The 127,652-nt window shown below is 46.1% G+C and overlaps 1 protein-coding gene across 4 annotated transcripts; it reads left to right on the top strand.

The window, feature by feature from the left end:
• The first annotated feature begins 18,766 nt into the window (after positions 1-18,766).
• On the top strand, positions 18,767-99,502 carry LOC120927902 (interferon alpha/beta receptor 2-like). Of its 4 annotated transcripts, none has more exons than XM_040338893.1 (8): positions 18,767-18,859; positions 41,753-41,856; positions 61,155-61,284; positions 63,882-64,051; positions 77,104-77,279; positions 78,306-78,468; positions 88,519-88,649; positions 98,350-99,502. In XM_040338893.1, exons 2-8 carry the CDS (start codon positions 41,808-41,810, stop codon positions 99,028-99,030), a joined length of 1,500 nt encoding a protein of 499 aa, XP_040194827.1. In that variant the 5' UTR covers positions 18,767-18,859; positions 41,753-41,807; the 3' UTR covers positions 99,031-99,502. The 4 variants fall into 4 exon arrangements, with proteins under 4 accessions (XP_040194827.1, XP_040194828.1, XP_040194829.1 ...); XM_040338894.1 differs by having other exon boundaries at positions 18,771-18,855; XM_040338895.1 differs by lacking the exon at positions 18,767-18,859 and adding an exon at positions 20,124-20,304 and having other exon boundaries at positions 61,155-61,280; positions 63,881-64,051.
• The last annotated feature ends 28,150 nt before the right edge of the window (positions 99,503-127,652 follow it).

The following is a 127,652-nucleotide window of genomic DNA, read 5'->3' on the forward strand; positions in this document are numbered from 1 at the left end:
GCTGGCTGTCAGTAAAAATACTGGCGGTTGGCAACACTGTACTTATATTACCTCTGCTCATCTGGAAAACTATGGAAAAGTTTTTGTTCATTGCGGAGTTTTGCTTTCAAATTATATCCTGCTTTTGGAATTGAGTGGAGATTTTAGAATATACTGAACAATAGTTATTAAATGAAGCATCAGTACACAAAGTGCCATCTTCAAAATGTATGACTGCCCTGGAATATTGGCACACTTTGACCTAGTTTAACATTTTCCTGAGTTACTTCCCTTTTTGTGCTTATCTATAGCTATTGTAACATCTGCAGAATTTTAGGTTTCATATGAAACAAAAGAAAAGAGGAAGCAATTGTTTTTTTATAATTTTTCTCTCAGCACTGTCTGGTTATGTCTTCCAACCCCAGTGCTTGGTCTTAGTTTGATGTTTACAGCTCATTCAGGGTTTTTTTCTTGTTGTTTACTCAAATCCGAATGTCATTGACCTCTTCAGCAGGACTCTGAGCAGTATGTGATATGGGGGGATCTGTGATTGGGGGGGGATCTGTGATGGGGCTTTATGATTGGGGGATATGTGATGGGGGAGCTTTGTAATGGGGGAGTCTGTGGTGGGAGGGATCTGTGATGGGGAGCTTTGTGATGGAGAGGAGTCTGATGGAGGAGTCTGTGATGGAGAGAAGTCTGTGATTGGGGGGGGGGTCTTTCATGGAGTCTGTGGTGGGAGGGATCTGTGATGGGGAGCTTTGTGATTAGGGGGATCTGTGATGGGGGGGCTTTGTGATGGAGAGGAGTCTGTGATGGGGGGGGCTCTGTGATGGAGAGGAGTCTGATGGAGGAGTCTGTGATGAAGAGGAGTCTGTGATGGGGGGGATCTGTGATGGAGAGGAGTCTGTGATGGAGAGGAGTCTGTGATTCGGGGGGGGGGGGGGTCTTTCATGGAGAGGAGTCTGTGATGGGGGGCTCTGTGATGGGGGGAGTCTATGATGGGGGGCTCTGTGATGGAGAGGTGTCTGTGAAACAAAAGAAAAGAGGAAGCAATTGTTTTTTATAATTTTTCTCTCAGCACTGTCTGGTTATGTCTTCCAACCCCAGTGCTTGGTCTTAGTTTGATATTTACAGCTCATTTAGGTTTTTTTTCTTGTTGTTTACTCAAATCCGAATGTCATTGACCTCTCCAGCAGAACTCCGAGCGGTAATAAACCAAAAATGTATTATACTGCAACTTACCAGTCATTAGATGTGGTGGCTGCATTTGTTTTTTTTTCTTCTGGTGATCTGTCCAGTAACACACCACCTGGATTAGCCCCCCCCCACACACACACACACACTCTGGATGAAGGAGCACAGGAGATACATCAGACAGCAGCATTGTCATTGGGATTGATTTACTAAAGGCAAATATACTGTGCACTGCAAGTGCACATACTCCAGACATCAGTAAATGATGTAAAGCTGCACTTTGCAAAGATTATCCAATCACAATCGCTTACGCTTACGGAAACGACGTAAGCGACGAGTACGCGACGCAAATTCGTTCGGGAATCGGCGTATCAGGCTCATTTGCATAGTCAAATGAGACCTGAATGTAAACGCCACCTAGCGGCCGGCGTTGCATTACATCTAAGATCTGACGGTGTAAGTGACTTACACCTGTCGGATCTTGGCCGTATCTATGCGAAAATGATTCTAGGAATCACTCGCATAGATACCCGGGCTCAGAAACAGAGATACGATGGTGTTTCCTGAGATACACCGTCGTAACTCTTCTGAGAATCTGGCCCTTAGTCTTTTTTTTTTAATAACAAAAATATCATACTTACCTCCACTGTGTAATTCGTTTTGCACAGTGTGGTCCCGATCATTGTCTTCTGGGGTCCCCCGGCGGCGCTCGCGGCTCCTCCTCGCATCGGTAAACCCCCTGGGAGAAGAGCTCTCCCTGGGGGTTACCTTGCGGGTGCGCTCCCGAGTCCAGCATTTGCGTCCATAGATACAAAATGCCATACTCTGCCCCGCCCCCTGGCGCCCGCGTCATTGGATTTGATTGACAGGAGCGGGAGCCAATGGCTGCGCTGCTATCAATCTATCCAATCAAGAGCCGAGAACCCAGGGCAGAGACGAAGAGCATTTCTCCACCGAGGGAACGAACAGGCTCAGGTGAGTAAAACGGGGGGGGGGGGGGGGCGCTAGGAGGCCAGTCAGTGTCAGAAGTTTTTTTCATAGGATGCATTAAGGTGAACAAAAACAAGGGTTTACAACCCCTTTAAGGCTGTGTTCCCAGCATCCAATTCACATGGCAGGAGATTGTGACCGGCTCTCTATGGAGCCGGTTCAAACACCTCCGGAGTGAATGGAGTCCTGTGTGTTTTCTGGTCTGTTTCAGGTCCAAATTCAGCCCAAAATTTGGACTGAAATCGGACATGAAACGGTGAACAGGAACGCACCGGACCCCTGCTGTGAGCCGCTCCGTGTGAACCCAGCCTTAAAGTGAAGTGCCACTTGCAGTGCAAAGTATATTTGCCTTTAGTAAATCAACCTCAATGTGTGGGAAAGGGAGTGTTAGATGTACTAGTAGGTTTAGATACACTAACAAATTGTAGGCCAAGCTCCAGCTCACACTTTATAAGGCGATAGGTCCCTTGTTCATGGAGTGGACTCTGTCGGGAGTCTGCTTGCTCATCGTCCACTGATCCCACTGATGAGGCTGATGACTGGTCCGTGTCTGCTCCACTTATGGACACAGACACAGCTTGTTCTCTATGGGCGGTTGGATGTAAATGTCCATTTATATCAACGCTCCATAGAGGAGAACAGAGGGTCCGATTGGGTCCGTCTGAAAAACAAACAGGTGGACCTAATTGGACCGATAGTGTGAAAGGAGCCTTATAGACATAGGCCCAGATTCAAGTAGCAATTGCGCCTGTGTAACCATAGGTTACACAGCGCAATTGCTTACTTGCCCCGGCGTTACGAATGCTCCTGATTCAGGAACATCGTAACGCCGACTGCAGCCTAAAATCTGCGTGGCATAAGGCTCTTATGCCACGCATATCTAGGCTGCATTCTTGCGATGACCGCTAGGGGGCGTTCCCATTGTGGTCAGCGTATAGTATGCAAATTGCATACTAACATCGATTCACAATGTTGCGCGTACGGCGTGTTTAGCGTAAGGCTGCCCCTTCTAATAGCAGGGGCAGCCAATGCTAAAGTATACCCGTCGTTCCCGCATTGCGACGTTCGAATTTTACGTAATTTGCGTAAGTGATTCGTGAATGGCGCTGGACGCCATTCACGTTCACTTTGAAGCAAATGACGTCCTTGCGAAGTCATTTGCCGCAATGCACATCTGGAAAGTTTCCCGACGGAGCATGCGCTCTACGGTCGGCGCGGGAGCGCACCTAATTTAAATGATTCCCGCCCTCTACGGGATCATTTACATTAGGCGCCCTTACGCAGGGCAAGTTTACACAGCGCACACGCAATTTACGGAGCTACTGCTCCGTGAATCGCGGGTAGCGCAGTAAATTTGCGGGGGCGCAGGGCAAAAACGCTGCCCTGCGCCTCCGTAAATAAGGGGCAAATCTACCTGAATCCGGGCCATAGTTCTTTTTTCCTTTTGGGATACAGGTTTTGCATAAATAAATAAAAGATGCAGTAGATTTTTTGCCACCCCCTCCCCCCCAAAAAATTGAGCACTGTTTACATGCATAATCAACAACCTACCTAGTGGGACCTCTCCGACTCCTGGGCCACATACCAGAGGCTGTTACAATCATAGTCATGCCACTAATCAAAACATATTACCATACCACCCAACATTTTGAGATGTGAATGAGGGACACCTACTAACAAACGTATGTAGGCATAGGACATAGGGTGACCACATGTCCCGGATTGCCCGGGACAGTCCCGCATTTTGCAGGTCTGTCCCGGGCACATTCATTCCAGGACAATACAGTGTCCCGGAATGAAACTGACACAGCCACCCCCCCGGTCCAATCTGATGCCCCCAAAAAAGGCCGCCACATCACCACTTTACTCACCGACAGTACTTGTCCTGGCTGGGAATGCCTGGAGGAGCACAACCCTGCTTGTGATTGGAGAAATCATAAATCCCGCCTCTTGTGTCCAATCACTGTGCTGTGATTCATTACAGCACAAGCAAATTTTTGGGAAGGGAGGGTGCCCCTGGATGGTAGTTTGGAAATGTGGTCACCCTAATATAATAGGACACACCCCATGCAACATCCTCTTAAGGGAGAATTAACCAAAAAAAAGGATAATTAACCATTTAAGGGCCCCTTCACGCCGATATATGTCGGCAGAAGGGCACGGCTGGGCACAATCACGTACATGTACGTCGCCTTTAAGAGCCCAGCCGTAGGTCGCGAGCACGCCGCCGGCGGCGCACTCGCGACCTGGTCCTGTGACCGTGCCCGCGGGACCCGATTGCCGCCGGTGTCCCGCGATCGGGTCACAGAGCTGAAGAACGGGGAGAGATAAGTGTAAAGAAACCTTTCCCCGTTCTTCCTAGTGTGACTGCCACTAATCGTCTGTTCCCTGTCATGGGGAACGACGATCAGTGATGTCACACGCCAGGCCACGCCCCCACACAGTAGTAATCACTCCCTAGGAAACACTTAACCCCTTCAGTACCCCCCTACAGGTTAACCCCTTCACTGCCAGTGTCATTTTCACAGTAATCAGTGCATTTTTATAGCACTTTTCGCTGTAAAAATGACAATGGATACAAATAGTGTCAAAAGTGTCTGATGTGTCCGCCATAATATTGCAGTCACAATAAAAATCGCTGATCGCTGCCATTACTAGTAAAAAAATGTATTTAATAAAAATGCCATAAAACTATCCCCTATTTTGTAGACGCTCGGGGGCAGATTCACGTAGATCGGCGCTTCTCTCCGCCGGGCGTAGCGTATCTAAGATACACTACGCCGCCGTAATTTTTTTTTTCGAATCCTCAAAGAATTTGCGCCGTAAGTTACGGCGGCGTAGTGTATCTTTGGCGGCGAAAGGGCACGGAATTCAAATGGATGTGATGGGGGTGTGTTTTATGTAAATACGTCGTGACCCGACGTAAACAACTTTTTTTTTAACTGCGCATGCGCCGTCCATGGGGGTATGACAGTGCGCATGCTCAAAATTAAACCGGTACAAGCCAATGCTTACGACGGTGACGTCATTCTACGCAAATCCCTATTCGCGAACGACTTACGCAAACGACGTACAAAATTCAAAATGCGAGGCAGGAACGACGGCCATACTTAACATTGAGTACGCCACCATATAGCAGGGGTAACTATACGCCGGAAAAAGCCGAACGCAAACAACGTAAAAAAAAGCGCCGGCCGGACGTACGTTCGTGGATCGCCGTAAATAGCTAATTTGCATACTCAACGCGGAAATCGACGGAAACGCCACCTAGCGGCCGCCAAAAGAATGCACCTGAGATCTGACGGCGTACTAAGACGCACGCCTGTCGGATCGATCCGAGATGCCGTCGTATCTTGTTTTGTGGATACAAAACAAAGATTCAACGCGCAAAATTTTAAATTACGCGGCGTATCAATAGATACGTCGGCGTAATTCTTTTGTGTATCTACCCCTATAACTTTTGCGCAAACCAATCAATAAACGCTTATTGCGATTTTTTTTACCAAAAATATGTAGAAGAATACGTATCGGCCTAAACTGAGGAAAACAAAAATCTTTTTATATATTTTTGGGGATATTTATTATAGCAAAAAGTAAAAAATATTGATTTTTTTTCAAAATTGTCGCTCTATTTTTGTTTATAGCGCAAAAAATAAAAAACACAGAAGTGATCAAATACCACCAAAAGAAAGCTCTATTTGTGGGAAAAAAGGACGCCAGTTTTGTTTGGGAGCCACGTTCCACGACCGCGCAATTGTCAGTTAGAGCGACGCAGTGACGAATCGCAAAAAGGGGCCTGGTCCTTTAGCTGCATAATGGTCCGGGCTTAAGTGGTTAAATCCACAATGGCTTTTTTTTTTACCACTCCTATTCCTTTATATTCTCTTTTATAATTTACAAATGCAGCAATTTAGAAATTGGATGAAAGGTTTAGCACTGGGAAACACTTTTTGATAGATGAAAAGTGCATTTTATATACAACTATATAGATCAGAGCAAAATGAGGGACAAATAAGGAGGAATGAGGGACAGAGGGACATTGCTCCAAATCAGGGACAGTTGGGATCTATGGATTACCATGAGAAACCTCTCCCAGGGTAACCAAGTCACATCTGTAGTTACTGAACACAATCTAACTGGCAGAAGGAGAAATGAAAGCAGAGATGAAATAATCTGGAGTGGACGCTGATTTTAACCTCCCTAGCGATATGATTATTTCAGAAAAAAGGTGCTGAAAGCGGTACCATTATTTTGCATGGAAATTTGGCGTTTTATACTGTAGGCCTGTAATTTTTAGAAATAACTCACTTAAATTTGTCCAAACAAGAGTCTAGTAGGCATCCCGGGTATGAATTAAAAAAAAAAAAAAATTATAAATTATAATATAATAAATAATTAGAACAAATAATAATATAATTATAATAAAAATTATTCAATAATGTAATCAACTCAAAATCACTGAAATTTGCTCAGTTGCAGAATTGTCGCTGTCATTACTTTTATTTTTTTATGACGAATTTCCCCACAAATCGCTATCGCACAATTCTGCAAGTGATTATAACTTATTATCGCTGTTTTCTAGCTGCTCTAAAACCATTTTTGACATAAAGGGACACTTTTGGTTGCTATGGACAATCTACAGTTTGCAGGCAGAAAGAACCGTTTTTATTACCGTATTTATCGCGGTATAACGCGCTCCCGTGTATACCGCGCACCCCTAAAGTTGCCCTCCGAAATTCCTGTAAAAAAAATGTTATATGATTTTATTACTTACAGTTTTGGTGTCCCAGTGTCCATCGTCCGGTCCGGCGTCCGTCTCCGGCCTCGATGGTGTCCTCCCGGCTTCTCCAGCATGCGCCTCAAGTCGAGTCCCCGCTTCCCGCGCTCAGTTCGAACGCCTCCGCCGACATATACCGAGTGCAGTACACTCGGGTACATTCGGCAAGGCTCGGCGTCGCTCGCGCTCTGTGACGTTTATGCGTGAGCACGAGCCTAGCCGAATGTACCCGAGTACACTCTGTGTGTAATGCTATCATGATCGCTACTGTGCCGAGCGGGCGGCGAGGCATGGTCGTCCCCCAGTTGGCTCTGGGTGGAATTGAACCCAGGACCTCTCTATTGCTGGTCCAGGTCTTTGCCTCTGAGCCACTGCTCAGTGATATTCTTCTTGCTGTCCGTCGGAGCCTGGTTCTGAACTCGTGCTACTTTGGACCAATCAGTGGCCTGAGCGGCCTATTTAAACCAGCCCCTTCCTCCTTGCAAATTGCTGGTTCGTTTGCAGTGTTTGCTACTGGAAACCTTATCTGTGGATATCCTGTTTACCTGACCTTTGGCTTGCTCTCTGGATTGCTGCTCTCCTTGACCCTGTGACCCAGGCTTGAACTTTGGACTGTCTGACTTCTCTACCCCTGACCTTGGCTTTGAACTTCGGATACCCTACCTGCTCCAACCCCTGACCTCGTCTTGTTCTCTGGATTAATCTTCAGCCTTGTTCCTGTTTGAGCACCTTCTGTTTGGACTATTTCCTGTGTGCTTCTGAACAGCCTCCAGTGAGCTTTGGCTATCCAGTTCCCGGTCCACCTTGGATTCCCTCCTGCCACTGGACCCGGTGCCTCTTGGTGCGTCCTTCCTTCTGTCTCAAACCCCAGCAAGTGGATCGCATCGAGTCGCAAAGGTGAGCCGCCCTTGGCATCTCGGCCTCGGTAAGTAACGTTCCTGACAAATGCACTCCTTACCCCGGCACTCTGTGTGTAATGCACTCCTAACCTTTGCACTCTGTGTGTAATGCACTCCTTACCTTTGCACTCTGTGTGTAATGCACTTCTTACCCCGGCACTCTGTGTGTTAGGCACCCCTGGTTTTATTTAACAATGTTACTTTAAAGCCCTCTGAATATTAGTGCAAACTGGTCACATCCACCATAAGACACAGTGTGCGCAAAGCACCACATCGCTACTCTCCCCTGCTGGGGTTGGGAGGGGGGGGGGGGTTGAGTTCCTGAACCTATTCTCTGAGAAAAAAAAGCCTTGACTATACTATGTTTGCTTTGATCTGAAACAAAAGATAGATGAAGGATTTGATTTTTAAAGGCAAATAATATTATGATTACCCAGACTGTAAACCATAAAGTTTTTTTACGCCTGCCAACCCATTTCCTGACTCACTGCCTGCACAAATTTCCTGGTACTGTAACTGAATTGGCTAGGGCTGGGTTTTAGCAGCTATTACACATAGATAACAATTACATTTCAAGAGTATCTAAACCCCAAAACATGCGATTTATTGCACCTTACCAGTCCTTAGATGTTGCGGCAGCATTTTTTTTTTTTTTCAGGTATTCTTTCACCTGGTAATAATGCAAATTAATCTCTTCTTCTTCGTCCCTTTGGGCTACACTAATTTCTTATTTGTACCCTGGGGGGGGACAGCCATGGTTATGAATCACAAAGGCTGGACTTTAAATTCTTGTTCAGCTCCATTACGTGGGCCTATTGAGACTATAAGGGACTACAAAAGTAGTTTACACAATTTGTCTTTTATGGATCTGTTATGTGAAGCCTCCTTTCCTAGATTTGATTGGTGGAGGGACCATGTTAAAAGTCAGGATTGCCCATCTAGTGGAGTGCCACTCTTTGTTGTTGATCCTTTAAGCGCCTGATCCACCCAAGTATTAAAAAACAAAAAATTTCTTAAATTAATATATTAAAAAGAACGAAACACGTTTATATTTTTTTCATCAGTGGCGGCCCATTTGGGGCGCAGGGGCACCGCCCCCCCCCCCCCATCCATGCACCCGGCCTTTAACCACTTCCATACAGGGCACTTATGTACCTTCCCGCCCAAGCCAATTTTCAGCTTTCAGCACTGTCGCACTTTGAATGGCAATTGCGTGGTCATGCTACACTGTACCCAAACAAAATTGGCGTCCTTTTTTCCCCACAAATAGAGCTTTCTTTTGGTGGTATTTGATCACCTCTGCGTTTTTTGTTTTTTTGCGCAACAACTAAAAAAATACAAAACATTTTGAAAAAAATTACGTTTTTATTTTTTTCTGTTAATTTTTTTGTAAATAAGTAAGTTTTCTCTTTCAATTACGGGCACTGATATGGCGGCATTGATGAGATGGCACTGATGGACATCGATGAGGTAGTACTGACGGGCACAGATAAGGTGGCACTGATTGGCGGCGCTGGTATGCGGCACTGATGGGCACACATAGGCGGCACTGATGGGCACACATAGGCGGCACTGATGGGCACACATAGGCGGCACTGATGGGCACACATGGGCGGCACTGATGGGCACTCATGGGCGGCACTGGGCACTCATAGGCGGCACAGATGGGCACTCATGGGTGGTACTTATGGGTGGCACTGATGGATACTTATGGGTGGCACAGATGGGCACTGATAGGTGGGCACTGGGCATGGATGGGCACTGTGGGGTGGCACTGATGGACACTGTGGGGTGGCACTGATGGACACTGTGGGGCGACACTGATGGACACTGTGGGGCGGCACCTATGTTGCCAGTCAGTGCCCATTTGTGGGCACTGATTGGCATCTTTTTTTTTTATGTTTTTTGTTTCAGCTTTTTTTTTTTTTTTAGCATTTTTTTTTTTGGTGGCATTTTTTTCAGTTTGCCCTTCCCTGGTGGTCCAGGGTGGGCTTCCCTGGTGGTCCAGTGTGGTGATCCGAGGGGGGGGCTGCGCTGATAAACAATCAGCGCGAACCCCCCTGTCAGGAGAGCAGCCGTTCGACTCTCCTCTACTCGGGTCTGTCAGACGCGAGTGAGGAAGAGCCGTCAACGGCTCTTCCTGTTTACATCGTGATCAGCCGTGGTTGGACACGGCTGATCACGTGGTAAAGAGTCTCCGTGAGAGACTCTTTACCGAGATCGGTGTTGCGGAGTGTCAGACTGACACCCCGCAACAACGATCACCACAATGCGCGCCCCCGGGGGCGCGCAGCGGCTCAGAATCCTGAGGACGTCATATGACGTCCGGTCAGGATTCTACAACCACTTTGCCGACGTCAATCTGTCATTGGCGGGCGGCAAGTGGTTAATCTACATACAGGGCGCCGGACGCATGGATTTCAATGGTAATTTGTTTTTAAGCACATGATTAGAGCCTGAGGCTCTAATTGGCTGGCTTCAAAAAAGGGTGGGCTCGGGCACAGAGCACTGCGGAGCGAGGAGCAGCAGTCCTATAATCCGCCTCCTAAATTAAGGAGGCCTCTGATTGCTGCCTTCCTGTCCATCTCCCGGGGGTGATCGCCACCTTCCCATCTGTCTCCTGTGTGGGGGCCGGCCAGTGCCGGCCCAAGACATTGTGCTGCCTGGTACCAAGAATGAAATGCTGCCCCCCCCCCCCCAAAAAAAAATTACGCCCACCAAAATGCCCCCACATCCATTATTTTTTATAATGATAACTAAAGTGGACCTATCATGGCTCTATACATGTATATAGGAGTATAAAAGGGACCTGTTATGGCTCTATTCATGCAATTAACCCCACAGTGGAGCGGAGAGCGGAACGGGAGGAGCGGTCGGGTGGCAATTAGCCCCACAGTGGAGTGAAGAGCGGAATGGGATGGCGTGCGGGTGGCAATTTGCTGCCCCCTGAAAGTGCTGCCTGGTACAATGATACCATCGGGTCCCATGGTAGGGCCGGCCCTGGGGCCGGCATTCATACAGTGTTGTGAGGTCTGGCGATGTCAATCTTTTAAAATGGTTAAAGCCTTACCTACTCACAAGTGTTGTAGCCTTCCTTTGAAGGATGGGATCTTAGCTTCTAAAGCTAAGCACTATTTTGCCTCAGACACCAGGGGACCATTCGGAGGGCCTCCCAGGAGCACATTTATGCTACCTGTTGTGGCTCCCGCTCTCCAATTTAGGGAAACTTCAATCTGGGTGGTGGGGACTGGTAGGAATGCATGGCTACTTACTGCTATGCTATTAGCATAGCTCCCAACTGTCCCTGATTTTGAGAGACTGTCCCTGATTTGGAACAAAGTCCCTCTGTCCCTCTTTCCTCCTCATTTGTCCCTCATTTTGTTCTGATCTATATAGTTGTATATAAAATGCACTATTTATCCAGTGCTAAACCTTTCATCCAATATCTAAATTGGTGCATTTTTAAATGTCAGTAGTGATAAAAAAAAGCACTTATGGGTTTAACTAATCTTTTTTTGGTAGAATTCTGCTTTAGGGGGGGGCGTGGCAGGGGGTGTGTCTTGTACCTACATACTTTTGCTCATTCACAGCTCAAAAAGTCGGGAGGCATGTTAATTAGTACAAACAATTTTTGCCTAATTTTTTAAATGTGTTCAAGGTGCCTGTATGCTTGAGATTTTCCTCTTTGCATTTTGTCAAATCTGTGTTGCGCAAGTTATCACTTCATGCAAAAATTTATACCTGTTGCCTAATGCAGACCTGCATTTCTGTTAAACCACAAATGTTCCATTTTCCCCACTATCACTTCCTCTCATATTACTTTTATACTATGCCCATATTTTGCTAAAGCTAGGTGAGCTGAGCAGTCTCAAAAAGGCACCCATTCACACTTCTGAATCCGCACTAAGCACCTTTGGGTGCTATTAATGTTAGGGCAGTATGTGCCCAGAGCAGTGTTGGCAAGTGAAATTTACTAACAGGATGCCAAAATTTACAAACAAAACTCATTTTTTTACTGGCTAAAATCATTACATTTACTGGCAAAGCTACATTTGTTACTGATATTGCAAAAAGTACCTAAAATGTCTGTTTTCACTGCTTAACGGTGGTTAGAGAATGCAGACATGATACAAGAGATGGTAAGAGGCTGCGGACATGATACCGGAGATGGTTAGAGGCTGCAGACATGATACTGGAGATGGTTAGAGGCTGCGGACATGATACTGGAGAAGGCTAGAGGCTGCAGACATGATACTGGAGATGGTTAGAGGCTGCGGACATGATACTGGAGATGGTTAGAGGCTGCAGACATGATACTGGAGATGGTTAGAGGCTTCAGACATGATACTGGAGATGGTTAGAGGCTTCAGACATGATACTGGAGATGGTTAGAGGCTGCGGACATGATACTGGAGATGGTTAGAGGCTTCAGACATGATACTGGAGATGGTTAGAGGCTTCAGACATGATACTGGAGATGGTTAGAGGCTGCAGACATGATACTGGAGATGGTTAGAGGCTTCAGACATGATACTGGAGATGGTTAGAGGCTGCAGACATGATACTGGAGATGGTTAGAGGCTGCGGACATGATACTGGAGATGGTTAGAGGCTGCGGACATGATACTGGAGATGGTTAGAGGCTGCGGACATGATACTGGAGATGGTTAGAGGCTTCAGACATGATACTGGAGATGGTTAGAGGCTTCAGACATGATACTGGAGATGGTTAGAGGCTGCGGACATGATACTGGAGATGGTTAGAGGCTGCGAACATGATACTGGAGATGGTTAGAGGCTGCAGACATGATACTGGAGATGGTTAGAGGCTGCGGACATGATACTGGAGATGGTTAGAGGCTGCGAACATGATACTGGAGATGGTTAGAGGCTGCAGACATGATACAGGAGATAGTTAGAGGATGAGGACATGAAACAGAAGATGGTTAGAGGCTGCGGACATGATACAAGAGAATGGGAAGAAGGCTCTTGCGTGCGTGCATGGGCACGCGCGCTGCCATGCAGAATAGGCAGCAGCATCCATCCGTGCCTGTGCACATTAGCACTACTTGGCGCCATTATGCCTTAAAAATCCAGCAACTGCAACGATGCATTGCTGTTTGATCTGCAGCTCTGTATCAGTAATCTGCATACCTGTTTATCCTTTACCTGTACCGACCCGGCTCTGCTTGACCATCCAATATCTCCGAATCTGACCTTGGCTTGTTTTGACTCTGCTCAGTATTTGCCTACCTGCTGCCAGACCTTGCCTGTACCTCTGACCATGCTTAGTCTCCTGTATTCAACCGCCTGATTACCTGCTCCGACTCAGCCTGTCTGACCCTGCTACTGTCTGCTGCTCTGTGTTACACCTAACCCAGCTTGTCTCACCCTGCTCCAGCTTCCTGCTGTTCCTGTACCCGCTAGCTCCTGGGTCGCTGACCTACAACCACCTCTACTGCTGCCTACAGTTTCAGCCATCCCTGGAGGATCATCATCCTGCCACTGTGCCAGGCTACTACAACTACCACAGGCACTCCTACCTCGCTGTGCTCTCAAGCTCACTGTCCCCAATCCAGTGACTCCTGAGCCAGGGCCGTAAGAGAGAGCCTGCAAATCAGGCTCTACTACCAGGTACGCTCTATACCTAACACAAAGGCTGCGGACATGATACAGGAGATGGTTAGAGGACTCGGACATGATACAGGAGATGGTTAGAGGACTCGGACATGATACAGGAAATGGTTAGAGGACTCGGACATGATACAGGAAATGGTTAGAGGACTCGGACATGATACAGGAAATGGTTAGAGGACTCGGACATGATACAGGAAATGGTTAGAGGACTCGGACATGATACAGGAGATGGTTAGAGGACTCGGACATGATACAGGAAATGGTTAGAGAACTCCGACATGATACAGGAGATGGTTAGAAGATGAGGGCATGATACAGGAGATGGTTAGAGGACTCGGACATGATACAGGAGATGGTTAGAGGACTCGGACATGATACAGGAGATGGTTAGAGGATGAGGGCATGATACAGGAGATGGTTAGAGGACTCGGACATGATACAGGAGATGGTTAGAGGACTCGGACATGATACAGGAGATGGTTAGAGGACTCGGACATGATTCAGGAGATGGTTAGAGGATGAGGGCATGATACAGGAGATGGTTAGAGGATGCGACTTGATTTTTTTTTAAATCGCCAAAAACTAAAAACGCCTGTAAACAAAACAGCGTTTGGCGCTTGAAATGCCTCTAAACTCAGCGTCTGAACTAATTTTTTGCTTTCCAAAAAAAACGCCTCTAAACTCGACTGCCTATAAACGACTATAAACGATCCTTTGTACATGTACTGATAAGATAACATAGAGGAGAGTTCGGGAGCAGTTGAAAAAAATGCCCAAATGTCCATTTTAGCAGCAGCAGTCTACATGAGGCCTAAAGTGTTCAGGTTTGATTTGAAGAAAAGGTAGCAACCCTAGGTGTAGGCCATTTACATACCTCATGAAGCCTGACTGAAAAACTCCCAGGGTGTTGCTAGATCGTTGATAAGCAGAGCCCAGCTTACTCTTCACCTTCACAGGCGTGAGCACTCAAACGCTGAGCTCAGAGCTACTACATCAGGGAAAAGGAAGCTCATGTGAAGGGGTTTGAATCAAAGAATGATCTTGCTCCTGTGATGGTGAAGGTGAAGTGAAATATCTGGGCCTCGCTTAGCAATGTTCTAGCAAAGTCCTGAGATTTTTCCAGTCATGAGGTACATAAATGGCCTACACCAATAGCAAGGGTATTATTCAAGTTTGGTCATAGCTGCACAGTTTGGGGCAGATCCACGTACATCGGCGCACTTTTGTGTCGGGCGTAGCGTATCTAAGATACACTACGCCGCCGTAACTTATTTAATTATTTTGGAATCCTCAAAGAATTTGCGCCGTAAGTTACGGCGGCGTAGTGTATCTTTGGCGGCGTAAGGACGCGCAATTCAAATCGATGTGATGGGGGCGTGTTTTATGTAAATACGTTGTGACCCGACGTAAACAATGTTTTTTTTTAACGCGCATGCGCCGTCCGTGGGGGTATGCCAGTGCGCATGCTCGAAATTAAACCGGAACAAGCCAATGTTTACGACGATGACGTCATTCTACGCAAATCCCTATTCGCGAACGACTTACGCAAACGACGTAAAAATTTCAAAATTCGACGCGGGAACTACGGCCATACTTAACATTGAGTACGCCTCATAATAGCAGCGGTAACTATACACCGGAAAAAGCCAAACGCAAACGACGTAAAAAAATGCACCGGCCTGACGTATGTTCGTGGATCGCCGTAACTAGCTAATTTGCATACTCGATGCGGAATTCGACGGAAAGGCCACCTAGCGGCCGGCGGAAAAATGCACCTAAGATCCGACGGTGTACTAAGACGTACGCCTGTCGGATCGATCCCAGATGCAGTCGTATCTTGTTTTGTAGATACAAAACAAAGATACGACGCTGGAACTTTAAAATTACGCGGCGTATCAATAGATACGCCGGCGTAATTCTTTTGTGGATCTGCCCCTTTGTTTCTATCTAGAAACTCCTTATAAATAAAAAAGACTAAAAAAAAAAATATAACTTTTTTATAGTTTGTTATACAATTTTGAAAACAGGTAATTTTTCTCTGTCATTGATGCGTGTTGATGAGGCTGCACTGATGGGCACTGATAGGCTGCACTGATGAGCACTGATAGGTGGCACTGATGAGCACTGATGGTTGGCACAAATGGGTGGCGCTGAAGGGCACTGATGGGTGGCACTGGTAGGTGACACTGATAGGCAGCACTGATCGATGGCACTGATGATGAGGCACGAATGGGCATTGACAGCACCGGTGGGCATTCATAGGTGGCATTGTTGGGCAAAGGTAGGTGGCATTGTGGGCACTGGTAGGTGGCACTGGTGGGTTCTGATAGGTGGCACTGGTGGACACAGATGAGGCAGCCGTGGCTCTCTGTGTGAGGGACCGATGTTCTTTTTTTAACCATTACTATTCCTTTATACTGGCTTTTAAAGTTTATAAATGCAGCAACTTAGAAATTGGATGAAAGGTTTAGTTGGGGGCTATGTGAACTTCTTTTTGGCAGATTACAAGTCTTTTTGGCCCCACAGACTTCAAAAGAAACACCTGAAAACGTGTGCCTTTAGACCCCTTTCACACTGATAGTGCTCCGTGTTAGCGATAAAGCACTGCTAGTTTTAGCGGCGCTTTACCATAGTTTTAGCGGCGCTATTCGGTTAAATGCGCCGGAAAAGCACCGCTGCCAAAGCTTAGGAGTGGTGTATACACCGCCCCTCCACCGCCACAAAGATGCTGCTTGCGGGACTTTTTCTAATGTCCTACAAGCACACGGCCCCAGTGTGAAAGCACTTGGGCTCTCACACTAAGGGCTGCAGGGGAGGCATTTTTCATGCGCTTTACATGTGCTATTTTTAGCCCTTTAGTGCCTAAAAAACGTCTTTGCGTTTTACGAGTGTTGTGTCGCACGTTTTCTGCTCAAACAGCAACTCTCCACCCCTAATTTCCTCCCCCTCTCTTCCCCCTAGTGCTTTCTATTGGTTAAACAAAGACGCTTAAGGCTGTAAAACGCTTGTAATACACTTCTAAAAGACTCAAAAACTCTCTAATAAAAACGCATGAAAGTTGCTCCGCTCAGGTGTGAACGGAGCCTAATGCCGCGTACACACGACCTTTTTTCAGGTTGTAAAAAATGACGTTTTTTTTTATGTCATTAAAAACGATCGTGTGTGGGCTTCAGAGCATTTTTCGGGTTCTAAAAAATGGCCAAAAAAAAAATTCGAACATGCTTTATTTTTTCACAACGTTTTTAACGTTGTCGTTTTTAAGGTTGTAAAAAATGGTCGTGTGTGGGCTTTAACGACGTGAAAAATCCGCGCATGCTCAGAAGCAAGTTATGAGATGGGAGCGCTCGTTCTGGTAAAACTACCGTTCGTAATGGAGTAAGCACATTCGTCACGCTGTAACAGACAGAAAAGCACGAATCGTCTTTTACTAACACTAAATCAGCTAAAGCAGCCCAAAGGGTGGCGCCATCCGAATGGAACTTCCCCTTTATAATGCCGTTGTATGTGTTGTACGTCACCGCGCTTTGCTAGAGCATTTTTTTTTTCACGATCGTGTGTAGGCAAGGCCGTTTTAATGATCAGGTTGAAAAAAACGTTGTTTTTTCTAGACCCTTAAAAACTTTGTTTTTTAGAACACGAAAAACGGTCGTGTGTACATGGCATTAGGCCCCTTCCCCACGGGGTGATCTCTGTCAGGAGATCATCTGTCCACTGATTCCACTGAGCAGGTGAATGGCTGGTCTGTGTCCGCTACGCTTATGGACACAGACACAGCTCGCTCTCTTCTATGGGCGGTGGGATGTAAACGGACATGCCTGTCCATTTACACCCGACAGGTGGACCAGATTGGTCCTTGAAACGGGTCTCTCCCTTAAGGCTGCATTCACACCTGAACGCGGCGTATTGTACCGCGATTTGCCGCGACAAATTGCGGCGTTTTGTCCCGCGATTTGCCGCGACAAAACGCGTCGTTTTTTAGCCTACAATATACGCCGGAGGGGTGATTTAACATTGTCGGCTATGCCGAAACGCCGAAGCCGCCTGAAAAAAAGGGTCCGGGACTTGTTTTGAGCTTCAGGCGTACAGCGTTTTGCCGTTCGGCGTGGAGATGTGAACCATCTCCATAGCCGACAATGTTAAATTACCCCTCCAGCGTATTGCAGGCTGCAATAGCGTTGGGCGTAAAAACGCCTAGGTGTGAATGGAGCCTTAAGAACAATGTCTGAGAGAAGTCCATCCTTGAGGCTGGGTTCCCCACATCCAATTCGCAATAGCAGGAGTTTTTGGCCGTCTCTCTATGGAACCGGTTCACATATCTTCGCTGCGGCTCTGGTGTGAATTTGCACCGGAGCCCTGTGCATCTTTTGGTCCGTTTCATTTCATAATTCAGCCAAAAATTTGGGCTGAAATCGGATCTGAAACGGTGAATGGAGACGCACCGGACCCCTGCTGGGAGCCACATACGAAGATAGTGTGAACCCAGCCTTACCGGTGTCATTACCCATGGCAACCAGCCAGCTTCTCCGTTTTTTTGCCACAGCTCAGAAAATGAAAACGCAAAAGCTTGGCTTTGTTCCAGTAAAGACTATCACTAAGTTTGGATTTGTTTCTGAACTGCTAGCCTCTGAAAAGTGGGTTTGCATCGATTTTTAGAGGCATTTGACAGGCTGTGAGGAAGCGAAGCGATACTTTCTCACCACCTGTGGTAACCCTGTAATTACCGTACCAACCAGAGCGTGTGCGATGCTTCCCTTTTCACTTGAATGGTTCATATTTGGCGAGCTTAATGCCCACCACCAAACATGATAGGAGCAATTTGGGGGGGGGGGGGCACTAAAAATGTTGCTTAACCCCCCCCCCCCCCCCCCAAACACAAATCTGACTGAGCCGCAAACTCGTCTCAGACACTTTTTATTATTATCTTTCATGCAGCGGGACTGTAATAGAACCCCTCCTGTGTGAGTGCAATATGTATTTTCAGGTTGTTTAGAGTTATTATGGGATGTAGGAAACCACCTTTTTATTAGGCTTTTAATACTGTAACCTGAAGCACAGACAGTTACTCGTCATTCATTGTTATTATGAGGAGTGTGTGAGGGGGGAGACAGCAGGTTTCACCCCTTATCCGGAGTACAGCCCAGGCTGTGAGGAAACTGAAGCGAAACCACGTGACCCGCCCCTGACTCATGAGGAAGGGAAAGAGATCTACGAGGCAGGGACAAGTGAACGCACTCCCTCCCCTTTGCTTGTCACTCATGGCTGTTTCGCCAATCAGAGAGCCTGGTGGCTTGTAGCTGGAGGGGAGAGGCGGGGACACGTAGCAAGCCTGTGTTCTTCCAGGAAATGACACAGATAGGAGCTGGAGGAGAGAGATGTGTAGGTAACGTGCTTTTGTGTATGTTCTATATATAGTCTATGTATGCTGGGCGTTCTATGTATATTATATGTATGCTGAGTGTTCTATATATATATATAGTCTATGTATGCTGGGTGTTCTATATATATAGTCTATGTATGCTGGGTGTTCTATATATATTATATGTATGCTGGGTGTTCTATATATATTATATGTATGCTGGGTGTTCTATATATATTATATGTATGCTGGGTGTTCTGTATATATTATATGTATGCTGGGTGTTCTATATATATTATATGTATGCTGGGTGTTCTATATATAGTCTATGTATGCTGGGTGTTCTATATATATTATATGTATGCTGGGTGTTCTATATATATTATATGTATGCTGGGTGTTCTATATATATTATATGTATGCTGGGTGTTCTATATATATTATATGTATGCTGGGTGTTCTATATATATTATATGTATGCTGGGTGTTCTATATATATAGTCTATGTATGCTGGGTGTTCTATATATAGTCTATGTATGCTGGGTGTTCTATATATATTATATGTATGCTGGGTGTTCTATATATATTATATGTATGCTGGGTGTTCTATATATATTATATGTATGCTGGGTGTTCTATATATATTATATGTATGCTGGGTGTTCTGTATATATTATATGTATGCTGGGTGTTCTATATATATTATATGTATGCTGGGTGTTCTATATATATTATATGTATGCTGGGTGTTCTATATATATTATATGTATGCTGGGTGTTCTATATATATTATATGTATGCTGGGTGTTCTATATATATTATATGTATGCTGGGTGTTCTGTATATATTATATGTATGCTGGGTGTTCTATATATATTATATGTATGCTGGGTGTTCTATATATATTATATGTATGCTGGGTGTTCTATATATATTATATGTATGCTGGGTGTTCTATATATATTATATGTATGCTGGGTGTTCTATATATATTATATATATATATATATATACAGTGCGTGTGTGTGTATATATATATATACTGGGTGTTCATAGCTCCCAACTGTCCTTGATTTCGAGGGACTGTCCCTGATTTGCAACAATGTTCCTCTGTCCCTCTTTTCCTCCTCATGTTGCTCTGATCTATATAGTTGTATATAAAATGCACTTTTTATCTTTAAAAAAGTGTTTCCCAGTGCTAAACCTTTCATCCAATTTCTAAATGTCTTGAATTGTAAATTCTAATTTAAAGGAACAGTAGTCTCAAACTGGCAGCCCGCCAGCTGTTGTGGAACTACAAGCCCCATCATACCTCTGGGCTCTGATGAAGAGGCTTTATGCTTTGAAACGCGTCAGCCGGCAGTGACCCTCTTTACTTCCTCCATGACCCTTTGGAGCGTGGTTCAGGTTCTACATGCTGCAGCCTGTATGGAATAAGTTTCTTGTTGCGTATCTTTCTACCACAATTGTGAGTAGGTCCTTTTATATTGTATTTTAATACATTTTAATAAATTTGTCAAACGGTAATACACTAGGCTGGTGCGCCTTTGTTGTTTGTTTGTTTCTTGTTTGCTACTAGGATATCCCCATCCATGAAGGGCAGCAAGGCCAGTGTTATCGGTATTGTTTTGGACCTTTGATTGTTTGACAGTCCGCTCGTGCGCAGGAGTAATTGTTTTCTGTCATCAAAAGCCCATCATACCTCTCCCTGTGGGAGTCAGCCTTGCAATGTCTCATGGGACTTGTAGTTCTGCAACAGCTGGAGGGCTGCCAGTTTGAGACCCCTGCTTTAGGCACTGGTGACATAGCCCCACCCCCCCTTAACAGATGCATCCTGGGAAGGCTATGTCACCAGCCCCTTTCAGGGAGATCTTCTTTCTAAAGTGCAAGATCTCCAGGGGGAGAGAATTCTCCCCCCCCCCCCCCAAGATTCATTTATTTATTACAGGTACCTATATAGCACCATCAATTCATGCAATGCTTTACATCAGAGGTCTCAAACTGGCAGCCCTCCAGCTGTTACAAGACTACAAGTCCCATCATGCCTCTGCCTGTGGGAGTCATGCTTGTAACTGTCAGATTTGAAATGCCTCATGAACTTGTAGTTTCGTAACAGCTGGAGGGCAATCGGTTTTGAGACCCCTGCTTTAAATCAGGGGTTGACAAATTTGCTTGGAATCTAGGAGCCAGCTAAAAAAGTTAGGAGCCAGAAAACGCGCCCCGTCCCGACGAGCTTGCGCGCAGAAGCGAACACATACGTGAGCAGCGCCCGCATATGTAAACGGTGTTCAAACCACACATGTGAGGTGTCGCCGCGATTGGTAGAGTGAGAGCAATAATTCTAGCCCTAAACCTCCTCTGTAACTCAAAATATGCAACCTGTAGAATTTTTTAAACGACGCCTATGGAGATTTTAAAGGGTAAAATTTTGTAGCCATTCCACGAGCGGACGTAATTTTGAAGCGTGACATGTTGGGTATCAATTTACTCGGCGTAACATTATCTTTCATAATATTAAAAAAATGGGGATAACTTTACTGTTGTCTTATTTTTTAATTAAAAAAAGTGTAATTTTTTCCCAAGAAAGTGCTCTTGTAAGACTGCTGCGCAAATACGGCGTGACAAAGTATTGCAACGATCACCATTTTATTCTCTAGGGTGTTAGGATAAAATATATATATAATGTTTGGGGGTTCTAATTAGAAGGAAGAAGATGGCAGTGAAAAATAGTGAAAAATGACATTAGAATTGCTGTTTAACTTGTAATGCTTAACTTGTAATACCAACGGCCACCACCAGATGGCGCCAGCTCACACATCTGGTGGTAATAACTTGTAATACCAACGGCTCACCACCAGCTCACCATTTCTAGTCGCCATGGCGACCTGGTGCCCGGGATTTGTTGAGCCCTGCTTTAAATATATATTGTAGAGTCCCATCAGTCCCTGCCCAGCAAGGAGCTTACAATCTAAAGTTACTAACTCACATTCATATATACCGTGGGGCAAAAAAGTATTTGGTCAGCCACCAATTGTACAAGTTCTCCCACTTAAAAAGATGAGAGAGGCCTGTAACTGTCATCATAGGTATACCTCAACTATGCGAGACAAAATGTGGAAACAAATCCAGACAATCACATTGTCTGATTTGGAAATAATTTTATTTGCAAATTATGGTGGAAAATAAGTATTTGGTCAATATCAAAAGTTCATCCCAATACTTTGTTATATATCCTTTTTTGGCAATGACAGAGGTCAAACGTTTTCTGTAAGTCTTCACAAGGTTGTCACACACTGTTGCTGGCATGTTGGCCCATTCCTCCATGCAGATCTCCTCTAGAGCATTGATGTTTTGGGGCTGTCGCTGGGCAACACAGACTTTCAACTCCCTCCAAAGGTTTTCTTTGGGGTTGAGATCTGGAGACTGGCTAGGCCACGCCAGGACCTCCTTTGTTGCCCGGGCAGTGTGTTTGGGATCATTGTCATGCTGAAAAACCCAGCCATGTTCCATTCTCAATACCCTTGCTGATGGGAGGAGGTTTGCACTCAAAATCTCACGATACATGGCCCCATTCATTCTTTCATGTACACGGATCAGTCGTCATGTTCCCTTTGCAGAGAAACAGCCCCAAAGCATGATGTTGCCACCCCCCATGCTTCACAGTAGGTATGGTGTTCTTTGGTTGCAACTCAGCATTCTCTCTCCTCCAAACACGACGAGTTGTGTTTCTACCAAACAGTTCTACTTTGGTTTCATCTGACCATATGACATTCTCCCAATCCTCTTCTGGATCATCCAAATGCTCTCTAGCAAACCTCAGACAGGCCCGGACATGTACTGGCTTAAGCAGGGGGGCACGCCTGACACTGCAGGATCTGAGTCCCTGGCGGCGTAGTGTGTTACTGATGGTAGCCTTTGTTACGTTGGTCCCAGCTCTCTGCAGGTCATTCACTAGGTTCCCCCGTGTGGTTCTGGGATTTTTGCTTACTGGTCTTGTGATCACTTTGACCCCACGGGGTGAGATCTTGCGTGGAGCCCCAGATCGAGGGAGATTATCAGTGGTCTTGTATTTCTTCCATTTTCAAATTATTGCTCCCACAGTTGATATCTTGCCTATTGCAGATTCAGTCTTCCCAGCCTGGTGCAGGTCTACAATTTTGTTTCTGGTGTCCTTCGGCAGCTCTTTGGTCTTCACCATAGTGGAGTTTGGAGTGTGACTGTTTGAGGTTGTGGACGGGTGTCTTTTATACTGATAACAAGTAGAGGTCGACCGATATATTGGCTGATTTTTGTCACTTTTTAATTAATGGGCATCGCCCGAATGTTTTAAAAAAAAAAAAAAGCAGATTTACTTCAGCGCAACTTGCATTGACTTTCTATGATACAGAAGTCATTGCAAGTCACCTGAAGTTTCCTGTGGAGTGACTTGTCTCTGGGCAGCCTGCCAAGTTTTGAGAAAAGAGATACAATGTTGCTTCTCATCAATGAACTGAACTCCTAGTAGAAGTTCTCAGTTTAACCATTTAAAGACTAAAGGCCAGATTCAGATACAATGGCGTATCTTTAGTTAGGCGTAGCGTATCCTATTTGCGCTACGCCGCCGCAACTTAGACAGGCAAGTGCAGTATTCACAAAGCACTTGCTCCGTAAGTTGCGGCGGCGTAGCGTAAATGGGCCGGCGTAAGCCCGCGTATTTCAAAGTAGGCTGGTAGGTGTGTGTTGTATGAAAATGAATCGTGACCCCACGTAAATAACGCGCCTAACGAACGGCACATGCGCGCGCATGCTCAGTATCATGTCAAATTTTCTCCGTAACTTACGCCGGCTTAATGCTTAGTCGACGTGAACGTAACCTACGCCCATCCCCATTTACGTACGACTTACGCAAACGACGTAAAATACGACGCTGTTCCGATGTCGATACCTTAACATGACTTACCCCTGCTTTTATGAGGGGTGAAGTTATGCCGGTCGTACGCCTTACATAAACAGTGTATTTTAATACGCCGGGCGCAAATACGTTCGTGAATCGGCTATCTAGCTCATTTTCATATTCGACGCGGAAATATACGGAAGCGCCCCTAGCGGCCAGTGTAAATATGCACCCCAAGATACGACGGCATAGGAGACTTACGCCGCTTGTATCTTCGCAACAGTGAGGCGTATCTGATTCTATGAATCAGTCGCAAAGATACGACGGCGTACATTCGGACTTACAACGGCGTACGTGGAGATACGCCGTCGTAAGTCCTTTGTGAATCTGGGCCCCAATCTTTTCTGACACTTGTTGCTTACAATTAAAAATCCTGTATTTTCTGCTAGAAAATCACTTAGAACCCCCAGACATTATATATTTTTTTTAGCAGAGACCCGAGGGAATAAAATAGCGGTTGTTGCAATATTTTATGTCACACGGTATTTGCGCAGAGATCTTTCAAACGCATTACAAAAAAAATACACTTTAATGAATTGAATTGGCCTAGCTCCGGAGCCGCAGGAATAACATTAGGAAAGGCCGCGGCTTCGGCCTAGCTCCGGAGCCGCGGCCATCTTGGTACACCCGGCGGTGGCCCTCCTCTGTTTACACCCACAGAGGAGGAGCCTGCACTCGTGGGACACACGCTGGGAGTGTCTGTACTGCCCTGAGAGGAGGGGGGGGGGGTCTCTTGCCCTGAGAGGAGGGGGGGTTTCTTGCCCTGAGAGGAGGGGGGTTTCTTGCCCTGAGAGGAGGGGGGGGTCTCTTGCCCTGAGAGGAGGGGGGGGGGGGTCTCTAGCCCTGAGAGGAGGGGGGGTCTCTGTACTGAGAGGAGGGGGGGTGTCTGCACAGTGGGGGTACTATAGTTGGTGGGGGGGGTGAATAGTGGGGGGGAGATGTGTATATTACAGTGGGGGGGAGATGTGTATATTACAGCGGGGGGGGGGGGAGATGTGTATATTACAGTGGGGGGGAGATGTGTATATTACAGCGGGGGGGGGGGGGGGTTGTGTATATTACAGTGGGGGAGAATTTTTTTTTTTTTGCCAATCCAAAAAATTATCCGATCCGTGACTCCTGATCCGAGGAACGATCCGAACCGTGAGTTTTTTGATCCTTTGCACCCCTATTTAATACCTACTTCGGCTTCATGTACACAGGATGTTTTTACAACTTTGCCTGAATGATTTAACTTGACAGATAGTAACCAATGTTTAAAACGTCAGTTTTGCCACGTTTACATGCCGCGTTTAGCGGCATGTAAACATTTACCAGCAGCAGTGTACATGAGGCCTTTACAGTAGGTGAGTTCTAAAGTGGGAGGGGCCTGTGCAATTTGAGTGAACCATTTTACCGCAGGGTCTGCTTTAACCACTTCCCGACGGCCGTCCGAATATGTGCGGCCGCAGGGTGGTTCTAAATCTCTGACAGGACGCATATATGCGTCCTCCGCTCTTCCAGGCCACTAGAGGGCGCGCGCGTGCCCGCCGCATTCCTGAGATACCGATGCGCATGCCTGGCGGCCGCGATGTCTGCCAGGCACTCACAATCGGCGGTTACAGGGACAAGACGTGAAGCTCTGTGTGTGTAAACACAGAGATCCACGTCCTGTCAGGGGAGAGAGGAGACCGATCTGTGTCCTTCATACATAGGCACACAGCATCGGTCACCTCCCCCAGTCACCCCCCTCCCCCCACAGTTAGAACACACCCAGGGAATACATTTAACCCCTTCCATGCCCCCCTAGTGTTAACCCCTTCACTGCCAGTCACATTTATACAGTAATCGGTGCATTTTTATAGCACTGATCGCAGTATAAATGTGAATGGCGCCAAAAATGTGTCAAAAGTGTCCGATGTGTCGGCCATAACGTCGCAGTCCCAATAAAAATTCGCAGATCGCCGCCATTACTAGTAAAAAAAATTAATAATAAAAATTAATAATAATTCTGTCCCCTATTTTGTAAGCACTATAACTTTTGCGCAAACCAGTCGCTTATTGCGATTTTTTTTTTTTTACCAAAAATATGGAGAAAGAATACGTATCGGCCTAAACTCAGAAAAAAATATTATTATTTTTTTTTTTTAAAAATTGGCTATTTATTATAGTAAAAAATATTGCCTTTTTTTCAAAATTGTCACTCTTTTTTTGTTTATAGCGCAAAAAATAAAAACCGCAAGGATTTGATCAAATACCACCAAAAGAAAGCTCTATTTGTGGGGGAAAAAGGACGCCAATTTTGTTTGGGAGCCATGTCGCACGACCGCGCAATTGTCAGTTAAAGCGACGCAGTGCCAGAAGCTGAAATTTCACCTGGTCAGGAAGGGGTATACGTGCCCAGTAAGGAAGTGGTTAATAAGACAAGGTCCAGGAGAGATGCACATTAACATGCATTGTGTTAAAATAAAAAAGTTCCCCTCTGGGTGATTTATGTACACTGCAACGATTTTTACAAACTACTGATTTTTATCTTTTGTTATTTTAAAGAAATAGCCGTTTGGTTGTTTGTATCCATGTGCAGCGTGAATGTGTATGGGAGCGGTTTTATCATTATCAATCAGCTGCTGCACATGCAGGCTTCTAATGAGGAAAGTTGGCAGGATCTGCATTCCTTTTTAGATGGAAAAAAATGTTGAAGGAAATGTCAAAACTCTGATTTGTATCTTAGTGCAGACTTCTAGGAAATTCAGCGAGCCAATCACACAAGCAGAAAATGACATTTCCGGGGAAGTTCTGTATGTGGAATGCCTCCAGGTTGCCATATTGCATTCTACAGAAAATCGCAGCAGCTGTAGATTGGAAAGGAAATGTAATTTTTATTAATATTCAATTACAATATGACTTGAGTAGCAACTGTTTATGTTATATTATTTTTTTTTACTTGCTATTTTTGTTCCACAAAATTGGAGTTCCTCTTTAACCACTTAAGCCCCGGACCTTTAGGCAGCTAAATGCCCAGGCCAGGTTTTGTGATTCGGCACTGCGTCGCTTTAACAGACAATTGCGCGGTCGTGCGATGTGGCTCCCAAACACAATTAGCGTCCTTTTTGTCCCACAAATAGAGCTTTCTTTTGGTGGTATTTGATCACCTCTGTGGTTTTTATTTTTTGCGCTATAAACAAAAATAGAGCGACAGTTTTGAAAAAAAATGCAATATTTTTTACTTTTTTCTATAATAAATATCCCCCCAAAAAAAAATATATATATATATATATATATATATATATATATATATATATATATATATATATATATATATATATATATATATATAAAAAATCCTCAGTTTAGGCCGATACGTATTCTTCTACATATTTTTACAAAATAGGGGATAGTTTTATTGCATTTTTATAAATTTTTTTTTTTTTACTACTAATGCCGGCGATCAGCGTTTTTTTTTTTTTTTTCGTGACTGCGACATTATGGCGGACACTTCGGACAATTTTGACACATTTTTGGGACCATTGTCATTTTCACAGCAAAAAATGCATTTAAATTGCATTGTTTATTGTGAAAATGACAGTTGCAGTTTGGGAGTTAACCACAGGGGGCGCTGAAGGGGTTATGTTTCACCTAGTGTGTGTTTACAACTGTAGGGGGGTGTGGCTGTAGGAGTGACATCATCGATTGTGTCTCCCTATAAAGAGGATGACACGATCGATGCAGCCGCCACAGTGAAGCACGGGGAAGCCGTGTTTACACGCGGCTCTCCCCGTTCTTCAGTTCCGGGGAGCGATCGCGGGACCCCAGCGGCGATCGGGTCTCGCGGTCCCGGAGCTTCGGACCGTGCCCGTGACCCACGGCTGGGTAGATGTAAACGTCGTGCCGGTACGTCGATCTGCCCAGCCGTGCCATTCTGCCGACGTATATCGTCGTGCGGCGGTCGTTAAGTGGTTAACCTCTTCCTGCCCGGCGTATAGTCATATGACGTCCGCAGGAACCTTTCGTCCCTCCGGGCGGATGTCATATGACGTCCGGGGATTCCCTGCAGTGAGGAGAGCGCGTGCTCGCTGCATCACTGGGGACCCAATGCGAGTGCCCATTTGGGTACAGTGTCGCATGACCGCACAATTCTCATTCAAAATGTGATGGCGCTGAAAGCGGAAAATTGGCCTGGGCAGGAAGGGGGTGAAAATGCCCGGTATGGAAGCTGTTAAGGCAGCCATTTTTTTTTTAATGGTCATCCTAATGCACCAAAAAAGAAGCATCCACTATTCATTGCATTGCCATACAACACTAATAACACACGCTTACATAACACAACAGTGTGAATGCAGCATCCACAGGACACAGCAATAATACTGGGCGGGGCTATGAGATCTGGAAATGTTTGCTGTAGACTTTCCATGTACTTTGTTGTCTCATATGGGAAGTTCCCGTTCTGCTTTTTATTTCTTGTCTTAGTAGCCAAAGTACGTGATTGTATTTTCGCAAAGCAGATGTTTCTTATTCATTAGGACAGTGTTCTGTTATTTTGTAACACTTTCACATGAAGGACTGTGGGGGAGGAGACTAAACCCTGGACCCTTTAAAAGGGGGGGTAAATAGAGGCGCTTGCCAAAAATTGACTAAAATAACTAAAATACCAAACAACGCACAGCAACGTATGGATAGTATGATAAATCCAAAATATTGTTTCACTCCTTGTTTCCAATACCTTCAAAAGCATCTACATTGAGATGAATGAGGTGGAGATAGTGAAAATTAATAATCCAAAGAAAATAGACTAAAAATAATAATTGATAGTCAACACATTAATATCAATCCAATAGTGTCATAAAACAGTGATAACTTAACAGTGATAGATCCGTATGAAGGACCAGAAAGAACACAGTGTAAATTCTGAGTGATAAAAAATGAACATCAATGTTTGTGAATAAATAATCTTCAATAATCTTAATTCTTTGGATTATTAATTTTCACTATCTCCACCTCATTCATCTCAATGTAGATGCTTTTGAAGGTATTGGAAACAAGGAGTGAAACAATATTTTGGATTTATCATACTATCCATACGTTGCTGTGCGTTGTTTGGTATTTTAGTTATTTTAGTCAATTTTTGGCAAGCGCCTCTATTTACCCCCCCTTTTACATGTTCTTTGGTGCGTGAGCACTATTTTAGTAGTGGCTGCTGCTTTTAGATTTTAGTTGATATTTTAAACAAATTATTTACAGTTAGGCTGGTTTTGCGCATTGGTTCCCCCCATACACAAACCCTGGACCCTGCATTCACTATATCTGATCTCCCACAGGACATGGAAATGTAACTATTTTCGTAAATATAAACTGCTAAACCTTCTCATCTGCAGTATAATGTAGCAGTCTTGTAACTTCTAAGGCCTCTTGCACATTATTATCCTGTTTGAGCATCTACTTTTTCAGACATTTTTTTTTTTTTTTTCATGTATATATTTATGTGCATTTTCGTGTGTAGGCGTTTGCGCAATTTCACGGACACTCGCGCAAGTGTGCGAAAACGTATTTTCTCGTTCTGCACAATATGTAAATGAGCATTTGCGCACATGAGGCATAAAGTAACCACTTCAATACTGGGCATTTTCACCCCCTTCCTGCCCAGGCCAATTTTCAGCGCTGTCACGCTTTTAATGACAATTGCACGGTCGTGCGATCTGGCTCCCAAACAAAATTGATGTCCTTTTTTTCCCACAAATAGAGCTTTCTTTTGGTGGTATTCGATCACCTCTGTGGTTTTTTATTTTTTGCGCTATAAACAAAAATAGAGCAACAATTTTGAAAAGAAAGCAATGTTTTGTACTTTTTGCGATATTTCGAGCACCTACAGGTAAGCCTTAATCTAAGCTTACCTGTAGGTAAAAGTGCTTGTAAAGGGTTTTTAACCACTTGCTTACTGGGCACATATACCACCCTCCTGCCTTGGTGAAATTTTAGCTTCCGGAACTGCGTCGCTTTAACTAAAATTTGCGCGGTCGTGCGACGTGGCTCCCAAACAAAATTGACGTCCTTTTTTCCCCACAAGTAGAGCTTTCTTTTGGTGGTATTTGATCACCTCTGCGGTTTTTATTTTTTGCGCTATAAACAAAAAAGGACGACAATTTTTAAATAAAATACAATATTTTTTACTTGTTGCTATAATAAATGTCCCAATTTTTATTTTTTTTTAAAAACATTTTTTTTTCTCAGTCTAGGCCGATACGTATTCTTCTACATATTTTTGGTAAAAAAAAAAAAAATCGCAATAAGCGACTGGTTTGTGCAAAAGTTATAGCGGCTACAAAATAGGGGACAGAATTATTATTTTTTATTATTTATTTGTTTTACTAGTAATGGCGGCGATCTGTAATTTTTATTGGGACTGCGACATTATGGCGGACACATCGAACACTTTTGACACATTTTTGGCACCATTCACATTTATACTGTGATCAGTGCTATAAATTTGCACTAATTACTGTATAAATGTGACTGGCTGGGAAGGGGTTAACACTAGGGAGTGAGGAACGGGTTAAATGTGTTCTAACTGTGGGGGAAGGGGGGTGACTGGGGAGGTGACCGATCCCTATGTACAAGGGACACAGATCGGTCTCCTCTCCAGAGACAGGACGCTGTCATTGTGTGAGCCGGCAATGAGAAATGATCTCATATGTTTACATATGAGATCATCTCTCATTGGCCGCACAGATCGCCTACCAAACGGCCACTCTGATTGGCCGTTCACGGCGATCTGTGATTGGCTGTGTCCAAGGGACACGGCCAGCACAGAGTTTCCTCGCTGCGCTCCCGTGTGCGCAGCGAGGAAACGAGGAAAGGGGCGGACGTCAATTGATGTCCTGTTGGATTTTCAGGTCCGCGCTGTAGCCGTCATTCGGCTATAGCACGGGCCTCAGGTGGTTAAATAAAACCAAAGAAATTTCAATGCTCAACTTACCGACCTACCTGCGAGCGACCGAATTGACCTGTCTAACAATATGCATTAAAATGGATTTAGTCTGCACACATTTGCAAATACATGCGTAAGCTACACCCTCCAAAATTTGCGTGCGCCTATGAAATGGCAACAAACTTCAGTATCCTATTTTTTTTTTTTTCAGATGACACTTTATAATTCCTCTATAGGTCATGAGTTTTGTGTTACGGAGGAAGTCTGGTGCTAGAAATATTGCTCTCACTCCGGTGTGCACAGCATGTAACATGTGTATAGAGAAAAAACGTTTTCATGTGTAGATGCCTCGAGGGGGGTCTAAAACATATTTAGCATTTTTGGGAGGGGATTTTATGTGTTTTATGTGTAAAGCTTTTTTTTTTTTTTATTATAACATGGGGGACAAAAAGTCCCTGCTGTTACCCGGGTGTGTGTGGAAGCACACAGTGCCACATTTGCCACGTCAGTTTTGTTTTTGACAGGTACCAATTCCCCACTCTTCGGGAGACCGGGCCCCCCCTCCTTCCTCTGCTGCTGGACCAATTAGAAAGCACAGCGCGCATGTGCAGTGGGGAACAGGTTGTGAAGCCAAAAGGCTTCACTGCTGGGTTCTCTTACCAGGAATGGCAGCGGCTGCACCAGACAGCCGACCAGAAGACCGACTGCGGTGCCGACATCGTGGGCTCCCTGGACAGGTAAGTGTCCTTATATTAAAATCAGCAGCTGCAGTATTTGTAGCTGCTGACTTTTAATTGTCCGTAAATGGGCTGAACCTCCTCTTTAAATTCAAAAATCTCTGTCTGGTGATGGGGCTCACACCTCAGTAGGACCTGCAGACAAGTTAGATCATACTAAAGATCTCTCCCTTGTTGATGTCTAGGACTCCGTGCAGCAGACAGTAAATTTCAATTTGTTTCTTGATAGCATTTTCTGTGGTCGGGGACAAAGGAAGTCTTTGTCACTGCTTCTGTAGCATGCTGTTGCCTTGCCAAAATGTAATGGGCACCAAAAAAGCGCACTCTGGTACAACAGATTCATTATATGTAGACGGTGTTATTTAGTTCTCTATTAGGAAGATTCATCAGTTTAAACCAAGAGGGTTATTTACTAAAAGGCTACAAGTGCACTTTAAAGAGGAAGTAAACCCTTCCCTTTTTTTTATTTTTTTTAAAACCCTGCAAGAGAAAGGCATAATGAACTAGTATGCACACTAGCTCATTATGTGTCACTTACCTGCGAGCGAAGTCCTCCTCCGTCCCGTCCACCGCCGCCGCCATGTCTCCTCGTCGCTTCTTCCTGTTATCGCCGCTTCAGCCAATCACAGCAGATGTGTGGTTGGGTTTACAACCACTTTAAAGTGCACTTGGAAGTGCAGTCGCCGTAGCTCTGAGGGGGACATGCAAGGAAAATAAAAAACAACATTTTAGCTTGCACATGATTGGATGATACAATCAGCAGAGCTTCCCCTCATTTCAGATCTACCCCTCAGATTTACAGCGACTGCACTTGTAGTGCAAAGTGGATTTGCCTTTTGTAAATAACACCCTAATTCTTATGCCCCGTACACACCATCACTGTATGTGATGAAAAAAAATGACGTTTTTAAAAACGTCACTTTAATTGACCGTGTGTGTGGGAAAACGTTGTTTTATGTCTTCTAAAAAACGACCAAAAAAAATTGAAGCATGCTTTAATTTTATGTGTCGTTTTTCAAAACGTCAACTTTTACTTCACAGAAATTGACCGTGTGTAGTAAAAAACGTCGTTTAAAACGACGTTTTTTCACCCGCGCATGCCCCGAAGCTACTTATGAAGCAAGCTTCAATGGAAAAAGTGGTGAGAACGTAACCTCGCTTTGCTAGAACATTGTGAGAAAAACGATGGTGTGTAGGCAACTTCGTCTTTGAAAATTGAAGTTTCAAAAACGTCATTTTTTACTTCACAGAAAATGTCGTCTTTTTTCATCACATAAAGTGATTGTGTGTACGTGGCATTAGTTTCAGTGATACTTAGGGGTTTATTTACGAAAGGCAAATCCACTTTACACTACAAGTGCAAAGTACAATTCAAATTGTACTGAAAGTGCACTTGGAAGTGCAGTCGCTGTAAATCTGAGGGATAGATTTGACATGAAGGGAAGCTCTGCTGATTTTATTTTGCTTGTATGTCCCCCTCGGATCTACAGCGACTGCACTTCCAAGTGCACTTTCAGTACAATTTGAAGTGTACTTTGCACTTGTAGTGCAAAGTGGATTTGCCTTTCGTAAATAACCCCCACATTGCTGTAAGCAGGGTACCTTTGGTCACCATAATGATGTACCTGCAGGATAGGCAGCTTTTCCCTGTATAGTTTTAGGATACCGTTTTTCAGGATGCTGCAGCTACCTGAGTACAAGAGCCAGCAGTGCAGATTCCTCCACCTAAATCCTAACATTGCAGTCGGACGGAGTAGTACACATGTCACAACGCTTTTCTCCACGGCAAATGTAACTCAGTATGCCAGGTGTCCAACTCGGCCATTGAAAACAATGGGGCCGTGCCGCAGCCACAAGCCAAACCCTTGGCTCAAGGTTGTGTTGTGGTGTATTAATACAGAATCCCCCTTGAGTTTAAAAAAAAATAAAAAACACGCACTCATGATGCAGAAGATTCACCTCCTGAATGTCTGGCAGGTATTATTACCTCTCTCGGAAAAAGGATTTGCCATGGCATAGACTGACATATCAGGGCCCTTTAGCATCAATCCTCTACATGTCGCTGCAGACCTAAAAAAAACAAACCCCCTATAACTCCCCTTGCAGACCATTCTATAACTCCCTTTAACTAAAATATCCAAATTATATAACCTGTCCTTTACCCCTTGCCAACGTCCAACTTCTCTAAAACCCCCTCTACCTTATCTCCTCCAGAAAAATAATTTAATACATCTTTGCTGATGGAGAAGGCACTTTGAAATGACCACCCACCTATTGAGTAGGTCCCCTTTTTGCCGTCATAACAGTCCTGACCCATTGAGGCATGGACTCCACTAGCTCTCTGAAGGTATGCTGTGGTATCTGGCACCAAGCCATCAGCAGCAGAACCTTTACCAGGACCCACCAGCTTGCTGCCTTCTTCCTATAGTGCATACTGGTGCCATCTCGGGCCCCAGGTAAGCGACATACATGCACCCCCAGCCATCCATATAATATAGAAGAAAACTTGATTCATCCGGTCAGGCCACCTCCTACCTCTGCTCAGTGGTCCAGTTCTGATGCTCATGTGCCCATTGTAGAAGATTTTGTGTGTATTTTTTTTTTTTTAGCAATCTGAGCTACAGTAGCTCTTCTATTGGATCAGACTAAATGGACCAGCCTTCACTCCCCACGTGCACCAATGAGCCTTTGCCACATACGACTCTGTTACCACTCACTTGCAGCCTAATAAATCCTTCCAATTTTAGAGTGGCACAGTAACAAGATAATCGGTGTTATTCACTTTACCTGTCAGTGATTTGTGTATATATATATATATATATATATATATATATATCTATATATATAGAGAGAGAGATTCTCTCTCTCTCTCTCTCTCTCTCTCTCTCTCTCTCTATCTATGTATAGATAAAAGAAAACTTTAGGTGGGTTACTTCCCTTTCTTATTTTCATATAGTGGAGAAATGTCAGGGTGGGCTCCCAATCTTCCACCAATTTCAATAGAAACGACAAAGGGATGCCCCAATAAATATCATAAGGTTTGGGACAGATGGCTGGGGGAGGCCTCTACCTGTGATGCTCCTGACTAGTTGTGCTCCCCCGCGCGCTCTCTGGGTGCTCCTGATTGATGACCTGCAGTTCTCTACCTCTTTCTCATGTCACTTTATGTATGCACATGTAATATTTTTATATCTGTTATGTCTGTATGCACAACATTGGTATGTATCCGAAATTGTGATGCCTGTTGCACCAGTTATCCACATGTATGTAATCCTTCTCTTTATGCTCAATAAACGCAGTTTTTGATTTAAAAAATAAATGACAAAGGCAGGGGTTGACAAATTTGCTTGGAATCTAGGAGCCAGCTAAAAAAGTTAGGAGCCAGGAAACGCGCCCCGTCCCGACGAGCTTGCGCGCAGAAGCGAACACATACGTGAGCAGAGCCCACATATGTAAATGGTGTTCAAACCACACATGTGAGGTATCGCCGCGATTGGTAGAGCGAGAGCAATAATTCTAGCCCTAGACCTTCTCTGTAACTCAAAACATGCAACCTGTAGAGTTTTTATAAACGTTGCCTATGGAGATTTTAAAGGGTAAAAGTTTGACGCCATTCCACGAGCGGACGTAATTTTGAAGCGTGACATGTTGGGTATCAATTTACTCGGCGTAACATTATCTTTCATAATATTAAAAAAAATGGGGATAACTTTACTGTTGTCTTATTTTTTAATTAAAAAAAGTGTAATTTTTTTCCCCAAAAAAAAGTGCGCTTGCAAGACCGCTGCGCAAATACGGCGTGACAGAAAGTATTGCAACGATCGCCATTTAATTCTCTAGGGTGTTGGGATAAAAAATATATATAATGTTTGGGGGTTCTAATTAGAGGGAAGAAGATGGCAGTGAAAAATTACATTAGAATTGCTGTTTAACTTGTAATGCTTAACTTGTAATACCAACGGCCACCACCAGATGGCGCCAGCTCACATAAAAAAAAAATTTAATTTTTTTTTTTTGCCCCCCTTCCAAGCCAAGTCGCCAGGACCATATTTCTAGTCGCCATGGCGACCTGGGGCCCGGGATTTGTCGGGCCCTGGACAAAGGGACATACACTCCAATTGCAAACGATTTTACTTCAATCTTCAAATCATGTAGACAAACGGCAAACAGCAAAAGCAGCTACTAATACAGAAATGTTGGCTTAGTGAAAAGTATGTCCATGTACAGTATAATATGCACTCAATACTTGGTTGGGGCTCCATTTGCATGAATTATTGCATCAATGCGGTGGGGCATGAAGGTGATCAGCCTGTGGCACTTCTGAGATGATATGGAAGACCAGGTTACTTTGATAGCGGCCTTAAAGGATCACTAAAGGATTTTTTTTTTTTAGCTAAATAGCTTCCTTTACCTTACTGCAGTACTGGTTTCATGTCCTCATTGTTCGTTTTTGCTTTGAAGTTGCTGTAATTCTGCTGTGATCTCCACACTTCCTGCTTGTCTGGCTCCTTATGAAAAATCTCATGGGAGCTTCTCACTGTGGTCTAAGCTGTGTGTCTAAAACTCCTCAGAACCAATCAGATTCATTTTAAAAACAAAACACTGCCCTGGATTTGTTTGTTTTTGTTCTGTGGGTCTCTTTACTTCACATAAACATGAAACCAGTTTAAAACTGAAAGTGAAACTAGAGGCACATTATATGATAGAATTTAATCATTTTTAATCATTTTTAAAGGGAATCAGTTAACTTTTATGTCTCTATACCCTGTAAACAGTCCTTTCAGCAAAACATTTTTTTCCTTTAGTGACCCTTTAAGCTTATCTGCATTGTTGGGTCTGGTGTCTCTCATTTTCCTCTTGACAATACCCCACATATTCTCTATGGGGTTTAGAACAGGCGTATTTGCTGACCAATCAAGCACAGTGACACCATGATCATTAACCTCTTTCCCACCAGGCTTGTTTTTCAGATTCGGTGTTTACGAGACTAAAACTGTTTTTTTTGCTAGAAAATTACTTAAAACCCCCAAACATTATATATATTTTTTCTAACACCCTAGAGAATAAAATGGCAGGCATTGCAATACTTTTTGTCACACCGTATTTGCGCAGCGGTTTTACAAGCGCACTTTTTTTTGGAAAAAAAAAACTTTTTTGAATTAAAAAATAAGACAACAATTAATTTTGCCCAATTTTTTTATATATTGTGAAAGATAATGTTGCGCCGAGTAAAATGATACCCAACATGTCACGCTTAAAAATTGCGCCCGCTGGTGGCATGACGTCAAACTTTTACCCTTAAAAATCTCAATAGGCGACGTTTAAAAAATTCTACAGGTTACATTTTTTGAGTTACAGAGTAGGCCTAGGGCTAGAATTATTGCTCTCGCTCTAACGATTGCGGCGATACCTCACTTGTGTGGTTTGAACACAGTTTTCATATGCGGGCGCTACTCGCGTATGCGTTCGCTTCTGTGCGCGAGCTCGTCGGGACGGGGCGCTTTAAAAATTATTTTTTTTGTTTTCTTTTTTATTTTTATTTAGTTAATAATTTTTTACACTGAAATAAAAAAAAAAATTGATCACTTTTATTCCTATTACAAGGAATGTAAACATCCCTTGTAATAGAAAAAAGCATGACAGGTCCTCTTAAATATGAGATCTGGGGTCAAAAAGACCTCAGATCACATATTTAGACGTAAATGCAAAAAAAATAAAAAAAAATTGGAAACTGTCATTTTTTCAAATGACAAAAAAAAAAATGTTTCTTTAAGACGCTGGGCGGGACTGACGTTTTGACGTCACTTCCGCCCAGCAGAGCTATGGGGACGGGTGGGGGCGATTTTTCCCTCAGTCGCAACCCCAGTCAGCTGCCGAACGCACCCGATCGCCTCCGCCGCTACCGACAGCTCCGGTAAGCGGCGGAGGGCGCGGGAGAGCGGCGGGAGGGGGGGCCCTCTCCCGCCACCGATAACGGCGATCTCGCGGTGAATCCGCCGCGGAGACCGCCGTTATCGTGTACAGGACCGCCCACTGAAGAGATGGATATCTCGGTTGTGGCAGCAGCTGCTGCCGTTACCGAGATATCCATCTTTAAAAAGAGGACGTATTTTGGACATGGGGCGTGGGCAAGAGGTTAAACCAGGTATTGGTACTTTTGGCAGTGTGCCCAGGTGCCAAGTCCTGCTGGAAAATGAAATCAGCATCTCCATAAAGCTGGTCAGCAGAGGAGAAGCATGAAGTGCTCTACAATAAAACACAGAGGACCCACACCAGCAGATGACATGGCTCCCCAAATCATCACTGACTGTGGAAACTTCACACTGGACTTCATGCAATTTGGATTCTGTGCCTCTCCACTCCTCCTCCAGACTCTGGGACCGCGATTTATAAATGAAATACAAAATTTCTACTGTACATGATGATTTTGGGAGCCATGTCCTCTGGACTTGATAAAACACAGTGGACCAACACCAGCAGATGACATGGCTCCCCAAATCATCACTGACTGTAGAAATGTTGAATTCCATTTGTAAATCGCGATCCCAGAGTCTGGAGGAAGAGTGGAGAGGCACAGAATTCAAGTTGCATGAGGTCTAGTGAGAAGTTTCCACAGTCAGTGATGATTTTGCTAAGACAAAGCAGTGGCACAGTTGGCTCCCAATCAGGAGAGAGAGGGGGCGAGGCTGAACGGCAGCTCCATATCTGCAGCTCGGGTGACCCCATAGCAAACGACTTGCTGTGGGCGCACTCGACAGGAGGGAGGGGCCAGACGCAGCGAAGAGGGACCAGAAACGAGGAGGATCTGGTTTTCTCTTCGCAAAACCACTGCACAGACTAGGCAAGTATAACATGGTTTGTTATTTTATTTTTTAAACAAGATTTTACAATCACTTTAACACTGAAGTTTAAAGGATAAGTTCACGTTTACAAAAAAATAATAAATACAATTTTTTTGCAGGTAAAAAAAATGCATTTTATTTTATTTTTTTGTTAGGGGTCTGTAAAGCATTACACCCATGATCAACAGATTATTGGTGTAATGCCATGGTCCTGCAGACTGTGTATCTATCTGCCCGTACCTCTGATATGGGCAGGCAGTTACTCGGACAGGAAGCTCAATGAACTACCAAGAACAACCAACAGCACCCTGGTAGTTTGTTGTTTTCCCATTCAATGGATGGGAATGGATGACACAGCCAGGCATGTGCAGACCCACATGGCCACATTTTTGTTAGGCTTCTTTTTTTATTTTATTTTTAGATTGTGACAGCAAGCAGGGGAGAAGATTCCGCTCACTGTCAAAATGGGGGATCAGGGGAGTGCGGGGGCCGGTACATATATAACTTAAAGCGGGAGTTCACCCAATTATATATTTTTTTCTCTTCTCCCCTTAGATGGATGCTCTTTTTGTCTAGGGGAATCGGCTAGTTGCTTTAAAATATGACCCGTACTTACCGTTTTCGAGATGCATCTTCTCCGTCGCTTCCGGGTATGGGTCTTCGGGAGCGGGCGTTCCTTCTTGATTGACAGTCTTCCGAGAGGCTTCCGACGGTCGCATCCATCGCGTCACTCGTAGCCGAAAGAAGTCGAACGTCGGTGCGGCTCTATACTGCGCCTGCGCACCGACGTTCGGCTTCTTTCGGAAAATCGGGACGCGATGGATGCGACCGTCGGAAGCCTCTCGGAAGACTGTCAATCAAAATAGGAACGCCCAGTCCCGCAGCCCATACCCGGAAGCGACGGAGAAGATGCATCTCGTAAACGGTAAGTACGGATCATATTTTAAAACGGCTGATTCCCCTAGACAAAACGAGCGTCCATCTAGGGCAGGGGTCTCAAACTGGTGGCCCTCCAGCTGTTGTGAAACTACAAGTCCCAAGAGGCATTGCAAGGCTGACAGTTACAAGCATGACTCCCACAGACAGAGGCACGATGGGACTTGTAGTTTTGCAACAGCTGGAGGGCCGACAATTTGAGACCCCTGATCTAGGGGGAAATAGTGTCATGTGCGGGTGAACCTCCGCTTTAATATGGGTGTAATATGTTACACAGGGTAAACTTCTCCTTTCTAATCAGCTTATATTTTGCCTTCTGGTTTCTCCTTCCCCCTTCATGAACATGCTAATGGAAATGTTTAATATTTCCATTTTTTATTACATAACCTTATTTTAGTCCCAGGGATGTCATCACTGGGTCTTTTGTGTTTCTCTAGACAATGCAGGCAGATCATGACTGGTGGAGGGGCCAGCGGAGTGCTGTACATGGATTCTTGAAAACAATCACAGCCCCCTGCCTTACTACTCATCTGAAGACCCCTTATGCCGCGTACACACGGTCGGAGATTCCGTCAGCAAAAGTCTGATGTGAGCTTTTGGTCAGAGATTCCGACTGTGTGTATGCTCCATCGGACTTTTGCCTTCGGAATTTCCGCCAGCAAAAGATTGAGAGCAGGTTCTCAATTTTTCCGATTGGAAAAATTCCGATCGTCTGTAACAATTCTGACGCGCAAAATTCCTACGCATGCTCGGAAGCATTTAACTTCATTTTCTCAGTTCGTCGTAGTGTTGTACGTCACCGCGTTCTTGTCGAAAGTTCAGAGGACTTTTGTGTGACCTTGTGTATGCAAGCCAAGCTTGAGCGGAATTCCGTTGGATAAACCATCCAAGGTTTTTCCGACGGAATTTCCGCTTGTGTGTGCAGGGCATTAGCTGGCTCTTTGTAGATTTATGCAAATATCAAAATGCCTTGATGGGTAGATATCAGTCTGGAGAAGTGGGTATTCCTAGACAGGCTGGGGCAGATCCACATACATTCGCTGCGCCCGGCGCAGATGTAAGATACGCTACGCCGCTGTAACTTACTTGGCTTTGGTTTGAATCCTCAACGAATTTGCGCCGTAAGTTACGGCGGCGTAGTGTATCTCTCGCGGCGGAATTCAAATTGGGCGGGTAGGGGGCGTGTTTCATTTAAATGAAGCGCGTCCCCGCGCCGAACGAACTGCGCATGCGCCGTCCGTATAAACTCCCAGGGTGCATTGCTCCAAATGACGTCGCAAGGACGTCATTGTTTTCAACGTGAACGTAAATGGCATCCAGCCCTATTCACGGACGACTTACGCAAACAATGTAAAATTAGACGCAGGAACGACGGCCATACTTAACATTGAGTACGCCACCAGATAGCAGCTTTAACTATACGCCGAAAAAAGCCGAACGGAAACAACGTAAAAAAATGCGACGGCCGGTCGTACTTTCGTGGATCGTCAGAAATAGCTAATTTGCATACTCGACACGGATTACGACGGGAACGCCACCTAGCGGATGCCAAAAAATTGCATCTAAGATCTGATGGCGTACGAAGACGTACGCCTGTCGGATCTAACACAGATGCCGTCGTATCTTGTTTTGTGGATACCAAAACAAAGATATGACGCGCAAAATTCGAAATTACGCAGTGTATCAACAGATACGCCATGTCATTTCTTTGAGGATCTGCCCCGCTGTCTTTGCTTGTAGACCACCCGAGGGTAAAGGGGTTGTAAAGGTAATTTTTTTTTCCCTAAATAGCTTCCTTTACCTTAGTGCAGTCCTCCTTCACTTACCTCATCCTTCCATTTTGCTTTTAAATGTCCTTATTTCTTCTGAGAAATCCTCACTTCCTGTTCTTCTGTCTGTAACTCCACACAGTAATGCAAGGCTTTCTCCCTGGTGTGGAGTGTCGTGCTTGCCCCCTCCCTTGGACTACAGGAGAGTCAGGACGCTCTCTACGTTGCAGATAGAGAAAGGAGCTGTGTGTTAGTGGGCGTCCTGACTCTCTTGTAGTCCAAGGGAGGGGGCGAGCACGACACTCCACACCAGGGAGAAAGCCTTGCATTATTGTGTGGAGTTACAGACAGAAGAACAGGAAGTGAGGATTTCTCAGAAGAAATAAGGACATTTAAAAGCAAAATGGAAGGATGAGGTAAGTGAAGGAGGACTGCACTAAGGTAAAGGAAGCTATTTAGGAAAAATAAATTGTACCTTTACAACCCCTTTAAGCCCACATGTGATGGCGATGCTGAGCTTCCATGATTGAAAGAACTGAAATCCAATTAAAGGAATGGGCCGGGACATTCAGGCTGGAGAGGAAAGAGCTAGATAATGCTGGATGTCCTCCAGCCAGGACGTAAGGCAGGCTCTATCTGACTTGCTGCAGCTTCTAATGCAGGTTGTGAGAAGTTCACACGGGGCAATAAAATCCTAACAAGCAATTTTTGTACAGGAGAGGTGTGTGTACAATTGTGCAAGGCTGAAGGGAAGGCCGGAGTCCAGCTTTAACAGTGTATGTTTTTTCCTCCTTGCAGGACTGTGCCTCCACACCGGAAGAGGATGACTCAGAGGCTGTGACCAGCGGCAGCCATGGCAAGCTTGACACCCCTCCTCCTAATCTGTCATGCGATCTTCCTGGGTAGGAATGATTTTTACATTTCCAGTGCTCATTATTTGTACATTTTTAACAGCAGTGAACTCTGTGTAGAGTTATTCACTTTAAGATAATCCGAGGACATCCGATTTAATTTACTGCCATAGTGCTGATCTATAAGGATATACATGTCTCCTGCATGTATCCTTACCTGTCAAATGTCTCCCCTCCGTCTGTTATAAGAACTGAAAAACTGCAGATTCTGTGGGTGGATCTGTTGTCTGGAGCTCGGTGGGTGGAGTCGTGATGTCAGTAGACTCCCCGCCCTCCTCTACACTCCCCTTGTCAACATGCATTTTTTCCTGTGTATTCCTTACACCAAATTCTGCTATGATCACTAACATCCAGTCAAAATCCAGAAAAGTAACCACATGACTTCAGAAAAGGAGTGGGGGTGGGAATTAAAAAATAATGCCTGTCTCCAGGCTAGTGCATGAGATATGTAAATAACTTGCCACTCACAGCAAGGGGGCAGAACGGACTAAGGTTTTTCTCTGTAAGTCCGTTTTATTTCACTGAACAATAAAAGAGGATTGCTCAGAGCTGGATTAACTCTTCGTGGCAAGACTGGGCACAGATGATAGGAAATCTTATACTCTACATTGTGACATCAAAAAAAAAGAAAAAAAAAATCGGGTTCACATCCACTTTTACCACTTGACCACTGGGCACTTAAATCCCCTTCCTAACCAGACCAATTTTCAGCTTTCGGTGCTCTCACACTTTGAATGACAATTACTCAGTCATACAACATTGTGCCCATCTGAAATTTTTGTCATTTTTTCCCCACAAATAGAGCTTTCTTTTGGTGGTATTTGATCACCTCTGCGGTTTTTATTTGTTGCGCTATAAAAGAAAAAACACTGAAAATTCTGTAAAAATAAAAAAAAATTCTCGTTTCTGTCATATTAGCAGGTATTGCGGGGTATTGGGGTATTGCGGAGTATTTCAGAGTATGGGGGGTATTGCAGAGTATGGGGGGTATTTCAGAGTAATGCGCAGGGATGGATGGCTGGATCTGTGACTGCATTTGTCACAGATCCAGCCCACAGCAGCTGCTGCTGCTTCCGCTCTCCCCCCCCCCCTCTCCTCTCCTCTCACACTGTACCGATCGGTACAGAGAGGAGAGGGAGGAACCGGCGTCATCACATGACGCCGGTTTGTTTACAAGTGATCGCTCTGTCATTTGACGGAGCGATCACGTGGTAAACATCCGCTATCAGCGGCAATTTACCACGATCCGTGATGCGCCGGGTCTTCTAGACCCGGCGCTCACGGATGATTCCGGGAGCGCGCCCCAGGGGGCGCGCAAGTGAAGGATTCTGGGAGGACGTCCTCCCAGAACAACTCCACCGCGCTGTAGACGTCTTTTGTCTATAGCGCGGTGGGAAAGAGGTTAAAATGGATGTAAACACGAAATGTTATTCTTTTTCTATAAAAAAAAATGTCATACTTGCCCGCTCTGTGCAATAGGTTTTGCACAGAGCAGCCCAATCCTCCTTTTCTTGGATCTCTCACTGGTGGTCTTGGCCCCTCCCTCCTGCCGAATGCCCCCAGGGCAAACCGCTTGCAATAGGGGCACCCAAGCAGGCTTGTTCTCGAGCCATGGCTCTGCATGTCCATTCACACACACACACAGCTGCACCTCGGCCCCACTCTCTACTTATTGGCTAACTGCCTGTGATTGCCCGTCAATGAGGAGGGAGAGTCTCCGGAGAGCCGAGGCTCTCGTGAATGTCGCTGGATCGAGATGGGGCTCAGGTAAGTATTAGATGCATGCATAGAATGCATGAAAGTAAGAAACCTTTGACACTTTAATAAGACTGAATTCCTACAAACAGCCAATCTGATTTTTCCTTTATTCTATAACCAGCTCTCATAGGAATAAGCTGACCTTCTTGCTTTTGGCAACACAGATGTTTTCTTTTCAGAAACTTTTATGCTGATGATTCTGTTATTTCCCTGGTGTATAGCGTGAGAGACAGAGATTCCACTTAGTTGTGCAATGAAAGCTTCTGCTTTTATTAGGACTGTACAAACAAGTCATCAGTCCTCGTATAACCCATTAAATTCGGGATTGGTATCTATTGATCAGTTCCTATTCCAACATCAATACTTTTTTAAGATATTCCATTTTTAATGTGTATATTTTATACAGTGCATAGGTTTGACATTTTGAACTTTTGTTTATACACCTACATGGATTTTAGTATACAAAGTGTGAAAACAAAAGATAAAAACAAATTACAAATTACTCGAGTATAAGCCGAGTTTTTCAGCACATTTTTTTGTGTGCTGAAAATGCCCCCCTCGGCTAATACTCTGGCCTGTGTACATCCTGCAGCCTCGTGCGCCTGATCTCTCAACACTGTGACGTCAGTCTAGTAAGCGGACGACTGACTGCATGTCACAGCGCCGGAGATCACAAGGCTGCAGATGGACACAGCGCCGGTGTTTCATCAGATTTGGTGACCCGTCAGATCAGGTAGGGAGATTGGCACAGTGAGGCATGCTGCAGATGGGCACAGTGAGGCATGCTGCAGATGGACACAGTGAGGCATGCTGCAGATGGACACAGTGAGGCATGCTGCAGATGGGCACAGTGAGGCATGCTGCAGATGGGCACAGTGAGGCATGCTGCAGATGGACACAGTGAGGCATGCTGCAGATGGGCACAGTGAGGCATGCTGCAGATGGGCACAGTGAGGCATGCTGCAGATGGGCACAGTGAGGCATGCTGCAGATGGGCACAGTGAGGCATGCTGCAGATGGGCACAGTGAGGCATGCTGCAGATGGGCACAGTGAGGCGTGCTGCAGATGGACACAGTGAGGCATGCTGCAGATGGGCACAGTGAGGCATGCTGCAGATGGGCACAGTGAGGCATGCTGCAGATGGGCACAGTGAGGCGTGCTGCAGATGGACACAGATAGGCGTGCTGCAGATGGACACAGATAGGCGTGCTGCAGATGGACACAGTGAGGCATGCTGCAGATGGACACAGTGAGGCATGCTGCATGCGCTCGTCACATTCGATGCCGTCGCCGCCATCTTGCTACACCTTACCTATGCCTAGGAAACTACCGCGCATGCGTCAAAGTCATTTCGAGCATGCGCAGGTTTCCCCGGCGACAGGGAAGTATACACAGTAGGAATATAGTAGGAATATTTCACAGCACACCATGGAGCGACATAAATAGCGTCCAAACGGATGTTTTATTGCATGATCGCAACACAAAGAGAGTGCAACGTTTCGGAGCCGCGCAGGGCCCCTTCGTCAGGCATGTGATGTATGGAAGTATACACACTCTCGGGTTTCTCGGCAGGAAAACAATGCTGAGAATCACGACGAGAAAATAGAGAGCAGGTTCTCTATTTTTCTCGTTGAGATTCTGGGCAGTTTTCTTGACGAGAAACCTGAAAGCCTCGTACACACGCTCTGTATACTCGGCAAGAAAGCTCTGCCAGCAGTTTTCTTGCTGGTTCTTGCCGAGATACCCGAGCGCGTGTACGAGGCTTCAGTCACTAATCTCTTGCCAGCATTTGTCGCACTCACTCATGTTTGGGATTTTGCTTGTCGATGGCTGTCCCGAGCTTGGCTCATCTATTCGTTTCCTTCCTGTTTCATAAGCATTAGAACTAGTCGTAAACAGTTTCTGCTCACGGCTTCCGTCCCGTACACTTTCACCAACATTTCACGGGTTGTCTGTTTTCCCAATTTGTAACAGAACTTGATGTTCACTCGATGCTCCATTGCACTGTGACCCTACTTCTCACACTGACTACATTCAACTGCCCGCAGAGGGTCCACCCTGATGGTCATGTGTACTCCACGTTAGGTGGCGCTTGGTTGTCATTACTAGCTCCTTGTAGCTTGAGGAGGAAGAGAGGGCATAACGCTCATCTGACCACCACAAAAAAAGGTAAAAAAAAAAACGTATTTACCACACTTGCTTTTATTTAAAGGGGTTGTAAAGGTAAACAAATGTTTCCCTAAATAGCTTCCTTTACCTTAGTGCATTCCTCCTTCACTTACCTCATCCTTCCATTTTGCTTTTAAATGTCCTTATTTCTTCTGATAAATCCTCACTTCCTGTTCTTCTGTCTGTAACTACACACAGTAATGCAAGGCTTTCTCCCTGGTGTGGAGTGTCGTGCTTGTAAATTTTGTCCAAAAGTTACACTGCTACATATCTTTGGTAAAAAAAAAACAAATAAGTGTAAGGGCCCTTTCACACGGGGCGGATCAGTAATGATCCGCCTCAGTGTGTCCGTAAGCTCAGCGGGGATCGCTCCGTATATCCCCGCTGAGCCAGCGGCTGACAGGGCGGTCCCCGCACACTGTGCATGGACCGCCCTGTCTTTTCTCCGCTCTCCCCAATGGGGGATCGGATGAACACGGACCGTGTGTCCGTGTTCATCCGATCCGCAGACGAAAGAAAAAATAGGGTTTTCTTCCGTCCGCAAAATCGAATGTTTATCCGCTGACACCCGCAATCACATAGGGACCAATGTATGTCCCTTTTTCATCCGCAAACGGATGGATGAAAAAGCGGACATACGGTTCGCACGTGTGAAAGGGGCCTAATAATATTATTTTTTTTAAACACAAAGGGTGTTTTTTTTTAAACACAGGCCCTGTGCATATTGCTGGATCGAAATCAAACTTGGGTAAGGGGGTGCGGGGGAGTCGTGGGGAGCTCCTGCAAACGCTGTCACTTTCTCTCTCTCCCTGCATTTCTGTATGGGCAGTTGCAGAGCTGGAGGAAGTGTCAGTGGACTGCGAATTAAAGTGGTTGTAAACCCTCATGCCGCGTACACACGACCGTTTTTCAGGTTCTAAAAAAACCACCTTTTTTTTATGTCATTAAAAACGACCATGTGTGGGCTTCAGAGCATTTTTCGGGTTCTAAAAAATGGCCAATTTTTTTTTCGAACATGCTCTATTTTTTTCACATTGTTTTTAACGTTGTCGTTTTTAAGGTTGTAAAAAAATGGTCGTGTGTGGGCTTTAACAACGTGAAAAATCCGCGCATGCTCAGAAGCAAGTTATGAGACGGAAGCGCTCGTTCTGGTAAAACTACCGTTCGTAATGGAGTAAGCACATTCATCACGCTGTAACAGACCGAAAAGCGCGAATCGTCTTTTACTAACACAAAATCAGCTAAAGCAGCCCCAAGGGTGGCGCCATCCACATGAAACTTCCCCTTTATAGTGCCGTCGTACGTGTTGTACGTCACCGCGCTTTGCTAGAGCATTTTTTTTTCACGATCGTGTGTAGGCAAGGCCGTTTTAATGATCGAGTTGAAAAAAACATCGTTTTTTCTAGACCCTTAAAAACTCAATTTTTTAGAACCCGAAAAACGGTCGTGTGTACGTGGCATCACATATACCCAGTGAAATGACTGGTCTCATAGAGATTAAACAAATCCTCCTACATAAGTTGTACCTGTTATCTGCAGGCGTCTCTTCTGTACTTCGGTTCAATGTGCTAAATTTTAAAGCTTGTCTGAGAGCTCAGAAAAAGGTACCCTTTGTGCACTTAAATCTAGACTGGAGATCAGCAGAGCTTCCCAGTTGGGGGGGGGGGGGGGGTGAGTTCTCCTTTTATAGGAAACGTGTCGGGACAGAAATAAGAGAACTGATAGTGCTGACTTGTTTATGGCGCATGCTTCAGGACTGCCATGCTTGGTCAGTGACTCCCCAAGTCATGAATAAGGACTGGCATGTGACTACCGTGTAGGGACACTTGATATGTGGAAGCTTCTCCAATGTCAGTGACTTGGTAAAGCTGAATTCCAAGCAGATCTAAAATATACAAATCATTGTGGCTCGGTATTCATGAATCATCACTGGCCTTCAAGTGGTTGTTGAAAGATAGTTTTTATTATTATTATTATTATTATTATTATCATATATATATTTTTTTAAATGTTACTTGCTCTGTGCATTGGTTTTGTACAAAACAGCCCGGATCCTCATCTTTTAAGGCAGGGGTCTCCAAACTGCGGCCCGCGGGCCGAATGCGGCCCTTTACTTGTCTTTATCTGGCCCTCAGAGCACCATTCCGTCCACTGATACCAGCAATGGGGCACTATCCCTCCCACTGATACCAGCAATGGGGCACTATCCCCCACCACTGATACCAGCAATGGGGAACTATCCCCCCACCACTGATGCCAGCAATGGGGAACTATCCCCCCAGCACTAATACCAGCAATGGGGCACTACCCCCCCCCCCCCACACTGATGCCAGCAATGGGGAACTTTCCCCAAACCACTGATACCAGCAATGGGGCACTATCCCTCCCACTGATACCAGCAATGGGGAACTATCCCCCCACCACTGATGCCAGCAATGGGGAACTATCCCCCCAGCACTGATGCCAGCAATGGGGCACTATCCCCCACCACTGATACCAGCAATGGGGAAATACCCCCCCCCCTTCCAACTGATACCAGCAATGGAGCACTATCCTCCTCACTGATACCAGCAATGGGGAACTATATCCCCCACCACTGATACCAGCAATGGGGCACCATTCCCCCACTGATACCAGCAATGGGGCACCATCCCCCCACTGATAACAGCAATGGGGCACCATCCCTCCCACAGTCCGGCCCCCCTAATGTCTGAAGGACAATCATCTGGTCCTTTGTTTAGAAAGTTTGGAGACCCCTGTTTTAAGACCGCGTGCATATCGCTGGATCAAAATCGAACTTGGGTAAGTATACGGGAGGGGGGGGGATGGGGGGGAGCGCAGGGGACTCCTGCAAACGCTTCCACTTTCTCTCTTTGCCTGCATTTCTGTATGGACAGTTGCAGAGACGGAGGAGGTGTCAGTGGACTACGAGTTAAAGTGCTTGTAAACCCTTACATGTACCCAGTGAAATAACTGGCCTCAGGTGCTACACAGAGATTAAACAAATCCTACATAAGTTGTATCTGTTTATCTGCAGTCGTCTCTTCTGTACTTCAGTTCAAAGTGCTGAATTTTAAAGCTTGTCTGAGAGTTCAGAAAAAAGGGGGCAGAGAGCTGAAGTTACACTCTGCAGAGCTCAGTGAGGAGAGCTGTGAGAGCTAATTGGAGGGGATGGAAAGGGACCCCCCCCCCCTCCACACAGCACACAGGAACAGATCTGAGGCTGTCATTCAACTGGAGGTCCCTCCCCTGTCACCTTTTTATCTCTTGGTGTCAGGAAATCTTGTCAGAAGTGACTCATGCTGATATCAGAGGAAAAAAGCAGCAGACAGAAATGACACAAAGTGCTCTTAATTGAGCACTTAGGACACCAGTGCTTGTAGAAATGGGTCATAGTCAAAATTGAATACACCCAGTTTGGGGAGTTGCTGTAATATGCCTATACCATCATGCGAATATACGCATCTTTGCTATGTACCTATGGCAGGGCTCGACAAAATCCGTCCGTTCAGTCGCAATTGCGACAAGAAATAGTGACCTGGCGCCCGGGGAAGCTTAGGCCTGCAGAAGGCCGCAAAGCCGCGGCCTCAATTACCGGCCGACGCGGACCTGCCGCTATCGCGTGGCGGGGGAGGTGGGGGGGCACAGAGACACAGGATCCTGTGTCTCCGTGCGCCCCCACCTCCCCGCCACGCGTTCGCGGCGGGCCCGCGCCGGACGGTAATTGAGGCCTCGACTTTGCAGCCTTCTGCAGGCCTAAGCTTCCTCCTGTGATCTGGCGCCATCTTGTGGTGGCCGATGGCATTTCAAGTAAAACAGCAATCCAGCCATTCTAATGTGTTTTTCACTGTATTCTCACTGCCATCTCCTTCCCTCTAATTAGAACCCCCAAACAGTATATATATTTTTTATTCTAACACCCTAGAGAATAAAATGGCAGTCGTTGTAATACTTACTGTCACACCGTATTTGCGCAGCGGTCTTACAAGCGCACTTTTTTGGGGGAAAAAATACACTTTTTTTAATTAAAAAATAAGACATATAGGCAATGTTTAAAAAATTCTACAGGTTGCATGTTTTGAGTTACAAAGGAGGCCTAGGGCTAGAATTATTGCTCTCGCTCTACCAATCGTGGCGATATCTCACATGTGTGGTTTGAATACCGTTTACATATGCGGGCGCTGCTCACAAATGCGTTTGCTTCTCCGCGCGAGCTTGGCGGGACGAGGCACGTTTTCTGGCTCCTAACTTTTTTAGCTGGCTCCTGACTTAGGGGTCAATTCACTAAGGTTTACCGCATGCGATAACGTGGTCACATGACTCGTTTGTAGAAATTGTCGCATTCGGTAAATTAAGTCCAATTCGTAATAAAAAATGAATAAAGAGTATTTGCCTGTAAATATCGTTTGAAATACTCCAATTCACAAACGAACCAGAGAGTAAAAAAGCATGCGATATTTACACCAGGGTTTTTCTGGTGATTTTCCCCCCCCCAAAATCCATACCAGGCCCTTATCTGAGCATGCAGCCCGGCAGGTCAGGAAAGAAAGGAGGGGGGAGCGCCCCCCTTCCTCCTGAACCATATCAGACCACATTCCCTCAACAGGGCTCTTCCCCCCCCTAACCCAAAACACCTTGTCCCCATGTTGATGGGTACAAGGGCCTCATCCCCACAACCCTGGCCGGTGGTTGTGGGGATCTGCAGGCAGGGGTTTTACCAGAAGCCTCCCCCAACCCCCTCCCATGTAAATGAGTATGGGGGCCCCAAAATCCTTGCCCCCCTCTATGTGTATGAGTAGGGGGTACCCCTACCCAAAGTGTCAAAAAGTAATAAAAACAGACAGTTTTTGACAATTACTTTATTTAAAAAATATGTAGATCCGTCGCCAATCACACAGCCCGGTGCACTGCCAACCCGAAGAAAAAAAATACGCCACCACCATCCATGAAGGCTGCGGTGGAGGCGCCATCCCCTTGCGAACTCATGGACCGGTGAATGCTGGGTCCATGATGTCACAAGGGGGGGGGGGGGGCATGTGCCACCAGGTGACATCGCCAGGTGTGCCTGCCCCTATAGTTTTTTCCATAATTTTTCAATTGCATATTTTTTATATATTCAGCTATCAGTGGGGAATAATGAATCATCCGTTGTTAAGGACTCAGCGGCCAGCTTCCCAGCCCGCTCCTTAGCAACCAGCTCAATGCGATAAATTCCCACATTAAATAATGTGGTAATTACCGCTAAATCGAACCAATACTGCTTTCGGTACTGAACGCAAATTTCTTAATGAATTGAACACTTGCTATGGGGGCACATGCAGGATAGAAGTGGACAGTGCCAGCAGGGGACCCCTGAAGAGGAGGTAAGACAACGCTATGTGCAATAGTATAGCATTTGTTTATTAAGGTAGTAATGTATTGCCAGCTTTAGTCAACAGTTGTCAGACTAGAGGTTGGAGCTCTGTGCTACCCGGCAGTCAAGGTTTTAAAAATTTGTTTTAAGGTTTGAATCTGGTCAGTTGTTATGGTGCAAAACCCCAAAATCTTATTTAACCTGGTCAGAGGTCATTGATGCCTAGATGACCAGGCCTAATTTGGCAGTGTCAGAATGACAGGTTAACTCGCCAATAACTGCAAAGCTAAATATTTTTTTATAATTTGTTTTTGAAAATGCAATAAGGCTTTTATTTGGTAAATTGTTTTTTCTTGTATAATTATGGACTTACAAAAGCATAAGAATATAAAAAATAAAAAAGGTTTTCCCGGGTTTTTAATTGATAATTTTAATGCTGTAATCTGACCAGGGCTGTGGAGTCGGAGTCGAGGAGTCGGAGTCGGGGGAAATTTTGGGTACCTGGAGTCGGAGTCGGCAAACAATGCACCGACTCCGACTCCTACAAAATTTAGATTGGAATAAAAAAAAAAAAAAAGGAAAGTTTAAATGTCCCAATTCACAAAAAGTTATAATTAATGACTTCTCTACTGTAAGAATAAAGACCAATGCATGCAGTGCCTCACGTAACCGCAAAACGAACAGGTTAAGTGACTGTGAAGAAGCATGCTTTTCATGTGCTTCACTATATGGCACGCAACGCACAATTAGGAGCTGCAATACTTATACTTTCCATAGTGTTGTGTTCTGCTTTTACAGGGAACGCAGCGTCCATGTGTAACCTAGCCTCTCACTGATAAGGGATTAAATAAATATGTTTTTTGTAGGACTAGAGAGTGAGACACTTGTATAAGTGGAGGGAATGGAGGGCCAATAGTTCAAGACTGAAGCTGTAAACCATTGGAAAAACTGCTGTCATTTAGCTAAGGCTATAAAAACTTGTAAACTCCGATTGTTAGCTTAAACTTTAAACATGACTATGGGATTCTCCTAGGAAAATCATGTTTTAGAATAAATGCCCCTTCCTGGATCCTCCCACTGCCCTATCTTCAGCAGCAGATAAGCACACAAAGGAGAAAGCAGCAGCCCAACTACCTCTCCAAAAAGTCTGACTTAAGAGCCTCTATGAAAGAGGATCTGGCAGAGGCAATTCTCTTCCTTAGAACTCTACATTGAATTGATTTGCATTTGCTAAGCCTATAACTACATTTCAAGATTAATATAAACCATTTCTAGGTTTTACAGATTTTGTTTTTAGTTCATTATAGATAAGCTTTGTTTTTGTTCTAAAACAACCAAATAATGTGGTTTGTATTTTTGAACTGGTAAAGATCCTGTTCCTGATGTTTATGCCTGCTGCTACTATCCAGCCACTTGATTGATTAATACATTTTTTTTTATAAAACGTTGTTTTCATTGTGTTTGTCTTTTGCTTAAACTGTGCAATACAGTAGACTGTTGGCTTCCCAGCCAGTAGTCCTGTGGTAGGTTGCGTTTCTTTCCCTCAAGGAATGTATAAAATACATTTGCATATTAATACAGAGGAGTCGGAGTCGGAAGTACATAAAACTGAGGAGTCGGAGTCGGAACATTTATCTACCGACTCCACAGCCCTGAATCTGACAATTGCATTATTAAAAATAAATTAAAAAACCTATAGGCAGACCATTGATTTCAACAAAAATCTTCCCATAAGCTTATATGTGCAATTTAACACTTTACGCTATTGAAAGTTATTTGCATGTAAATGCCTCCTAAAGCTCTGCCATTTTATAAACAGTGGTCCAGAAATATATATCCCCCTTTTTTTATTTTTTTATCTTTACAATAAAGTGATACAGAAGTGCTTTTCTCTGATGAATTCATCACCAGAGGAATCACCAGCAGGAGGAAGGAGGTCCTGATTCCTCTATATAGATATTTATATCAATAGAGGGATCACCAGCAGGAGGAAAGAGGTCCTGATTCCTCTATCCTATATACATCTTTATATCCCTAGAGAGCAAACCTATATATCAGGAACCTAATATGTACATTGAGGGAAAAAAAATATTTGATCCCCCTGCTGATTTTGTACATTTGCCCACTGACAAAGAAATGATCAGTCTATAATTTTAATGGTAGGTTTATTTTAACAGAATAACACAAATATCCAAAAAAAAAACGCATTTAAAAAAAGTTATAAATTGAATTGCATTTTAATGAGTGAAATAAGTATTTGATCCCCTATCAATCGGCAATATTTCTGGCTTTTATACAGGTAACGAGCTGAGATTAGGAGCACTCCCTAAATGGGAGTGCTCCTAATCTCAGTTTGTTACCTGTATAAAAGTCACCAGTCCACAGAAGCAATCAATTAGATTCTAATCGCTCCACCATGGCCAAGACCAAAGAGCTGTCCAAGGATGTCAGGGACAAGAATGTAGACCTACACAAGGCTGGAATGGGCTACAAACCATCGCCAAGCAGCTTGGTGAGAGGTACTAAAAAGTACAGTATTATAAAAATACTAAAAATATTCAGAGACCCTCACAGTGTGTGTACAAAAAAGCTCAACTCGCTAATAAAACAATACAATAAATAATCCATGTGATAACACCAAAGACACCAACATGTTCTGGGTCCAGGGAACCTATGGCGGGCCGGTACAGGGTCGCCAAACTAGAGGTCGACCGATATGGGTTTTTCTCTGGCCAATGCAGATATTTAGAAATCTGGGCGGCCGATGGCCGATATATGATATGATATGATATGATATGATATTTTAGGCCGATTTTTTTTTTTTTTTTTTTTATTGGTGGCACTGGCTCGTGGCACTAATTGGTACTGGAAGGAAGATGGCACTAGCAGAAGGCACTTATTGGCACTGGCAGGTTGCACTGGATGGCACTGAAAGATGGTACTAGCAGGTGGCACTGATTGGCAGGTGGCACTGGCAGGTGGCACTAACAGGTGACACTGGCAAATGGCACTGGTTGGCACTGGCAGGTGGCACTGTATGGCAATAGTTATCACTGGTTGGCATTGGCAGGTGGCACTGATGGCTTTAGTTGGCACTGGCAGGTGGCACTGGATGGAAAGTGGCACTAACTGGCACTGGATGGTGGCACTGGTATTGGCACTGGCAGGTGGCATTGGCGGATGGAACTGAATGGAAGGTGGCACTAATTGGCACTGGATGGTGGCACTGGCAGATGGCACTGGATGGCAAGTGACACTAATTGGCAGGTGGCACTGGTGCAAAAAAAATGGTGTCACTGGTGCAAAAAAAATGGTGTCACCCCTCCCCCCCCCCCCCCCCCCCTCAGTACAGTAGGTCAGAAGTGAAACACAACAAAAACTGCAGGCAAAAAAGGTTATATTGTACCTAGAATTAACATGAACATCTCAGTCTCTGACAAAAATAAATATTACATAAAATATTACATAAAATACAATACTTTAGAGCAGGGGTGGGCAATTATTTTTTCGATGGGGCCACATGAGAAACTAAAAATATTTTGGAGGGCCGGGCCAAAAGGCTAAACTCAATACTGCATAAAATCAATTGTATTTCTTTATAAAAAGCAGTAAATATCATTGTTGGACAACTGGTACGAGTACTTGTTATAGACATGGCACAGGAGGGGGACAGAGGCTGGGGACATGGCACAGGAGGGGGACAGAGGCTGGGGACATGGCACAGGAGGGGGACAGAGGCTGGGGACATGACACAGGAGGGGGACAGAGGCTGGGGACATGACACAGGAGGGGGACAGAGGCTGGGGACATGACACAGGAGGGGGACAGAGGCTGGGGACATGACACAGGAGGGGGACAGAGGCTGGGGACATGACAGAGGCTGGGGACATGACACAGGAGGGGGACAGAGGCTGGGGACATGACACAGGAGGGGGACAGACGCTGGGGACATGACACAGGAGGGGGACAGAGGCTGGGGACATGACACAGGAGGGGGACAGAGGCTGGGGACATGACACAGGAGGGGGACAGACGCTGGGGACATGACACGGGAGGGGGACAGACGCTGGGGACATGACACAGGAGAGGGACAGACGCTGGGGACATGACACAGGAGGGGGACAGACGCTGGGGACATGACACAGGAGGGGGACAGAGGCTGGGGACATGACACAGGAGGGAGACAGACGCTGGGGACATGACACAGGAGGGGGACAGACGCTGGGGACATGACACAGGAGGGGGACAGACGCTTGGGGCATGACACAGGAGGGGGACAGACGCTGGGGACATGACACAGGAGGGGGACAGACGCTGGGGACATGACACAGGAGGGGGACAGACGCTGGGGACATGACACAGGAGGGGGACAGACGCTTGGGGCATGACACAGGAGGGGGACAGACGCTGGGGACATGACACAGGAGGGGGACAGACGCTGGGGACATGACACAGGAGGGGGACAGACGCTGGGGACATGACACAGGAGGGGGACAGACGCTGGGGACATGACACAGGAGGGGGACAGAGGCTGGGGACATGACACAGGAGGGGGACAGAGGCTGGGGACATGACACAGGAGGGGGACAGAGGCTGGGGACATGACACAGGAGGGGGACAGACGCTGGGGACATGACACAGGAGGGGGACAGAGGCTGGGGACAGGCAGCCACTGTTTAATCAATAACAATTGATTAAACAGTGGCTGCATGTGATGGCACAGTGGCTGCGTGTGATGGGCACAGTGGCAACAATTGATGGCACAGTGACTGCGTGTGTTGGCACAGTGGCTGCATGTGATGGCACAGTGGCTGCGTTTGATGGGCACAGTGGCTGCGTGTGATTGGCACAGTGGCTGCGTGTGATTGGCACAGTGGCTGCGTGTGATTGGAACAGTGGCTGCGTTTGGGAACAGTGGCGACAATTGATTGCACAGTGGCTGCGTGTGATTGGCACAGTGGCTGCGTTTGATGGGCACAGTGGCTGCATGTGATTGGCACAGTGGCTGCGTGTGATTGGCACAGTGGCTGCGTGTGATTGGCACAGTGGCTGCGTGTGATTGGCACAGTGGCTGCATGTGATTGGCACAGTGGCAACAATTGATTGCACAGTGGCTGCGTTTGATGGGAACAGTGGCTGCGTGTGATTGGCACAGTGGCTGCGTTTGATGGGCACAGTGGCGACAATTTATGGTGGCACAGACTTATGGGCGTCCGCTGAAATTTTTTCAGGGGGGGGGGCGCTTCAGCAGCGGCGATACACAGTCGCATTTTACCCTTTCATCGACCGCTAGCGGGGGTTAAAAGCTACCCCCCCACGTTAAAATTTAAAAACACCCCACTGTGCCCCCTGCATCTTTCAATATCTCTTTGTCCTACTGTGTACCCCCTCTCCACAACTGCACCTCTGGACCCCTTTACATTACACAGCACCCTGGATCACTGGACCCCTTTACATTGCACAGCATCCTGCATCACTGGACCTATTTCTATTATTCCATAGTTATACAAAATTAAATGGTTCAACTCACCATAATGCAGAAACAGTTGAAGACCCGAGTGTGTCACTTGCCACCATCGCCTGCCACGCGTTGCGGATTGTCACTTGCCACGTCGCCTGCCACATGCTTATCACGTTGCCTGTCACATGTTGTGGATTGTCACTTGCCACGTCGCCTGTCACATGTTGTGGATTGTCACTTGTCACATCGCCTGTCACATGTTTATCACTTGCCACGTTGCCTGTCACATGTTGTGGATTGTCACTTGCCACGTTGCCTGCTGTCACATGTTGTGGATTGTCACTTGCCACGTCGCCTGCTGTCACATGTTGTGGATTGTCACTTGCCACGTCGCCTGCTGTCACATGTTGTGGATTGTCACTTGCAACGTCGCCTGTCACATGTTGTGTATTGTCACTTGCCACGTTGCCTGCTGTCACATGTTGTGGATTGTCACTTGCCACAGCGCCTGTCACACATTGTGGATTGTCACTTGCCACATCGCCTGTCACATGTTGCAGTCCGGATTGTCACTTGCCTGCTCCAATTGTCCCTTGCTGTGTCCCAGAGTCAGGACCAGGGTTGTCAGCAATGTCAGGCAGCAGAGAAATTATTTAAACTCTCTAAATTCCCGCGCTGCCTACACAGAGAGGAAGGGGGCTGCTGGGCGGGCAGTGAGAGATGATGTAATCTCTTTGCTCCCTCCCGCTTACCAGCTCGCTGATTGGCCAGCACTCGCTCAGGCATAGACACTCACCAAGCCAAGCCGCCCAGCCCACAAGCTCTCTCACCTGACACCCGTCAGCGGAGCCGCCCGCACTTTTAGCTGTCACTCGCCCGCACACTATGTCACTCGCTCCCTCACCAGCCCATCCAGCTGCCCACAGCCTGGCCTGCTAGCTCTCACCCATCCACGGCACTCACCGGCCATCCGCTGTTAGATTTCAGGGGGGGCCGTCCCGCTGACAGAGATAGGGAGGGGGCGATCGGGGGAGATATACAGTGCAGACAGCTCACGGCTCTCCTCTCCCTGTCATAGCGCCACGGCTCTATTTACCAGAGAACTCTGCAGCGGCACTGTGACAGGGAGAGGAGAGCCGTGAGCTGTCTGCACTGTATATCTCCCCCGATCGCCCCCTCCCTATCTCTGTCAGTGGAGCTAGCTCTAATTTCATTCGCCGTGATGCCGCCTTGTTTCCTGCCGAGAATCATGACATTGGCACTGGTTTCTAGGGGGGGGGCGAGAGCCCTCCCTTGCCCTATGGAGCGGACGCCACAGTGGCTGCGTGTGTTGGCACAAGTGGCTGCCCTGCCTACTGTTATCACCGCGGCGGGGAACATTACAGACAGCGTTCGTTTGAACAGCTGTTTTCCCCGCTGCGCATAGACACTCCCCCTTGGACGGATCTGTCCAATCGCGAGCAAGGGGGAGTGTCTATGCGACTCCCCCTTGCTCGCGATTGGACAGATCTGTCCAAGGGGGAGTGTCTATGCGCGACGGGGAAAACAGCTGTTCAAACGAACGCTGTCTGTAATGTTCCCCGCGGCGGCGATTTCAGCGGCGGCGGGGGCCGGATTAAAAGGTCCGCCGGGCCGTATACGGCCCGCGGGCCGTAGTTTGCCCAGGTCTGCTTTAGAGGTATAAACATTACAGACCTGTACCAGCAACACTCAATGCTGGCTAATATTACAGCCTCTGCACCTAAGAAGACAAATACCTATCAAACCCACAACAATATTTAAGCAATCATCAACTGAAATTCTAGCTAGCTAGCAAGCACATCTAATATTACCACTCCTCAGTCAGGTCTGCCAATCAAGCATGCAGTCAGAGTCTTCCCGGCAAGGTCTCCCAAATCCAGTCTTCCTCCAGTATAGACACCCCCCCCCTGCCCCCCGTAGTACAGACACCAGAGTGTCCCACGAGCGTGGGCCCCTCTTCCTCTGTGGGCGTAAACAGAGGAGGGACGCCGCGCTGGGTGTACCAAGATGGCCGCGGCTCCGGAGCTAGGCCAAAGCCGCGGTCTTTCCTGATGCTGTGACCGCGGCGGGAATCCGCGGATTGCTGCCGCGGTCACAGAATCAGGAAAGGCTGCGGCTTCGGCCTAACTCCGGATCAGTGGCACCGCTAGCGGGAATTGTAAAATATCGGCCTGATTTGGATAAAAATCGGCCGATGCCGATTTCTCCAAAACGGCCAAATATCGGCCGATATATCGGTCGACCTCTACCCCAAACTCACCGAAGAAATTACTGTTTAACATGGGAGTCTATGGAAGGGGTGTCCGGCTTTGAAAAATGGGTGCTTCCCGGCCGTAGGTCCCCCGGACAACAAACTTTGCACACTTGTAGAAGAAGAGTGGGGCTACATGTGTGCCAAGTCCAGGGGACCTACGGCCGGCCGGTACCGGGTCCCCAAAGTCCGGGGGATTAGACGCAAAAAGGTGACTCGAGAATAAGCCGAGGGGGGCATTTTCAGCACAAAAAAATGTGCTGAAAAACTTGGCTTATACTCGAGTATATACAGTATGTCATATTTTGCTTAGGGGTCAAATACATATTGCAATCATTAAAATATTTCTGTTGTTCTGTGTATCACTGATAAAATAGACCTACCATTAAAATTATAGACTGATCATTTCTTTGTCAGTGGGCAAACGTGCAAAATCAGCAGAGGGTCTAATACTTTTCCCTCACTGTGCAGTCTGGATGAAAGGAAAGGACAGGGGGATCGTGATTGAAACCTTTAAATACATCAAGGGGGTGAAGAAGGTTCAGGAGGGTATTTTTTTCAATATGAAACCAAAATCAAGAACACGGGTACATGACCTCAAACTAACTGGAGGAAAGTTCAAAAATTGCTTTAGAAAGTATTATTTTACTGAAAGGGTAGTTGATGTTTGAAATAAAATTCCAACAGAGGTAGCGAGACAGTCAACAGTAAATGGCGGCAAACAAATGGGCAGTCTTGATGGACAGTCTTTTTTTTTTTTCTGCCGTCACTTTTCTATGTTTCTTAGTGGTCTTGTAACTTTTGCGTTCATTTCCCCATGTCTCAAAAATAAACTAGCAGCAATTGCTTTCAACCAAATTGCCTCTTATATGTGTGCAAGACTATGAAGGGGACATTAGAGTGTAAGCTCTTTAACCCCCTGCACAGCACAGAGTCTCAGCGAGGGCCCTAGGCCCTGTACTAATGATCAGGTGACCCGAAATTGATCGTTACGGTCCTGATCCCTGTGATAGCCTCAGATTGGCTATCATGGTGATCAGTCACTGTGAAGCTCGGCCCCATGTTTTCTCTCTTTGAATGGAGTAGAGCGATTCTCCCAAGGTTAGTGTTTGGGTCAGTTTTTTTTTTTTTTTATTAGTTTGTTTGTTTTAGGTAGGATTAAAAAAAGAAGCAGATAGGTAGATTCAGAAAGAGTTAGGCCGGCTTATCTACAGATAAGCCGACCTAACTCTGAATCTGTACCGACCTATGTTTAAGTGTATTCTCTAACAGAGATACACTTAAACATATCTAAGATACAAGGGCTTGCGCCGTCCTATCTTAGATTGCAATGTTGTTGATGGCCGCTAGGTGGCGCTTCCATTGCGGCCGGCGTAGATTATGTAAATAAGCTTGTACGCCGATTCACGAACGTACGCGCGGCCGTCGCAGTCGAATTACGTCGTTTCCGTAAGGCCTCAGGCGGCCTAAAGTTATTCCACCTATGAAGTGGAATAACAATGTTAAAGTATGGCCGCCGTTCCCGCCGCGAGGTTCGAATTTTTTACGTCGTTTGCGCAAGTCGTCCGCGAATCGGGAGTTACGTCGTTTACTTCCACGTCTAAATCAATAGGCCCGTATGGCGTCCTTAGCCGCAATGTGCACTGGGAAATGTAGGCGCCCGGCGCATGCGCAGTAGCAAAAAAACGTCAAAAAACGTGAGATCAAGCCTCATTTCCATACAACACGCCCCCCTCCAACCAATTTGAATTAGGCGCCCTTACGTCCGCTCGTTTGAGGCTACGCCGCCGTAGATTAGCAGGTAAGTAGATTGAAAATCACTACTAGCCTAGCTAATTTACGGCGGTGTAGCCTAAACAGGCTAGGCTACGCCGCCCTAAATTTAATCCAGTCTACCTGAATCTACCTAAGAATGTGCATTGTTTCTAGGCTGCACTACAAGTACAAAAACAACGGACTGGTCAGATCTCCACTTTCCTCTATGGGGGGGATCGGATGAAAAAAAGAGTCCATTTTCATCCGATCCGATCTGCCAGACGGATGGAAAATAGGGTTTCCATCCGTCTGGATCTAGCGGATCGCATGTCAGCGGACATGTCACCTCTGACATCCGTCGCTCCATAGAGATGTATGGAGCGTCAATTCAGGTACGCCGACAGGCGGATCTGAACGGCCGGCCCGTGTGAAAGGGCTTAAACGAGCACTGATATAAATGTTTCTAGATCAATACAATTCTTACATTTTAACACTTAATTTTTTCTTCTCTTTGTCTTAGTCTCGGCTATTCTGCAGCCTCCAACAAATCTCACACTCGTTTCTAAAAACTTTGAGCACATCCTGACCTGGGATGACCCTAACAATATATCGGTTATCTACTACAAAGTGGACTATCAGGATGGAGGAGGGTATGTATGTGGGGAACCCGATTCATTCTAGTATGCATTGTAGAAAACTGAATAAAACGCTTCCCTTATATTGCAAACAACAGCCAGGCAACTGTCACAGGCGCCGCGAAGAGGAGCGGGGCTTCGTTCCCCCGCATCACTGGACCCTGGGACAGGTAAGTGTCCGATTATTAAAAGTCAGCAGCTGCAGTATTTGTAGCTGCTGACTTTTAATATTTTTTTTCTAAGTAGGAACTCCGCTTTAAGGTCATTCCTTTTGTAGAGATACGTTATAATTTACCGTATTTATCCGTGTATAACACGCACTTTTTCCCCCTTAAAATCAGGGGAAAATCGTGTGTGCGTGTTATACGCCGATACTGCAGATATACAGTATGTGCCCAGCTCAAATTTCATGAATTGGGTTTACATCTACTTTAACAGAGTAGATAAATAAATATATATATATATATATATATATATATATATATATATATATATATATATATATATATATATATATATATATATATATATATATATATATATCTAGTTTTTTTATTGAAATTCTCACTTTTTAATTTTATTTTTCCAAAAAAATAAAAAACCTAGTGCCACCAAAATAAAGCTCTATTTGTGGGATAAAATTATATAAATGTTATTTGCCTACAGTGTTGCATGACTGAGCGATTGCCAATTAATTGCTTGCCGATCAGCCGTGGCAGTTTTACTGCGGCTTGGCGATGCGCTGTTACCTTACATCGCTTCGCCTTTTGGCCACTAGGGGCGCGCGCTGCCGGGGCTGATGCGAGTGCTCGGCGGTGGGGGTTGACCCCCGGGTACCCCCAATCGCTCGTGACAAAGTGAGGGAGGAGACTGATCGTGTGTTCATACTATGTATGAACACTGATCTGTCTTCCCCTAGTTAGTCCCATCCCCCTACAGTTAGAACACAGTTAACCCCTTGATCGCCCCCTAGTGTTGCCCCCTTCCCTGTCAGTGACATTTATACAGTAATCAGTGCATTTTAATAGCAACAATTGCTGTATAATTGTCAATGGTCAAAAATGTCCGATTGTGTCCACCGCAATATCGCAGATCGCCCTCATTACTAGTAAAAAAAAAAAAAAAAAAAATGCCATAAATCTATCCCCTATTTTGTAGACACTATGGGCTAGATTCAGATACAATGGCGTATCTTTAGTTGGGCGTAGCGTATCCTATTTACGCTACGCCGCCGCAACTTAGACAGGCAAGTGCAGTATTCACAAAGCACTTGCTCCGTAAGTTGCGGCGGTGTAGCGTAAATGGGCCGGCCTAAGCCTGCGTAATTCAATGTAAGCTGGTAGGGGGCGTGATGACGTGCCTAACGAACGGCGCATGCGCGCGCATGCTCAGTATCACATCGAATTTTCTCCCTAAGTTACGTCGGCTCAATGCTTTGTCGACGTGAACGTAACCTACACCCATCCCCATTCACGTACAACTTACGCAAACAACGTAAAATACGACGCTGTTCTGACGTCCATACCTTAACATGACTTACCCCTGCTTTATGAGGGGTAAAGTTACGCTGGTCGTACGCCTTACGTAAACAGCGTATATTAATACGCTGGGCGCAAGTACGTTCGTGAATCGGCGTATCTATCTCATTTGCATATTTATAATGGGAACGCCGAATGCGTCCAGCGTAACTATGCGCCCACGATACGCCGGCATAGGCAAGTTACGTCGGACGGCTGAAGCCATGTTTTTGGGCGTATCTCGCTTTGTGAATCGGCGTAAAGATGCAACAACGCACATTTGAAATTACGGCGGCGTATCTGGAGATACGCCGACGTATATTCTTTCTGAATCTGGCCCTATAACTTTTGCACAAACCAATCAATATACGTTTATTGCAATTTTTTATTTTATTCTTACCCAAAAATATGTAGAAGAATACATATCGGCCTAAACTGTGAAAGAAATTAGCTTTTTTTTTTTTTTTTTTTTTTAATTGGGGATATTTATTATAGCAAAAAGTACAAAAAAAATGTATTTATTTTTTAAAAAGTTGTCTTTTTTTTTAAAACCGCAGAGGTAATCAAATACCACCAAAAGAAAAATCTATTTGTGGGGGAAAAAGGACATCAATTTTGTTTGGGTACAGCGTCGCACGACCGCGCAATTGTCAGGTAAAGCGACGCAGTGCCTTAACGCAAAAAATGGCCCGGTCATTGAGCAGCTAAATTTTTCCGGGGCTGAAGTGGTTAAAGTATCACATTGCTGAATAGCAAAAAATGCTGTTTTCATAAAGAGGGTAAAACTTTCCGGAAGTCAAGTGGTTAAGGATGGAGTCACACAGAAGTGAATTTCTTTGGAATATTTTTACACATAAAGGTGGAGGAGTGAATGATACTGGAAAAGGACACATGTAGCAAGTTAATTGGAGGACTTCAATGAACACTTATAGCAAGTTGTTTTGATTTGAATTTTCACTTGTCATGTTTCTGATTTGGTTATATGTGTTTTTATTTATGCGTGATAGATTTGTGTGACACATTTGTATATATATTTTTTTTACCGCTGCACTATATTAGTTTAATGTTAGGTCTCCCTTTTTTGTACTTTTCTAGCACTTCAGTCAGTAGCAAAAGCTGTTCCAATATCACAAGCCGGCACTGCGACTTGACCAAGGATTTCATAGATGTTGTGTCGAGGTATTTTCTCCAAGTCCGCAGTTTCACAGATCATGAAGTCTCCAATATAGCTGTTTTGTCTTACGGTTTTACCCCGCTTGAAGAAAGTAAGTGTATTTAGCATCAGCTTTGGACTTTTAATACTGTTCATGTGTACATTCATGACCATTGTCTTTTAATGTTGTAGCATCAACATCTCTAGCAGTATCTTAAAAGAAACACTTCTATTATTATACATTTCCAGATACAGAGCAACTTTAGTATCCTTACTAGCGGGGTTATGTGCCACCTACAGGTGGCACATAACCACCTGTAAAAAAAAAAAGTCAGCAAGTCCCCTCTTTAAAGGGGTTGTAAAGGTAAATAGCTTCCTATTCTTCCTTCCATTCTTCCATTTTGCTTTTAAATGTCCTTATTTCTTCTGAGAAATCCTCACTTCCTGTTCTTCTGTCTGCAACTCCACATAGTAATGCAAGGCTTTCTCCCTGGTGTGGAGAAAGCCTCTTGAGGGGGGGAGCAGGAGTGTCAGGACGCCCACTAACACACAGCTCCTTTCTTCATCTGCAAAGTAGAGAGTGTCCTGACCCTCCTGCTTGCCCCCTCCCCCCTCAAGAGGCTTTCTCCACACCAGGGAGAAAGTGTTGCATTACTGTGTGGAGTTACAGACAGAAGAACAGGAAGTGAGGATTTCTCTGAAGAAATAAGGACATTTAAAAGCAAAATGGAAGGATGAGGTAAGTGAAGGAGGACTGCACTAAGGTAAAGGAAGCTATTTAGGGATTTTTTTTTTACCTTTACAACCCCTTTAAAGGTGGTTGACCTTAGGGTTATATACCTTCCTTTCAGGAGAGACTTAGGCAGAAAAAACAGCACTTCAAGTGTTAAAACACTTCTTTCAGTACAGCACCTCCCAGGGGGGCGAGTCCCCTGGGTACATCCCACTCTCTGCACATGCAGCCCCAGTTTTTTTCTGCCTAACATTAGAAGAAGACATGGCTCCTCTGAGCCCATGTGCTCTGGAGGTTTTTAGGCGATTTATTCACTTTTATTTTATTTTTCCTGCATTTTTTTGGATCCTGGGATCTACAATCAACTGCCGACTGGGTGACAGGCTGGATCCTCGATCCTTGTAGTCCCCCCATGTTTGACCATCGAGCGTGTGCCGGCCTTTAGCTATGCGCTGGGCCATCCACGACATTTCCCGTGCTCCAGGGGTGGCCGGTGAGCGACATGCTCCAGGGCACACATATGACCAATCTCTATGGCCGTGTCACAGTGTGCCGGGCCGACAGCCATGCCGCAAGCGGACGTTGGTTCTGTCTGGAATGCCTTCAGCTGGTGGTCGCAGGACGGGTAAGTAGTATCCCCTTGCCTTGGCATGGTGGTTCGGCTGGTGCATTCCTGGGGAGGTCGACTGAGGGTCCGCCCTGCTTTCCTCTCTCCCTTCCTCTCCCTCCTCCCCCGTTTTTCTGGGTGGCGGCCATGAGGTGGGGGGTCCCTGGGGGCTCTGTTACTACCGGGGGGCTGCGCTGCTGTGGGGTACTATTTTTCTGTCCGGTATGATGCTGTGTGTGCTGGGCCTGGTGCTTTTACTGTATTTTTAAAACACGTGTATGGCCGCCATTTTGCCGCTGACGTGCCCCTATTGACTCGACGGCCATTTTCTTGTAGTCCGCATTCTGTTTTTCTGCATGTCGGCGGCCATCTTGGAAATTTTTTGGCCTCTAGTGACCAGAATAACGGCGCCAAAAGCTCTCAGCACTCTTCCTGAGGGACGGCACAGCAAGGGCAGCGTTCTCAGCTTCTCAGTAGCGCTACAGCCTGGTGGGGTGGTGAGTCCTCTGGGGAGTCCCCTGCTCTCTGTTGCGGCCGGGAGGGTGACCTGTGGGTCCTGCCTTGTAGTACAAGGGCGGCATATACGGTGGTTCAGCATGGCGTCCAAATTGGAAGCTTCTACCCCAAGCATGCCAGAGTTAACCCTTAGTGCCCCTGTTCCTGCGGCCTCAGTGGATGCTATGACGACAGTCCTTGAGGCGTTTGTTGCCAGGATTGAAGCGGCGAGTGGCCAGAAGGGGGGTAAAAAGCGCCCCCTCCCTCTGCGCGTAGAGCTACGGGCTCTCGCGCAGGGGAGCCGACTTGCCGCCGTAATATGACGGTGGGCAGTCGGCAAGCAGTTAAGTGTGAGGGGCTTTTTGGGACGTCCCTGGATGACATCATAAAGGATGCCACAGGCGGTAAGAGCACTCTGCTCCTGCAATCTGGAAAGGGTAAGGAGCCTCGCCGGAAGCAAGGGCCCTCCTTTACTACCCCCAAGCGTTTTATTTGCCAGCCAAGTGCGGCAGGAAAAAGTTTTCAGGGTGCTAAGGCGCCCGCTGAAGGACAAAAGCGCCCCTGGTACTGCAAGCCCAACAAGCCTGCGGACAAGCCTGCCCCTGCATGAAGGTCTGCCCCCGCCCGCATCCCGGGTGGGGGGCTGGCTTCGCGAATTTGCGGCTCGGTGGAGGTCTCTTCTTTCCGACCGATGGGTTTGCGAAGTAGTTTCCTCGGGGCCACCAAACAGATTTTTTCCCTCCAACCTCAGGCCTCCTGATCGCCGGAAGAATCTGTCAGGGGCTGTCCAGGATCTGCTGGTCAGGGGAGTGGTTGTACCAGTTCCCTCAACAGAACGGTTTCAGGGGTTTTACTCCAATCTGTTTGTAGTCCCCAAGAAGGATGGGGTCCGTCCAATCCTGGATCTCAAGGCCCTCAATTGCTTTGTCAAAGTACAAAAATTCAGGATGGAGTCAATTCGCTCAGTAGTAGCAGCGCTCCATCAGGGGGATTTTCAAGCAACCTTGGATATCAAGGACACGTATTTGCATATCCCCATATGCGCAAAACACCAGAAATTTCTGCATTTTGCGGTCGGAGAGGACCACTTTCAATTTGTGGCCCTCCCGTTCGGTCTGGCTTCGGCACCACGGGTTTTCACCAAGGTGCTCGCTCCGATTTTGGCCCTGCTGAGGCAGCGCGGGATTGCTATCGTGGGATACCTGGACGACCTTCTTCTGAGAGCTTCTTCAAGCTCAGAATTGGAAGAGGACGTGTCTATCACCGGTCAGACCCTCCGAGAATTTGGTTGGCTATTGAATACCCAGAAGTCAGTACTGGTACCGTCTCAGCGGCTGGAATACCTGGGGTTAGTCCTGGATTCCTCAGAGGCAAGAGTTTTCCTCCCAACAGAAAAACTACAGACGCTGCAGTCTGCGGTGCATCGTTTTTTCGACCCAGCAGTGGGTGTCGCTTCGGTTTTGCATGAGAGTGCTGGGTCTGATGGTGGCCTCTTTCGAGGCAGTGCCGTATGCCCAATTCCACACTCGAGTGTTGCAAAAAGAGATTCTGTCACGTTGTGACAAGCTGCCTTCTTCTCTGGATTCATAGACGGACACAGCACCCACCCCTCCTTTGTTTGTACTGCTTGTTTACGAACTGGGGCTGCATGTGCAGAGAGTGGGATGTACCTGGGAGACCCGCCCCCTGGGAGGTGCTGTACTGAAAGAAGTGTTTTAACACTTGAAGTGCTGTTTTTTCTGCCTAAGTCTCTCCTGAAAGGAAGGTATATAACCCTAAGGTCAATGCTGCTGTGTCCGTCCATGAACTCAGAGAAATGGATTTTACGGTGAGTACAAAAATCCTATTTTTGCCTAAAATTTATGTCTGCAAGGTGGACAGACAGAATAGTGTAATGATTCTGTTAAAAAAACGAGTAAATACCTATTAAATTCCTTTATCTATATCACCTCCGGCGTTCTAGTTTCTGTTCTCTCATTCACTTCCTGGTTTACGGCGCTCGTTCATGTAAGAACTACATTTCCCAGTATGCATTGCGGCACGCCCAGTAATTTACACCTCCTTGAAGTCTCTAACACGTAGAGAGCGTCCTGCCGCACAGATGTGGTTCCCAGGAGGGGGCGAGCACGTCACTGACCACTGCAGTAAAGCCTCCCATCACGGTGGTGAGTAACAATCAGACAAGTAGGAAGTGAACAGAACAGAGACGAAATAGAGCAACTTCTGAGCAAAAACGAACAATGAGGAAGTGAAAAGAGGAACGTCTGCAGGATGCTTATTATGAAAAAAAAATGTTTTCTTTACAACCCCTTTAAAGTCTTACTAATCCCACAACAGTAAAATCAGTCTGTATATGTAGCATACAAAAACATATAGGCCCGGATTCACATACATTGGCGCATATTTATGCCGGCGTAGCGTATCTAATATACGCTACGCCGACGTCGCGCAGAGAGGCAAGCACGCGCCGTCCGTGTACATATCCCAGTGTGCATTGCTCCAAAGTACGCCGCAAGGACGTATTGGTTTCGACGTGAACGTAAATTACGTCCATCCCCATTCACGGACAACTTACGCAAACAACGTAAAAATTTCAAATTTCGACGCGGGAACGACGGCCATACTTAACATTGGCTACGCCATCTAGGGGGCAGCTTTATCTTTAGGCGGCGTATCTCTTACGGAAACGGCGTATCTTTACTGCGACGGGCGCACGTACGTTCGTGAATCGGCGTATCTAGTCATTTACATATTCTACGCCGAACTCAGCGGAAGCGCCACCTAGCGGCCAGCCTAAATATTGCACCCTAAGATACGATGACGTAGGAGACTTACGCCGCTCGTATCTTAGCCTAATTTAAGCGTATCTGGTTTCCAGAATACGCTTAAATTTAGGACGGCGCAGATTCAAAGTTACGTCGACGTATCTACTGATACGCCGACGTATCTCTCTCTGAATCCAGCTATACGTTTTTTACTTTTTGCTATAATAAATATCCCATTTTTTTCTCAGTTTAGGCCAATACGTATTTTTCTACATATTTTTGGTAAAAAAAATCGCAATAAGCTTATAGGGCCAGATTCACAAAGGAGATATCTCTGAGTATCTATGCGACTGATTCATAGAATCAGTTACGCATAGATAGCCCTAAGATCCGACAGGTGTAATTTTTTTACACTGTCGGATCTTAGGATGCAGTACCGCGGCCGCCGCTGGGGGGAGTTTGCGTCGTAAACCAGCATTGGGTATGCAAATTAGGAGTTACGGCGATCCACGACGGTTTTTCGCGTTCGCTACGTCGCTGCTAGTCTAGTTTCCCGTCGCAAATTTAGTCGTCGTTTTGGGTGCCTTAACTTTACACAGCACATGTATGTGCTGTATAAAGTATGGCCGTCGTTCCCGCGTCGAAATTAAAAAATTCACGTCGTTTGCGTAAGACGTCCGGGAATACGGAAGTACGCTACGCACGTCGCCGTTCGAAAAAAATTACGTCACTTCGCCCAAAGCACGGCGGGAATTTCGAAACGGATCATGCGCAGTAGGTCCGGCGCGGGAGCGCACCTAATTTAAATGGCACACGCCCATTTAAATTACGCGGGCTTATGCCGGAGGCCGCCAGTGTAGGTTTTCATTGCAAGTGCTTTGTGAATCAGGCACTTGCGATGAAAACTTGCGGCGGTGTAACGTATCTACGATACGTTACGCCGCCGCACTTCTATGTGAATCTGGCCCATAGTGATTGGTTTGCGCAAAAGTCATAGCACCTACAAAATAGGGGACAGAATTATGAATTTTTTTTTATTTCATTTTTTTACTGGTAATAGTGGCGATCTGCGATTTTTTTTTTTTTTTTTTTTTATTGGGACTGTGACATTGCGGTGGACACTTTTGACACATTTTTGGGACCATTCACATTTATACAGCGATCCGTGCTATAAATATGCACTGATTACTGTATAAATGTGACTGGCAGGGAAGGGGTTAACACTAGGGGGCGAGGAAGGGGTTAAATGTGTTTACACACAGAGCTCCACATCCTTGTCTGTGTAACGGCCGATCGCGGGTACCTGACGGACATCGCGGCCACCAGGCACGAGCATCGGCACCTCAGTGACGCGGCAGCATATTACAAAAAATGTGGGGGTTTGGTCACACTATATGGTCATATAGTGCTAAGCCCACTTACTACGACTAAGTACCCCGAATTAGTGGGTCCTACCCTATTAAAAGAATGAAAGATTCTGTGTCTCAACCATGGGAGTCAAACTCCTCTATGTGGGAGAACTGAAGGGATTCCTCTTATGTACTGGTGGCCACTAATAAAGAGGTACAGTAGGTGTTTGTGATATTGTGTTTTTAGCACGACAGCATCGCGCTGATTCTCGGCGACATGGTGCCGAGATCTCGCACTCACTGGAATAGTGACAGCACATTCCAGCAAGCGCGTCATAGAAGCGACGGGAGATCCGACTTGAATTCCCGCCAATTCTACACGTGTGCGGCGTTTGTTATGAATCCTGAGGGGGAAGTCCCCGCCGGATTTTAAATAAAAATTCGGCATGGGTTCCCCCCTCAGGAGCATACCGGGCCCTTAGGTCTGTTATGGGTTGTAAGGAGAGCACCCCCTACGCCGAAAAAACGGCGTAGGGGGGTCCCCCTACAATCCATACCAGACCCTTATCCAAAGCACGCTACCCGGCCGGTCAGGAAGGGAGTGGGGACGAGCGAGCGGCCCCCCCCTCCTGAGCCGTACCGGGCTGCATGCCCTCAACATGGGGGGTTGGGTGCTCTGGGGCAGGGGGGCGCACTGCGGCCCCCCCACCCCAGAGCACCCTGTCCCCATGTTGATGAGGACAGGGCCCCTTCCCGACAACCCTGGCCGTTGGTTGTCGGGGTATGCGGGCGGGAGGCTTATCGGAATCTGGGAGCCCCCTTTAATAAGGGGGCCCCCAGATACCGGCCCCCCACCCTAAGTGAATGAGTATGGGGTACATTGTACCCCTACCCATTCACCTGCAAGAAAAGTGGTAAAAAACACAAATAAACCACACAGGGTATTAAAATATTTTATTAGTCTGCTCCGGAGGCCTCCCCTGTCTTCTTTAGCTTTTTTACCAGGGGAGGCTTCTTCTTCCGATTTCCGGGGGTCTTCTCCTGCTCTCCGGGGTCTTCACCGCTCTTCTGTGACGTCTTCTCCGCTCCGGGGGGTCTTCTCAGCTCTTCTGTGACGTCTTCTCCGCTCCGGGGGTCTTCTCAGCTCTGGGGGGGTCTTCTTCTATATTCGCCGCTCTTCGCTCTTGACTCGGCGCACCCCCGTTCTTCCTCCCGCTGTCCGGTTCCTTCTCCTTCAGGGCTGGCCGCCGCTATACTGGCGGCGGTCAGTCCGCTCTTCTGTAACGTCATCTTCTTCTCTTCTCGTCTTCCGTCTTCTCCAGATGTTGACACGCCGGTCGGCTCTTCTCGCTGCAATGACGTGTGCCCGGCTTGCGTCGGATTTATATAGGCCTCACAGTCCCATCATGCTCCGGTAGGTACCACGTGGGTAGATCACATGGGTAGGTACCAGAGCATGATGGGACTGTGAGGCCTATATAAATCCGACGCAAGCCGGGCACACGTCATTGCAGCGAGAAGAGCCGACCGGCGTGTCAACATCTGGAGAAGACGGAAGACGAGAAGAGAAGAAGATGACGTTACAGAAGAGCGGACTGACCGCCGCCAGTATAGCTGCGGCCAGCCCTGAAGGAGAAGGAACCGGACAGCGGGAGGAAGAACCGGGGTGTGCCGAGTCAAGAGCGGAGAGCGGCGAATATAGAAGAAGACCCCCCCAGAGCTGAGAAGACCCCCGGAGCGGAGAAGACGTCACAGAAGAGCGGTGAAGACCCCGGAGAGCAGGAGAAGACCCCCGGAAATCAGAAAAGAAGAAGCCTCCCCTGGTAAAAGAGCTAAAGAAGACAGGGGAGGCCTCCGGAGCAGACTAATAAAATATTTTAATACCCTGTGTGGTTTATTTGTGTTTTTACCACTTTTCTTGCAGGTGAATGGGTAGGGGTACGATGTACCCCATACTCATTCACTTAGGGTGGGGGGCCGGTATCTGGGGGCCCCCCTATTAAAGGGGGCTCCCAGATTCCGATAAGCCTCCCGCCCGCATACCCCGACAACCAACGGCCAGGTTTGTTGGGAAGGGGCCCTGTCCTCATCAACATGGGGACAGGGTGCTCTGGGGTGGGGGGGCCGCAGTGCGCACCCCTGCCCCAGAGCACCCAACCCCCCCATGTTGAGGGCATGCAGCCCGGTACGGCTCAGGAGGGGGGGGCCGCTCGCTCGTCCCCACTCCCTTCCTGACCGGCCGGGTAGCGTGCTTTGGATAAGGGTCTGGTATGGATTGTAGGGGGACCCCCCTACGCCGTTTTTTCGGCGTAGGGGGTGCTCTCCTTACAACCCATAACAGACCTAAGGGCCCGGTATGCTCCTGAGGGGGGAACCCATGCCGAATTTTTATTTAAAATCCGGCGGGGACTTCCCCCTCAGGATTCATAACAAACGCCGCACACGTGTAGAATTGGCGGGAATCCAAGTCGGATCTCCCGTCGCTTCTATGACGGCTTTCTCTCCATCGCGGCAAGCCAGCTCGGCGCTGGCTCCCGCGATGGGGCTCGTAGGTGCTCAATCTCGCCGAGAAAGGGAGCGAGATTGACACAATATCGCGTGCACCTACTGTAATGAGGAGGGGGATATATGCAGCATAGCATGCTTGTTATATTCACTGTGGAACTTAAGGGGTTAATCCTCTGCATTGTGTAAAAAGGCTGTTTTATCCTGTGTGCACAGATCCTCCCCCCTCCTGCACTGTGTATCTGGGGAAGGCCAGCTAACACAGGTAGGGTAGCCGACCTGCACATGCTCAGTTGTGTCTTTTATGCTGTAGACTCTGTAGAGAATATTTCCTTGTTGAGCGGAACTAGCCAGGTCACATGATAGTGGCATCACACATGTAGGTATGTATACGGGCTGCAGTGGAAATCTCCTCCTGCCTGAACTCTCAGCACTGGAGAAACTGTGCAGTTTATCATTGACCGTGGTATACAGATCAGCCAAAAAGGTATAAAGTAGCAGTATTTACATGTAAAAAGAAGATTTATAAGCTCTTGGCACTGTGGGGGGCACTGCTTTAGATTAACTATTCACATTATTCTGGGTTTAGTAACACTTTAAGCCTGGTACACACTATTTTGTTATAATCTAAAACACACAAGAGAGAACATACGCGTCCACTGTCTCAGCCATTGGCGCAGAGAACCTTTTTGGTCATGCCCCTCTTGACAGAAGTTGGTTCGGGTCGCGTGTGTCAGACCAGCTGCAGTACACACGGGTCGAATGTCGGCTGGTTCGATAGAAACGGCCCATGTGTATTAGGCTTTAGGCATAACCAGTGTTAATTTTTTTGACTAAAATGACTAAAACATTTTAGTCGTCTAAATTAATACTACCGTATATACTCGAGTATAAGCCGAGTTTTTCAGCACATTTTTAATGTGAATACTCTGGTAAAAGTATCACAGTATAAAAACAAAAGAATTACCATTTTGAAAATACGTTGTGCAATGAAGCTTAGAAATTGTAAATTGAAATGCTTAAATGTGCAATAAATAAATCAAATAAAAATGACATCAAATACATATGTAAACAGTTATAATATTCAAAATGCCTTGTGTGGTATGACTTGAAATAAATAATGGAAATGTAAAATGCTTCTGTGCAATGAAATTAAACCAAGAAGAAAGTTATTGTCAAGTGCAGGGGTCTCCAAAGTACAGCCCACAGCTTGAGGAGTCAGACTCACTGCATGGCCGGTTCCTGCTCCATCTTTTTCGTGTAGCAGGAACTGCGCTACATACTCACCCCTGACGGTATGCAGCGCAGGTCCCGCAGCCCGACAGAGCCTGCCCAACCCGGTGGTTCACCAGTGCTGGACCTACTGCACCTCCCGGGTCCCGCCCCTCTGTTAGCATCAGTGTCCTTTACGGCTGTGCTGTTGCCTACAATGTGACTGTGTAACAGCAGGGTGGGAGCCGGGAAGTACAGCACTGAAGCCGGACACTGATGTAAGTGGGACAAATGTGACTGCTGGTGCTGTTGGGGGGGGGGGGGGTTCTCTGATGGGGGCTCTTTTGAGGGACACAAATGTCAATGGGGGCTTTAAGAAGGACACAATTGTGCAGAGGTCTCTGATGGGGACATAAATGTGGGGCGGGGGCTCTTTTGAGGGACACAAATGTGGAAGGGGGACACAATTGTTCAGGGGTTTCTGATGGGGACATAAATGTGTAAGGAGGGCTCCAAGGGGGACACAATTGTGCAGGGGTCTCTGATGGGGACATAAATGTGGAGGGGGGACACAATTGTGCAGGGGTCTCTGATAGAGATATAAATGTGGAAGGAGGGCTCCAAGGAGGACACAATTGTGCAGGGGTCTCTGATGGGGACATAAATGTGGAAGGAGGGCTCCAAGGGGGACACAATTGTGCAGCTGTCTCTGATGGGTACATAAATGTGGAAGGGGGACACAATTGTGCAGGGGTCTCTGATAGGGGTTATAAATGTGGAAGGAGGGCTCCAAGGGAGGCACAATTGTGCAGGGGTCTCTGATAGGGATATAAATGTGGAAGGAGGGCTCCAAGGGGGACACAATTGTGCAGCGGTCTCTGATGGGGACATAAATGTGGAAGGAGGGCTCCAAGGAGGACACAATTGTGCAGGGGTCTCTGATGGGGACATAAATGTGGAAGGAGGGCTCCAAGGGGGACACAATTGTGCAGGGGTCTCTGATAGGGACATAAATGTGGAAGGGGGACACAATTGTCTAGGGGTCTCTGATAGGGATATAAATGTGGAAGGAGGGCTCCAAAGGGGACACAATTGTGCAGCGGTCTCTGATGGGGACATAAATGTGGAAGGAGGGCTCCAAGGGAGGCACAATTGTGCAGGGGGCTCTGATGGGGGCACAAATATGCTTTCTGTCCAAGAGAGACAATCGTTTTTTTTTTTTATGGGAAAACTGCTATGAGAGCTTTTCGTCAGGAATCCCGGCCGTTTGTATGCTCCATCACAGTTCCTGGCGGGAAAACCTACGTCTGTATGGTTTTCCGACAGGTAAAAAAACGTTCATGCTTGGAAACAAATCGACGCATGTTCAGAAGCATAGAACTTAATTTTCTAGGCTCGTCGTAATCTTTTACGTCACCGCGTTCTTGGCAGTCAAAAGTTCACCGGACTTTTGTGTGACTGTGTGTATGCAAGGCAGTCTTGACAGGAATTCCGTCGGGAAAATCTTTGTTTTTTTATCCAACGTAAAAACCGGTCGTGTGTACGAGGCAATAGAGGAAATATCCCAACATGAAAATAATTCAAATCTACAGTAGAAGATTTCTGCTCACCTCTTGCTCTGGAGACCACTTATTCTATGTGACAATTTTTACTTTCACAAATTGGAGTGAATCTCCCGACAGGTACACAGACTGAAATAAAAACTTGACAAATGGTTTCTGAAGGTTGTACATTGTTTATACTTACCTTTCTCAGTGAAATTGTTCTGCACAGAGCACCCCCCGATCCCCTTCTTTAATGGGTCCCCTGCCAGTGATTTTGGCTCATCCCCCAATACAGAGTGCCCCTAATAGCAACACACAATAAGCTCTGCCAATGGCTACAGCTACTGTGTAATTCAATGAGGGGAGAGAGGCTGGGGAGAGCCTTTTTTTTCATGCACATTGCTGGATAAAAATTGGTCTCAGGTAAGTATAAGGGGTGGTGAGGTGGGGGAGGGGGAGCTGCACCCAGAAGTTTTAGTAAAAAACCTTCTGCCTTTAGAATCACTTACTTTCTCCATTCCACGTTAAAGTTGATAACGGGTATGGTTGGTGATCAAAATATTGATCAAAAGGGGATATTGTAAAGTAAAATTGTAAAATCTACATCTAACTGTATTCTATTTTTGTATGGTTTGTGTATGTATTGCACACGGCACTAATAATGTTTTGATTAAATGTTTGCATTCGTTTGAGTCCTGATTAGAATTGGCCTGCCTATGTTCCGCCCCTTGTTACCATAACAGTACAATTGTAATATTAATGTGATACCTACGTAATCCTGTGTAATAAAAACTTAAATTGCGTAGAATAAACAGAACCGTTGGTGCCGGTTCACACTACCGCGACTTGGGATCCGACTTATGTCGCCCCAAGTCGCCCCACATGAGAAATTCAATGGAAGTGAATGAGAGCCGTCTTGATGTACACTAATGAAGTTGCTCCGACTTCAGAAAAGGTTCCTGTACTACTTCAAGGTGACTTTTAGGCAACTTGTGCCCATTGATTTCAATGGAAGTTCCCTCAAGTCGGATCTCTGTCTTAACTGAAGCAACTTTGCAGGAAGAGAAAATAGTTACTTAGGAAAACCCCTCCCTCCCACAGAGCTGATTATTCTGTGATTGGCCGCAGCCAAAGTCGCCTGTCCTGGAGGCAACTTTAAGTCACGTTGTAAGTTGCTCCAAATCGCGCTGAAGTTGCCTTGCAAAGTCGCGCTGTAAGTCGGGTTGGCCCGGTGTGAACCGGCACTTAGTGCCGGTTCACACAGGGGCAGCGCGACTTTGCAAGGCGACTTCAGCACGACTTGAAGTTGCCTCCAAGGGGCAAGCGCGCGACTTTGGCTGTGGCCAATCACAGAATAATCAGCTTTGAGGGAGGGAGGGGTTTGCCTGGGTAAACTATTTTCTTTTCCTGTAAAGTTGCTTCAGTTAAGACGGAGATCTGACTTTGGAGGCAACTTTCGTTGAAATCTATGGGTACAAGTCGCCTAGAAGTCGCCTTGAAGTAGTACAGGAACCTTTTCTGAAGTAGGAGCAACTTCAGTAGTGTACATTAAGACGGCTCCATTCACTTCAATGGAATTTCTTATGTCCAGCAACTTGGGGCGACTTGAGGTCCGACAAGTCGGATCCCAAGTCACTGTAGTGTGAACCGGAACTTATTTTGGAAAGATGCGGAATGCATCTTTTTGCATCTGTTCCCTACTGCAGTAGTTATTAATTTGGAGCCACTAACATAGGAGTTGCCTTTCTATAAAGTTTCCAGAACACCATAGAAAACTAAAATAATGTTTTGCCTAGAGATGCACTTTAGGTCCTCAGTGGTAAAGTTTTATGTATATTACATTTTGTATATATTCTGACACCTTGAAGGTGGATAGATTGTCTTTCTGACTTTTGCACAATTGCACTGTTTTCTTACGAAGTTGTTTTCCATTCTTTGTTTCCTTGTTTTCCAGCCACGTTGGGCCCAGCTTTAGTGGATGTGGTTCCCTGCATTCATTGTATTAACGTGTCTATCCATCCTCCAATCTCTCATTTATGGGATGAAATCAAGCAGCACAATGTTTCCATGGTCAGTGACGAGGTCTATCCATATCTGGAGTACACAGTCCATTTTGTAGACTCTGCAGAGGTCAGGAGAATGTTATTGTATTATCATATATAATTGCAATTGAAATAAAAATGTAGACTTCTTGTGGGCAAGAAGATCTTTTTTTTTATATAATGTTTTTTTTTTACACATCAGCCTCTTGGGCCTTGTTTAAACTGTAGTCCAGCGTGCTGCGGGGGGGGAGAGTGTGTAGAAATAGATGGTTCAGCCGCTGTTTAAATCGGTTGTCCAGTCTGAGCAAAACAAATTACGTCAGCAGCTACAAATCCTGTAGTTGCTGACCTTTTTAAATATGAGGTCACTTACCTGTCCAGGGATCCAGCACCATCCTTGCACGAGCTAGTTCTTCACTAGCTTTCTGGTTTTCCAGCACCTTCACAGCCGGCTGCGGATCCAACAGTGCCACCAGCAGGTTAAACCCTTCACTGCAGGTCCTGGCTGTGAGAAGACACCCGCTGGTAGACACCGGTACTACGATCCAAAGAACAGGTAGCGCCACCAACGGGTGAACCCTTTACTGACATCATGGCTGATGGGAGGGGCCAGAAGTGTGCTGTGCATGGCTTCCTGAAAATATCACAGCACCCTTCTTCTGTACTCCTTTAAGGAGCCTTAGCCCCGATGCAGCAGTGGGCTGGCTCTTCGGAGAGTTATGCAAATATCAAAATGCCTTTATGGGTGGGTGTCAGTCTGGAGAAGTGGGCGATCCTAGGCAGGCTGTATTTGCATGTGGACTACCTAACATAATGCCCACATGTGATGCTGAGCCTCTATGATTGAAAGAACTGAAATTCCTTAATTTCCAGGGATTTCCTCTCACTTCCTGTTTGGCTATGGAACAGGAAGTGAAGGGAAATCTCTGCAATGGGACACAGATGCCAAAAAATCTGACAGGGGTTATAAACCTCCTTTACTCTATCCAAAATGAACATAAACGTTTTGATTATAGTTTAAACTCTAGTATTCTAATGATAATACCACTTGTACTTTTTAACAGAGATACTAAGTGAGTCCTTTCTAACAATGTCCTCCTCTGTTCTATTTTAGAGTTCGCACACCACAAAGCTGACTACCCTGAATGCTACAGTTATCTTAAATCTGCGGCCAAATACAAATTACTGTGTGTCGGTTGACATAACATCAGAATCCAATATAGTACCTAATATACAATCCCCACTGAAATGTGCCATCACAGGAGACGTCTCCAGAGGTACGACAACACTATTATGTTTTTTTTCTTTACGTTTTAATGGTTGTATTACATTGGTATAGATTAACGCTACACTACTTCATCTTCTATTTTGTACAAGAAATTGGGGATTAAATTGTGTTTGTGTGCAATAAATTACTGGTAATTTTAGTGCATTTTTCCTGAAAATGGACATAAACAGGTTTCCTATCTGCACTTCTGGGAGTCCGGGCTGCGACGCATTACGCCAGCAGCTCGGCTCCCTCCGCCTCCTTCCTCCGATGCCAGGCCAGTAGGAGAGCGCAGCGGTGCCTCGCGCATGCGCAGTAGGGACCCAGCGTGAAATTAATGCTTCACTACTGGACTCCCTTACCGGCAACGGCGGGGGGCAGCATACGACAGCTGATGGAAATCCTGTGCGTTTGCCTACACCTGATCACATGGTACCAAGGTACTATGCGATACGGTAGCAGTGCGTTTTTAAAAGTAGTGCATGCGATTCCTGGTGTCAACCAGCCCTTAAAACAGACCTTGCACTAAAATGCATTGGACCTTCATTCCTCCGGTTCAAAAGCACTTCAGTAGCCACTTCCACCCTGGAGCATTTTTTTTGTTTTTTCCACACTTGTTAAAAACCAAAACAATAAAAAATCTGCATTTTTGACAATAAAATGACTTAACCACTTCAGCCCCGGAGGATTTGGCTGCCCAATGACCGGGCCATTTTTTGCGATTCGGCACTGCGTCGCTTTAACTGACAATTGCACGGTCGTGCAAATTGACGTCCTTTTTTCCTCACAAAGGTAACTTTCTTTTGGTGGTAATTGATCACCTCTGTGGTTTTTATTTGTTGCGCTATAAACCAAAGAACAGCGACAATTTTGAAAAAATCACAATGGGCTAGATTCAGGTAGCTGCGCCTCTTCTTACGGCGGCGCAGAGTATCCTATTTACGCTACGCCGCCGCAACTTACAGGAGTAAGTCAGGGCTCGACAAATCCCGGTCGCCAGGTCGCCATGGCGACTAGAAATAGGGTCCTGGCGACTTGGCTTGGAAGGGGGGCACCATCTGGTGGTGAGCCCTTGGTATTACAAGTTATTACCACCAGATGTGTAAGCTGGCGCCATCTGGTGGTGGCCGTTGATATTACAAGTTAAGCATTACAAGTTAAACAGCATTTCTAATGTAATTTTTCACTATTTTCACTGCCATCTTCTTCCCTCTAATTAGAATCCCCAAACATTATATATATTTTTTATCCTAACACCCTAGAGAATAAAATGGCGATCGTTGCAATACTTTCTGTCACGCCGTATTTGCGCAGCGGTCTTACAAGCGCACTTTTTTTGGGAAAAATTTACACTTTTTTTAATTAAAAAATAAGACAACAGTAAAGTCCCCATTTTTTTTTATATTATGAAAGATAATGTTACGCTGAGTAAATTCATACCCAACATGTCACGCTTCAAAATTGCGTCCGCTCGTGGAATGCCGACAAACTTTTACCCTTTAAAATCTTCATAGGTGACGTTTAAATAAATCTACAGGCTGCATGTTTTGAGTTACAGAGGAGGTCTAGGGCCAGAATTATTGCTCTCGCTCTAACGATCGCGGCGATACCTTACATGTGTGGTTTGAACACCGTTTACATATGCGGGCTCTGCTCACGTATGTGTTCGCTTCTGCGCGCAAGCTCGTCGGGACGGGACACGTTTTCTGGCTCCAAACTTTTTTAGCTGGCTCCTAGATTCCAAGCAAATTTGTCAACCCCTGGAGCAAGTGCAGTATTCACAAAGCACTTGCTCCATAAGTTGCGGCGGCGTAGCGTAAATGGGGCCGGTGTAAGCCTGCGTAATTCAAATGTAGAAGGGGGGCGTGTTTTATGCTAATATGTGATGTCCTGACGTGATTGACATGTTTTACGAACGGCGCATGCACCGTCCGTGTACATATCCCAGTGTGCATTGCTCCAAATGACGTCGCAAGGACGTCATTGGTTTTGACGTGAGCGTCCAGCCCTATTTGCGAACGACTTACGCAAACAACGTAAAAAAAAAAAAATTCGAAGCGGGAACGACGTCCATACTTAACATTGGCTACGCCTCCTAATAGCAGGAGCAACCTTACGCCGAAAAAGCCTTACGCAAATGACGTAAAAAACTACCGCCGGGCGCACGTACGTTCGTGAATCTACGTAACTAGGTAATTTGCATATTCTACGCCGAAAACAACGGAAGCGTCCCTAGCGGCCAACGTAATATTGCACACAATTATACGCTGCCGCATTCAAGTTACGTCGGCGGAAGAAGCCTATTTTTTAGACGTATCTGCCTTGGAGAATCGGCATAACGATACGCCGACGCAGATTTGAAATTACGGCGGAATATCTGGAGATACGCCGCCGTAAATACTTGCTGAATCTAGCCCAATATCTTTTACTTTTTGCTATAATAAATATCCCATTTTTTTTTTTCCAAAAAACAAATTTTTTCCTAAGTTTAGGTCGATACGTATTCTTCTACATATTATTGTTAAAAAAAACGCAATAATCATATATTGATTGGTTTGCGCAAAAGTTATAGCGTCTACAAAATAGGGGATAGATTTATGGAATTTGTATTATTATTATTATTTTACTAGTAATGGCGGAGGCTCATGTGATCGGCTGTGTCCAATCACTGCTGATCACGTGTAAACAAGGAAATGGCAGTTATCGTCTCTCCTTGCCTCACACTGGCAGCGTGTGAGGAAAGGAGAGCCAATCAGCGGCATTTGCTCACAGGGGAGACCTGTACACATACCTCCCAACTGTCCCTGATTTCGAGGGACTGTCCCTGATTTGGAGCAATGTCCATCTGTCCCTCCTCATTTGTCCCTCATTTTGGTCTGATCTATATAGTTGTATATAAAATGTACTTGTTATCTAAAGTGCTTTCAAGAGCTAAACCTTTCATCTGATTTCTAAATTGCTGCATTTGTAAATTCCAAAAGCCAATATAAAGGAATAGTAGTGGTAAAAAAAAGCACTTGTGGGTTTAACCAATCTTGTTTTTTGTACAATTCTACTTTAAGGGGGCGTGGCAAGGGGTGTGTCTTATGCCTGCATACTATTGCTGAAAGGTGTCCCTCATTAATATCTGAAAAAGTTGTGAGGTACGTGTACAGATAATTTAGGGCACTGATTATCAATGCAGCCCCAATGTGCCCATCAGTGATGCCAATTTGTGCTCATCAGTGCTGCCATTTTGTGCCCATCAGTGCTGCCTTTCAGTACCGCCCATCAGTGCTGCAGTACCTCATCAGAGCAAATTAGTGAAGGAGAAAAATTACTTTTATTTACATTTTCTGACAGAAACAAAGGGCCAGATCCACAAAAGGGATACGACGGCGTATCTACTGATACGCCGTCGTATCCCTGTTTCTATCTTTGGAACTGATCCACAGAATCAGTTTCTCATAGATAGGCAGAAGATCCGACATGTGTAAGGGACTTACACTGTCGGATCTTAGGATGCAGTACCTCGGCCGCCGCTGGGGGCATTTCTCGTCGAAATGCCGCTTTGGGTATGCAAATTAGCACTTACGGAGATCCACAAAGCTTTTACGCTTCGTTTTTTCTCCGTAAGTATTAGTTTGCAAACGCAAAATTAGGGCTGCTTTTACAAGGCCTAAACTGTTTAGGCCTTGTAAAAGTAGACCCTTCTATCCCGCGTCGCTGTCTTTTTTTTTTTTCAAATGTTTTTTTTTCCCGCCGCAACTCGTATTTTTTTTTTTACGCCCGTCGCGATTCTCAAAACCCGGCGCAACGTAAATCCGCGCAAAGCACGTCGGGAAAATAACGTCGGGAGCATGCGCAGTACGTCCGGCGCGGGAGCGCGCCTAATTTAAATGGGACTCGCCCCATTAGATTAGGCACGCCTTGCGCCGGACAGATTTAAGTTACACCGCTGAAAATTTCTAGGTAAGTGCTTTGTGGATCAGGCACTTTGGTAGAGATTTTGCGGCGGTGTAACTTAAATGGCAAAAGTTAAGTTGCGGCCGGTTTTTGTGGATCAGGCCCTATATGTCCATCCCATATGCGGAAAATTGCAACAAAGGGAATTTGGGACTTTAAATGAAACAGTGGGCTAAATGGGGACACAGTAATGAAACAAACCATAGATGAAATGTTCATGTATTGAGAAAATAGAATATTTGGTAGAATCAAATAGCTTGTACAAAAGTACAGAACATATATTTCATACATAATACAATAGTTGGTATAAAAATACATTGAATAAATAACAGTCGATGACAACATATATGACCACATAGAGGTTGAGCATAACCACGCAATAGGTGAAGTATAAAATGTAAATAGATCATAAAAGTACTGGTTGATCCAAATGGGTCCCATAAACGCGTATAGCTACATCTTTGTAAGCCCGACGCGGCGTTTCGTGTAATGAAAAACACTCATCAGGGGCGGATGTAGTGGGATATCTGGAATACAGATTTGATTAGTGATCAAGGTATTAAAATTGGATCCACCAAAAAAGAGGTAGTAAGTCAATTCTGGTTACTTACATAGTATGCCAAAGTGGTAATGTAAATACTAGGGTTGTCCCGATACCACTTTTTTAGGACTGAGTACAAGTACCGATACTTTTTTTCATGTACTCGCCGATACCGAATACCGATACTTTTTTTTAAATGCAGCCACGTGTCCCCAAATGCAGCATTGTGTCCCTAAATTCAGCCATGTCCCTAAATTCAGCCATGTCCCTAATGCAGCCATGTCCCTAATGCAGCCTTGTGTCCCTTAAGACAAAGCCAAGTCAATCCCCCCCCTCCCCCCGCTGCTGCCGACATCTAGTTACTATGCGCTAGGGCAGGGGTATCCAAACGTTTTACTTCGAGGGCCGCATTATAAATTTCACAGATATTCACGGGCTGAATTATTTCGAAATTAATCCTCCGCCAAGAAATAGAATAGAATTTGAAAGGCTGCTCTCAGAGCCCTGAGCCTTGTGCACTAGGGCTAAACACTTAGAATTTCCTCATACAGTACATCTGTGTCCCCATCAGAGACTCCCTGCCCATTTCTGTCCCCAGCAGAGTCTCTCCATACATCTGTGTCCCCATCAGAGACTCCCTGCCCATTTCTGTCCCCAGCAGAGTCTCTCCATACATCTGTGTCCCCAACAGAGACTCCCTGCCCATTTCTGTCCCCAGCAGAGTCTCTCTATACATCTGTGTCCCCAACAGAGACTCCCTGCCCATTTCTGTCCCCAGCAGAGTCTCTCCATACATCTGTGTCCCCAACAGAGGCTCCCTGCCCATTTCTGTCCCCAGCAGAGTCTCTCTATACATCTGTGTCCCCAACAGAGACTCCCTGCCCATTTCTGTCCCCAGCAGAGTCTCTCCATACATCTGTGTCCCCATCAGAGACTCCCTGCCCATTTCTGTCCCCAGCAGAGTCTCTCCATACATCTGTGTCCCCATCAGAGTCTCCTTACACAATTGTGTCCTCATCAGACTCTGCCTGCACATTTGTGTCTCTATTTAAAGCCACCCCCACACATTTGTGTCCACATCAGAGACCGTCACACACTATTCTCAAAGCCACCTCCCCACACCCATTAAATACCTTCCTGCCCATTTGTGTCCCCATTAGAGCCCCCACACGTGTATCCTAATCCGAACCCCCCCCCCCCCCTGCACACTTATGTCGCCCATCAGAGCCCCCCATCCTTGTGTCCCCTACCAGAATCCCCCTCCCACATTTGTGTCCCCACCTGAGACTCCATGAACAACTATGTCCCCATCATAATCCTCTCTAAATATGTGTCCGCATCAGAAGCCCCCCAAACACTTGTGTCCCCTATCAGAGTCCCCCTCCCACATTTGTGTCCCCACCAGAGACTCCCTGAAAAACTGTGTCCCCATCTTAATCCCCCCCAAATATGTGCCCCCATCTTAATCCCCCCCAAATATGTGCCCCCATCAGAGTCCCCCCCAAACACTTGTGCCCCCATCAGAGTACCCCCACACTTGTGCCCCCATTATAGTCACCCTCCCCAAACACTTGTGCCCCCATCAGAGTCCCCCTAAACATCGTTTGTCCCCATCATAATCCCCCTGAATATGTGCCCCCATCCTTGTGTCCCCTACCAGAGTTCCCCTCCCACATTTGTGTCCCCACCCGAGACTCTGTGAACAACTGTGTCCCCATCATAACCCCCCCTGAATATGTGTCCCCATCAGAGTCCCCCCAAATACTTATGTCCCCATTAGAGCCCCCCACATATGTGTCCTCTATCAGAGTCCCCCCACACTTGTGCCCCCATCAGAGCCCCCCTTCATTACAGCTCCCCCTCCACACTTTTGTCCCCCATCACAGTCCCCCCTTCTCTTGCATCCCCACCAGAGCACATTTATTTTTCCTTCAGTCTCTCTGCGACATCCTATACTTGCCGTGTAGATCTGTGTATGTTACCACTGATGCTCCTCTGAAGGGCTGGCTGTACTGCAGATTTACTGCACTTCCCGACTCCCACTCGGCTCTTACACGTGCACGATGTATGTGACATGACAGCGTTAAGTGCACTGAATTTACCTGCTGGTGTGAGGGAGGAGGAGCCGCTGGTCTGCACTGAATGAATCTGAACTTTGTCGGGTCACTGGAGTTGCGGGACTTGCGCTGCACAGCCATCACTGCCTGTCAGTATACAGAGAAAGCCCTGCAACCCGAGCAGAGACCGTCCCTGAAGTGAGTCTGATGCCGGATGTGGCCCGTACTTTGGAAACCCCTGCGCTAGGGGAACACAACAGCTGTCATTTGCATTTGAATAGCTGGGTGTTCCCCCCGCCGCGCTGTCATGTATAGCCCCTCCCCCTTGCCCAGAAACTTTGATAAACAGGTCACCCGTCGTATCAAAGTTTCTGGGCAAGGGGGAGGGGCTATACATGACAGCGCGGCGGAGGAACACCCAGCTATTCAAATGCAAATGACAGCTGTTGTGTTCCCCCAGCGCATAGTAACTAGATGTAGGCAGCGGCGGGGAGAGAGGGAGGGGGGGGGGGGTTGACTTGGCTTTCTAAGGCGGCAGCAGCTCTCCTCTCCCCCATACGAGGACTGCTCTGCTCCGCTCTCCACCCCCTCTCCACCCGCACTAAAAAAAAAAAAAAAAAGTATTCTATTCAGGTATCGGGAGTATTTGCGCGAGTACAAGTACTAGCGCAAATACTCGGTATCGGTCCCGATACCGATACTAGTATCGGTATCGGGACAACCCTAGTAAATACAATTAAGACCAAACGTATGCCCGTCCCGGGACAAGGCTGGTAGGGGGCGTGTTGTATGTAAATGATTCGTGACCCCACGTAAATGACGCACTTAACGAACGGCGCATGCGCGCGCATGCTCAGTATCACATTGAATTTTCAAAGTAAATTACGCCCTCTCAATGCTTAGTCGACGTGAACGTAGCCTACGCCCAGCCCCTTTCACGGACGACTTACGCAAACGACGTAAAATACGACGCTGTTCGGACGTTTCTGACGTCCATACCTAACATGACTTACCCCTGCTTTATGAGGGGTAACTTTACGCCGGTCAGACGCCTTACATAAACGACGTATCTTGATACGCCGGGCGCACATACGTTCGCAAATCGGCGTATCTAGCTCATTTGCACGATGGCGTAAGACACTAAGAATCAGGTGCATAGATACGACAGCGCACATTCGGACTTACGACGGCATACGTGGAGTTACGTCGTCGTAAGTCCTTTGTGAATCTGGGCCATAGTGTCTAAAAAATAGGGGATAGTTTTATGGCATTTTTATTAATCATTTTTTTTTTTTACTAATAAAGCCGGCGATCAGCGGTTTTTATGGCGGACACATTTAACACCATTTTTGGGACCATTGTAATTTTTACAGCGATCAGTGCTATAAAAATGCACTGATTACTGTGAAAATTACACTGGCAGTAAAGGGGTTAATCACTAGGTGGCGCTGTAGGGGTTAAGTGTGCCTAGGGATGTGTTCTAACTGTAGGGGGATGGGTTGTGTGTGACAAGACAGTGATCACTGCTCCCGATTACAGAAAGCGGTGATTGGGGTCAGTGGGCCAGATTCAGAAAGAAGATACGACGGCGTATCTCTGAGTTCGGACGGTCGTATCTATGCGCCTGATTCATAGAATCAGGTTCCGCATAGATCTCCCTAAGATCCGACAGGTGTAAGTGACTTACACTGTCGGATCTTAGGCTGCAATCTCACGCTGGCCGCTAGGTGGCGCTTCCGTTTGTTTACGCGGCGAATATGCAACTGAGGAGTTACGCCGATTCAGAAACGAACGACCGCCCGGCGTTTTTTTTTTACGTCGTTTGCGTTCGGCCTTTTCCGGCGTATAGTTACCCCTGCTATATAAGGCGTAGCTAATGTTAAGTATGGCCGTCGTTCCCGCGCCGAGTTCTGAAATTTTACGTTGTTTGCGTAAGTCGTTTGCGAATATGGATGGACGTAATTTACGTTCACGTCGAAACCAATGACGTCCTTGCGACGTCATTTAGAGCAATGCACACTGGGATATGTACACAGACGGCGCATGCCCTGTTCGTAAAAAACGTCAATCACGTCAGGTCAACACACATTAACATAAAACACGCCCCCCCCCCCTTCCACATTTGAATTACGCGGCCTTACGCCCAAAGTTAGAGCGGCGTAACGTATCAGAGATACGTTACGCGGGCCGGACAGATACGCCATTGTATCTGAATCCGGCCCACTACTGTCACTAGGCAGAGATGCTTGTTTACATCAACATCTCCCCGTTCTTCCTCACCGTGAGACGATCGTGGGTATCCCCGCGGTGATCGAGTCCGCCGGACCCGTGGTCAGAGCTTGCGCATCCACAATGCCGCTTCCTTGAAGAGACGTATATATACGTCCTTCTGCCCAGGAGTGCCATTCTGTTGACGTATAAATGCGTGCGGCGGTCGGCAAGTGGTTAAGCAACACATTCCAATCTGATTGTCCAGCCGTTGTCTTCCAATATGTTTAATTCATAGTTGATAAGTCTGAAGGAGGTTGTGGAACTGGCTTTCAGTGTATGTGGCCATCATTGGACTGATCAACAATCTCTAAATGGCCTAACTAGGGGCCAGATTCACAGTGGAGATACGACGGAGTATCTCTCAGAGTATCTATGCGGCTGATTCATAGAATCAGTTACGCATAGTTAGCCCTAAGATCCGCCAGGTGTAATTGTTTTACACTGTCGGATCTTAGGATGCAGTACCGCGGCCGCCGCTGGGGGGGAGTTTGCGTCGTAAACCAGCGTCGGGTATGCAAATTAGGAGTTACGGCGATCCACGATGGATTTTCGCGTTCGCTACGTCGCCGCTAGTCTAGTTTCCCGTCGCAAAGTTAGTCGTCGTTTTTGGTGCCTTAACTTTACACAGCAAACGTATTGCGGTATAAAGTATGGCCGTCGTTCCCGCGTCGAAATTTAAAAATTCACGTCGTTTGCGTAAGCCGCCCGGGAATCCGGAATTACGCTACGCGCGTCGCCGTTCGAAAAAATTACGTCACTTCGCGCAAAGCACGGCGGGAGTTCCGAAACGGAGCATGCGCGGTAGGTCCGGCGTGGGAGCGCGCCTAATTTAAATGGCACACGCCCATTTAAATTTCGCGGGCTTACGCCGGAGGCCGCCGGCGTAGGTTTTCATTGCAAGTGCTCTGTGAATCAGGCACTTGCGATTGCAAACTTGCGGCGGCGTAACGTATCTACGATACGTTACGCCGTCGCAATTCTACCTGAATCTGGCCCTAAATGCTTTGTGGTAAATGTTTCAATAATGAATCGTAGGGCTCCCTTTATAACTTCTGTCGCACAACTTTCACCCAAGATTCACATTTTGCATATTGTATTCAATTGAAAAAAAAGGAGGTGAAAGCTGTGTGAATGTTGTGTGAAAACAGTTCTAAATAGACCCCATAATGTGTAACCACTGAACATACACTGCAGCTTTCTTTTAGCCATATATATTATATATGACCCCATGTTTTTCTTGTTGCAGTCGACAGAACGCATGTGATTCTCCCCGCGGTGTGCGGCAGCTTACTGCTTGTTGGACTTTTACTGTGTTTATTTGCACTAGACAAAGCTGGATACATAGGCATGCACAGGAAATTCTTCCCAAAAATGTTGGTGGGTACCTCAATGTCTTTTGTCTAACTATGGCACTTCTATCTGTTATAGGGAGCCAGTGTTCTGACGAGAAATGCCCCCAGTCGAATAATGCCCGCCCTGTACTGTGCATGCGCAGCCGAAACCCGCCGAACATTGGAATAGGATTCTGATGCTCATGCAAGTCTGCAAGGGGCAGACTTGTTAATGATGGGCGTGTGTGAGGGGCGGATGTATTCACGATGGGAGCGTGTGAGGGGCAGATGGCCACAGAAGGGGGTGTATTCAGTAATGATGGATAAGATGGGGGCGGAATTTGACACGAAACTCAAACACATCTCCTAAACAAATCTATCTCTGCTATACTTCCTACACGTGTTAAGGGCAACGTTTACAAAATGTGTTTGAGTTTCGTGACAAATTCCGCCCCCATCTCCCGTCATGAATGGATCCGCCCCTTGCAGAGTTGCACGAGCAGTGGGAGCGTGTGGCACAATGTTGTTTTTTGGCGCCATGAACAGCTGATCCTAAATTACGATGTTCGGACACTTTCGGCGGCTCCGTACTGGGCAGGCGCTGCTCCTGCGCAGTGCAGGGTGGGCATTATTCAACGGGGGGGGGGGGGCATTTCTCGTCACAACACCGGCTTTTTGTTTTATTCTGTAGTCTTGACTCAGTGCTGCTTTGGCTAAAGTTCTGATCTCCACAGTGATAGAAATCCTACACTGTTAGGCTGCTTCTACATTAGCACATCTCCAAAGTGCGACTTTGGAGCAACTTTGATCTGACTTTACATTCTCTGAAGTTGCATTAAAAGTTGGACCGAACGACTCTCATAGAAATAGATTGAATTTCACATGTTCTGCAAACTGGGGTCTCGCAAGTCGGATCCCAAATCGCACAAGTGTAAAAGGAGCCTAAGACATTTGGGGATTGTCCATCATCTGGTCCCCTGCTGCTGTGGTTTTCTTCTTCAAGTTCCTATGTTACCACAGGCAGTGTTCATTTAGTCGACTAAAACATTTTAGTCGACAAAATGAATACTATTTTATGACTAAATTACTAAAATACGACTAAAACTAAAATGCCATTTTAGTCAAAAGACTAAGTCTAAATTGAAATTTGACTTCAAAATTAAAGGGGTTGTAAAGGTAAAAAAAAAAATCCCTAAATAGCTTCCTTTACCTTAGTGCAGTCCTCCTTCACTTACCTCATCCTTCCATTTTGCTTTTAAATGTCCTTATTTCTTCTGAGAAATCCTCACTTCCTGTTCTTCTGTCTGTAACTACAAACAGTAATGTGAGGTTTTCTCCCTGGTGTGGAGAAAGCCTCTTGAGGGGGAAGGGGGTGAGCAGGAGTGTCAGGACACTCTCTACTTTGCAGATAGAGAAAGGAGCTGTGTGTTAGTGGGCGTCCTGACACTCCTGCTCGCCCCCTCTCCCCTCAAGAGGCTTTCTCCACACCAGGGAGAAAGCCTTGCATTACTGTGTGTAGTTACAGACAGAAGAACAGGAAGTGAGGATTTCTCAGAAGAAATAAGGACATTTAAAAGCAAAATGGAAGGATGAGGTAAGTGAAGGAGGACTGCACTAAGGTAAAGGAAGCTATTTAGAGGGGGGGAAAAAATCCTTTACAACCCCTTTAACATTGGTCTTTAGTGCATGTTCATAACTCAATACCATAAATAACATATTCGATTTTTCACTCCAGCAGTGTATAATGAGTTTGGACATTGTAGAGAAATGTTAACTAATGCATTACAATTAAATTGCACCCATTAGATTTTAGATCACTAAAATGAGTTTTAGTCGACTAAAATGTACTGGAGATTTAGTCGACTAAAACTAAAACAATTGCAGAAGACTAAAATGGGACTTGAACTAAAATGCCATTTTAGTCTTAAGACTTATGCCGCGTACACACGATCGGAAATTCCGACAAGAAAAGTCCGATGTGAGCTTTTGGTGGGAAAATTCGGACCGTGTGTATGCTTCATCCGACTTTTGCTGTCGGACTTCACGCCAACAAAAGATTGAGAGCTGGTTCTCTATTTTTCCAACGGAAAAAGTTCCTATGAGAAATTCCGATCGTCTGTATGCAATTCCGATGCGCACAAAAAACATGCATGCTTGGAATTCATTCGACGCATGCTCGGAATCATTGAACTTAATTTTTCTTGGCTCGTTGTAGTGTTGTACGTCACCGCGTTCTTGACGGTCAGAATTTTGTGTGACCGTGTGTATGCAACACAAGTTTGAGCCAGAATTCAGTCGGGAAAAAAATCTATGGTTTTCTTGTCGGAATTTCCGAGCGTGTTAAGACTAAAAGGAAATTGAAATTTCCTGCCAAAATTAACACTGACCACAGGATATAGAAGGGGTTGGTGTATCAAACCACTGAGCTTATTGGGAGACCATGAAATTGACACTTTCTTATATCAATTCTGTAACAAGACACACACTGCACAGATTCATTTGAATGGCAAAGTCATTGTAACGAGTTCCCATCTTACCGATAGCAAATTGTTGGCCGGGCAGGACTCTCCTCCTTTACGGGAGGACGTCATATGACATCCTCCCAGTCATGGCACTCATGCGCACCCCTGGAAGCGGGCAGCGATCGGTGGTGAGCCATACCCCTCGGACATAGCGCATTACTGATCTTGGTAAAGAGCCAATGACATTGCCTCTTTATCATGTGATCAGTTGTGTCCAGTCACAGCTGAAAACAATGCCGGTTAACTGCATTTCCTTTCCTTAGCGCTGTCAGTGTGAGAGGAAAGGAAAGCTGCTAACCGGCTTTCATGTGACAGAGCATATCAGTGCCGGCCCAAGACATTGTGCTGCCTGGTACCAAGAATGAAATGCTGCCCCCCCCCCCAAAAAAATTACGCCCACCAAAATGCCCCCACATCCATTATTTTATATCATGATAACTAAAGTGGACCTATCAATGATTAAAACTCCTCTCTTCTATGGTAAAGGGTTTCCTTACAGAAGGAATGGAAACGGCGCCTGGAGTCGATTCAGTTAGCAGGTGTTGCGCTTTATAAGTTTTTCACTCACTATCATGGCTCTATACATGTATATAGGAGTATAAAAAGGACCTGTTATGGCTATATTCATGCAATTAACCCCACAGTGGAGCGTAGAGCAGAACGGGAGGAGCGGTCAGGCGGAAAATTAGCCCCACAGTGGAGTGGAGAGAACGGGGGGTGGCGGAATGGGATGGCGTGCGGGAGGCAATTTGCTGCCCCCCTGAAAGTGCTGCCTGGTACAATGGTACCATCGGGTCCCATGGTAGGGCCCGCCCTGGGGCATATTTACACTGATAATCAGTGCCCATCAGTGAAAAAGAAAAATTACTTATTTACAAAATTTCATAATGTAAATTATTTTTCCCAAAATTTGGTATTTTTTTGGTTTGTTTAGCAAAAAATTAAAAACCCAGTGGTGATTAAATACCACCAAAATTAAGTGCTATCTGTGTGAAAAAATGATCATTTCATTTGAGTACAATGTTGCATGACCCTGTAATTGTCATTTAAAGTGTGACAGCGCTGAAAGCTGGAAATTGGTTTGGGCAGGAAGCGGGTGAAAGTGCCCGGTAGCCAAGTTGTTAAAAGTGGAGTTTTAGCCATTTACAAATGCTCATTTCTGAATGGTCCCCCTTTTACAAAAGTCCCATAAGCCCTAGTGTAGAAATCACAACATCTTTTCTCCTACAGCACAGATCCTTGAAGCTTCACCACCTGGACAGTCCGCCGTGTATTATTACTATTCTAGGGCAGGGAGAGCCATGAGAGACTTATCTGAACCCTCAGTGAAACCTTAATGTATCATTCTGCAGGCACGAATTAAGAAATATTGTATATGGGGGATGGGGGGTGGGAGAGAGGATGTATTTGGTTATCTGAAGCTCAGCCTTGCATAAAATAATTTTTTGTCATGTGAAGCTTTTTGTTTCCAGAAGATAAGGAGCCTCCAGCTGTAGCATAGTCCAATTAGTTCACTTTGAAGTCTTCGGCCTTGGAGCAACATGTGGAATGGTTACCTTGCTGCCCAAGGACTGACAAAATAATTAAAATAACTGAGCATAAAAGATTTACAGGGAGGACACTGCTTATTTTATTCCTTTTTTTTTCTTTCCATGTATAATTGATTGATAATATAATACAGTGGAACCTCTGTTTGAGGCTGCATTCACACCTCCGCGACAAGATACGCCGCATACGCTTTTTTTCAGGCGGCAGGCGTACGGCGTCTATGAGATGTGAACCATCTCATAGACAGCAATGGGAATTCTCCCCTCCAGCGGCACGAGCGTCCGGCGTCGGGCGTTTTGTCGCGGAGGTGTGAATGGGGTGTAAGAGTAACTTTAGAAGAAATAATGGTTGGGACTTTTAAATGAGACCATGGCTTGTATAGCATACAGGTCTCCATCCCAGATAATATGGACAAAAGGGGCAAATTGGGGACAAGGGAACAGTGGGACTTTGAATGAAACACAACACTTGGGTTGGTTGAGACAATCAATATAAAGTAAACAGCTTGTTTATTCATAACAGACTAGAGCATGTTGCATACCATGACATTCACGTTACGTCAATAAATAAGTACAAAATAAGATACAAACATGATTGGTAAATCACAATAGAAAGTCATAAAATTGATAGCATGGTAGACAATATAGCATATGGTTAACGTAAATGTCAGCAGAATACCCAGGAATGTATGAAATGGTAGCATGGCATGATAAAATGATAATTCAACCAATTGGTTGAAATCTATGAGGACCGCATGATTGCTGTAGTGAAACATTGAATAAAAGGCTCTACGCGTTTCGTGGAGTGATATCCACTCATCAGGAGCTAATTGGAGGCACCTATAATATAAACTCATTTAATTAATGGTAATTAATTAAAGCAGGAAGAGAGGGAACAATAACTGTAATTCTATCACTCTTACCTGAAGGTAAATTAAAAAGTTGAATAGAAGAGCTACTGCTAATGTTGAGAATTGAAAATGCCTAGGAGCGGATGAGAGACCGAGCCCCTGGGAGTTGAGGCGGAAATAATGAGGCGGCGGAACAGTCCAATGAGGAATGAGGAGACGGTGCATGGAAAGGATGCCCCTTCCAATGCTGTGGTGATAAATAAGAGCCTGATAAATAAGAGCCAAATAATGAAGAATTCAGCATAGGGATGATGTGTTAAAGGTGAGAGAGGGATCAGGTAGGGAAGTGGGGGGTGATGGGTAGGAGGACATGTGGGAGAATGCCCTAATAAATAGTGATGGGAAAGCCAAAAAAGAACCACACAACAGTGCAATGTGAATGTGCAGGAGTATAGACTGAAGGAGACCATGTGAAAATTACATAGTGGTGTGAAATCGTGATTACTGTGAAGATGTGGAAGGGCCGCCAGCCAACATAGTCCCGCCAACATCACGCTGAAAACGTGCCATGAGAGAGGGGAGCAGCCACACGGACCAGCGCCTAAATGTGTGTGCTCGTTCCCCCCATCATGGTGCACGAAGGTGGAAATTGCCAACGCCATCACGTGACGTCATGATGACGCTGATCACGTGGGCACCGGGGGTGTGGCGTCAACGCGCAGCGAGTGCGGTCCCCCAGCCCCGAAACCAATAGGCGAGAGAGTGGGGGGGAAAGCCGCGGTGCACGTCGCAGCTCCCGGGGAGTAACTTGGGTTGAGAGCGTTTTGATTTGCAAGCAACTTTTTTTTTTTTTAATTCTGACTCAGTTTGCGAGTGTTGACTTGCAAGACAAGCCGAATTCAAGCTAAATAGGCCTGCAGTACCTCATTTGACCTGAGGTACGGGGGTGCAGGAGTCGAGAAAAGCCGAACATTGGCCTGCAGTACCTCATTTGGCCTGAGGTACAGGGGCGCAGGAAACGAGCCAAAGTGTCCTCGGGCCTTTTCAGCTGTTTTCTGCGCTCTCTGGCGCACCCCCCACCTCTGACCACATTCGGTATTGCATCCCATTGAAGTCAAAGCGGAACTAATTATTTTTGTTTCCATTGACTTCAATGGGAAAACTCTCTTTGATATGCGAGTACTTTGGATTACGAGCATTCTCCTGGAACGGGTTATGCTTGTAATCCGAGGTTCAACTATATATTGATAGAGGGCAGCCATGCTTGCTATTTAAGGTTGTGTGTGTGTGTGTAAATATATATACAGTATGTGTGTGTGTGTGTGTGTGTGTGTGTGTATGTGTGTGTGTGTGTGTGTGTATATATATATATATATATATATATATATATATATATATCTCCTTGAATATGTGTTCATACCCTTTGAAATTTTCCACATTCTGTCATGTTACAGCCAAAAACGTAAATGTATTTTTTGGGGGATTTTATGTGATAGACCAACACAAAGTGGCACATAATTGTGAAGTGGGAGGTAAATGATAAATGGTTTTCAATTTTTTTTTTTACAAATATCTCAAATGTGTGGCATGCATTTGTATTCAGACCTCTTGATGCTGATACCCCTAACTAAAATCTAGTGGAACCATTTGCCTTCAGAAGTCACCTAATTAGTAAATGGAACCCACCTGTGCGAAATGTAATCATGGTATAAATACAGCTGTTCTGTGAAGCCCTCAGAGGTTTGTTAGAGAACCTTAGTCAACAAACTGCATCATTAAGGCAAAGGAACACACCAGACAGGTCAGGGATAAAGTGGTGGAGAAGTTTAAAGCAGGGTTGGGTTATAAAAAATAAATCCAAAGCTTTAAACATCTCACAGAGAAATTCATCAACCTGAAAATGGAAAGAGTATGGCACAACTGCAAACTTACCAAGACATGGCCGTCCACCTAAACTGACAGGCCGGGCAAGAAGAAAATTAATCAGAGAAGCAGCTATGAGGCCCATAGTAACTCTGGAGGAGCTGCAGAGATCCACAACTCAGGTGGGAGAATCATTGTTGAAAGAAAGCCATAAGAAGTGCGAGAAGCCATGTGGGGGACACAGCAAACATGTGAGGTGCTCTGTTCAGATGAGTCCAAATGTAATCTTTTGGCCTAAAAGCAAATCTCTGTGTGGTGGAAAACTAACACTGCACATCACCATGTGAAACATGGTGGTGGCAGCATCATGTTGTGGGGAGGCTTTTCTTTAGCAGGGACAGGGAACCAAAACAGGGCAATCTTAGAAGAAAACCTGTTAAGAGTCTACAAAAGGCTTGAGAACGGGGTGGAGGTTCACCTTCCAGCAGGACAATGACCCTAAACATACAGCCAGAGCTACAATGGAGTGGTTTAGATAAAAGCATATTTATGTGTTAGAATGGCCCAGTCAATGTCCAGACCTAAATCCAATTGAGAATCTGTGGCAGGACTTGAAAATTGCTGATCAGACGCTCTCCATCCAATCTGACAGAGCTTGAGCTATTTAGCAAAGAAGAACGGGCAACAATTTCCCTCTCTAGATGTGCAAAGCTGGTAGAGACATCCCCAAAAAGACTTGCAGCTGTAATTGCAGTGAAAGGAGGTTCTACAAAGTATTGACTCCGGGGGGCGCCATACAAATGTACCCCACACTTCTCACATATATATTTGTAAAACATTTTGAAAACCATTTATCATTTTCCTTCCACTTCACAATTATGTGCCCCTTTGTGTTGGTCTATCACATAAAACCCCAATAAAAATTTACATTTTTGGTTGTAAAATGATAAAATGTGGAAAATTTCAAGGGGTATGAATACTTTTTCAAGGCACTGTACATTTTCTCCATAAGGAACACTTCGTACTGAGCAAATATTAGTGATTAGTATGAAGGCTGCTAGTTTGTTTGTAACATGGATGGCAGTCATTTCTCTCCATACATTCCCTTCCCTTCTTATATTATGCTTTACTGCACTAAATCCTTAAAGCGGTTCTAAAGGCAGAAGTTGTTTTACCTTAATGTATTCTATGCATTAAGGTAAAAAACCTTGGTAAATCTCATCGCCCCTTTATACTTGAACCCCAACTCAATTCAGCGATGTGCATTGGCTCTCCTTGGTCTCTAACTCCTCATTGGCTCACACAGCAGCAGGAGCCATTGGTATTTACAGGAGCACGGCTAGGGAACGAGCCTACTCGATTGTCTCCATAGCAAGCAGGAACCGTATATACTCGAGTATAAGCCGACCCAAATATAAGCCGAGGCACCTAATTTTACCACAAAAAAATGGGAAAACGTATTGACTCGAGTATAAGCCTAGGGTGAGAATGCAGCAGCTACTGTTAGTGGAAAAGAGGGTCAACAATGCCCATTTGCAGCCTCACTGTGCCCTCTTGCATGCCTCACTGTGCCCATTTGCACGCCTGACCTCACTGTGCCCATTTGCATGCCTGACCTCACTGTGCCCATTGCAGCCTGATCTCACTGTGCCCATTGCAGCTTGACCTCACTGTGCCCATTGCAGCCTGACCTCACTGTGCTGATCTGTGTACCTAAATTTTCTGTGACATGCATATTCAGAAGGCGGGCGTGCAGTGTTAAAAACTCGCACCTCCTCCTCGTCCTGTTCTGTGATAGGAACACTCAGTTTCCCAGCAGACACTGTATTCAGTGTTCCCCCTATCATGGACTGTCTTCTCTTCTATCACGGACGCAGAGGCGGCTCTTTAATTAGGCAAATTATACGGTCGCCTAAGGCCTCGCACTCACAGGGTCCTCGCGGCCTCCTAACTTACCCAATGCATTATTCCAGTTTTGAGGGACAGGGGACCTTAACGCTGCTGTGCTCCGGCAGCATTAAGAGCCCAGCGTCTCTAACAACCAGTGAATATCGGTGACACCACCCCTTTTGACGTCAATTGACCCAGCATGGCCTCAGTTAATGATGTCACAAGGGAGCGGGTTCACCAGGTGACCTCACCGGGTGGCCCCCTCCCCTTAGTTATTAAAGAGCAGGATCTGGGGGCCGCCTTGTTAAAGGGGGCTTCCAGATTCTGATAAGCCCCCTGCCCACAGACCCCCAAAACCACCTGCCAGGGTTGTGGGGAAGAGGCTCTTGTCCTTGAATTATTTTTCCCATCATGGGCGTGAGTGGGGCCCCATGTCAAGTTTTGCCTAAGGCCTCATAAAGCCTAGAGCCGCCTCTGCAAGGAGGTCCTCTCTTCTATCACGGACGTCCTCTCTTCTATCACGGACGTCCTCTCTTCTATCACGGACGTCCTCTCTTCTATCACGGATGAGAGGACTTCAGTGATAGGCGGAACACTGAACACAGTGTCTGCAGGGAAACTGAGTGTTCTGCCTATCACGGAACAGGACGAGGCGCGACTTTTTAACACTGCACGCCCGCCGTGTGAATATGCATGTCATGGACTCGGTACACAGACTCGAGTATAAGCCGAGGGGGGCATTTTTAGCCTAAAAAAAGGGCTGAAAAACTTGGCTTATACTCGCGTATATACGGTAAGCATAACATGTTTGTTATAAAGAAAAAAATCCAACGTCTTCTAAAGGGAGAGAATTTGGAGAGGTTGGGGGTAATTGGAGGACCATAAACACACTTGTTATGTGCCCTCACTATATAATGTTCCTCCTGAATGAGCAAATTGCTCCAGGCTATTGTGTGGATCGTAAGACTGACTGAACCGTAATACGGATATTTCAGCCTTGCATTTAACTGTTTAGAATTTTTTGCTTTATCATAGTAAATTCACTGTGCCATTTCTTTTTTCCCATTTTTAAGAAATCCTTGCCCCAGTCGGAGAGTAGATACAGTGGAAGTAACGAATGCATTTCTCCGACATACATTGTACCAGTGGAAGTAGTAAGCAAGGAGATAGATGTGGAGAAAAACCAAGAAAGTGAAGACCACTACAAAGAAGGGGGCTACGCCAGCAGGAAAAAACTATTGGACAGTGACACCAGTGCAGGAGACAGCAGTGGTGCAGTCCTTTCATGTAATTCTTCATCTTTAGAGTCCAGTGATCAGATGACTGGATCCTCGGATGAAGAGAGAATCTCCACAATGCACCCAGTAGACTTGGACATAATCACAGATTCATCTGGGAGTTTCTCACCAATACCAACCACTGCCTTAGAATCGTCTTCAGACCTCTCGTTCAACAACAGCGGGGTCTTCAACGTCAACCTAAACTCCATATGTATGGGAAATCCAGTAAATACATGGACAGGCCTCGAAAATGGAGGATCTTTGGAAGTAAAGGCGACTGATGAAGCAGATATGAAGTCAGACCAAGGGCTCTCACTCAATGGGGACATCAGTGCATGTACATCGATTGTATTAGTAGATTTGCAACCAACGCCAATTGAGTATGACAGTGATAATTATGAAGACGACCTTTCAGATAATGGTGATAATTGTGATGTTGATGATCAAGTTGTTTCAGGGTACATGAGACGGTGAACTGGACACTATACAGTTTTTTTTACCACTTGTATTTTTTTATATTTTCTTTTTATATTTCTCATTTTTTTTTTTTTTTTACTGTGTAATACCATGGGAACACAACTGGTCAATATGGAGCCTTTGGTTTTCTGTGCAGAATTGGAATTGTGGGAATTCCAAATATATACGTCTTTTATATTTTAGTAAGGAAACTGTAAACCAGATTCCTTCTTTATGGTAATTTTGCATTTTACTATGTCAAACCAAACTCCCTTATGTGTCAAGAACTGAAACATAGAGACTAAAAACAGACATTTCACCTAGTATAATCTCAGGAAAACTATAAAATGTACTTTTTTATTATATTCATACATAATTTAAAAGTTACCTCTGCAGCTCACACTCCAAGATCCAGAAGTGAAGACACAGAATCAAACAAATCCCTAAAAAGGTAAAAAAAAAAAAGCAAATACAGTGTATACAATTGCAACACAAGCCATATTGTAATTTAATGTTAATAAAAATGTCCGTTTCATTTCAATCCTCAGCTGTTGTCATTTTCTAGAAAATCCAATGAAATGGGGCAATTTGAAAGCATTCAGTACACTTTTGGGGGGAGATTCAGATAGAGATACGACGGCGTATCTCCTGATACGCCGTTGTATCTCTGAGATCCGATGGTCGGATCTATGCGACTGATTCATAAGAATCAGTTACGCATAGATCTCCCTTAGATCCGACAGGTGTAAGTGACTTACACCGTCGGATCTTAGGCTGCAATCTCCCGCCGGCCACTAGGTGGCGCTCCGATTTGTATACGCAAGGAATATGCAAATGAGGAGATCCGCCGATTCAGAAACGAACGCCCGCCCGTCGTTTTTTTTTACGTCGTTTGCGTTCGGCTTTTTCCGGCGTATACTTACCCCTGCTATATGCCGCGTATCCAATGTTAAGTATGGCCGTCGTCCTGCGCCAAGTTTTGAATTTTTACATTGTTTGCGTAAGTCGGTCGCGAATACGAATGGACGTAATTTACGTTCACGCCGAAACCAATGACGTCCTAGCAACGTCATTGGGAGCAATGCACGCCGGGAAAACTCGCGGACGGCGCATGCGCATTTAAATCGGCGCGGGGACGCGCCTGATTTAAATACTACACTCCCCCTAGCCGCGGAATTTGAATTCCGCCGGGGGAGTTACGATCCGCCGGCGCAAGTTTCGAGGTAAGTGCTTTCTGAATACTGCACTAGCCTCTCAAATTTGCGCCGGCGGATCGTAAATCAGATAGATTAGCGGATCTAAAAATCCGCTAATCTATCTGAATATAGCCCACAGTGTACAGAATGGGCCAGATTCAGATACAATGGCGTATCTTTTGGCCGGCGTAGCGCATCCCATTTGCACTACGCCGACATAACATTGAGAGGCAAGTGGTGAGGCAATTCACAAAGCACTTGCTCCCTAAGTTACGTCGGTGTAGCGAAAATGGGCCGGCGTAAGCCCGCCTAATTCAAAGTAGGCTGGGAGGGGGCGGGTTGTATTGAAATGAATCGTGACCCCATGTAAATGAAGCGCCGATCGTACGGCGCTTGCGCGCGCATGCTCAATATCACGCCGAATTTACTCCCTAAGATACGCCGGCTCAATGCCTGTGACGTGAACGTAACCTACGCACAGCCCCATTCACGTACTACTGACGTAAAAAGATACGCTTGTTCCGACGTCCATACTTTGCATTACATACGCCTCATATAGCAGGGGTAACTTTACGCCGGACGTAAGCCTTACGTACACGGCGTAGCGGGTGCAAGTACGTTTGCGAATCGGCATATCTAGGTAATTTGCATATTCGACGTGTAAATCGGCTGAAGCCATATTTCAGGCGTATCTAGGTTCCTGAATACAGGGCATAGATACGACGGCGCATCTTTGAACTTACGCCGCGTATCAATAGATACGTCGGCGTAAGTCGTCTGTGAATCCGGCCCAATGTCTTCAAAAATTTAATTTCCTGCTTGTGTGATTGGCCCACTGATTTTCCCAGAAGTCTGCACTGAGATTCAAGTCTCCGATTTTAGATATCCTCTGCAACAGAAATATCATTTTTGTTGAAATACTCCCTAATGCCCCATTCACTCATCAGCGTTTTGTAGCTCGAAAAAAATCTGTTATTCTCTATGAAGTTGGTTCACACCTCCACTACCAGTCGCCTGAAGCTCAAAAAGTTTTGGAGCTTTTTTTTGGAGCTCGAATTGGGCAGATTGGTGTGTTTTTGTTTTTTTTAAGCATTTTTTGTTCCATTGAAACAATTGATTTGAGTGTTTTTCTGCTCAAATACAATAATTTAATGAAAATAATAATAACTAAAAAAAAAACAACTAACTCTAACCCTAATAATAATCACTAACAATATACCCTAAGGCCCCTTTCACACTTGTGCGACTTTTCCTGCGACTTTGGACATCAAGTTTACACAGATATGCCCTGAAATTCCGGGAAAAAAGTTTCACACACTCGCTGGCAGTGCTGTCAGTGAGACCATTTTGATAGGTCAGTCTAGGAGTATACATACCAATGAGTACTGCAACTGCGGGGTAAGCTGGCCGCATTTCCCGATGCTGCCTTTATAGTTCTGGCAAATGATCTCTTACTGTAGGCGGCTGAGTGATACAGCTGTATCACTCCGCCTGCCCTTCAGTGCCTCTTCTGCTTTCATAGGATAGGAGGTAAGTGGGGAGCCAGCAAAAATCCCCCCTCCACATGGCACAAACAGGAGAGGAGAGCGGGCTCGATCACCTCTGGCTCCTCCAGCCCCACCCCCTGTGTCTGCCCTGCCCACAGTGCAATCCTTGTGTGCAGCCTTGGCCTGAGAAAGGGGAAGTGTGGGCGGGAGATCTTGGGTACAGCAGCTGGCAGATCCGTGGGGGCTACTAGACTGACTCCCCTGTGGGATCCTGCAGATACCAACTAGGTGAGTGAGCAGTGCCCCATCTCCCTCCCCCTCTCTCCTCTATCTGTCTTCCAACCCCCTCCAGGAGCTGCCAAGTTAATTTCTTGGCCAGCTAGCAATTAGGTATGACTTCACTCTGACGTAAGGGGCACTGTGCCATGCTCTGATGTCGGGGGCGGCACTGTGCCATGCTCTGATGTCGGGAGGCACTACTGTGCCATGCTCTGATGTCGGGGGGCACTACTGTGCCATGCTCTGATGTCGGGGGGCACTACTGTGCCATGCTCTGATGTCAGGGGGCACTACTGTGCCATGCTCTGATGTCAGGGGGCACTACTGTGCCATGCTCTGATGTCAGGGGGCACTACTGTGCCATGCTCTGATGTCGGGGGGGCACTGTGCCATGCTGATGTCAGGGGACATTGTGCCATGCTCTGATGTAAGGGGGCACTCTGCCCCTCTGTGGGCAATCTGGTACTAACTGACACTGGCTGACAGGGTCACAAACTGACATATATATATATTCACGTGTGTTTGAGCTTCTGTTTGGGGTGCACACCCTAATGCAATAGGCGACTGCACACCTATGGAAAGGGGCCAAACCCTAATATTAACCCCTATCCTAACAAGACAAACAATCAGTAAAAAAATTAACCCTTAACTCCTTTAAATATAAATAAATAAAAACAGACGAAAAAGTTGAAAAACATAGCAACAAATGATGAAACAGACTACATTTTTCTCTATTGGGTAATTAAAAAACACCAAACTTTAGACACTCAAAAACGTGCATATAAACACTTGAAAAAATGCCATGTGAATGCAGCCTAAATATTAATTCTATCAATAATACAAAAAAAACATACAACAATTATACAGTAGAGCCGTGTTTCTCAACCTTTTATGATGAAGTATCCCTGCAGCTCTAAAAAAAATTCCCAAGTACTCCTGTCTCGAGAAAGTACTTTCTATTGTTTGGGTGTCGTGGTTTCTTTGTGTGTGTAATGTCAGTATGTGTTTGTGACGGTTTTTGTTCGTGTGCAAAATCATTATCAAATGCAGCGCCCATCAATGCAGCCCCCACCAGCCTCACGAGTGCCAATCAAATGCAGCCCCACCAGCGCCCATCAATGCAGCCTCCACCAGTACCCATCAATGCAGCCTCACAAGTGCCCATCAATGCAGCCTCACGAGTGCCCATCAAATGCAGCCCCACCACCGCCCATCAATGCAGCCCCACCACCGCCCATCAATGCAGCCTCACCAGTGCTAAAACTCCCATAATGCAACAGTGGCAGGTGTGGCAGTAAGATTGGTATCACGTGAAAGTAGGTATCCCAGGCTGTGACTGTGCATGCACCGGTTTGAGACAAAGCAGGCCGAGCGCAGAGCTGCTGCAGCCGAAGACAACTGAGGTGAATACAGGTAAAAAAAAAAATTAAGCGTTGCCTATAGAGATTTTTAAGTACTGGAGTTTGGTGCCATTTCACGAGTATGCAATTTTAAAGCGTGACATGTTAGGTATCAATTTACTCGGCGTAACTTCATCTTTCACATTATACAAAACATTGGGCTCACTTTAGTGTTTTTTTTTTTAATTATGCTTTGTGTTTGAGAATATGTAACAAACATAAAATGGCTGTTATCCCAATTAGGCTGCAAAAGTGGAAATATACTCTATCCCTTTCGCTGCCGGGTCCGTACGTCGTATAAACCTGACAACGCAGGGTTTTACGCACATTCCTGGCAGCTGCAGCCATCAGATATGCCAGTCAAATGGAATCATTTGGGCGGCTGCTCTACCACTCGATTGCTTCCACACTTCCCGGTATGTGTGTGACCCTGGATGTCTCATTAACCACTCAACGACCGCCCGCCGCGTTGGCTCTCCTGCACACACCACTGTCATTGGAAATCGCACAGTTGTGGGTGTGCGCCGCCCAGCGGCACACTCTCGCACCCACTGCACGCTGTGAGGATAGGCAGAATGGTGGATCCGCCTTTGTAAACAAGGCGGATCCCCCTTCTGACAGGGGGCATGTCAGAGATCTACTGTTCCCAGTTATCGGGAACAGTGATCTCTGTCATGTTTCAGGCAGCCCATCCCCTTCACCGTTAGAACACACACAGGGAACACAGTTAACCCCTTCACTGCCAGTGTCATTTTTACATTGATCAGTGCATTTTTATAGCACTGATCAATGTAATAATATGTCACTGGTCCCCAAAAAGTGTCATTTGGGGTCAGATTTGTCTGCCGCAATGTTGCAGGCCCGCTAAAAACCGCAGATCGCCGCCATTACTAGTAAAAACCAATAGAAAAAAATAAAAGTCCCTAAATCTTTCCCATAGTTTGTGGAAGCGATAACTTTTGCGCAAACCAATCAATATACACCTATTGCAATTTTTTTTTGGACCAAAAATATGTAGAAGAATACATATCGGCCTAAACCAGGGGTGCCCAACCAGTGGCCCCTGGAGCCCTCTGATGTGGCCCGTGACCTCCTGCTCTGGGATGGCTCAAACCTATTTGGCGCAAATCTGGATCCAGCCATCTCCACAAGGCCATCACGGCTGGGGACCAACAGAAATCCTTTTGAGGATTCGCCTGCCCACCTGGCGCTCAGGTGAGCGCCAGGTTCAAGAACTTCGCTCAAATATGGTCAAGTCACATATCAGATTCATGGACATTATCCACTATCAAGATCGGACACAAATGGAAATTCATGGGCACACTGCCGGAGAATATATTCCAGCCTACCAAGATACCATCTTCCCCAGTCAGAAGAAAGCTACTTCTGCAATCGTAGATGTACCGTCGCACCAAAATGGGAGGGGGTTCTATTCCCCTTTATTTTTGGTTTGAAAGAAAACTGGGGACTTGCGCCCAGCCCTAGATCTAAAGAGGATCAAAAATAGAAGCCTTCAAAATGTAAAACCTTCACTCCATTCTATTGGCGGTGAACTGGAGACTGGATGTTGTCGGTGGATTTATTGGACGCGTACCTTCATGTCCCGATCCATTCCGCCTTCCAAAAGTTTCTTTGGTTCTCAATCAATCAGTGTCATTTTCAATTCCGGTGCCTTCCATTCGGCATCTCCTCAGCACCCAGGACATTCACCAAAGTTCTCCTACCCCTGATCGCACTTCTCAGAGAAGAGGGGATGCGAGTCCATCATTATCTGGATCACATATTGCTCCTGGCAGGGAATCAGGAAATCTTAACTCATCACCGGAAGCTATTGCTCATGACCCTGCAAGACTTCGGGTGGCTAGTCAACTGGAAAAAGAGCAGTCTCCAGCCCACGCAAGTCATGGTGTTTCTAGGGGCAGAGTTGGATACCAGGCTGAAACGTGTACTCCCTCAGGGGGGGCTGAAACCCTTAGTCCAGAAGATGCAGAACCTGTTATCATCCAGACGCCTACCGGCCAGAGCCTACCTCAATATCCTGGGGTCCATGTCTGCGACCATACCCATGGTACAGTGGTCCCAGTGGCAAATGCGAGTTCTACAGAATTATTTTCTCAGACAGTGGAACAGCTGGGTAAAACAATCACTATGGTGGTGGACGCACCCATTCAACCTCAGGAAACTCAGACCGATAGTTCCCCCAAGTCCAGAAGTAGTAACATCGGATGCCAGTCAGAGGGGGTGGGGAACACATTATCGGGACCAAGCAGCCCAAGGCCAGTGGCACTTTCATGCTCAGGGCATGGTGTCAAATGTATTAGAACTCAGAGCAGCCTTCCAGGCTCTCATGACCTTTGCTCCTCTTCTGAAAGGAAAGAGTGTCCTTATCCGAATGGACAACAAGGTGGCAGTGTCGTACATCCAGAAACAAGGAGGGACCAGGAGTCTCACGCTTCTGGAGGAAGTTCGCCCCATATTGGAATGGGCCCAAGTGCACCTGCCAGATCTCAGGGCAGTGTATGTCCCGGCAGCACAAAATATGTTGGCCGACTGTCTAAGCCGAGAGACACTGTCGAACAACGAATGGTCCCTGAACCACCACGCATTCTCCCTTCTTACGAAGACCTGAGGAGTACCAGAGGTCGACCTAGCAGCTACGCCAACAAACACCAAATGTCAGAGGCTCCTGTCCAGAGCCCCCTTTCCATCAGCCAAAGGAACAGACTGCCTAGCCCATGGAACTTCGAGCTGGGGTAAATTTTCCCTCCAACTACTCTGATTGCGAGATTCCTGTCCCGGCTTCTGAAGTCCTCAGCCACGGTTATAGAAATAATACCGTTCTGGCCGAGGAGTTTTGGTTACGGTTTGCGACCCTGTTACAACTCAGTACGCAGCCTCCAATTCAGCTACCAGTAACCAGGGATCTCCTATATCAAGGACAATCCTTCCATCCAGCCCCAGAGAAGCTGCATCTGGCAGCATGAAAGTTGAGAGGATTAGGTTAAGGGAACAAGGATGCTCCCAGGAAGTAATATCGACCCTAATGCAGCTAGAAAAAGCTCCTCTAATACCACCTACACTAGAATCTGGGAGAGGTTAGTTTCGATGTCACAACTAAGAGATTGGAATCCTATCTCACCAGAACCATTTCAAATTCTTGAATGCCTTCAGTCAGGGCTTAACAAGGGCCTAAGCTCGGGTACCCGGAAGGTGCAAGTATCCGCTCTTTCTGCCAAGACGGTTACTAGATGGGCTCTTCACACTCTGGTCACTCAATTTCTGAAGACCTGCATGAAGATCGGACCACCTAGGAAGCCAGTTTTTCCAACATGGGATCTCTCAATAGTTCTTGAGGCCTTGTCCAATCCACCCTTTGTTTTCGTTTAACTTAGTCTCACTGTGGAGCCTAACTCGGAAGCTGGCTTTCCTTATTGCTATCACCTCAGCTAAAAGGGTGTAGCAGATTCAAGCACTATGCACTATGCACTATGCACATAGTGCACTAAGCACTATGGCTACGGAACCCTATTTAGTGTTCTTCCCTGACAGAGTGGTACTGAAACCTTCAGACTGATTTAGAACAAAGGTAGCTTCCTCCTTTCAGTATAACCAGGACATTGTCCTTCCGTCTTCCACTAATGGGAGGGGCGAGCCCCATGCCTTGGATGTCAAGTCAACCATCTCCAGTTACCTCACAGCTACATCTCACCTGAAGAGGAAGTCGGATTCTCTCTTGATTATCCCACACGGGAGCAGACGAGGCCAAGCAGCTACCTCTCGTACCATCGCCGCTATCAAACAGGCCTATTCCATCCAGCAACTTACAGCTCCTGAGGGCATCAGGGCTCACTCGACAAGGGCAGTGGATACCTCATGGGCAGCATATTGCGGGATTTCCCCGGAGACCATATGCAGAACAGCAACCTGGTCTTCTCGGCACACCTTCATTTCTCACTACAGAGTGAATTCTGCTCACTTGGCTACTGCCGACTTCGGCAGATCTGTTGTTAGAGCCAATTCCTCAGCGCTATAAAGAATAAATATTACTTTTCTTGCACCCTCCCGACTGGCGAGTTATTTCCCAGTGTGTGCTGCAATGAATGCGTCAGGAAAACGGAAAATTGTATACTCACCTTTCCGTAATTTTCCTTTCCTGACGCATCTTCATGGCAGCACACAGATGCCCACCCGACTGTTTAATGATGATATATACAGAGAATGGTGCAGGGCGTCTCCCCTTCAAATTTATAGCTAATCAATCCTGTCAGGTTGTGGGGGCGGAGTCACAACCCAGTGTGTGCTGCCATGAAGATGCGTCAGGAAAGGAAAATTACGGAAAGGTGAGTATACAATTTTCCGTTTTTTCTAGATCATTAAAAACATCATTTTTTAGAACCCGAAAAACGGTCGTGTGTACGCGGCATTAGACAACTGACATGAGAAACATGCTGGAGGATGGCAGGGAGCCATTGTTGAGTTATTTCTCAGTGGGTGGCGACTAGAAATCGTCCTGACCGACGACACATAACATCTGGCTGAAGGTCATTTGTCTTTATACTCCCTTGCTAATTAAGATAATATATGTGTTGCTGGGTAGAATACAGATGTACAATTCACACACTGTAAGTAAGATTTACCCCTGGGACAGATGCAAATATATGAGAAGTATAGCCATAGGGAACAATTCTACTTCCCTACGACAGCTGTGTTTGGTTGGAGAGATAAAATTGCCTTTATGTAAATCCCCAGCCCATATCCGTTTTTTGACATGCTATGGTTTATAGGTACGTTGAAGAGTCAGAGAAGTTTAACTAATTCAGCCCCAGAAGATTTTACCCCCTTAATGACCAGAGCATTTTTTGTGATACTGCACTGCGCTTTAACTGACAATTGCGCGGTCGTGCGACGTTGTACCCAAACAAAATTGACGTCCTTTTTTCCCCACAAATAGAGCTTTCTTTTGTTGGTATTTGATCACCTCTGTGTTTTTTATTTTTAGTGCCATAAACAAAAAAAGCAATATTTTTCACTTTTTGTTATAATAAATATTCCCCAAAAAATATATATAAAAAAAAAACGAATTTCTTCCTCACTTTAAGCCGAGATGCATATTTTTTTGTAAAACAAAGCGCAATAAGTGTATATTGATTGGTTTGCGCAACAAGTTAATGGCCCAGATTCAGAAAGAATGGCGTAACTTTCGGCGGGCGTAGCGCATCTCATATACGCTACGCCGCCGTAACTTAGAGAGGTGAATACCATTTTCAGAAAGAACTTGCGCCCTAAGTTTCGGCGGCGTAGCGTAAATGGGCCGGCGTAAGCCCGCCTAATTTAAATTATCAAGGCAGTGGGCGTGTATTATTACAATGAGCCGTGACCCCATGTAAATGAGGGGCCGAACGAACGGTGCATGCGCCGTCCGTGGACGTATCCCAGTGCGCATGCTCAAAATCACGTCGGCTAGAATGCCTAAGATACGTCGAACACTGTCTAAGACGTAAACGTAACTTACGCACAGCCCTATTCACGTACGATTTACGTAAACGACGTAAATTTGGACGGTTGTTCCGACGTCCATACCTTAACATGACTTACCCCTGCTTTATGAGGGGTAAAGTTACGCCGGTCGTACGCCTTTACGTAAACAGCGTATATTAATACGCCGGGCGCAAGTACGTTCGTGAATGGGCGTATCTAGGTCATTTGCATATTTATAATGGGAACGCCAAATGCGTCCAGCGTAACTATGTGGCCACGATTCCCCCGGCGTAGGCAAGTTATGTCGGACGGCTGAAGCCATGTTTTTTAACGTATCTCGCTTTGTGAATGGGCGCAAAGATGCAACGGCGCACATTTGAAATTACGGCGGTGTATCTGGAGATACGCCGACGTAAATGCTTTCTGAATCTGGCCTATAGCGTCTACAAAATAGGGTATGGATTTATGGCATTTTTATTATTATTATTTTTTTACTACTAATGGCGGTGATTTTTAGCTGGACTACGACATTGCAGCGGATATATCGGACACTTTTGACACTATTTTGGGACCAGTGACATTTACACAGCGATCAGTGCTATAAATAGAACAGAATAGAATAGAAAATAAAACCCTACGTCACCAAGCGCGTGCTCCGGTCAACCAACCAAAACCTTCTCCAAATTCCTAAATCCCGCTACAAATCGAAGGGAGAACGCAGATTTTCGGTCCAAGGACCTCGGCTCTGGAATGCTCTACCCTCTACCATCCGCTTGGAGGAAAACCATCGGGCCTTTAGGAAAAAACTAAAGACCCACCTCTTCTGAAGGACCGGTACGACTCTGGATGCTAAGCGCCTTGAGGCGATTAAGTTTGCATTTGTTGCGCTATACAAGTTACTTACTCACTCACTCACTGGCAGGGAAGGGGTTAAACACTAGGGGGTGATTGAGGGATTAACTGTGTTCTCTCAGTGTTTTTTTTTTTATAAATTCTTAATTTTTTTTACAATTTTCTTAACATACTTCCAGATAATCTTACATAGTCTTATGCCACGTACAGACGGTCGTTTTTTGTGATGAAAAAAAACGACGTTTTAAATCATGAAATAAAACGAAGTTTTTGAAACTTCATTTTCAAAAACGACGTTGCCTACACACCATCGTTTTTTCAAAATGCTCTAGCAAAGCGCGGTTACGTTCAGCACTCTTTTCCATTGAAACTAGCTTCATAACTTGCTTCTGAGCATGCGCGGGTTTAAAAACGTCGTTTTGCCCACACACTATGATTTTAATTGACACAAAAAACGACGTTTTGAAAAACGACACAAAAAATTTGAGCATGTTCGAATTTTTTTTTTGTCGTTTTTTTAGAAGTCATAAAACGACGTTTTCCCCACACACGGTCATTTTAAATGACGTTTTCAAAAACGTTATTTTTTTTCATCACAAAAAATGACCATCTGTACGCGGCATAAGTTTCGCATTTATATTACATTCTATTATTTAAATACATTATAAACTCCACTTTCCCTTTCCCTTTCTTTCCCCTCTCACCCTCTTCCCCTTCTCAGTGTGTTCTAACTGTAGAGGATAGTAGAGTATGAACCTGCGCTGGGACTGTGAAAGGTAGGCTGCTGCCCCCCTAAGTCTGTCCCCCAAAGGAGGAAGATGAATGTAAATATAAGTAGGTTGGGGTGATGGCGCTGCCTGGTGCGCATCCTCAGACAATTCCTCACAGCCTGGTACTAGATAGTACAGACTAGGTGGTGTCTAGGTGCAAACCGGGTGGCTGAACAGTATCACTGAAATGGCCCAGCACTAAGATATAACTGAGAGCTAAATCAGCAAGAGGTAATAGGTGAAGTGACACATAAGATGGATGCTGTGCGTGTAAGTATAGCTATATACTTGTGATAATAATCACATATGCGGATACCTGTAAGTGCTACTATACTACCGTGAGAGGTAATACATCAATGTCCAACCATAAATGACACCTAGATGCACATGTATATAAACGATCATGAAAACCTGGAACAATGGGCCAGATTCACGTAGCGCAGCGGATCTATAGATCCGCTCGTTCTACGTGAATTAAGATCCGCTCCCGCAAGTTTAGGAGGCAAGTGGCTAATTCACAAACAACTTACCTCCAAACTTGCGACGGCGGATCCTAAATCCCCCGGCGGAATTCAAATTCCGCGGCTAGGGGAGTGTACTATTTAAATCAGGCGCGTTCCCGCGCTGATTTAAATGCGCAGGCGCCGTCCGCGAAATTTCCCGGCATGCATTGCTCCCACTGACGTCGCTAGGACGTCAGTGGTTGCGACGCTTATGTAAACGACGTCCGTCCGTATTCGAGAACGACTTACGCAAAGGACGTTAAAAAATTTTAATTCGACGCGGGAACGTCGGCTATACTTAACATTGGCTGCGCCTGATGAAAGCAGGGGTAAGTATACGACGGGTACGCCGCTACGGAAACGTCGTAAGAAGACTGCGTCGGGTCCGCGTACGTTCGTGAATTTGCGTATCTCGCTGATTTACATATTATTTATCGTAAATCAGCGGGAACGCCCCCGGCATCATTTTTAAATTGAAAAAAAGACCCGACAGTGTAACACATTGTAACACTGTCGGATCTAGCCCTATCTATGCGTATCTGATTCTATGAATCAGGCGCATATATAGGACCAGTTTACGTCAGAGATACGATGGTGTATCTGTAGATACACCGTCGTATCTCTTTGTGAATCTGGCCCCATAAGTGGAAAGCAGCAGATAACAGCACTGCAATATTAAATCCAATGGAAATCAACAGCTATAATAGCAGGCCAATCACAGATCTGCCAAAAAGCTGTGTATGATTAGTCCAAATCCGATGCAGCCCAACCAGACATAAACATCAAGAGCATCAATGGTATAGCAGTGTGATAGGAGTCCAAGCAGGTAGTAGTATGTGGAGGAGGTGGTCCTAGATATATGGATACGAGGTGGTCCCGGTGCTCCCCTCAGGGTTCCCCACTCACCAGATGATGTTCCCCGCTTGGGGTATCAGGCATGTAATACTCGTTCCCATAATCACTGCTCCTTTCCTCTGCTTGTACGGTCGGCAACTTAGAAACTGAGTTTAATTACCGTTAGTGAGATGAAGGGTTGTTCTCATTGTAGTTTTGCTAAAACAGATAGGAGTGTCCAATGGCTCGAGGGTCGATCCAAATGTCAGAACTCATGCACCATTATCCACGCCGGTATCGGGGATCCAGTGTGACACAAAAGGGGTCACCCCTATATGAGTGGAAAAGAAAAAAGGTTTGAACAGAAATAGGTTTGAAAAGAAAAAGGGTTGGGAGGAAGGGAAGGGGAAGGGCAAAAAGAAAAACCACAAGGACTGTGGTTGTGGTGTGTGCGTGTGAAAGGGAAAAAGGGGGATGTGAGTGGGTGAAGAAACCACAGGGGAAAGGGAATAGGGGGGGGGGGGGACTGAGTAAAGAGTGACACAGAAAAGGGGGAGGGGGGAAGAAAAACAAGCCGGAAAAAGGGGGGGATAAAGAGGGGAGTGATGAATGCCGTGCAGTGGGAAAGGGGCAGATGGGGTGTCAGGGAGAAAATGATGAAAAAGATGGGGAAAGTGGTGAAAGGAATGCTGTGAAATAAAAAAGCAGTGAAATGTGAAAGTAAAGAACAGAGGGATGTGGGAGAGGTGGGAATGGTGGGGTAGTGAAAAGGGATGAAAAATGGGGAAAAAGCAAGAGTGGAGGAAAAGGAGGAAAAATGAAATAGTCGATAAGAAAGGGGAACATACGAATAAATGTGGAAGTAGTGAAAAAGTGACCAATGGTAAGTAAATGTGTGAAAGGAGAAAAAAAAATAAAAAAAATAATGTGGTGTGAAAGGTAGAGGAGGGAAAGGGGGGGCAGAGTGGTAGGGAATGGAACAGGAGTGGGAGAAGATCAATGAGGGGGAAAGGTGGGGGAAGAGGGGAAGGGAAGTGGGATGGTGGGGTGAGCGGAGGCAAATATTCCTGGACGTGTTTTAAAACCGTCCGCTGGAATCCTGCCCGCTCGGACATGTACGGTCGTCAGTACAGACCTACCGTACATGTCCGAGCGCCTGCCGTCCCTCGCTTGCGTCGAATGACTTTGACGCATGCGTGGAAGCCTTTAAATGGCAGGCCCGCCCACGTCGCCGCGTCATCGCCGCGTCATCGTCGCGGCGACGACGACGCGGACACGCCCCGCGTAGTGTTTACGCGCGGACTTCTGTACGATGGTTAGTACAACCATCGTACAGAAGCCCTCTGGCAGGCATGTACGGTGAAAACGGTCCGACGGACCGCTTTCATCGTACATGTTTGCTCGTTAGTACCCGGCCTTAGAGGGATTAAGGAAAGAGGAAGTGCTGGAAAGGGGGGGGGGATGAAAATTCCCTAATGGAAGAGAAGGAGAAGGACTATTACCTTCTTGGGCGCAATTGCTAAAAGTATGTTAGGTTAAAACATCCAAAAGGGGGGACCATGCTTTTCGGTGAAAAGACCGCTGGTGTTAGAAAACATATCAGCTGTGCCCTCTGAAAAATTGGATGAAATAAATTGTAATACTCTATTTGCAAAAAGGAAGAACAATGAAACCCAAAAAGCATAGCATAGGCATTAATAAAAGCTTACCCTATTGCAGGGAGAAAAACAAAAGTAGCTGCTGTTCCCAGTGGTCAGCGAGGTCCTCTGAGAATACAGCAGTGGGCGGCACCTTTTAAAGCCATCTGGTTGGTAATTAAATTGATTCAATTTTCTCTTTTTTTACATACAAAATGCCGTGTTTTTATGTCTTCTCCTCTCTTTCCTCCCCCCTCCCCTCCCTTTCCATGAAAGGTATTTCTATATGAATAGAGTGGTGGGTGATCCTGTGAAATGGGCTGATTATTAGTGTTGAGCAGAATATGCCATATTCGATTTCGCGATATATCTCGAATATATATTCGAATATTCGAGATATATTCGCTAAATTCGAATATTCGTGATATTTTATCGAAATTAAAAAACGTATGAAATATTTAATGTCATTTTTTGTATATTCCCTTTCAGTCACAACATAATAAAACCTCTGAAGAAGACCCTTTGAGGGTCGAAACGCGTTAGAATATCGTTTTTACATGTCTATACACAATAGCTGTACTAATGTTTTGTTGTGTACTGTCATACATCAGATGTAATTTATATATTGTGATTTTGTGCCATGCCGCAACTCATGTTCTCATTATGTACCCCATACCCAATTTTTCCCTTTGACATTTTATATGTGAATAAAATACTATATTTTTTTATTACATTGAACTCATTTTTTCTAATTAAGCTGCCAAAAAAACCCACTTGGGAAAACCCTCTTTGTTGTCTATACAGGGGTGAGCAGCATACTTCTCTCCACTCCATGTGATCTGTCCCTTCTATTCACATAACAGTTATTACCCCTTTCTTGTTGCACATCGTTTGATGGCACACTATCTGCACTTGCTATATTATTCATGATATAATACTTACCTATTAGCCTTTGGGGCCAGAGGTTATTACAGTGCATTTGACTTATGCCCCGGTAGGGAGATATTTTTAATTTATTTTTATTTTTAATGAGGTTAACCTCGACAGTATTCACAGTCACACATTGATTTTATGCCTTTGTTGCCTAGACACATGGGAGTACACCTATTATCCCCACATACATACTTCTCTTATACTTGCACCCTATTTTGCCTGCACATATAGGGGGTTTCCCCCACCTACCCACACCGGGTCAGTACCCGGCATCACACACTTATGACCTAAGTGTTGCACTAGATAGCTGCATGGGGATATGCTATATCTTCATGCATACGTTCTATCTATCCTTGCATCTTTTTATTATTTTTTGTGTTTGCAATTTATTTTTGTCTGCACACTAGTGGTTGTTCCCCATTTATTAACACTGGGCTTCAGCCCGTTATAAATCACTATTACATTGGTTATAGCACACTGTACCATATATAGTCTTACGCTATAGCTGTTTTTGATTGGCCCACCTTACATTGGGCGGATATACTAGGCAGTTCTGATTGGCTCGTTTCCCAGGGGATGGGTGGATTGAGCAGCTCGGCAGCGCCCATTTATACTGGTCAGTGACGAATGTGCGGGCACGCCTCAGAAGACAATCTTTCATCGAAACGTACGTCAGGCGTACATGCACATACGTCACTTCCGGGTCGGCGTGAGGTGGTTGTAGCTGGAGCGCACGCTGCATACCGCTGACTACACGCTTCAGACCCTGCACTCTGGAGACATTTTTTGTTTTGTTTTTTTCTTTGTTTTATCTATAATGTCTTGCATACCGTTTTTTTATATATAGCCACTCCTCCTTGGAGATTGATATCATTGGCTACTATACGTTTTTTTAAATACATTTTATCACATACGGTATCGCACTATTGGAGTCCCTTCTTTTTTCCTGAGATACGGAGGTATCGGGCGACCCATTGCCCGTTGGAGAAGCAACCCACCAAGTACCATCTGGAAGGAAGCCGACCGTACAAGAAGAGGAAAGGAGCAGTGATCCTGGGAACGAGTATTACATGCCTGATACCCCAAGCGGGGGAACATCATCTGGTGAGTGGGGAACCCTGAGGGGAGCACCGGGACCACCTCGTATCCATATATCTAGGACCACCTCCTCCACATACTACTACCTGCTTGGACTCCTATCACACTGCTATACCATTGATGCTCTTGATGTTTATGTCTGGTTGGGCTGCATCGGATTTGGACTAATCATACACAGCTTTTTGGCAGATCTGTGATTGGCCTGCTATTATAGCTGTTGATTTTCATTGGATTTAATATTGCAGTGCTGTTATCTGCTGTTTGCTGCTTTCCACTTATTGTTCCAGGTTTTCATGATTGTTTATATACATGTGCATCTAGGTGTCATTTATGGTTAGACATTGATGTATTACCTCTCACGATAGTTTTGGCATTTATAGTAGCACTTACAGGTATCCACATATGTGATTATTATCACAAGTATATAGCTAGCATCCATCTTATGTGTCACTTCACCTATTACCTCTTGCTGATTTAGCTCTCAGTTATATCTTAGTGCTGGGCCATTTCAGTGATACTGTTCAGCCACCCGGTTTTCACCTAGACACCACCTAGTCTGTAATATCTAGTACCAGGCTGTGAGGAATTGTCTGAGGACGCGCACCAGGCAGCGCCATCACCCCAACCTACTTATATTTACTAACTGTAGAGGAGATGGGCTACCTAGGACACGACAGAGATCGCTGCTCCCGATTATAAGGAACAGTAGATCCCTGTCATGTCACTTGGCAGAACAGGAAAAAGGAATTGTTTACAAAGGCACTTCCCCGTTCTGCCTCTCCTCGTTGTGATCGCGGGCCACTGGCAGACATCGAGTCCGCAGGCACACTTGCGGCTATGACAGAGGGATGCACGGGTACGCCCTTTTGCCCACCCGTGCCAACGTACATCGTTGTGTGCTGGTCGTGGTATTAAAGGGTCAGCTTTTAAAAAAACAAAAAAGAAAACAAAGGTATCATACTTAACCTTCTCTGTGCAGTGGTTTTGCACAGAGCAACCCTGATCCTCCTCTTCGGGGGTCTGCTACCGGTGACCCTGGCTCCTCCCCCCTTGACCAGTGCTCCCAATAACAAGCCAGTTGCAATGGAGACACTGGTGCACGCTCGCTCCCGAGCCCTGCTCTTTATAAGAAAGAGCCGTGGCTTGGCCCCGCCCCTGCTCTCTTCATTGGCTCACTGGCTGTGATTGACAGCAGCGGGAGCCAATGTCTAAGCCAATGAGGAGAAGGAGACCTGGGACACCTGAGGCTGTTATGCACATAGCTGGATCGAGAGAGAGCTCAGGTAAGTATTGTGTGGGAGGAGCCTTTACAACTACTCAGGAACAGTAACCCATAGCATCAGATTTCAATGTTACTACTGTATATCAGTCTTATAGGGTTGCCACCTTTTCTTCAATCCAAACTTGAACATGGCGCATGGCAATTTTTATTTATTTTTGTAGTATACACTATACCTGGGACACCTTTGAGTGTACCAAGGAGAGTAATAATGCGGCACGCTCAGTGGCCATGGCAAACAGTGGGTGTGGCCATATTTCATTAACACATGGCAACAGGTTGGTGTGTGACTATCTTGGTTACTTGGGGAGCCACAGTCCATTCTGATTATTGTGTCTTGGTTTCAGGCAGACTGAAACCCGGACACATGACTCAAAACCTGGGCTGTTCAGGTGAATCACGCACAAGTGGCAACCCTGGGTGTCACCCCCTCCCATAATATGGGCTCTCCATAGAGGACCCCCAATAAGTCCCCTTATATCAGTGCTCCCCTTAGACACCCAAAAAAATAATAACATTAATTGAAAAAGTGCAGCACAATAGACGTGTAGTTTGTTTCGTTCTGAATTTTTGTTATTCGGAAATTTGAATGTATCCGAATTAGAATAGTACCAAATTTAAACGAATCCGAAATAACGGTAAAAATTCTAAATTTGAATTTAAATAGTTTTCGAATACTTTTCGAATTTTGAATAGTTCTACAATTTACAAAGGGCTAGATTCAGAGAGAATTTAGGCCGGCGTATCTATAGATACGCCGCGTAAATTCAAATCTGCGCCGGCGTATCTTCTTTCTGTATTCAGAAAGCAAGATAAGCCAACATTAGCCTAAGATACGACTGGCATAAGTCTCTTACGCCGTCGTATCTTAGGGTGCATTCTCACGCTGGCCGCTAGGTGGCGCTCCCGTCGTTTTCGGCGTAGAGTATGCAAATTACCTAGTTACGCCGATTCACAAACGTACGTGCGCCCGGCGGTAGTTTTTTTTTACGTCGTTTGCGTAAGGCTTTTTCGGCGTAATGTTGCTCCTGCTATTAGGTGGCGCAGCCAATGTTAAGTATGGACGTCGTTCACGCTTCAAAATTTGTGTTTTTTGCGTCGTTTGCGTAAGTCGTTCGCGAATAGGGCTGGACGTAATTTACGTTCACGTCGAAACCAATACGTCGTTGCGGCGTACTTGAGAGCAATGCACACTGGGATATGTACACGGACGGTGCATGCCTGTCAATCACGTCAGGTCATAACACATTAGCATAAAACACGTCCCCCCTTCCACATTTGAATTACGCGGGCTTACGCCGGCCCCATTTACGCTACGCCGCCACAACTTACGGAGCAAGTGCTTTGTGAATACTGCACTCGCTCCTGTAAGTTGCGTCGGCGTAGCGTAAATACAATATGCTGCGCCGCCGTAACTAGGCGCGCAGGTACCTGAATCTGCCCCAAAGAGAATAAAAGAGAATAAAAGAGAATAGAAAATAAAGGAATAGAAACAAATTCTATTCTATTTCTTTATTATTTATTCTAATTTATTCTTTTTGGAAATTGGAAAACTTTTCAAATTCGAAATCGATTGGAAAACAATTAGAAATTAGGGACTTTTTTTCAGATTTTTGGTTCCATAGACTTCAATGGATCAAAATTGTGTATTGCAAAATGCAAAATGCACCTGAAATATGCAAACTGCAACCTGAATAGGTCTAAATAATGGTGTAAACCTTCAAGCCATTCCAAAATGTGTTGTGCTGATATACAATTTATAAATTCCTTTTGAATTAGATACAATGCCTCCAGAAAGTATTCACCTGAACCTTCTCCCCAGTCTGAAGTCCAAAACGCTCTGGAGAAGGTTTTCATCAAGGATGTCTCTGTACATTGCTGCATTCATCTTTCCCTCGGTCCTGACTTGTCTCGCAGTTCCTGCGGGAATAAAAAAAAATTTCATATGTAGCGCCCACCCCAATTCTGGGGGACGCTATTTCAAATTTAGGGGGAGTCTGGGCCAGTACTTGGGCCCAGACCTGTTTGATCAACCCAAATTTGCCTCTGTTCTGGCTGTGGTACTACTTGGTAGTTTCCCCTTGTTGCCTGTAGGTGATGTTGCCACCCTGGCCTTATGTTGGAACGCAGGTGTACCATGGTGTGTTGGGTGTCCCTTCTCGGCAGCGGTGCAGTGGGAGTGGTGAGCCCACTGTGCATGCTGGGGAGGGGTACTTAAGGGACAGACGCCATTGATCAGGGTTCTTCCTCGCCTCGCAGCCCTCCTGGCGTGAGGGGTGTGTGTGTGAGCCCGACTTCGGGGCAACGTTGGCCCGGAGTGATGCTATTGTGGAGTAGGCCCGGCCATAGGTGTGCGCAGCCTATTGCATTAGGGTGTGCACCCCAAAGCTCAAACATATTTGCATGTGTATATACAGTATACTGATGGTGTCAGCAGAGCGGTGGACGGTGTCAGTAGGGCAGTGGACAGTGTTGGTAGTTTTTTATTTGTATTATATATTTATTTTAGGAGCCCCATTAGGGTGCTTTGGTGAAATATCAGGGGTCTATTTCTGTGCGTTACTGCACACTTAACGCAGTATATTTCTGTGCATTACTGTATGTTTAACGCAGTATATTCCAGTGTGTTGCTGCACATTTAATGCAGCATATTTCTGTGCATTAGTGCATGTTTAACGTTGTATATTTTGGTGTGTTATGTGCTGTTTAATGCTGTATTTTCCTGTGCGTTAGTGCGCGTTTAACGCAGTATATTTCAATGCAATCTGCACCGCACAGGGTGATAAGGGTGTGCCCAGGCACACCTGGCACACCCTGTGCGCACGCCTATGGGCCCGGCTATGCTGGCTGGGGCCTACAAACCTTAAAGGGGGATCCCAAGCTGTCTGTCCACAAGGGAGGAGGCTGTCTTGATGAAGGAAACCAGGGGAGGACCTGCTCTGGAGGAGACCGGCAAAGTGCTAGTGTCTCGGGTGAGGCCTGGTGACCCAAACAAGGAGGGAGCCACTACATTGAAAGCCCTGCCGTTTCCGGCTTAAAGGCTCTCTTACTGCTCAGCTGGAGGTTCAGGACTTTTAAATCCTGTGGCAGAGGATTCCTGGATGCATCCAAATTTATTCAAAGGTCTGTGGCAGAGACCAAGCTCATTCCAAGAGGTCTGTGGCAGAGACCGTCTGGACATTAGTTTGTGCATCATCCCGGCTGCTAGGCCAAGTGAGAGGGGACTATCCAGGTGAGCAATATCCACTCAATAGCTGAGAGTGGAGACTGATTTATTCTGTACCGCGGGCCTGAACCTTCCCCTGCTCTTCTCCTCCTTTCTGCTTTCTCTATTTCAAGTTACCCTGCAGTAAAAAGAAATAAAACCTAACTGTTGGAGGTTTTACATTGGTCTGGACATTGCATTTATTATGGTCTTTCCCACCCTGACAATGAAGCTACAAAGGTAACGTGCAAACCCAAAATTTAACCAGCAGCTCCTGCGGGGGTAGTGCTACACATAGTTTGTTATAAAATTTGGAAAACAGGTAATTTATCTCCTTCATTGATGTGCGCTGATGAGGTGGCACTAATGGGCACTGATTGGCACTGAGAGGTGTCACTGATGGGCGCTGATGGTTGGCACTAATGGGTGGCACTGATAATCACTGATGGATGGCACTGATAATCACTGATGGTTGGTACTGTTGGGCACTGGTAGATGACACTGATAGGCAGCACTGATGATGAGGCACTGATGGGCATTGATTGGCAGCACTGGAGGGTATTGATAGGTGGCACTGTTGGGCAAAGGTAGGTCACACTGTGGGCACTGGTAGGTACTGATGGGTGGCACTGGTGGGTACAGATGAGGCAGCCGTGGCTCTCCATGTGAGGGACCGATGTCCCTTTGACAAGCTGGTGATTGTTTTTGTTTCCCCTGATGCTGACAGCATGAAGGGGAGAAAAAAAAACAATTACCGATCTTCTGTGTACATCACATGATCAGCTGTCATTGGCTGACAGTTGATCACGTGGTAAAGGGCCGGGATCGGCCCCTTTCTCCGATCTGTGATCAGCCGATTCTCATAGACTCAGTGATCACACAGAGCGCCCTTCACACATCCCATGGTATGTAATAAAAATGCAAACGTTTTATTTGATCATTTTGTTAGCATAGGGGCAAGGGGCAAAACAAGGAACCTGGGAAAACAAAATATAAGCAGATTAAACTTCAACTTTAAACTGACTACACTTATAGGCAGATTCAGAAAGATTTAGGCTGGCGTATCAGTAGATACGCCGCCCTAAGTCAGAATCTGCGCCGACGCAAATTTAAGCGTATTCTGGAAACCAGATACGCTTAAATTAGGCTCAGATACGAGCGGCGTAAGTGTCTTACACCGCCGTATCCTAAAGTGTAATTTTTAGGCTAACCGCTAGGTGGCGCTTCCATTGCGGTCGGCCTAGAATATGTAAATGAGTAGATACGCCGATTCACGAACGTACGCTTGCCCGTCGCAGTAAAGATACGCCGTTTACGTAACGCATTTTCAGGCCTAAAGTTATTCCATCAAATAGCTGGAATAGTAATGTTAAGTATGGGCGTCGTTCCTGCGTCGAAATTTGAAAATTTGACGTCGTTTGCGTAAGTCGTCCGTGAATAGGGCTGGACGTAATTTACGTCCACGTCGAAACCAATAGGACCGTGCAGCGTACTTTGCCGCAATGCACACTGGGATATGTACACGGTCGGCACATGCGCCGTTCGTAAAATATGTCAATCACGTCAGGTCACCCCCCATTAGCATAAAACACGCCCCCTCAGCCGAATTTGAATTAGGCGCGCTTACGCCGGCCCGATTTACGCTACGCCGCCGTAACTTAGCAGTCAAATACTTTGTGAATCATGTACTTGCCTCGCTAACTTACGGCGGCGTAGTGTAAACACGATACACTACGCCGCCCAGGGATGGACTGGCCATTGGGACTACAGGGAGTTTCCCGGTGGGCCGATGGCTCAGTGGGCCGGCTTCAGTGACAGCGGACCGCCGTCCCCTCCGTTCCTTTGTCTCTCCCTTCCCGCAGCGCTCACCTCCTCTCCCTCCCCGCAGCGCTCACCTGGGGGGAACAGAGAAGCAGGGGGAGGACCAGAGGAGCATGGGGGACGACAGAGGAGCATGGGGGAGGGGACAGGCAGCTGACTCAACAGCTATGGCCTGGGAGTTTCTCACTTCTGCCTAATCTTGTCCCATAAGGGGGGGGGGGGGGGGGGGGGGGTTGACCTTATATCTGGTTGACCTTAACCGAGTTCTTCACTTTAAATTCTTTATTGCCAGTTTCTCTATAACCAGAAAAAGTCATAAATTGTGTATAAGACATAAAATCATCTCTGATTCACTTTCCAAGTGAAAAAAAAAAAAAAGGAAAAAGATCTACATGGTAAAGTTTTGTCTTACTCTTTCTCCCAGACATCTGTCTTATCTGTCCACCCATAAGGAATAAATGACACATCTTCAGGCTAAATGATTCATTCAGTAATAGATACAACATTTACATGCATTCCTGATGTAACGACCCTTCTGGCGATGCCACACCCTCTGACACACCGAGGCTACAGAAAGCTGTTTTGTTTCGGGAAATACTCCTCACAAGATCGCAACATACAGAATGCCAAAATCAATGACAGATAACAATATTGTACAACACAAACAACGATGATGAGGACCAGTGCCGATGCTATGGGGGTTAATCACCCGGGTGCCACTGCCACCTGCCAGAGGGGTGACACCATCAAGTAGGAAGTGATATGCGACCACAATGGTGTCACCCCTATCTGTGTCAGCCTGAGATTAGCCTGCTCAGCGCCCTGCAGAGCACTGTGGCAGGCTATACAGGAGAGAGAGCAATGGGGGGGGGGGGGCGACACCATGTTTGACCGCACCCGGTGACACCAATCCTAGTGACTCCACTGGAGAGGACCTTTGTAGCTGAAGGGTGCATTCATATCTGCCTGCGATTAGATTTGAGAAAAATAAGTTATCCTGGATAATGTTCAATGAAGGCCCTTCGGCCATATTACTCGACAAACAGGCTTATTTTGATAGAGTATGGAAGCCCTGGATTGATTATACATCAATCACCCATAACATTATGACCACCAGGGCCATTTGAAGGAATTTGGGGGCCCCAAGCAAAATGTACTACGACATTTGTTTTCAAGTTGAGAAGCGGTGGGGGTGCTGCTGAGTTTTTCCCAGTTGAGAAGCGGGGGGGTTAATTCAAGTTGAGAAACAACTTTGAAAGATGAGAAGCAGGGGGGGGAGGGAGGGTTAGGCGGCTACTGAAGATTACTTCTTGGTTCTTGATTCTTCCGACACACACATCCGCCTTCCTTCTCCCGTGCAGCGAGCGAGTTGAAAGGGAGGGGCCCCAAGCCAGCACGGGGCCCCAAGCAATTGCTTGGCTTGCCTGTCCTGTCGCAACGGGCCTGATGACCACCCACCTAATATTGAGTATGACCCCCATTTTGCTTAAACAGCCCTGACCCTTTAACCGGTTCCCGATCGGGTAACGCAGATATCCTGCGGTAGAATGGCTCTTCTGGGCAAAACCCTGTACATATGCGGTTATGCCCAGGAGAGCCACCAGAGGGCGTGCGTGCGGGCCCCGCTGCTCAGCGGGGAACACAAATCTCTGTGCTAGTGTCCTAGCATGCGATTGCGAGTGGCTGGCGGCGATCGCGTCCCCTGGCCACGCGCGATTGCGTGCACGGGCGCCAGCACAGGTATTTGTTTGTGTAAACATAGAAATCACCATGCTGTCAGAGGAGAGTAGACAGATCGTGTGTGTCTACAAAGTACAAACAGCGATCTGTTATTTCTCCTATTCACTCCCCACACAGAACACAGTGAGGGAACACACGTTTAACCCCTTGATCGTGTTCGCATCTTCCCTGCCAGTGACATTTATACCGTAATCAGTGCATACTTTTAGCACTGATCGCTCTATAAATGCCAATGGTCCCAAAAATGTGTCAAAAGTCTCCGATCTGTCCGCAATGTCGCAATACCACTAAAAAAACGCAGATCGCCGCCATTACTAGTAAAACAAATAATAATAATAAAAAACGCCATAAGAATTTCTAACGAATTCCAACTTTTCTGAACAATTAGAATTCGGATTTGTCAAAAAACAATCGACCGATCTGAATTCTGTGTGAAGAAATAGCTGGTTGTTAAGCAGCGGGCCATCCACATCCTTAACAACCATGAGTCATCATCTATCATTGGGCTTCCCCACTAAGTGATGAATGTAAAGAAAGGAATGTTGCCAATTGCCTGTCAATAGAAAAATGTTTAAAAAATAGCGTAGGGTCCCCATCCCCCTTCGGGTCTGGTATGGATTTTAAGGGGAACCCCACGCCAAAATTTAAAAAAAAAACAGCGTAGGGTTCCCCCCAAAATCCACACCAGACCCTTATCCGAGTATGCAGCCCGGCAGGTCAGAAAAGGGGAAACGAGCGGGCGCCCCCTCCTCCTGAACCATACCAGGCCACGCCCTCAACATGGGAAGTGCTTTGAGGCGGGGGGGGGGGGGGGTTCTGAGCCCCCCCGACCACAAAGCACCTTGTCCCCCTGTTGATGGGGACAAGGGCCTCTTTTTCGATAGCCCTGGGCTGTGGTTGTCCGGGTCTGCGGGCCGGGGGCATATTTTTAACAAGAGGGCCCCCAGATCCCGCCCCACCATGTGAATGGATATTGGGTACATCATACCACTACCCATTTACCAAAAAAGTGTCAAAGTGTGGCCCCCCCATGGCACCGCCCCTTCTGACGTCATGTGATGTCATGTTGAGGGCATGTGGCCTGGTATGGTTCAGGAGGGGGGACGAAGGGCCTGGTATGGACTGGGGAGGCTACGCAGTTTTTTTTATTTCAACCAAAAATGTGTTCGAATTTGTATTTTCGGACTGAAGCAAATTGCACATGTCTAGTAAACGATGAGCTGATAGGCGTTTTTCTATTCTCTATTCTTCTTTTCTTTATATTCATCTGTCAGGGACTTCTAATGTTAGTGACACTGATGAGGGACCTCTAATGATGAGGACACTGATGGAGGACCACTAATGATGGGGACACTGGGGAACCTCTAATGAGGGGGACACTGTTTGGGACTTCGAATGGTGGGGACACTAATGGTGCACCTCTAATGTTGTGGACACTGTTAGGGGACCTCTAATGGTGGGGACACTGATATGGAAACCTCTAATGATGGGGACACTGATGGGGACCTCTAATGATGAGGACATTGATGGAGGACCATTAATTATGGGGACACTGGGGAACCTCTAATGAGGGGGACACTGTTTGGGACCTCAGATGGTGGGGACACTGATGGGGGACCATTATTTATGGGGACACTGGGGAACCTCTAATGATGTGGACACTGTTAAGGGACCTCTAGTGAGGAGGATACTGCTGGGGGACCTCTAATATTGGGGACACTGATGGAAGGACCTCTAATGATGGGGACACTGATGGGAGACCTCTAATGAGGGGGATACTGCTGGGGGACCTCTAATGATGGGGACACTAATGGGAGACCGCTAATGACGAGGACACTGATGGAGGACCTCTAATGAGGGGGACACTGATGGAAAGACCTCTAATAATGGGGACACTGATATGGGAACCTCTAATGAGAGTGACACTGATGAGGGACCTCTAATGATGGGGACACTGATAGAAAGATCTCTAATGATGGGGACACTGATGGGGGACCTCTAATGATGGGGACACTGTTGAGGGACCTATAATGATTGGGACACTGTTGGGGGACCGCTAATGAGGGAGACACTGATGGAAGCACCTCTAATGATGGGGATACTGTTGTGGGACCTCTAATGATGGGGACACTGATGGGAGACCTCTAATTATGGGGACTCTGTTGGGGGACCTCTAATGATGGGGACACTGTTGGGGACCTCTAATGAGGGGGACACTGATGGAAGGACCTCTAATGATGGGGAAACTGTTGGGGAACCTCTAATGATGGGGACACTGATGGGGTTCTCTAATGAGGGGGACATTGATGGAAGGACCTCTAACGAGGGGGACACTGATGGGGGGACCACTAATAATGGGGACACTGTTGGGGGACCTCTAATGATGGGGACACTGATGGGAGACCTCTAATTATGGGGACTCTGTTGGGGGACCTCTAATGATGGGGACACTGTTGGGGACCTCTAATGAGGAGGACACTGATGGACCTGATGGACTGATGAGGGGGACTGGGGGACCTCTAATGAGGGGGACATTGATGGAAGGACCTCTAACGAGGGGGACACTGATGGGGGGACCACTAATAATGGGGACACTGTTGGGGGACCTCTAATGATGGGGACACTGATGGGAGACCTCTAATTATGGGGACTCTGTTGGGGGACCTCTAATGATGGGGACACTGTTGGGGACCTCTAATGAGGGGGACACTGATGGACTGATGAGGGGGACCTCTAATGAGGGGGACCTCTAAAGATGGGGACACTGTTGGGGAACCTCTAATGATGGGGACACTGATGGGAGACCTCTAATTATGGGGACACTGTTGGGGGACCTCTAATGATGGGGACACTGTTGGGGACCTCTAATGAGGGGTACACTGATGGACCTGATGGACTTATGAGGGGGACCTCTAATGAGGAGGACCTCTAATGATGGGGACACTGTTGGGGAACCTCTAATGATGGGGACACTGATGGGAGACCTCTAATTATGGGGACACTGTTGGGGGACCTCTAAGGATGGGGACACTGTTGGGGATCTCTAATGAGGGGGACACTGATGGAAGGACCTCTAATGATGGGGAAACTGTTAGGGAACCTCTAATGATGGGAACACTGATGGGAGACCCCTAATTATGGGGACACTGTTGGGGAACCTCTAATGATGGGGACACTGATGGGAAACCTCTAATTATGGGGACACTGTTGGGGGACCTCTAATGATGGGGACACTGTTGGGCACCTCTAATGAGGGGGACACTGATGGACCTGATGGACTGATGAGGGGGACCTCTAATGATGGGGACACTGTTGGGGAACCTCTAATGATGGGGACACTGATGGGAGACCTCTAATTATGGGGACACTGTTGGGGGACCTCTAAGGATGGGGACACTGATGGAAGGACCTCTAATGATGGTGACACTGTTGGGGAACCTCTAATGATGGGGACACTGTTGGGGAACCTCTAATGATGGGGACACTGTTGGGGAACCTCTAATTATGGGGACACTGTTGGGGAACCTCTAATGAGGGGGACACTGATGGAAGGACCTCTAATGAGGGGGACACTGATGGGGGGACCGCTAATGATGGGGACACTGATAGGGGACCTCTAATGATGGAGACACTGTTGGGGGACCTCTAATGATGGGGACATTGTTGGGGGACCTCTAATGAGGGGATAACTGATGGGAGACCTCTAATGATGGGGGACTACTAATAGGAAGACTGACTCTGTGGATATCCCATCGCCACGAACCGTCTGGGTGACATCATGTTTTACCACACCAGGTGACACCAACACTAGTGACGCCACTGCTACTGGATTCATTCCCCAGAGGACGATCAGCAAATGGATGTTCGCAGATCTCCCTCTGCTCCACCCACGGGGGAACAGTGGAGCCTGAGATACATAATGGGGGTCCGGCACTTTCCAGTGGTTGTGGTTTTACTTTCATCAGAAAGCCAACAGCCAGCTTGACAAATGTACATGTACTCAAATGTATGCAAATACCCCATTGCTACAAACACAAAGCCTTATGTCGGAGGCAGCTAAAGGGTTACAATAAACTTTGTAACAAGTTTCTTTTGACATTGAGAAAATAAATGTAGAAGCTGCACTAG

This window comes from Rana temporaria, chromosome 2 (genome assembly GCF_905171775.1).
Source record: "Rana temporaria chromosome 2, aRanTem1.1, whole genome shotgun sequence".
Lineage (NCBI taxonomy): Eukaryota > Metazoa > Chordata > Amphibia > Anura > Ranidae > Rana > Rana temporaria.

Bases quoted from the DNA above. Each gene is read 5' to 3' on its own strand.
- LOC120927902 (XM_040338893.1), top strand. From the start codon at position 41,808: ATGGCAAGCTTGACACCCCTCCTCCTAATCTGTCATGCGATCTTCCTG. The intron at 41,857-61,154 runs GTAGGAATGATT...TCTTTGTCTTAG, and splicing joins CTGTCATGCGATCTTCCTGG to TCTCGGCTATTCTGCAGCCT. The intron at 88,650-98,349 runs GTGGGTACCTCA...CCCATTTTTAAG, and splicing joins AATTCTTCCCAAAAATGTTG to AAATCCTTGCCCCAGTCGGA.